The sequence below is a fragment of the Triturus cristatus genome, chromosome 9, assembly GCF_964204655.1.
Source record: "Triturus cristatus chromosome 9, aTriCri1.1, whole genome shotgun sequence".
In the NCBI taxonomy this organism is placed as follows: Eukaryota; Metazoa; Chordata; class Amphibia; order Caudata; family Salamandridae; genus Triturus; species Triturus cristatus.
In genome coordinates this window covers 140,273,266-140,417,444 of record NC_140592.1, presented here as the reverse complement: position 1 = coordinate 140,417,444, position 144,179 = coordinate 140,273,266, and the positions used below count along the sequence as shown (strand labels likewise).

The window sequence follows — 144,179 nt, the reverse complement described above, 5'->3', positions numbered from 1 at the left end:
ATGCCCCCCAGCTCCATGTGTAGAAACTGGAAAAAGATATCAGAAGACCAGTAGAACAACGCTCTGAACTCTCACCTCCCTGACTCAACATCCAGCCCAAAACGGGCTGCAAAGAACTTCTTCCGGTGGATCACAGAATGTTCTGACACAAGCGCCCCTGCCAAGCCAGCCAAATCCAGAGGACCTGCCAGAAGAACCAGCTGGTTTACCGCTGAGCTCAAATCCACCAAATGTCACTGCTGGTGACTTGAAAGGAAGTGGCGCACCAGCAAAGAGACAGGAGACCATACCACCTTCAAGACAGCACTCAACCAGTACCACTGCCTCCTCAAAGAAACAAAGAGCACCCTAGCAGACAGCATAGAAGCCAGCACAAACCGCAGCAAGGAGAGCCTCACCATCATGAAGGGGTCCTCCAATCCTGCAGCCGCATAGAATGACATTGCCCCCTCCCAAGAACCGTGTTACACCCTGGCAGACGTCTTCCAAGATCTCGGTCCTCTACGAAAACTTCAGCCGCCTGTTGCCGACAACATCAGCCTGCTCACACCCACCATCTCTGACCCCAAAATCCGACTCACCCTTTGTGACCCTCTCACAACTCAAACCACAATCTCCATCATGAACTCTGTGCACTCTGGAGCACCCACAGACTCCTGTCCCCAACATGTCTTCAACTACGGGAGCAAGACAATTGGTGACAAGCTCAAGAAAGTCCTGAACACCTCCATCACCTCAGCCTCCTTCCCTGAGGACTGGAAACATGCTGAAGTGAAGCCCCTCCTGAAGAAACCATCCACCGACCCAGCAGAATCGAAGAACTACTGGCCGATCTCCCTGCTCCCCTTTCCAGCGAAGGTTCTAGAGAAGGCAATAAACCAGCAACTCGAAGAATTCCTGGAAGAGAACAGTCTCCAGGACCCCTCTCAATCCAGATTTTGAGCCAACCACAGCACAGAGATAGCCCTAATCGCAGCCACTGACGACATCAGAGCCCTCCTCGAATGCGGTAAAACAGCAGCCCTAATCCTTCGGAGCCTGCCAGCTGCCTTCGACTCCGTCTCCCATCACATCTTGATCAATAGACTCCACCACATCAGAATCCAGGGAGACACCCTCATACCTCACCGGAATGACCTAGAGAATCTGGCTCCCACCATTCACCTCAGAATCCAAGAAGATCATCTGCGGCGTCCCCCCAAGGATCATTCTTCAGCCTCTCCCTCATCAACACATACATGGCCCCCTTGGCGAACACCGTCAGATCCCTCTGACTCCAATGCCACCCGGCTCATCTGCTTGCTGTAAGAAGACCCCTCCACAACCAGAGCCAGCTTCCACAGTTGTATGATGAACGTCTATCACTAGATGCAGGACAACTGTCTCAAGCTCAACTCGGAGAAGAAGGAAGTCCTCATCTTTGGGAACAACACCTTGCCATGGAATGACGCATGATAGCCTGCTGAACTCGGCCCATACCCCGCCCCGTCAGACCACGACCGCATCCTTGGCATCATCGAGGACAGCAAGTTATCTATGAAGAAACAGGTAAACACAGTCTCATCTGCCTGCTTCCACACCCTCTGCATGATTTGAAGGTGGCTCCCAGTCAGCACCAGAAGGACTGTCACGCAGACCCTCGTCACCAGCAGGCTGGACTACAGGAACACACTGTACGTAGGAATCACCGCATACCAACTGAAGAGACTACAGACAATACAAAACTCAGTGGCAAAGACTCATCCTCGACCTCCCCTGACGGAACCAGATCACACCCCACCTCAAGAAGCTACACTGGCACCCGAACCAGAAGAGATGCCAGTTCAATATGCTGACTTATGCATACAAAGCCCTGCACAATCAAGGACCAGCATACATCAAGAAACGCAAGACCTTCCACCAACCAACCAGAAACCTACGCTTTGCCTCTCTTCTCCTCACAGATACCCCCAACCCCTTGAAGCAAAGGTGGCCAAAGAATGGAACAGCCTTCCCCTGCACCTCAGGACTGTCTCATCAATCTGGCACTTCAGGAAAGGAACCCAGGCCTGGCTGTGCAACTGAACAGATAATCACGAAGGAGCTAGCAACTCCAGTGCCTTGAGACCCGCACAGGTGATGTGCCGTGCTTTACAAATCCTTGATTGATTGAACAGTCTGTTCATGCCCCCCCTCAAGAATGGCTGGGCCTGCCCCAGGTGCACTACAAATCATGCCTAAGGCGTAAGAATTCAGAGTTGGATCTCAAGGGGGTAGAGTCGTCTCTGATGGATAGAGCCAGAGCTAAGTACACCGAGCCTGAGCAGCCTAACTACTGACCAATCGCAAGTTAGACTTAGATAACAACTGAAACCATCTAAGCAACCACAGCACATACTAAAAGTAAAAAATAAGTTAAACCCACTCTGACAAACTCTTAGTCTGTGGCCCAGGTATTTTAACAGTGTTGAGGGGGCTAGGTTGCACATAGTGTGAACCCAGGTTCATGCGTCCCCTCAATTTGACTCTCTCAAATAGGAATTGCACCCCCCATCTCTATTCTCTTTTACTTTCGCACAATTGTATTTTAATCTTTTTTTCCTTTCTTTTTTCTCCCTTTCCTTTCTCCAGTCCCTTCTTTGTTCTCCCCGACTATGCCTCCTCCTGCCTTGTCTGTTGCAGCTCCATACCACTCTTCCAACCCTCTCTGCCCTCCTTCTGCTCTCTTTTTCTCTCTTCCTCCCTTCTGTTCTCTGGGTTTCCCACTTGGCGCTGCTCTGCACCACTCTTTACTGTGATCTTTGTTGCTGGTATTTGCAATGTCTTTACTCTCATGCTCACTGTCTCCTTACTGTTCCTCTTCTTTACTCCCCCATAAAGATGGGGGAGCCAACAAATTAACAAGCAGTGCCAGAGCCAAGCCAAGAGTCTGTCTTGGCTCTAAGAGCCCTTGCGCGAGCCGATGCATGAAAAATGTTTGTCATGTAAATTATACAACATAATGTAAAAATATGATAAAGTCTCTTCAAAAAAAAAAAAAAAAAAAAAAAAGGAGTAGTTCTGTAATATGCAGAAGCGATTCGCGTTAGAACATACCAAACTATATCACTACATTGAGAGGTATTCATTTAAAGTGATAGCTTTTCTGCATGCAATTTGATACAGTGTGCCCTCAGTCCTGATGATAATGCCAGTACTGAAAAAAAGGCAAGTCAGTTGTCATATGCAACCTACATGTGGTATTGAATCTTATTATTTTTAAATTTGTTTATTGGTTCCAGTCAACATCGAACTCAGCATCCACTACAATATATCACAATCATGTATAATATAATAATACATCACATAGTATACAGTCAAACGTGTGGTATTTACACCCTGTATCTGGGGGATCACATTTCCATCAGCGCCACTCATGTTTACCCATCGGGCCTCTAGGTGTCTTAAAAGATGAACTGACCTTACAATTTTACTTTTCCTTTGTACATTTCTTATTCACATTTTTAAAACATTACCTCTAGTCCTCTCGTCGCTGGGAAGCTGATGAAGTTGTCATATATTCTACAGTCACCTTATTTGTCATAATGTTTACTCGTCTGCCTGCGCATTTTGGAGATATTGCATCTGAGGTTCCCAATAGTCTCTGGGTCTGGATGCTTGCAGTAATTCTTCCGCATAGATCTCTACGGTGTCTCTACAGAGTCATTCTTTGAATCTGGGGGGGGCCTTTACTACCCCATCTGATGGCAACTCGGCGCTTTGCAAGTAGTAGTGCTACAGCCAATAATTTTCTTCTTTTTACGGGTGTTATCTTATATATACCCAGTAAGCATGCCAGTGGTGCATTTGGTATCATTTCGGATAACATGATTGTGAGTGCTCACGTAACTTCCTCCCAGTACTTATGTATCTGTGGGCAGGCCCATGCCGTATGTAAGAAGTCATCCCTCAAAGCCTCACACTTGTAGCACTTATCATTTGGCCGAAGGCCGTATTTATGTAATTGAGTCGGGGTATAGTAGAATTGATGTAAGAATTTAAAGTGGACTATGCGTAAATTACAGTTTGGTGTCATCAGTTGCAACTGCATACAACTATATTCCCAATCTTGTTCGCTTATAGTGTCCCCTAGTGTCTTTTCCCATTTATTAAGCGATCTGTTCACTATCCCTCCTTGCTCTAATTGTGACGTGTTGTATAAACGGGTGACCAGTTTACGGCGGCTAGGTGCAATTAGTAGTGTTCGTAGGGCTTGCAATTTGTGTGGTTCTTCCGGGTATGAGACATATAGTTCTTTCATCGCTGTCTGCAATCGCATATGGGCAAACAGCTTCATGGGTGTATTGTGTTTACTTAGTGATGGGTCCTCCCTCTGGATAAATATTTTGTGTGGGAATATATCTGCTATAGTGTTTAATTTCATCTCGTTCAGCAGTTGTAACATACCCTTTTCCTGTGTGACTGACAATTTCGGATGGTGTGCAATTGGAAGTGCTGGTGCATAAACGAGAAGTTTCTCGGCACAACGCGTAGCATATACCAGGATCTCGAGGTGCATTGAACGGTTTGAATCCTGTCATTGTGGGTAAAGGATCTAGGGTCCGATACATAGGCTGCCGGGGGTGTTGGGTACACACTATCCCTCTCCATTGCCACGTCTGGGATATAGGCGTGTGGCTGTAGCCAGTATTGAGCGTGTTGTGCCTGCGCACAATAATAGTATAATTGGAGATCTGGGGCCCCAAAACCACCTTTGTGGTACGGTTTCGTCAAAATATCCCAGCGTATTCTGTCCTGTTTTCCCACCCATGTGAGCTTCTGCATTGCTGTCCTCAATTTTGAGAATAGTGCCTGTGTTAACCAAATAGGGATATTACCAAATAAATATAAAAATGTTGGCAGGACAATCATCTTTTGCAAAGCTATACGGTCTGCTAGCGAAAGGGGCATCCGTATCTATCTGTTCATCCAGTTTAGTCATTGCTCTGCCATAATTTTCCCTCACCACCAGTTCCGGATCTCTATGTACCCATATGCCCAAGTATTTTACCGGGTCGTGTGCCACTTCAGGGGATAGTCCAAACTCCGCTGTGTTGTGGCCGATGTAAGCGGAATAACCACCGACTTATCCCAGTTTATTCGTAGGCCTGAGTATTGCTCAAATCGAACATATTCTCTTATAAGTGTATTTAAGTATGTATTCGGATGCCGAGTGAATAGCACCATATCATCAGCATAGAGGGAGATGCTGAGGGGACAGAGATGAAATTGCAGTGCCGCCTCAGAGTATGACTGTCTAATCTTGCAGGCCAAGGTTCTAGTATCAGCGTGAATAAGATAGGGGAGAGCGGGCATCCCTGTCTCGTCCCTCGACTTGCACTTATAGGGTCTGACGTGTGCCCATTTACCGAACTCTGGCGCTGGGGTCGTTATATAATATCTCTATCCATTTCAGAAATGGCTCTGGAAAGCCCATTCGGCGTAACGCTGTGAGCATGTACACCCATTCAATGGAATCAAAGGCTTTCGCCGCGTCTAGTAGGGCCGCCGCTGCCGGGATGTCAGGGTCTAAATGGTAATATAGTGCGAAGATGGTGCGAAGGTTGTGAGTAGTGGATCTATTGGGTACAAACCCTGCCTGATCTGACAATACCAGTTTCTCCTGTAGGAGCTGTATTCTGGTTGTGATTATTTTTGCTAAAATCTTTGCATTTATATTTATTAAAGATAACAGTCGGTACGAGTCACATTTTGTGGGGTCTTTGTCTGGTTTGGGAAGCGCTACCAAGAGGGCCTCCCTTAAAGAAGCGGGTAGTTTGCCGTCCTCATATGCTTCCTCATACATTTCGGTCAGATATGGTATCAACAGATCACTATATACACTTTATAAAATTCTCCAGGGAGCCCGTCCAAGCCAGGTGCTTTATTATTTAGGTGGGAATTTATAGCGTCTACAATTTCACCTTTAGTGATATGGTGACTTAGGAATTTGCGGTGAGTATCAGACAGCCATGCTATGGCAATATCCTGCAGATTTTGATTTATTTCTGGTGAGGTAGCAGTTGTTTTCGTACCGTAGAGTTTGCTAAAATAGTTTTTGAAGCAATCTAAAATAGATGAGGTGTCGTATAAAGTGTGGTTGTCGTCATCTACCATCCGTGTTATGTATGACGCTGTTGGTGCCGGTTTTATCTTGCTTGACAAGGCTCGTCCCGGTCTACCTCCCTCTCCATACATTTGCGCTGTGAATCTACGCGATTTATATTTTATATCATCAGCTGCGTATTGCTGATAATCGTCCATATTTTCCCTTATTTTTGCTAGCAGCGCAGGGTTTTGCGCTATTATATGTTCTTTCTCTAGTTGTGCAATGTCTCTTTCAAGCATGGTCAGTTGCGGCTGAATATCCTTCAGAATACCAGCATGTTTGTTGATGCAATGCCCTCTTATTGTGACCTTAAATGCTTCCCACAACGATCCTGCACTGTCCCCTGTCCCTGAGTTAAAGTCAAAGTAGTCCGTTATGGCTTGCTGTAGTTCACTACGATACACAGGGTCTAAGAGAGCACCACCCTGCAGTTTCCTTGTGAATTGTCTAGGTACATAGGTGGGGACATCCAGCATTAGACGGACTGGTGAGTGGTCAGATAATGTATTGGGTAAATGTTCAATCTTTGTCCACGTGCATGCATCTTGGGTGATAAGCCAATAGTCTATTCTAGACCATGTATTATGCATCGTGGACGTGCAGGTACCCTCTCTTCGTCTATCATGTCTCCTTCGCCATATATCAATCATATCCCATGCGTCCATGCCCTCCCTCAATGCTCTAGCAGCTTGTTTGCCATACCTTTAATTTCCTGTTGACCGATCAAGGGCTGGGTCTAGACACGTGTTAAAATCCCCACCCCATATTACCGTCGCGTTGGGCAATTCGCTAAGTTTGGACCATATGGTTGCATAAAAACTGGGGTCATCAGTGTTTGGGCCGTATGACGTCACTACTGTCAGTGTTCTGCCCCCAAAATTACCATGTACAATTACATACCGGCCATGGTCATCTTTGATAGTATTTAGTGGTTGAAAGGGAGTGCCACGCCTGACTAGCAACATCACTCCTCTAGCGTACGTGGAGAAAGAGGACGCTACACGATATGTCTCCCATCTCGTGCCCACTCTAGCTTCCGTGTGAGAGGTAAGGTGCGTTTCTTGTATACAGGCAACGTCAACCCCGTGTCTGTCTAAATATGCCAGTACTCTACGTATCTTCTGCGGATTTTGAAGTACGCGGACATTCCATGTCATGAATGTCAGTTTACGGTATTTGAGTTGGTGTCAGCCATTTCTGTTGTCTTCCCAGTTTGGATCCTCCACCCCTTTGAATACCTTGTGTCGGTGTAAAGCAATAGATATGTGCTTATTCAATGCTGACCAGACTTTTTTACATTCTCATCCCCTACCCACCTCCCACTCTGCCCTTTCCCTTTCAGCGGAGCCAACCCCAAAACAATACTCCATTTTTCCCACCATTTCTACCCACCCCCAAAAAACAAGAACAAAGAAAAGCAAAAAAAAACAATGAATAAACTGTTGTGGTTCACACTAAGGGGTCAGAGCTGCCATCCCATTTCTTGTGGAACTAAAACCACATGGGTAAACGCCCTGTCAACTTGTATATCAGACGCTCAACATGTTATTACACATTTACAAATAATTTTTCCAGTGAGTCTCCAGCTCAGAGCGAGCCAGATACTAGTAAACCAGGCGCATAGAATATATCAACAGAATTGTGCATACAAATAGTGTCTCAAGTGGGATACAAACAAAATGCTATCTTTCGACTTATCTGGTCCTGGGCGCCAGTCCAATCCCACACTCCAGTGCACGCTTGTGAGTGCGCCCTCATCATGTCCGATAGAGGGTATGTGCTTCAGTGCACAGGGTAATCGCCTCAGTGTTCTTGTCAAGGTGACTGTGACTTGAGGGTCTAGTATCCCTGAGCAGCCGCCGCTTCATGTTAATTCTGCACTATTTATCCATACCTAACAAACTAACGTGTGGTGAAGCAGGTCTTTATGCTTACAATAGCTGATCATTCTACGTCCAATGTGGTGGATTGTTCTCCCTGGTCTCCTCTTGGCGATCTCCTCCGTGCGCCCGTCTGTCCTTTCTGTTGTAGGAACTTCAGCACTTCTTGAGGTTCATTGTAAATCCGTGACTTCCCGTCATCCGTGATTCTGAGTCTGGCTGGATACAGCATAGCATATTGTATGTTTAAGTCTCTTAGCTTTTGTTTCGCTATGCCAAACGTCTTTCTCGCTTCCTGCACAGATGCCGTGAAGTCTGGATAGAGGGAGATATCCATTCCTTCATGGTTCAATTTACCCAGCTGTCTGGCCTTTCGAAGCGCTGCGTCTCTGTCATTTAAGATTCTTGCTATAATTGTTCGTGGTCTTGATCCGGTCGGTGGTTTCGGCGCCAGGGATCTCTTGACTATGAAGATGGCAGAGAACGTTTCTCGTCCCAGCAGGAATATAAGCAGTTTTTCCACAAATTGCTCCATCGGTCCAGTGTTCGTCGTTTCCGATATTCCCGTTAAGCAAATGTTGTTTCGTCTGGACCTTGGTTCTAAGTCCTCCGCTTTCACAGTCCTTGCCCCTAGTTGTTTCTCCATCTTGGTCTGTTTCGTGTCCATCTGCACCTGACTGTCTTCGGCTTCAGATATTCTGCGCTCTGACATATCTATTCTTTCTGTATGCTTGTCTATACATTCAGACATCCGGTCAACTCTGTACGTCAGCGAGTCTATTTTCCCATCAATGTTTGACAAAGCAGCTTGGATCGTGGTGAACATAGCTTGTACATCATCATTTGTTACTCCACCTGCCGCTCCTGCAATCGGTTGCGTCGAGGGTTGGCCGTCTGTTCCGTGGTCCAGTTGTTTTTTCGCCTGCTTAATGGTGAGTTTGGGCTGATTCCAGTCCGTCTTACCCATGGCGTAGTTGTTTTTCCCTCTGGATTATTACGTTGGTTCTGTGGAGAATAGCAGCGTTTGAATAGAAGCAAATTTGGGCCTATCCCACCTAGAACCTCCTGAATTCGGGTGTTTTAATGCAGTAGGTATTGCGTGTCCGGCTGGCAGACTTTTGGCTCGACCTCAGCGTCCCATTAGAGATGAATCCTCAGGTGCAATTCTCAGCTCACTTACTGCTTTAAGAATTGTAGGCGGGTTGCCTGGGCGCACCAGCCCGTCTTGCACGTCCTCTTTCTTCCTCAGTGGTACCTGCAGCCTTTTTTCCGGTCCTCCCGTGTCCTCTGTATCGTCTGCTTGGGGTTTCACAACTCACCGCATACACTTTTATCTTGTAGTTGTCATGAAGGGAGGTTTTGTGCGTTTGCCCCTCCAGGAATATCCCTTCTCAGAACCACTCCGTGTGTCAGAGAGGCAAGAAGAAATGTTTCCCAACCTCCAGGGTTGCCCCGCAATATAATGGCTCTGTATCCTCAGGACTCTGCTGGCACCCACGGAGGCCAAGCGTCACTCCTCCCGCTCGGCTCTTCCACAAATCGTCTGCTTGCCGATCGAGGAGCTGCCCGTATGCAGGGGCCTGAGACGCTATTTACCCCCTGATCCGCTCCCCTTTCACAGCGGGATGACACTCTCTCGGTGTCACGGAGCGGCCTCCCAGCACTTGCTGCGCTTCCCGTCTGCCTCTATCATACAGTCTCCATGTGGGTTAGCGCCACTTACACGATCAGGCCAGTCCCTCACTCCCAATTTAAGTTGTGTGCACTTTCCCTATATTTCTGTTTTCGGAGGTGGATGTTTAGTAAGGGACAGCTGTTTCAGTGGGCACTTCCCAGGCAGTTATCACTCCAGGCCTACGGCGTTCGCGTTATGTCCACACTGCGCGGCTCGCCTCCGGGGAGCGGACGCGTAGGAGTCTCTCAAACACTCTCTACCTTGTAATAGATGCAGTCGAAGCTTAGGCGTCAAGGTGCTTGCGGCAATATTTATTAATTAATTCCCACCTCGTGCGCGCCAGATTTATTCCTATCACGCTTCCATTGCCTATTCTTCCGAGGAGGTTATTCATGCGCACACAGGGCTCGCTGTCTCGTTGTGCATTCCTCCTCTTCCCCCCGCACTCCGATAGCGTTGTCGGGCTAGATCGCCAATAATTTAATTGTATGTTTTACCTTTCGGAGGTGGCTGCCCGATCGTAACCGTGACTACCGCGCTCCACGGCCGCGTTGCGTGCTGTGCGTCGCGGTTGGGTCTCTTACTGCAGCCCGCGGCCTTAGTTTCACTTTCTCCGATCGGGCCGCAACTCTCCGATAGCCGCTCCGCAACTGTTTTTATTTAAGGAGAAGTTTTGCTCTGCACACTCAGGCTCCCGATGTTAGACTGAGCCGCCCCTCACCATTTCTAGTCTTCTAGCGTCCGTATTTTGTAGGATTATGCAGGATATATTAGGCGTTCGAGAGGAGCTCGCTCAAAACGCGGTCATTTCTCTCCGTGGCTGGCTCCCCCCCCCTCCCCCTCCCGGTATAGAATCTTATTATACATGGAGCACTATATAGGCCTGGATTACGAGTTTGGTGATAAATACCACCAAACATCCACACATGGTAAAAACCGATAGCAAGAGGGTCACTAAATAACACGTGTTAAATAACAATGATTATGGGCCGGATTACAAGTAAAGGTGCTATTTACTACACTTGTTAAACAATGATACCACAGGTTGTTATATATCGGGTGCAATAAATAGCACCTACTATAAGTGTCTGGGGAATAACGTGGATTTTGGTGTTTAATGTACCAAAATCTGTATGATACTGTAATTACTGTATGGTTATCCCCTGTTAAATTTCGCCCTTTTTGAACTGCCCAAATTTAACGAAGGTTGAGGCATTTAACACATGCGATAATTATCGGATGTGTTAAATAACACTCAACTTCTAATTCTGACCCGTGTGTAAACATAGGTTTACGCACAGGTCGGACAAAAAAAAAAAAGACTCGTAATCAGGCCAAATGAGTTTTACCATGTACCGTATCAAGCCTGTGTATCCTCTGCATCTCAGTCGGACTCATGTTTATGGATTCCAGCCTTACTCGTTCAATCCAGGCCTTTATCCATTCTTGCTGCACCATTTGAGGTCACGGATTGGTGGCCTGGTTTTCATCCCCACGCTGCTTCCATGCAGAAGATGGATCTGGCATAGCATGCTATAGTGGCCTAACAGTGCTGCATCCATTTCAGTGGACCGTAGAATGGATGTGTGAGCTGCTGCACTCAACCAGTGAGAGCTTCACCTGTCCCTGGCTGTTAATGAATGTCTAGCCCTGTGTGCAGGTGTATGTGACATTTATATATTTTCAGCTCAGACAGTGCATGTACTGTGTTTTTTTGCATTATTGTGTTGTGTCTTTCATTCTTTACACCTTCATGAATTTTTACTACCTGCTTTTGACTGGAGGTATTTTAAGGTGGTATTTTCCGCTGTGTGACGGCTCTTCAAGGAGGGACGCTACACGGGATCGTGGTATACTAGGTTTTATTGGAATTGGCTTTCTTTTATCTCGGCTTGTCAGTCTTTCTCTGGCAAAGGCGGTGGGAGCCGTGATGCTGCGGTACTCCTGCTCTTATCGGTATCAGCACCAGTCGTCTCCGGTAGGTCAGCCGCCTCTCGGGTCACCTTGCCAGCTCGTCGTTGACTCCCCCAATGGAAAGAAAGGACAAGGAAGGATATTAACCTCACTGTATAGGCGACCAAGACCTAACACCAGGGCCCGGGAGTGAGGAACCACCTTAACGGTGCATGACTGTATACTCTAGTGCTGCAAAACGGTGAGGGGTCGGGGACGCAAACCAAAAGAGGGGGATTGAACAAAATGAAGGTCGTTGCTCTTAGCGCGGGTGCTCCCGCCGTCCTATCCAACCCGCTACCCGGTCCCGTACCTGTCCAAGCCACGCTCCTCCCCTGGGAACGTGGCAGGGCGCTTCGCCGTATCCGTAGCCTCCTGGCCTCTCCGCTTTTTTCGGTACTTCTTTCTCGTCCTCTTCGCCACGCCGCTCGTCTCCTACTCTCCTCCTGGGCTCTCCGTCCGTCCTCTTCCGATCCTCTTCCTCCTTTGACGCTCCCACCGCTGTGACGTCCTCTAAGGGTGGGGCCTGGGTCCCCGGGTCTTCCCAGTTAAAGGGCACTACTCCCGATATTGACTCCCCGAGTTTTCCCTCGGTTTCTGATGCCCATTCATCCTGCTGAGAGGGGATAACAGTAGGTAAACGTGATATCGGAGTCCACCAATCCGTACTGTCTGTTATTCCCTGATCTGCGTGTGCTGTCCCCACTGTCCCGTCACACGCTGGTTTTTAATGACCTCTCATACTTGTAATTGGGTGTTATTTACCACATGTTATTTCTCACATGTGGCAAATAGCGCATACATTAAATAGCTCATGCATTCAATGGAGTACGTGTACTACTGAAATGCAGTATTTAGCATATATGCTGAATAATGCATGTGTTTTTTACCTCATGATCAAAAGATTTGTTAAAGTTATGTGCTATTTTCCCCAGCAAGTGGTAATTACCACAGTGCCCAACTCATAATCAGGGCCATAGACTTTTAAATCAAACACAAAAAGTTTTTGTACACCACACATCTTAAACCTATGTATTTTAAGATGCTCACATATGCGGTGATTAAAAAAAGGAGGCTTGGAGAAATATACTTTGTCTAGGATCACACAATGTGCTCAAGAGAGGTAGACAGAATTCATATCAGGTTTCCTGATTTCACATTGAGCAATTCAGCCACTAGATGGCTATCTCTTTATCTCATGCTTTACATCTAAGTTTACTGTGTTGTTTTTAATTAGAGGAACATGAGGTAAGGGCGTGGGTGGCAGGCAAAAGCCACATGAAAACTTAGCTTGTCTTGGACTCCAGGGTCCAAGTAAGCCTCGTGCTGAGCCAGAGCCAGGCATCTGGCTCAAGTTTTCAGTAGCACACCCACCTCTACTCTCCCATTCATCTTTTGGGCCATCAATTCTTTCTATCACCTCCTTCTGTCTCTTGCTGTCTTCCTTTTACTTTCCTCGGGGCCTCCTATTCCCTGGCATCCAACTCCCTCTTCTTTCTCTAGTAGTGTCTATCTCTGTTTTCACTTTAAATTAAAACACTTTCCCAAGTTCTCTCGCTGTCCTCTTAAATCATTTCTCACCCCATCCGCCCTCTGTATGCCCCCTGTCTTGTTCAGTGTTTTTGAATTCAAGTCTTGCTCCCTATCTCACAGGAGCAAAGCTGACATTAGTACAGCAGGTGCTGTGGCACTGGGTCTCACAGGTGTAAGGGACCACTGCACCACTGTTTTTTCTGCCTTTCACTGTCCAATAGGCATGGTGGAGCCTTTCTTCCTGCTGGAATTAGGGCCCATGGTAAACTTTCTACACCACTTCAGTCTCACGATGTTTTGCAGCCCTCTTTATCTCACTTGGTCACCTTCGCCAAATGTCCGATTGTCTTTCCTCCCCTTTCTTTGCTCTTTTTTCTCTTCCCTATTCTATTCCCTCCCGGTTCCCAGCCTGTCCCTTGTTTCTTTCTCACCCATTTCCTTTTGTCTTTCTCCTTACAGGCCCCACGGTACTCCTCAAGCCCTCAGTCTGATTTGAGACCTAGTAACAGCACTTGGCTTAATTAGGGAAATTGCAATAATGCTGGTGAGGCTTGGCACTGAGGGCATGTACCCAATCCCAACATTTTCGAAGAGGCCATTTATATCTGCTGTGTCCACAAACAGTACGGCAGGCAGCAGAATGTCAGCCCATGGGGAAGAATGGATAGTTCACTCCCGCCCCACTTGAAGGTGGTTGGGGCTCTGTTCTGTCTGCAGTACTCAAGTCTAACACAGTATGTACAGAGAGCCCCATTTGAAGGAATATTCTGGCTCTGCAGTACTCACTCCTCAGTGCTGTCAGAAGTGTGCATGGTGAGCGGGAGGTCAGGAGACTCAAATTTGCTTTGACAGTTCCAGTTTTTCACCACTTGACCTGGCAAATTTCATTTTACTCAGCACATATCCCAGTTTTCAGAGAGGATTAACAGAACATTGGGGGAGACAATTTTTCATGTGTTCCAGTGTAAGATAAGTTAGCAGCCCTTATCAGAAATCAATGTAAATATAACTGGGATGTCAGTGTTTAAAAGTTGCATTCAATTACCCTGTTTGCCGCTTTGTATTATATGTGAGTGAACGATCTCAATTAAGTTATTATGTGCCCACAAATTATATAATATTGTAGTCCTTCTTCAATGTTTGTGGAATACCCCAGGTTTTCATTTTCAAAATCAATCTGGTCCCTTGGCACCAAGGAATGTGGGGCACGTGCATATGGGAAATGCAGGATGGATTCTTGCTATACTGACACCTCATTCCATCATTAGAGTGTGACATTTCGCCTGTTATGGGGTAGAGTTCCTAACAGCGAAATTGTTCCAGATTGGGTAAAAAGGAAGCGGAACAAAGTCAATGATAATGCAGGCGATGCAGAAGTTTGTCGTGAAAGGGAAGAATGTAAGAAATGTTGAGAGAAATAATTATATGACAGGCGTAAAGCTGTTAAGAAAACTGTAGTAGGTATAGAGGATTGGATTAAAATAAAATCCCCAAGAAACGATGGTGGTAAGTTTTCCAAGTTCAGTCGACCATTTCAGGTTGTAAAAGTATTCAAGAACGCTGTAAAAACTTCTGATCACAAGATCTGGAGCTTGAACAGGGTAGCCAATTGTACCCCTGTGGAAGCAACTTTTTGTGCTCCTAGTAGGAAGGATAATAAAATCTACAGTCGATTCTGTTGGGTAATCCAATTGCTTAGCGCTCAATACTTGATATATCATGGGAAACACACCAAAAGTATCTTAATTGAAAAATGCAATATTTACTGTTTTTATAGTATATGGCTGTCACACAAACAGTTTCAACAACAAAAATGTAAGAGACTTTCGAGAGTCAAGTGTAATAGAATGACACTGTGATATCGTGAGGGAAATATATACAAAAACATACGAATGACAAACATAGTGAAAGTGAATTTTTTTTTATTGTTCAGTTAATAAAAACTTGCAATAAACCACCTTTATACAATTTTCCTACATTTCATACGTAACCAATCCTGAACCCTTATTTAAAAACCACATAATTAAAATACAATTCATCAATTAAAAAATGCTAAAATCTCTTCATTGACCACTGTTAGTCAGTTTCCTCTCTGCTATTCTATTTCTATGACAAACATAAATCATCTGGATCAATATGCGTCTGTCATTTCACAATTTTTCTGCCACGTTTTCACAAACACCCTAACAAAGTTCTTCTTTCTAGCTTTGGGGTGATGAAACTGATGGACATGAGCTAAAAAGAGCATCGCCGGCAGGTGTTGCTCAGGACAGAAAACACAGTTTTGGACAGACAGATCCCACTATGGATTGAATTTCCACAACAACTCTTGTAGATAGCGTCAAACAGCAATAATGCCACAAGTGTATGTCTGGAGTCCACCATCCGGTTGGAATCGTTATGTTGGTAGAAGGGAGTGTACAAGAGGAATGCTTTGATTTAACTTTTAGTACATGGGTATCTTTATGTTGAGGTTGCAACAGCGTGACCAGTACTTAAATAAGTTAAAAACCACCATCGGGTTGGAGCTTTCACTGTGGTACTGCAGTGAGTCCCATAATTCGACTTTGCATTTAATGCAATGGGGCGACGAGTAGTTTAATGAATTCTTTACTTAGAATCCGCCATCCCAGTTGGAATCGACGGCAAGATCCAGCAGTGACTGCAGCGATCGCGAAACACGTCTGAGGGACACAGGGTCACCCCATTATTACTATTGGCCTAATAGGAAGGAGGATGCTATTCTCAGACCACAACGTATAAAGAGAAGACCCATGCGTTTACAAGATTTGGAATGAAGTCATTTAATTGTTGTACACGTCATGTATCTTTATATTTGTTTCATTAGATTAAGTGGAGAAGGTATATGGTATTCTGTATCTAGGTTTAAATGTCACTATAAGCAACAGTGGAGTTCTGTTTTCATGTGGTGATGATGTGGCTATTGCAAGAGCTGTATCATCACTACAATGTTATTGTTGAAATTGTGTGTAGTTAGGATGAAGACACAGCCCAGCCCTGACGCTGTTGGATGGGGTCTCCGTTTTACCAGTACAAAAATAAATAAGATGATATTTTCCTCATCTGATGTTGCCTATTCTTAATTATACATACTTAGCACAACCCATAGTGATGTGCTGTCTTAGGCGAGACCGAAAAACTGATGAAGCCGAGGGTCATGATGCCTGCTGCTCCTACATTCGAAATGATGCCTGGCAATTCTAACCTTTTGCTGACAAAGCACTTAGTTGTATTAAAGTAGAGCTATTTTGCACTGCAGTGTGTAATTTGCCCCTGACAAATACAATTATTACTTTCCAAGCCCGTGTGTTTGTTTTTCCCCCGCCCGCACTGTCAGCCTGCAGTCCTCGCCAGGGGACTTCTATCTCTTTAATCACACGCGCCGGGGAGGCGCTAACCCTTCACTTTCGCGCCAGGAGGCGCTGAAAAGAGGGCTTAGGCTTCCGCAGCGCGGGACACGCGAGGGCGAAGCCCAAGCCAAGGGCGGGCCCGTCTGCGCCCGTCCGAGGCTGGGCTGTGCCACCCCCTTAACAACCGGGGAAAGGGATAACAAGACTTGGCTGAACAACTTTCAGGTACTGTGGCGTATTTGCGCTGTCTCTTAAATCACTTCATCCGCAGTGGTGTTCGTGCTACTGTCTATTCTTGTCCCCACAATGAGTAAGCACGAGGGAGTTGCAGGGACCCTGGATGCTTTCATCGTTAGGGCTGAATCTATGCCTAGTCATGAAATAGAAATGACTGAGAGGCGACTCTCTTCAGGTCCATTTTCCGGGCAGAGGCGTTCTTCCCTGGGCTCTCCTTTCCTGGGTGATGCCTTGAGGCTTCGTTCGTCCCCCATTGTACAAGGACAGCAGCAGCTATCGCCCCGCACCAGTTTTGGATTCAGCGTCTTCAGATCCTTGTAACAGGCAAAGTGTAGTCACAAGGACACGGACCCAAACCTCTAAATCACATAATGAGGTTAAGTCAAAAGAGCCATCGGCGAAGCGAAGCGGGGGAGTGGGCTCACACAAATCTAAACAACAGAAGGGGAATTGTAACGCCAATACTGAGATAAAACAAGCTTGTACCATCAGCACACAAACGGATGTTGTTTTTCCTGTTCCCACTAGTAGTGTCCCTGGGGGTGCTGTTCTGGACATTGCTGGGGAGACCTTGTTGGACATCGTTCTTGCACGATTTAAAGAACTATTAGACAATAACTTTGTTACACTCCGGAGGCGTTTAGAACAATTGGATACTGCAATGGCCAAAACGATTACAATGATTGGTCAAAAAGAGTCACTGCAGATTGCTGTTGGAACTGGGGAGGGACCAGGCCTAGAAGAACCATCTACGCCGCCACGCGACCTTAGACCGCCAGGGGAGGCCTTACATAATGTGCCAAATGAAGCGAGCAGAGAAGAGGCCCGTAACATTGAGATAGCAGCAACTACTGCTTTGCAGCTAGCTAGGTCAGACACCCTGCAGAACCAAGCTTGAAGGCTCCCCACTGGACCAAGGGGTCTAACTACTCTAAAAGGGCCCTGTAATTATGTCCCCCGTATGGCTGACCCAATTGAGAAAGAACCTGTCCAAACAGTGTCAGGGGTGGACAGGATAGGAGGGGACCCTTGGGGGGCTACTGATCAAGGTCCTGGAACTGTGATGCTTCCGACCATTAATCTACCTCCAGCTTCCCTGCCATACGTCCTCATATTGACCGGAGTACCCGAGTTAAAAACATGTCAGAAAGAAATGCAGTTGGATCTAAGGAATAAGTATTTATTCTGGTTTGCCAGACATGGGCAGTTTTCCTATGACCATGCAGGATGGATCTTATTGGTTTTTAGAGCTGGTTGGGTGGGCACGAGACCCAAAATAATGCAAGGGGATTGCATTGTTAATAACTTTAGCAACCCTCAGGCAGCTCACATCTTGGCTGGCCACTTCACTAGCCCCCAAGTGCCATCTACAGGGGTTAGGGCCTTCACTTTGGAATATTTTTATCTTCACAGCCTTATCCATAATAGGCCCAAAAATAACTATGCACCAATCAACTTGCCTTCAGACCAACCTACGGTGTCCCAATACACCAGACCTCTCTTTCTTAACATCCCAGTAGCAAATAGGTTTGGGGCCCTAGAGATGGTAGATTGACTTGTGTGGAATGGTGGTCCTTACCCGAATAGCGGGCCTGGGTGCTCGGGCAGGGAACTAAAGGGCTCTAAGACGGGGAAGAAGACAAGCCATTTTGTGTGGTGTCGGGGATGTCCTAGGAGCCACGTTACTTGATTATCAGCAGGGAATTCAACTGTCGGCCGTGCACGACTTCCGGAATAACTAGCGGTGGCACCCTTAGGGAAGGCACGGAAGCCCTCCTTCTGGCCCAGCACGAGGACTCACCCAGCCCAGATCTAGACCCCCCCCCCCCCCCGGCAGTAACCCTAATTTTGATCCCAAGCGGACGCATCTTTCATGGAACATCACCGGAATGAAAAACAAACTGGACTCCCCAGAATGGGTTTTTTTTGTAGACAGTTTTGACGTATGTATGTTTCAGGAAACCTGGGCAAGGGAAGAGGTTATGAGGATAGGGTATGCATCCTTTAATATTCCAGCTATAATGGGAGAGGGGGGGGGGGTGAGAGGTAGGCTCTCTGGGGGTCTTTGTACTTGGGTTGCTGCACACTTCAAGTGGTCCACTGTACAATTCAACACCCTATCTAATGACATCCAGTGCACCATACTTACATTCCCACCTAGCCTCAAAATTGCTTTTATTAATATCTATTCTCGCCCCGTTAGTAACTGCCAGGAATCTCAGACCTTTGACCAACTGAATACTTTCATTAGCACTGTCCCCCCAAATCTAAGATTACTTATAGGGGGTGACTTTAATTGTCAATTTGAGCCTCTTGATGCCTCTTTTGACGCTCCAACTAGTGTTGAGGATCAGCTATGGTCAATCCCCGACCATCAAACTCACATAATTACGGCTTGGACACGGCTGGCGCTGCAGATCAATACAGTTACATTAACCCATTCTCTGAGAGCCTGTAATGGCCGCACTAAGTCAGATAGACCAGCAAAGCCAACCTTTAACAGATCAGGGCAATTCTCCCTGCTGGATTACATCTTAGTTGAAGTGAGGTCATGGAAGTGGGTTGCTGACTTTGCTGTCTTGCCACAGCAGGACAGCGATTATAATGGCCTGAAATTGGAGCTGCCGCTCCCATATTTCGACAAACCTATAGATAGCTGCACCCCGGTAGCTAATAATTTAATTCTGGATAACAATAGAAGGAGAATCAGAAGGGGGGGGGGGGCATTAAAGCAATCACCTGATAAGATAGCCACACTTTTCTCTTTAACCATATTGCCCATTCAGGAATTGGGGGATATCGCCAGGGCAAAGAATATTCCGCAATCGATTGATAGAATAGAGGCGCTGCACTTAGAATTAACAACCAGTCTGACGAATACATTTAACACCCCCCCCCGTCATATTCCAAAGCAAAGCAGGACTCCCATCTAACCTGGTACAACTTCATATGCCGCAAGGATAAGAGAGCCCTCCTAGATGCTATCAAAAGTAATGATAGACCTCTGATCAAGCAAACGAGGCGCTGTTATCGTGATTCCATCAAACAAGCTAGGAAGGATTGGGAGACAGATAGATGGGCTGCCATCAGCTTAGCCCTTTCCAATATAGACATGAAGTCGTTTTGGTCATCAGTTTGCTCAGAAAGTAACTTAGGCCAGCCTTCTCTAGAGCCAAACATAGCTGCAGCTGCGTGGAAATCACATTTCCAAGCCCTATATTTTATGCATGAAGGTACTGACTTAGATGCTGGCAGCTCCCCATCAATCCTTGGGACATCCTCTGAAGAGGACCATGGTATCACTCTAGCTGAGGTCCACAATGCTATCAGGAAGCTGTCTTGGATAAGCACCAGGTTTAGATAAGATTCCAGGGAATTTATTCAGGGCAGAACCAGAAATATGGGGACCCTACCTCTGAATTGTCTTTAATGCTATACTGCGAGGTATGGCGATTCCAGACACCTGGTTGGGGGCTGAAATCTACCCCATTTTCTTTTCAAAAAGGGCTCACCTCTCTTACCAACCAACTATAGACTGATCAGCTTGATCAATGTCACCTAGAAACTGTTTGCTAGGATTCTCCTTAATCGCCTTCGGGTGTGGAAGGAGGAGAGTGAAATCTTGAGTCCCTACCAGGCAGGTTTCAGGAAAAACTTCTCGACCATTGAACAAACATTATGGTTGCAGGTACTATACTGGAAGACGGTATCAATGGAGGGTGGCAGCCTCTATTTGATATTCATCGACCTGAAAACAGCCTTTGATTTGGTTTCCAGAGATCAATTATGGGAGATTCTCTTGACATTGATCATGAGATTGCAAACGGGCAATTATGCCCAAGTTAGGTTCGGGAAACTTGGGGAATTAACCCCTCGTTTCCATGTCAATTGAGGAGTAAGGCAGGGGTGCATGTTGCTCCAACCCTCTTTTGTCTCTTCATCAATGCTTTGGTCACCCATTTAAATGAGGTAGTGGTCAATGATGCCCCTAAACTGGCGCATAGCAAGGTGCCAGCTATGAGGTTTGCGGATGACACCTTGCTTCTTTCTAAGTCACCCATGGGCATCCAGAGGGTTCTGGACAGCTTTGTAACCTTCTGTACAACTAGAGGGCTGCAGATTAATACACTAAAAACAAATTTATGGTTTTTAATCCAGCCAAATCCTCCCGTCCTAATCCTTCTTTAAATGGTACCTTGTTAGAGAGGGTGACAGTTTTTTTTTAATCTCGGTGTCACACTGTCTGAAAAGTTTGATTGGGGCCGACAAATAGCTAAAGCTAGCCTCAAACTTGCTCAGACGGTAGGGGGGAGTATTAAAAACCTACAAGAGCTCTTCTTGCAAACCAGCTGCCGCGGTGGCCAAGATTTACAAAGTGCAAATTAGAAGTGCTGTAATGCATGGGGCTGAGCTTTGGGGGCATTGTCCCGCTGGTGGTCTGTCCAAAATCAAGGCACAACTTTATGAGACAGCTGCTGGGTCTTCCCCCTAGTAACCCACTCATCCCCTTATGCATGGACCTTGGATTAGACCCATAGCAGAGGAGTTAGGTCTTCGACCATTAACATTCTGGCGCAGATTGTGGGTGACCCCAGAAATCGCAGGCTATCGGTTGGAATTAAAGGAGACTCTAGGCTTTCCGGGAGTGGGTAATCTGCCTTGGTTCGCACATATTAGGGACACATGTCACAAGCTAGGTTTTCCAAACCTATGGAGCAACCCGGAAGTAGCATGTCAGGCCATTTCATGTCTCGCACTAGTCAGAGCTTATAGATTGCTCAAACTAGCCTACATCCAGGGGAATACTCCATTAGGTCATTTAACAGTAGACTTTCTAAACATCAAAGCCGAGTACCACTTTGAGCACTTTTTGGATATTATTCAACCCTTCTTGGCAAGGAAACTCTATTTCCAGTTCAGAATAGGGACTCTTCCGCTTCGTGCCTTTACCAACAAGTGGTCAAAAGCCTCCCCCTTGGGGTGTCCTGCATGTAACTGTACTGATGAGACTGATATCCATGTTTTCTTTTTCTGTCCTGGGTACAAAACAGCTAGACGGCGATGGCTAGTTCCACTTTGCAGGAATCTGAGGTGTAGGTAGTACGTGGAGGCACACAGATTATTGCGAACGGACTCCCACCCTCCTATAGTTTTTGCAGTTTCACACTTTTTGAACTCTATGTGGCAGAACCGGAGGTCAATTCTAAATTCAGCTGTGCAAGTCTAAACTTTTTCACAGTGCCCATCTTGTGATTCCTTATTTACATTAGTCTTTTTAACCATTCAATCTATGTGTTTATTATTTTTTAACCTGCTACATTTTAAAACTCAACACTATTGAATAATGGAAATTTGAAGATATCAACTTGATTTGGGGTAATTGTTGCTCGTGGACTTATAGCACCTTATTTAGATCAAGTTCTCCCCGTTATAATGAATTTTAACGAAGTTTTATCCGAGTTTTGACTTATTTTATCTTAATATATTGCTTTTTTTCCATGTATTTTATGTATTACTGTCTGTACTGTCAGCCCTGCCAAGTATCACGCATCAGGCGTGATACTAACGCATTTCAGTGTGGTGGTCCGCATCACGCACTGAAATGCAAGGTCACGCATAATAGGCATAGCTCGCTGTCAAGCCGTTCTAGCACTGTTATGCACCCTTGGAATGCTAAACTAAAGTTGGAGTGGCTCCCAGCAGGCTTTAGGTGCTCCAGCAGCTCTCTTGCTTAGCTGTTACAATGTAACAATTTCGATTCCAACTGCGCATGACTGACGTAACGTCCTGCTGTGTGCGCGGGAGTTTGGTTGCAGTTCCTGAGTTGCGGTAGCTGTGGGTGCTGGCGCTGCAGTGGCAATGAGCGCTGCTCGGTTCCACAGTAATCATATTTTAAAAAATATGATCGACATCCACGACCGGCCGCTAACCTGACCCGACCCAGAGGACAGGACTGCGGTGACTGCTAGATCCCAGGCCAGAACACACCACCGTGCATCTCTGCCGCTGAATCTTCATGCTGGTGGAGTGGTTGTGACCACAAGGCGGTCGGGCCCGTTATCAGTTTGCAGCCTCTCGCCTCTCAAAGTAAGTCAATGGAGTGAGATATCGCTCTCTTCTACTAAAATGTGGTTTAATATTAGCGTGCTGATGGCTATCTTCGCCTGCGTGCACTGCCTATGTTGAGCTGAAGTCTTAGTATGTTGGTGATCACTCAATTTTCAACTGCGACATGATACTGCTGGAGCAGAGTTTTCTGATGAAAATCTATTGGGTTTTTAAGCTCTGGTTTGTCTATTTGTCATAATTAAAATTATTAATTATTAATTACTAATTATTTGTTTTGTGTAAATGTTTTAAACTTACCAACACGTACTAATGAGAAGAAAACCGACACGTGGGAATGCTTTCGTTTGCTTATTGATAATGTGCATGTTTTATTAAATAAACGTTGCTGAGTGCTGTTTATTTTAAAGCACGAAACGCTTTTGAATTAATGCTTTTCTGTGTTGCAAAGGCTAGATAATTACATACACATAAGGGTATTAGTGGGGTTAACACTGTTTAATCACTATGCTGTGGTAACGTTGTTTTTGTCTCTTTTAATTAAGATGGTCTATTTTGGCCTAGAATAAAATGGCCGCCGTTTGCAGCCTGGCCTCGAGTGAGAGATTTGTGATGAGAGGGCCTTGCTGAATATGGTCGAAGTCATCTGACCACAGTCTTCGCCTGGTTAAAATTTTCCGTGAGGACAGCAGCAGTGCTGGGCAAGTCTCCAAGAAACATCCGAATAGCCTTGGGAGTACAAAGGAGCCATAACGAATGAACTGAATGGACTCTGAAGTCATCATGTTAGTTCCGAGGAAATGTGGATGTCGAAAGTTACTTTTTAATTTTTGGTTCCTGTTCTGTCTTTTTATTTTTGTGATTTTTTCTGAGCGGAGATTTTCCAAATGTAGCGATGCTACATCCTTTCCTGCTCGCTCTGCTCAGCGGTTCAGCGGACGTTTAGAACATTTTATGTTTCTATAATATTGCAAGTTTCTCTATAAATATTGTTAGCCTAGAGAGGGTTTAAGGCCACTTTGCCACTTCTTCCCAAACCTGCGTTGGTGAGGATCGATGCTGTGAGGACGGTGACTCGGGAGACTTCTACTGAGAGACTTGTCCTGATGACCCATTCTGACATTTAGCTAGAATAGGTAATTATGAAAAAATGATTTATTCTGATTGATTTCCTTTGACTAATTTTAGATAAAGAACCATAATTTTAAATACGGTGTTGATGATTATTTCTTGTCAATTATTGAGTACTCTATTTGAATATTGATGTATAGATTGTTTAGATTATGACTCAGGACAATTACAATAACTAGGTCTTATCGACCTCAGTGTAGATGTGGGGTGTTTAGGAGTTTTCTTTCCACAGGTTCAGTGCTGGTAGAGTATTTGAGTGTATGTTAGTGAAATGGGCCCTAGTGTATGATGGGTGTATGTGCGTGTAACTGTGAAATTACTCTATCCGTGGAAGTAGGGAGATTTTGTACACCCCAATCTGCATCAATTTCCTGGTAGCAGAGTGAGGATGGTTATTGATGATTGTCTTGATCTGATTAGATTGCTTGTACATTAGCTTATTGATTATTGATTGATGTTGGTATATGTACTAATACTATATGTTGGAGTCGTCATGTTGAGTTATATGTAGTGCTTCTGGAACTTGGGAGCTAGTAGCAGTTCCGTAGTAGGGCAGAGGGAAGTATATGCTGCTCTCGGGAAAGACGGGATTGTAGGAAAAACGTGTGACAATTGAAGTTGCGCGTCACATTGTCTGGGTTCGGAATCAGTGACATTGTCGTATGTTACTCTTAGAAATATTTCTGGTATATAAGGGGTGCGTATGGTAGTGAAGGTTATCTGTGAAACTCTGGTCTTAAGTCCCAGGGATCCGTAAGGTTCACCGTTAAAGCTTATCGCGGGAGAAGTAATAGGTATTCTCTGAGCTTGTTTGAGAAACTGGGCAGAGGTAAGCTGCTTGGTTAACGTGTGATATAGTTCTGTAGTGGAGCAGATTGTTCGCTGTTCTCGGGAAAAGCAGGATTCTGTGTGTATGTACTATATATTTCCTTGTATGAATGTGCGTGAATGTTCATATATTTAGTTGATTGTAAGACTCTTTTGACAAGTCCTAGAGGAAACAATTAATGAATGTATGTTAGAAGGGCAGAGTAGAGGGATGTGCTACTGTGTCAACGGGATTCTTGTGAAATAGATTTTCTTTACTATTCTGTGGTTAGCGAAGCAGACAATGGAGATGTTTATATGTTGTAACTAATAGATTTTGTAGAAATTTGACACGGAGTCTACTGAGAAATTTTGTAAAGGAGGGGTAGACGAGTGACAAGAGACAGGAGACAGAAGCGACTGCAGCGACTGCTGAGGTCAAACAGACCGCGCTCTGATTGGATATTAGATCAGAACAGTGCTTGCGCTGAGATTGGTGCGTTGGTGTGAGCCGCGCAAGGATTGGTAGAGCTATTCTAGTGACGTAGACGCTCTAGGATTGGTGCGTTAGTGTGAGTCGCGCTGTTATTGGATAAAACATCGTACTATTAAGTTGTATTACGGAAGGGATTAGAAAGTTTGGTAAACGTTAAAATGTATTACCAAGAAGAGAAAAAGAAAAAAACATTGTTCGGAAAAATCAGAAAGTGGTTCGACAAGGATAAAGATGTTAAAACGAGAGAGGGTGAATTGTTACCTCCATCGAAAACGCCTGCATCCTTCATGGGTATCATACCTGTATATGGTTGGAGAATTGGGTTAGGTATACAAAGGAAGATGGTGTTTTAGCATTTCCAGAACATGGTTCATTTAATCTGGCCGTGTTGAAAAATTTACGGGAAAAGATGTTATGTCTTGACCCAAGACCAAGGCCGACACAGTTTGAGGCTTTAGTGGAATGGGAAGAGGAAGTACATGAGCGAGAGAAACAGAGGTCTGGGGGAAACTATAGGTATATGTTTGGGAGGAGACATGGTCGTGAAACTCATCATGATCGAATGACGAGATGGCGAGATGCTAGTATGTCAGAGGGATTATATCCTATGAGAACAGTTGAAGAGGGAACAGAAAGGGTTCCTGAGGCAGAAGTGAGGAGATATGGAGTTAATGAATATGAGGATGAGGTCTTGAATGACATGATTTACAAAAGACCACCTCCATATAGACCAGAACCAGAAGAGAGTACACCAGTTGTTTCTCCGATAAGAGATACAGTGCGTATCATTGAGACAGAAAACGTGACACCTGAGTTAAGAAGTGGTAATCCTTTCAGGGAAAGAGAGAATAGAAGCAGTGGCGAAAATACGAGAGAATTAGCCAGAACTACATCGGAATTGACTGAAAAGATCAAAGAGCTGACAAAGAATCTAGACGCTGTTACGGTGCCCGTAACTATAGGTCCGATTATGCCTGTTTTTGATAAGCAGAGGATGGGTGAGAATGGTTTGGTGATTCCATATGTTGGGAATAGATTGACAAGTTTGGCTGGTCCTTCAGGAGATTCAGGAAGAAGGATAGAAAGTAGTGATCTGAGGCAATCCAGACATGACACATGTAGTGAAGGATTAGAGGTACAGTCTAATTCAGGATTGGATGCCGGTGAAGCTAGTTGTTCAGGGATGCCAATTTTAGAACCGCAGAAGAAAGTGGTTCCAGTGAGAAAATCTACTGAAATAACAGCTGAAGATTTGAATGATTGGATGAAAGTTCTTCAAAAGAGGGATAAAGATTCACAAGCAATTGATGTAGCTAGGTTACGTGTAGAATTAGAAGAGCTTGTTGCAGGGACAGTTCCTACAGAAATTCTAAAAAAGCATCATGATGGTGAATTGTTATTTATGTGTAAAAACATCACCTGGAGAACTAAAAATACACATGACAGATTAAGAGCAATAGCAAATGACTATGGAGTTGACATTGATAAAGTGAAAGTTTTGCAGAAGTCTTACAGGATGGATTTCACAGATAAAGATATTGAAAATTTGAATGGTACTGGTAGAACAGGACAGATTAAAGAGATGATCGCTTTATTGCGAAAATGGGGTGATGTTGAGAAGTGGAAGGATAGGTGGTACAAGAAGAGGGAAGAATCAGGAGATATAACTTATTCAGCATTTCCTGTGAGAGAAAAAGAGAAACCAGTGGATGCTTATCCTATGAGAGAAATACCTGGAGGAGGATATGTACATGTTCCATGGACCAGACAGGATATTTTATCATTTACGAATGATTTCCCTCGATTGAGAGAAAAGCCCGTCGAGTGGTATAGGCAGGTAGACAGGTTTGTGAAATTGTCAAAAGTGCTGTGGATTGACCTGAATAGTCTGTTTGATATAATTGTTCCAGCAGACTTGTGGGCTGAGTGTAAAATAGTTGTAAGTTGGCCTACTGAGGAATATCCAAGAGATCAGAGAACAGGAGCACCAGATCCAGAAGTAATGAGAAAGTATGAGCAGGTGATCGTATACCTGAAAAATAAAGTACCTCCAAAAGAGACAGACTGGGTTAAAATAGATCGAACACATCAGGAAGCAAAAGAATCAGTTCATGCTTTTTACGAGAGGCTGATACTGGCGTTTAAGCAATTCAGTGGAGATGAACACCTGGGTGACAAGGATTTGAGTCATTTTGTATACAGATTTGTATATGGCCTGAGACCTGAGATTAGTGAAAGAATTCGTGAGCATACTGTGGATTGGCAGAGTAAGAAAATAGATGAGATTCTGAGACATGCAAAATACTTCAGTGATGAAATTGAAGCAAAACAGAGAAAGCTGAAAGAGAAAGCAATGTGGGCACAAGTGAAAGTTGCGGAAAGACAGGAAGCACAGTTGGTGGAACAGGCGAATAATGCAGGAAATAATGCAGGGAATAGACCTAGGTATGCAGGGAAAGGAAAGGGGAATCTTGAGGAAGCTAAAAAAAAGTTCCCATGTCACAACTGTGGCCAACTGGGACATTGGAGATCTGAGTGTACCAATCCACCATTAGTGAATAATGAGGGAAAATCCTTAAATCAGCAGGTGCAGAACGAAGGGAATAATCAACAGCAGCAACAACAGAAAGTTGTGAGACAGCAGAGTCAAGAGCCAAACCGCCCTTGCCGCAGAATAGAGGATCACAAAAGTATAATCCGGATTCGGGATTCTACAATGATGAGCAGGTAAACAAACCAAGGCGTTCTAACCAGGTACAACAGTACTTGTTAAAGAATGAAGGGAGTGAGTCTGAGGGTGATTATTGACGGTGCCGAAGAGAGGAGGAAGAGTGCATACTTGTTGCAAATCTAGAAATAGACCAGGCAGGACCATTTGTAGATGGGAAAATAAATGAAGAAAGTGTTACTTTTTTGGTAGACACAGGTGCGACAAGATCAACTGTCAGGTCAACAGATATTAGAAATCTTCCTCTCTCGGATGAAGCAATCCAAGTAGTTGGTGTAGCCAATACACAAATCAGGACACGTCTTACTGAACCAGTAAGAGTACAAATAGGGAAATTTTCAGACATGCACAGATTTATCGTCTGTGACACAAGTCCAGTGAACCTGTTAGGTAGGGATTTGTTATGTAAAATGAATTGTACAATTTTTTGTACACCGGATGGAATAGCTTTTGAAACACCAGATGAGGATGTTTTGTACCGAATGACTCTAGAAAATAGAGAGAATGAGTTAATTGGTGCATAGGCTGTGTTTGATCCGGAGGATTTGCCTCAAGAGCTGAGAGACACAGTGAAAAGGACAGTTTGGGATTTTACTGGAGAGGATGTGGGATTGATGAATAATGTAGATCCTGTGAAAATTTCAGTGAAAGAGGGAATTACTTATCCTAACATTCCTCAGTACAAAATGACACCAGAAATAATAGAGGGAATAACTCCTATAATTGAGAAAATGATTCAGCAGGGAGTTCTGAGAGAACTACTGAGTAGTCCGTGTAATTCACCGATAATGGGGCTAAAGAAGCCTAATGGGAAGTTCAGGATTGTACAAGATTTGAGAAAAGTTAACCAAATTGTGGTGGCATGTTGTCCTATTGTGCCAAATCCATCAGTGATTTTGTATCAGATTCCACATGATGCTGAGTGGTATACAGTGATTGATTTGTGTCATGCTTTCTTTTCAATTCCATTGCATCATGACAGCCAGCCGATTTTTGCATTTAGATTTGGCCAGCGTATTTTAGCATGGTGTCGTATCATACAGGGGTATACAGAGAGTCCTTCGATATTCAAACAGTTATTGAAAAAGTCATTGGAGAGTTTGATCATGCCTGAAAACTCAGTACTAGTGCAGTATATTGATGACCTACTTGTGGCATCAAAGACACGTGAAGCTTGTGAAGTAGATACTATAGCTTTACTGAATCATCTGGCAGATGGAGGGTTAAAAGTATCTCCAGCCAAATTGCAATTCTGCAAGAAAGAGGTGCATTATCTTGGACACAATATTGAAAAAGGTCTGAGAAAAGTGACTGATGACAGGATCAAAATCATCAGGGGAATGAAGGCCCCAAAGACCCAGAGGGAAGTGAGAATGTTCCTGGGAATGGTGGGTTATTGTCGTCAGTGGATAATTAATTTCTCGCTGATAGCAAAGCCACTGATTAAGCTGACAAAAAGTGAGATGACAGACCCATTGGAACTAGATGGAGAACAAATGGCAGCATTTGAAGAGTTGAAAAGCAGAATGTGTGAAGCCCCTGCTTTGGGTATGCCAGACTATGAAAAGGAGTTTGAATTGTACTGCAGTGAGAGGAATGGATGTGCACTTTCAGTGTTAATTCAGAAGCATGGACAGCTGAGGAGGCCTATTGCGTACTTCTCATCGACACTTGATCCTGTAGCTGTAGGTTTACCAGGATGTCTGAAATCTGTGGCTGCAACATGCAGAAGCCTGGAACAGAGTGAGGGAATCATAATGGGATATCCTGTAAGGGTATTCGTACCTCATAATGTGGCAATTCTTTTGACAAGAAGCAGAACTCAATACATGTCACATAGTCGGTTGACTAAATATGAGAAAGTCATTCTGGGAGCATCAAATGTGACTTTGGAGAGATGTGTGAATGTGAATCCAGCGACATTGTTGCCGGAAGCATCAAATGTGACTTTAGAGAGATGTGTGAATGTGAATCCAGCGACATTGTTGCCGGATATTGAAAATGTGGGTGTGAAAACAGAAGATGATCACAATTGTTTGGATGTGCTTGATTACTGTACAAAACCGAGACCAGACATAAGGGATCTTCCCTTGCATGAGAGTGATCATGTGTTGTTTGTGGATGGATCATGCCTGAGGAATGATGAGGGTGTGCTATGTGCAGCATATGCAGTGTGCAAAGTTTCAGAAGTAATGGAAGCATCACCATTGAAAGGAGTGAAATCTGCGCAAGTTGCTGAATTAGTGGCATTGACAAAAGCTTGTGAAATTGGGAAAGATTTGAGAACGTCTGTGATGACTGATAGTCAGTATGGATTTGGTGAAGTGATTGGAAAATTACTTGAGGCGATACAGCTGCCTAAAGAATTAGCAGTTGTGAAATGTGCTGCTCATGGACAAGGAGATGATTTTGTGACAGTTGGCAATCGATACGCAAATGACATTGCTCAATATTGCGCTAAAAATAACCAGTCAATTAATCGGGAACGAGAAGGTGAAATGTCTTTTTGTTCTGTGATGTTTACTAATGTCTTAGAGACGTGGGATGAAGTGAAACAGTTGCAGGATGAGGCAAGGGAGGAAGAAAAGAAAGATTGGATCAAGGCAGGTTGTGCCCCAAGAGAGACAGATCAAGTTTGGGTCTATAGAGATGGCAGACCAGTAATGCCGAACTCCATGCTGTCGACAATGGCAAGGATGTATCATGGCCAGGGACATTTGGGAAGGGATGCGATGATCAGGTCTTTTAAACAAACCTGGTACAATGCAAAGTTCAGGACAATTGCAGAAAGTATTTGTCAAAGATGTTTGATTTGCCAGCAATTTAACACTGGGAAAAAGACAGTGGTGAGTCTGGGAACAATAGGCAGAGAAGGAGGTCCTTTTACAAGAATGCAGATTGATTTCATTGAAATGCCCCAAGTAAACAGATTAAGGTATGTACTAGTGGTAGTCTGTTTGTTTTCAAGATGGGTTGAGGCCTATCCGACTAGGAGAAATGATGGAGTCACAGTGGCAAAGTTACTGTTAAGAGAGTTGATTCCTAGGTACGGATTTCCGGTAACGATTGAGTCTGATAGAGGTGGACACTTCTATAATGAACTCATGAGTTTGATTTGTGAAGCATTAAGCATACAGCAGAAGCTACATTGTGCATACAGACCAGAGGCTTCTGGTGTTGTTGAGCAGATAAACGGCACAATCAAGAACAGGATTGGTAAGATGTGTTTAGCCACTGGTATGAAATGGCCCGATGTCTTGCCTCTAGTGCTAATGACTATTAGATCTACTCCAGATAGAACTACTGGTTTAAGTCCGCACGAAATCATAATGGGACGTGCAATGCGACATGCATATGTACCTGTCAATAAGTTGATGACAATAACTGATGACATGATTTTGGATTACTGTAAAGGCCTGGCTGACGCAGTTCATTCTGTGTTTCACCAGATTGGAGAAGAAGCTACCACACTTGAGAAGAAGCAAGCTCATGATCTGAGTCCAGGGGACTGGGTAAGGATTAAAGTACACAGAAGAAGAAATTGCTTGGTTCCAAGGTGGGGAAGACCAAGACAAGTCATTCTAACTACGACAACTGCAGTGAAGTGTGCTGGTGTGAAAAACTGGGTACATGCGAGTCATACTCAGAGTTCCAAACCCAAAAGATGGGGCTGGTAGAGAGTATTTTGAAGAGTCAGATTCCAGTGATGATGAAGACCCAGAACCAGTGAGAAAAAAATCAAAGTTCAGGAAAAGAAGCAGAAAAGGTTTCAAGAGAACCATTGAGAATCTCAGAAAGGAGATCAGATTCTGTAAGAGAGCCTGAAGTTCCAAAAAGCAGTGGAGGAAAAAGAAAAGAAAAGAGCAGTTCCACAGAAATTACTCCTGAATCAGAAGAGGAGGAGATTGAAGAACCACTTGAGATTATATCTGAAGAAGTAGGGTCAGAAGAAGATAGAGAGGGACAGATTGCGGAAGACCCCCGAGGAGGTGTAGGGAACATTCTTGACAAGCTAGGTGAAGGGACAAGTAGACAGCAAGAAGATTGCGTGTCGGAGACCCGAGGAGGGACAGAAGTAGGGAAGTCTCAAATAGTGGTGAAAAAGACTGTGGAGCGAAAGAAAACTGCTGAAGAACAAGAGGCATTTGAAACAGAATCGGATGAAAGTGAGAATGGAAAATCAGAAGGTCGAGTTCTGAGAAAGAGAACTTGGATTGGAGAAAGAAATAATACAGCAACGAGACCGAAAAAGGTTGTAAGAGGAGATTTTTGGCCTAACAACAGAGTAAAGAGGCTGAGATACAGACTGATAAGAGGGAATACACCGAAAGCTGAACAAGTGAATGAGGTGTCGAGTCAAAATGAAGTAAAAAGAAAGGAACAAAAGGAGTCAAGAGAACCTGAGGAGATAAAGAGAATTAGAAAACCCAACCAAAAGTACAGATCACCGGAATGGTCTTATGTGGCACTGTCTGAAGAAGAAACAGTGAATCGAGACAATCCGGAGGGGATCTTGAGAAAAGTGGTTGAGGAAAAGGAAAAATCTGTTGGAATCTTAAAAGTTATCCTGACTGACATTGGAGAAGAGTCGGATGCACAGGATGTTGTTGATGATCTGATACAATTTGATGTTGCTGAAGAAGAAGGAGTGAAAAGTGATGAATATCCAAATTGAGTGAACAAAAGAAATCACTTGGAGAAAAGTGAAAAGGAGAAAGTCTGAAATTCAGCTGTCTGAAGTAATCCAAAGTTCGAGAAATTTCAGTAGTGGAGTAGTAGAGGCTAAGTCAAAAGACAAGGTCAAAGTAGTAAAATGGCTAACATAGAGAATAACCAAAGTAGATGTGCCTTTTTAAGAAGATGGTGTAGAATGTGCTGCTGCTGTACTGGATTATTAATGCTACTATGGGGTGTTTTAGCTTTATTAGTTACATTTAGAGTTACAATAGGTACATTTGAGATGCATATAGAGAATGTGACAAATGCGGAGAAGAGTTCGCAAAAAGTAGTTCCAACTAGAATTAGTATTACTTACATGCATAAAGATAGGTCAATTAATGATTTTTCTAGTAATGTTTTTTCAAAGTTGTTATACGAATATGTGAAAACAATGGGAGTTAGGGGTTGCTATGTTTGTATGCAATTACCTGCATCCGTTTCAGAGGGTGTTACTTATCACCATTTACCAGCTACGTATGGAATTTATTGTAGTGTATTAAGTAGTGTTTTTTATTTGTTAGGGAAAATAGATTATAAGATGTCTAACAAAGATAGTATTTTTGGGCAATTGCCTATGAACAAAAAGCTGAATCCAGCTAAAGAAGCTAACATTTTTGGTGAGATTTTTATTGAGAAAGAAGAATTAACATTAGATTACATTTTTAAGAATAATTTAACTTGCAGTTTGAAAGAAGAGGAGAAAGCTTTCCTAAATATGGTGGAGGAAAGGAGATTGAGCATGCATGAAAAGGCAGGGAAATATAAAGTGAGTGAGACAATTTGGGACATTGAGATGGGAAAAGAATTAAGAAATGGGGTTAGTCCAACTTTAGCTCTAGATGCACCACAGAAGGGTAAGCTGTGCATTACAAGAGGGAAATCCCAATATGATACATATTTTGTTGGGACTAGTGAATGTCATGATACATACTTCATTGCAACAGGATGGGGTTTCAGAGGTGGAGAAGATACAATTTTTCCAGGAGTGTATTATGTTTGTGGGAACAAGGCTTATTACAAGTTGCCTGACCATTGGTATGGCACGTGTTATGTGGGCCTGGTCTTTCCAAAGATCTTTCATATAGATAGAATAGAAGATGTAGAACATATTAATTTACTAATGCGCTTCAAGAGGGAAACTTGGTCTGAAATAGTGGGTGACATTTTTGGAGCTTTAATTCCAGCAGTGGGAATTTCTTTGAATGCTTATGGGATTCGGAAACTGTCAACAGTGGTGGATCGCTTATCGACAAATACCGCTGGAGGGTTTCTTTTGGTGAATACGGAACTAATTGCCGTACGTGCCATGTCTATGCAAAATAGACTTGCCCTTGATATTCTATTAGCTAAGGAGGGTGGAGTTTGTGGAATGCTGAAAGTTCAACATTGTTGCACTTACATTCCAGATGAAAGCAAAGACCTGAAGGTCTAGATAAAAAATATTACTGATTTGCATGAAGAATTAGTACCACTTGAAGCTGAAAGTATTTGGACTAAAATAGTTAATAAAATAGTTGCTGTTAAGAATTTTATTGCAAAAATAGGTAGTACTATTATAGGTAAGATATTGTTTCCTTTGACTTGCATAATTGTTGCTTTATTGATATTGAGATTGGTGTGTTTGTGTTGTAAAAACAGGGGTGGGAAAAAGAAATGAATTAAAAGAAACAATGAAAAGAGAAATAAAAGGTTGAAAAGAGAACCACAAGAAATTGAATTAGAAGAATTAAGGGAGAGTGTCTATTTAGAAACAAAGAGGGATGATGAAAGAGTGTCTGGTGTGTAGTGTTGTGTAAGGAGAAATTTCTCCTAAAATGGGACTAAATTTCACTAAATTTTTTTTTTTTTTTTTTTTTGGGTTGTTTATTTGGTGATAATATCACCAAAGGGGGGATTGCTGGAGCAGAGTTTTCTGATGAAAATCTATTGGGTTTTTAAGCTCTGGTTTGTCTATTTGTCATAATTAAAATTATTAATTATTAATTACTAATTATTTGTTTTGTGTAAATGTTTTAAACTTACCAACACGTACTAATGAGAAGAAAACCGACACGTGGGAATGCTTTCGTTTGCTTATTGATAATGTGCATGTTTTATTAAATAAACGTTGCTGAGTGCTGTTTATTTTAAAGCACGAAACGCTTTTGAATTAATGCTTTTCTGTGTTGCAAAGGCTAGATAATTACATACACATAAGGGTATTAGTGGGGTTAACACTGTTTAATCACTATGCTGTGGTAACGTTGTTTTTGTCTCTTTTAATTAAGATGGTCTATTTTGGCCTAGAATAAAATGGCCGCCGTTTGCAGCCTGGCCTCGAGTGAGAGATTTGTGATGAGAGGGCCTTGCTGAATATGGTCGAAGTCATCTGACCACAGTCTTCGCCTGGTTAAAATTTTCCGTGAGGACAGCAGCAGTGCTGGGCAAGTCTCCAAGAAACATCCGAATAGCCTTGGGAGGACAAAGGAGCCATAAGGAATGAACTGAATGGACTCTGAAGTCATCATGTTAGTTCCGAGGAAATGTGGATGTCGAAAGTTACTTTTAAAGTTTTGGTTCCTGTTCTGTCTTTTTATTTTTGTGATTTTTTCTGAGCGGAGATTTTCCAAATGTAGCGATGCTACATCCTTTCCTGCTCGCTCTGCTCAGCGGTTCAGCGGACGTTTAGAACATTTTATGTTTCTATAATATTGCAAGTTTCTCTATAAATATTGTTAGCCTAGAGAGGGTTTAAGGCCACTTTGCCACTTCTTCCCAAACCTGCGTTGGTGAGGATCGATGCTGTGAGGACGGTGACTCGGGAGACTTCTACTGAGAGTCTTGTCCTGATGACCCATTCTGACATTTAGCTAGAATAGGTAATTATGAAAAAATGATTTATTCTGATTGATTTCCTTTGACTAATTTTAGATAAAGAACCATAATTTTAAATACGGTGTTGATGATTATTTCTTGTCAATTATTGAGTACTCTATTTGATTATTGATGTATAGATTGTTTAGATTATGACTCAGGACAATTACAATAACTAGGTCTTATCGACCTCAGTGTAGATGTGGGGTGTTTAGGAGTTTTCTTTCCACAGGTTCAGTGCTGGTAGAGTATTTGAGTGTATGTTAGTGAAATGGGCCCTAGTGTATGATGGGTGTATGTGCGTGTAACTGTGAAATTACTCTATCCGTGGAAGTAGGGAGATTTTGTACACCCCAATCTGCATCAATACAGCCTAACAAAACACAAATTGGGCCGGTAGGGGTGAGCCATTGACGGTCCTGGTTCCAATTACTTTCAGCGCAGCGGTGTCGGAGCCTGTTGTATCTCTGTGACAGCCCCGCTGGCGTGATGATCTGGGCATCTGGCTGCGGGGCTGGGCAGATATCGGCGCGCTGACCGGGGACGACCGCTCAGGGTAAGGATTTTTATAGGGTTACCTTACCTCTGTGTTGACTCTTAATTAGGCATCATCTGTGCCACGCTGGTGGCTGCGAAGCTGGGCAGGTAGCTGCGCGCCGACCAGGACGGACCGCATCACTCGGGGTGATTGATTTTTAGGGCTGAGTTGGGTCGTATTTGAATTCAAGATTACCATTGCGTGCACCCTGGCTGTTACCTATGTTTTGTGCCTGTGCCTCAGGCTTCAATGTCAGGCTGTGGAGTCCGCGAGTCAGTTGATTGTTGACTTTCATTTTAAATTACTTAGACACCTGTCTGGCGATCCATGTAGTTGGGGCCTCACATCCTGTTTGGGCCAGCTCCCACGTAGGACAGGGCGGCCTTCAGTCCACATTTGCTCTGCATCGGTTTGATTACCAGGGCGAAGCCAGAGGGGCCCAGTGGGCAAAGGCTGGCTAAAGCAGGATCTGCCAACTGTTTGTCTGCCAGCCCGACCGGTGCTGAGGCACACCTGTCCGGTCACGCTGTGACCAGGCGCCCAAGTACTGTCTTTAAAAGACAGCATTGTGCTACTGTACTCGGCACTGCACCAGAGACCAGTATTGCAGGCCGTCCGCAGTCTGTGCTGTGCACTCTGACTCCTCTGCCCCGGGGTCAAATAGCCTCTCCCTGAAGCAACTATCCAGCACCACTGTGGTCACTAACTTGTGAAAAACTGGACTGATGTCTCCATTGCCACTGGTCGAATTGCAACTGCCTTGTGCCCCTGCCTACATTGCTATGGACTCCAGCACTATTGAATGGAGACAACAAGTAGGCACCTTCAGCATTTCCCTCACACTAGTAAGTAAGGTTGCTAAATACTGGCCATATGCTCATGACGATTTGAGGCTCAAGCAGGACTGAAAGTTATAAAAGAAATTGTCTTTGTATAGTGTATACATGGGCGTAGGAAGTGTGGGGGACGCGGGAGATATATCCCCCCAGATTTTGGAGTGGGGGGGACACGGGGGACAAGGGTGGGGGGGACGAGGGGACAAAGGAATTTCCCCTTTCCCTTCTGTTATCGCAGGGCCATTAGCACGCGAAAGCGCTACCTAATGGCCCTGCACTTGACCTGCCTGGAGTCAGAGGCCACCCGCCCTCTGCCTTTTGTTATGCTGCAGGAAGGCTCAGCCGTTCTGGGAAGGGCAGAGAACGGAGAAAAAATAAATGCTGTCTCTTTTCCTTCATGGCAAGGACCGTGTCCACTACTCCTGATCTGCCTCTGGCGGCTGCCCTCCTCTCTTTATTCCTCCCTCTCTTTCTGTCACTGTCTCGCTCCTGCTTACGTGCTGATTTCAAGAGGCAGCTCTTAAGGTACTCTCTCTTGCCTCTCCTTTTCTTTATTTGTTCCCCTGTGAAATTGAACCAAAAAAGGCTGAACACTTTGGCTGTATATGTCCTCATTTTCTGGCCGTTTTCTATTGAAAAGAAAAACCTCGGAATGGAGAGAAAAAATGGTTAAATACCTAAATAAAGCAATACAGAGTGGACAGCAGACAGGCCAGACTGTTATTTACACCCACACACATTAGCGCCACTTTACAGAGTTTGCCAGTGAAAGCGCTACTTTCTTTTTATCTTCTTTCTTTGAACAACATTGTTTTCCCAGGGTGGGTAAGTGCGCCATTCCTAAAGGGACTGCAATACCTGCTTGATGGGTAGAGTGGAAACGTTTAATATGATCGTTTTCAACTTTTTAATTATTTTAGCTTATAAAATGCGGCTCTGTGTTTGGGGATGTGGTCTTTTTTAAACCAAACTGCATACATTTTGAAAGGATATAAGCAATGGACATTGAAAGGGGTCTTCCTGGTCCTGTAGCCATGTCTTGAACTTTTCAGGCAAAATCACTTACTGATTTCTGAATAATGAGTTTAAAACCGTTAAGGTAACCATGTTTTCTTCTGATTACAGTTCACATGCTTTGCTTATTCTTGCATTCCCTATGAGTGTTTGCTTTTTCCAGGGTGTTATTCATTTTTTTCAGACAGCATTTTACTGTTGTCTAGTGCATAATTTGAATTTAGTCGCAGCACAATTGAGTTGTGATGAAGGCAGTGCGAGTTTCTCTCAGTGGGGCAGTATGGTGTTCAGTGTGGGAGAGAATGTGGCACTCTGGCCAGAGCTGCTGAATTTGGAACTGGAGAACCATGTTCAGACCTTCATGACCAGTTCACCATACCACACTCCTGACAGAGCTTATTCCGATGCTACACCTTAGAAGGCCCGATAGACCTTAGAAGCCCAGGTGTCTTAGCACCCGCAGGTGGACCTGTCCACCACAATCCATACTGCAGTTCACTTCCAGTCTTACGGGCAGGCATATGAAGAAGCACATCCTAGATCGACAGTGAATCTGTCACTGAGGTCACAAGACCCTTGAGGCCAGTCCACCTCACCCATTGGTACCTCCATTGGCCTTTTTCCAGCACTAGCAGTGCAACTTGCCAGGGGTTGGCAATGTAGGATTTGCATGCACACCAAACTTAGGGGGTGATTATAATGGCAGTGGGACCGCCACGTCACCCCGTCGGTGGCGGTCCCACCGCCATTGGTGACTGCATCACAGCCCGCCATATTACAATGGCGGGTGGTTACCTGGCGGTTGGAAAGACCAACCACCACGCACCCGACGGGCTTCTTGAGCCCGCCGGTGTGGTGGAGGGGCTCGTGGTTCCTACAATGCTGGTGGTGCCTACCATGCACCGCAGCAGGGATTACAATGTCCCTTACCCGCCAGCTTATCAATGGCGGTTCACCTGCCATGGAAATGCTGGCAAAAGGGACATTGGGGGCCCGTAGCAGGCCCCTTTACCCCTGGCCCCCAGACATGGGTCCTGGGGGGCATCTATGATGCCCCACAACATATCACTGCACCATGTGGCAGGCACCGATATATTTAACATGTTCCTTTTTTTTTTAACTTTGCGGCGGATGATGCAGCCAGCAGCACCTGCTGCAATGTAAAAGATAGGCACTGCGAACACCGTAGTGGCAGTCGCATTGTAATGCCTATCGTGGGGCCTCCACCTTGAAGGCCAGCGGTCCCATTCCCCGATTCGATGGCACTGAAGTCCGCCTGCCATCGTAGTCAGCCCCTAAATTTGCATTTTATGAATATGATTCAGCGGGAAATAAATTGATGTTTGCAATTTAATTGACTTTGGTTGGCCTTTTATCTATGAGATTTCCCTGTTGAATGTGCCTTTACATTATACATTTTCGGTTGTATGAATTGATTGCATACTACACTCTCCTACAGGTATTAATTTGAGTGTCATTAGGAGTGTCTGGGACCGATTGTTTTCTTACGAATTGTTTTCTTTACTAACCTTTGCAAAGGGCCCTAAACTTCACAGCAACACAAGTTACATTTCTTTTAGTAATTTGGGATCCGTTTGAGCTACAAAATTGTTTTGGAGGAAATAGTTAGATTATGCAGCAGATGATGTATTATGTGGCAAATATGATACATCCATAGTTAAGTGGAAAACATTTTTCCACTTAATTTTGCCCCAACATTGTAGTTGATCAATTTGTAAGTTCCCCAAACCCAAAAGTCGAGTTTGGGCACAATTTGCATTTTAAAAGCAGCCCTATAACACAGGGCTACTTTTAAACTGACCTCAGGCTTCAGCAGTGCACACATGCAAGCGCAGAAAGGGCTGCTGGCCTCTAAACTGCCATGCCTTATTATATTCTAGGGACTTAAAAGTAGTTCTAATCCCCCTGCCCTATTATTTACTAGGGCCTTATAGGAGAGGTCATGCCAATCATAGGAGTACCCTAACCCATAGTGCACCCTAGTGTATGTAGGTGTTTTCACTGTATTTTTAAGTGCCTCTTTCAGAATAGCACTGGCTGTTTAGGCAGAGGCCAGGGTCAGTCAGTCAGGTACCACCAGTACCAGTCAGCAAAAAGTTGGGGAGTGCCCAGGGCGGCTTTGCAACACTAGAGAAACACAAACTCAGAATGTAAAACATAACACCATGGTTGGGGGGTTCTCTTCAATAATCAGAATTGATTTCTATCCTAATGAACCCATTTTCCAACATTAGGATAGGGAAAGACTGGGGAAAAATCATAACATTCTAATCTATACAATGAAGTTTTTATGCAGCTCTTTGATGACGGTTAATAACTCACTGTTCAATGTTAGGATTTTAACTTATAAACTTCAAATACCAAAAGAATATCTCAGACAAAAGCAGTAACTCACTGACCTTTTGAATTAAAACTCACTAGACAAGCCTTCGATCTCTCTCAAAAAAAGAACATTAATCACCAAAGTTATCTTCACATTTTTATTGTTGCCTGAAAATTGCTGGAGACCAGGAATGCAGCAGCAGGTACTTTTCAAACTATAATGCACTTGCAAACACGACGCCCCCACCCTAAGTCAGCGGCCTTTGTTTGCTTTGTGCATTAAGATGCAAGATTCATATATATGTTTTTTTTAAACATTTGGTCTCATTACTATATGAATGTAAATAACAATAAAGCATACATGCAAACTGTGACTACATGCCTGCTTTTCTCAATATTTCACTTTAAAAGTATGCGATTGTATTTGTTTAACGGGCGGTGATTTGTATAGGGTCACTGGAAAGTGCACAAGGTTGTCCCAGTCCCCCCCAGAATTTTAGTGTCTCCTACGCCCCTGAGTGTATATATTTTACGATGGAATTTCTGTCTTTACTTATGAGTCAGCTATCATTAATTTCGCAGCCCCCGAACACTGCAAACTGTTCTTATTTTTACTGTTTAAAGTATAAACTGATGAGAGGAAAAATATCGACTTTCGGGGCTCCTCAGAACAGCCAGGCCAATAAAATACTGATCATGCCAGTAAAAAAAAAAAAGAGCCTGGTGGTAACCCTAAAGATAAGTGGCTCGGTGCAATACGATCTTCCTGTGATCTGCTGCAGAATAGTGAGCAATAGTGAAGGCAATAATCGTAACAGGCCAGTCCAACCCCAGTCAGGCTTGCGTTCTTGTTACTGGCAGGAAGGTGAATATGCACACTGAGCAGCAATTGCTTCTGCTTTTGGGTCAGTCCAGGCCTGGTTGGAGCTTGTGGTTATTATGGTGGAGAGAAGGGTTTGGCCGATCCGTACCTGCTTCCTGTTGTGTTCTTCATGCGAATTGTAACACCGTGAATCCTGACTTGTTAATCCTAAACACTTTGCATTTTGAGATTAATAGTTTTCTCCTTTCCTATCATAATGCATGGGTATACAATCCCAGAATACAAAGAACACCTAGTTATAAAAAGCCGACATTTTGTGATCAATAGAAACCTTTAATTTCAGGTGCTCTACAGCAGTTTCAAGATCTTTTTAGAGTTTCTCACAGCTCAAAAGGGTATAATTTGTAATATTTATCCGTTCCCATGGACTTCATTGCTTGGTTTTGCTCGCGAAAAATTGTCACTCATAATTGTTGAAATGTCACTCATAATTGCACTGAAATTTAAAAAATGTCACACATAGCAACCTGAAACCTTGGCAGCTATGTACTGTTAACATATTATGGTCTCATTGACCGAAATAAAGTTTTTTGAAATGGAAATGGACTATCCAAGTATATGAACTGCCATAACATTTTAAAGGTTGCTAAAGAAACAGTCAAAAAATCCTAATTTGAAGACACCTGCCTACCTGTTGGGGTAATCTCTTGTTGCTCTGCATTCTGCCATCGCCGCCGCAGCTCCTGGGCTCCCTTCTGCTGCGTGTCTCCCCTGCCGCCGCCACTTCACATCGCGGACGAGAGCGGGGGGAGACTACAGCCCCCAGACTCCCTTGCGGCCGCTGACGCCGCCAACGCGCCCGGAGGCGCTTAAAAGATCACGGCTCCCTCGGGGGAGCGGGAAGCCTAATTTGGAGACACCTGCCTACCTGTTGGGGTAATCTCTTGTTGCTCTGCATTCTGCCATCGCCGCCGCAGCTCCTGGGCTCCCTTCTGCTGCGTGTCTCCCCCGCCGCCACCACTTCACATCGCGGACGAGAGCAGGGGTAGACTACAGCCCCCAGACTCCCTTGCGGCCGCTGACGCCGCCAACGCGCCCGGAGGCGCTTAAAAGATCATGGCTTCCTCGGGGGAGCGGGAAGCCTAATTTGGAGACACCTGCCTACCTGTTGGGGTAATCTCTTGTTGCTCTGCATTCTGCCATCGCCGCCGCAGCTCCTGGGCTCCCTTCTGCTGCGTGTCTCCCCCGCCGCCGCCACTTCACATCGCGGACGAGAGCGGGGGGAGACTACAGCCCCCAGACTCCCTTGCTGACGCCGCCAACGCGCCCGGAGGCGCTTAAAAGATCACGGCTCCCTCCGCGTCGCGGGACGCGCGCGGGCGACGCCGGGCTAAGCCCGGGCAAAGGGCGGGCCCATTTAAGCCCGTTCAAGACCGGGTAAGACTGGACTGGGCCACCCCCTTTATATTTGCTGTTGGAACTCTTGTGTCCCACTGTTGATCATTTGATATATTTGAAATTGATTGTGTGGGAGTGTTTGAGCACACTAGTACTGTTATGATGACTAGAGGTAGCAAGACTAAAACCATACCAGGGGTTACAAATGCAATTGGCCCAATTGACCAATATATTACTAGGGCTAACGAGGCAATCAATCAGGGTATGTCTCTTTTGGAACGCAGGGTGTCCCAGGATCTGGCCTTAGCTAGACGTTCCTCCTTAGGCCTCCTGGCATTAGCCAAAACACCTACTAGCCACGGGGAAATCAGGCCCCTAATTGAAGTCCCAGTGGAATTACACGGTGTCCCAAACGTGGTTGATCTCTCAGTATCAGAGGAACTCTCGGACACACAACTAAGCGAGATGCCTGAGAAGATCCTGCAACCAATTATGAGCCCAAGACAGGAGGTATTGACTATTGAGCAGTCAAGAGGGAAGAGGGAAGGCGCGGTTCCCAAACGGAAGAAGGCCAAGGTAGTGAACAAATACAAACTTACTAAAAAAATCCCAACTGCTCTTAAGCCCACTAAGAGTGCACTACCTCAGAGCACTTCTATCAAAGCTGTAGCTGATACGACTCCCTGCTCTGCGATCCTTAATAATTCTAGCAGGTTGGGTAGCTCTGGTGAGGGTTGTAAAATTTGTGAGATAAATAATCAATTACTACTTCGGCTGGGTGAACTTATTAAGGTTCATCTGCAGCCCTTACAACTTTCACTCTCTAACATAGAAAAGCAAATAGCTTCCCTGAATGCATCCCCTATGATCCAGACGAAGGTTGTCCCAGCCCATCCAGGCCAACCAAAAATAGCCAAAACAAACTTAACAGCAGGGCCGAAAGCGCCTACTATTACCCCTATTGGCCCCAATTTAAGTCTAAAGTCACCCCCTGCTCTATTGAAAAAGGGCAATCAACCATGTGAACTTGCTGTCCATCCTACCATTACTACCATGGAATCTGCACCTGCTAAACAAGTAGGCCCCTTGCTCCCTAATACCGAGAGTATAGATATTAGAGGGCTCCATATCCATCTACCACCTGAAGCAGGCCCATATGTTGCAATTCTGACCGGGGTCCCTAAGCTAAATCCAAACACTGAGGAACCGACACTGTCCTTAAAAAATAAGGTACTCCATTGGCTTACCACCAATAGACCGCTCCCAGCACACTGTCGTAGCAAGATTCTAATGGTGCGTAGGGTACCCTGGCTAGGTAATGAGATGAAATCGATCCGGGGAGATTGTGTTATAGTTAATTTTGATGACCCACGTACGGTTGACTATATTTGCCATAGGGGTATGTGGGATAAGACTGATGGCATAGAAATAAAAAGGCTCTCTTTCTTTTACCCTCCTATAAATAGGTATATTGATAACCTGGCTAGCAACCGGCCCCATATCAGTACGCGTGACAGTAGAAGGGAATGGGACGATTGGTATGTACAGGAAGCTAGAAATATAGCCCCCCCTGTAGGCTGGAAAGGTGCTCCAGTTACCAATAGATTCAGTTGTCTAGAAGCAGTGGATTGACCACCACTGCGATTAGGATATGGACTTGAGGGCATTAATCAATCTAGCACCAAAATTTTACAACCTCTTGAAAGTCCTACAATTAAGCAAAACTCTGATAATTGTTATAAACCTCTGGTTTCCCAAACTAATAATCAAGTAATATTGCAACCTGTAGCTCTATGTTCCTCCCCTTCTTCTCATCCAGGGCTTATTGATGCCCAGTTTTCTATTCCTGCTGAACCTAGTCAACCAGCCATATTCCCGTCCTCTATTGACCACTTGGGCACTGTTATTAAGACTGCCCACGATCCTATGGGTAGCCTTAAGATTCTTAGCTGGAACTTAGCTGGCATCCAAAGGAAACTGAGCATCCCTGACTGGAATGTTCTAGTGGGGAACCATGAGATTTGCTTATTCCAAGAGACTTGGAGTCTGGAACCCCTATATCGAGTTGGCTATACTACGCATTTTGTTCCAGCAGTGCCACCTAGAAACGGGAAGGGTCGTCCTTCGGGAGGCCTTCTTATCTGGGTAAGCATCGACTTAAATTGTAATATAAAACCTAAGCAAATCAATAGCCCTGATATCCTAGGAATATCCTTGAGAGGCCCCAGTAGAGGCCTAAAGCTTGACCTGTATAACATATATGTTAGAGGTACCAAACATGGGTCTATGTCCCCGATAGTGGCAATCCTAGAAACGGAGCTTAGAGAACATACAGCTGGTGCTCAAGTCCTGGTGGCGGGTGATTTTAACTGCACCTATGAGCCATTACAGTTGGGTGACACCTTTGACTTGGGCGAGGACGATGCTAGATGGGGAATTCCTGCTCTAACAATCCCCCCGATCAAAAAATGGTCTCAATGTGCGATCCAGCTCAATGCCCTTTCGTTGGAGTTTGGCTTACGAGCCACAAATGGCCGCACAATCTCAGACACCATGGGTGCCGCCACATATAACAGAATTAATCACACCTCAAGGATCGACTATATCTTGTTAGATTTTAAACTTTGGGGTTTGGTACAGGATATGGTAGTTTTACCCTCAGTTGAAAGCGACCACAACTCACTTTCCCTATCCCTTAAAAATCCTTGGATTAGTAATTTAATTAAAAACCCTTCCAACCTAACCCAGAACGTTTCAGTCTCCGCATGTGGGAGACGACTAAAGTGGAATATAGTATCAGTAGACGAGACCAAACTCAATACTATAAATACTGTCCTTTTAGCCTCACAGACGAAGTTGGACAGCTTTGATTTGGCTTCGTCAAATCCTGGAAAAGCTACATCTGTTTTCGAGGAAACACTCACGATAATTGGGAATGTATTCCTGAAAAGGGAGTCCTCTTCCAAAAATGTGGTTACTCGAAACCCAAGAGCGACAAGCGAATGGTACACATCGGCTTGTAGGCACGCAAAAACTCTTGATTGGGGCTATAAGAAGTAAATCCCAAGTAGCTATACAACGAGCTAGAAATAACTATAAACAACTACTAGTTAGTGCTAAGAAGGACTGGGAAGAATATTTTTGGTGCTCTCTAAAAGAGGCAAGCCATGGGAAAGATCCAAGGCGCTTCTGGGACATAATCAGGAAAAATAAAAGACCAGACTCTGACCTTATAACTTGTAATATCTCTAGTCAAGTCTGGGTCAACCACTTTGCTAAGCTGTACTCTTCCCCTTCTAACAACACTATTATTGGCACTCCCAAGGATGACCAGGAAAGGAAGGTGACTTCAGTAAATTGCGACCCCCTAACAAGAAGAGCTGAGTATGCTACTGATACAACTGATATTATCTTAGCACAAAAGGATTGGGAGCTAGACCTAGTAGACTCTGATTCCACCTTCTCCATAAAAGAAATAGAGTATGCCATTAGTACTATTAAGCCCCAAAAGGCGGCGGGGCCAGACGGTATCCCCGTGTGGAAATTTAGCTTGCAAACTGAACATTATCTGCGCCATCTTGCCTCTCCCCAGCGCCACGCACAGCGAATGCACGGCCGCCATTTTAGGCACCCCACTCTCTCCCCACTCATTGTCAATCGCCAGCGCGGTCCCCTTGGCGCTGCGAGCATCCCCCGCGCGCTGGCCACCCCCGCTCTCTCATACAGGCCATAAACCCTCTCTTTCTGCGCGACCCTGCTACGGAACCACTTCCGACCGACAACCCATACATGGTCATGCCTCTCCTTTGATAACCCCCTTCCTCTGCGCCCCATTGTCTGAACTGGTCCCAGGCCATCACCTAGCCCTGCGGATGCAGTTTATTGCCCCTACTGTAAGGGAAACACCCCACATCAAAGGGATTACAGTAGATCAAAGCCCCTACTCCCTGAGACCCGAACGGTCACACACCCCCCCAGGAATTGGCGGAATACCCTGCTGCGCAATAGCCATCTCCTACTGTGGGTGGGGTGGGAACTCCTACTGTATCTATGTGTGGGATCGGATCTGAACCGGGGCTTCAGGGGATATTCCCCCCGTACATCAAGGGAATCTCAAGAATGTACTATGTGTAATAAAGCAATAAACCAGTGTATAAGAGACCAGGTCTCATAGATGCAGTTAGAGCACCTCGTGACGATACCTTGCTGTCTGATCTGATGTGTTCTGCTCCGACGGAATAAAACTTTGTTTCCTGCCTTCCAGTCTCCGGCGCCTGCCTCTTTTATTGGTAAATTATCGAGTGGTATGAGAGGCGATTACCGCCGGGCAAATACTTGAAAGGTTATCCACTGAAACTGCCGCTACCATTTAACAATTGGCGTCCCAAACGTGGGGCCCATCAGCGACACGTGGATCCAGTGGGAGAGGTCCCGACGACAGAGTGAACGACTGCAACGATCGGGAGAGCTCCTGCCCAATAGACCCTCGTCTGGCAGCCGATCATCCGAACTTCACTGGTTCCGAGCAGACCTCTCTCGAGTGATCTACGGTCCTGACTGGGAACCATCAGGAGTGCCGCGGCAAATACGGAGAGTAGAGGACGATCGGGCGCTGGAGGCGGAAGACGAGAAACTGTCCACGCGGTCCGGGTAAGGTCGTGATACACGACAAATTGAGAAATAATTGATTGATTGTTTGATGCTTTGGAAATACTAGTATTGCTCATTGATTGTTCTTTTTGAGATATTCGCTGTCTACAAACGGGGAGGAGTAGAAATACTCTCTCTCTCTCTCCCTTTGCAGATAGTGAAGGGTAGGTAACGCAGACTTTTGTCCCCGTTGAAACCCGTCATGCCTATCTTCTCCCCACTGATTGGTAGTTGGTTCTGCCCGGACCGCTTATTAGAGGCGAACCACCCGGCTCCACAGGAAGGCACCCCTAATAAGGACATGTTCACTAAATATGGAGTAGTTGCCGTAGCTTATAGCAAACTGTGGCATAAGTATACCAAGAAGGACCCCGAAAGTCAGTGGCCACTGATGGGATCCTTCGACGACCATAAGATAGAAGCGCTAGAAATAGCTCTGCGTAGCAACAAGACGACGCCTACTATGCTTGACAGTATCGGCATGTGGCGCAAAGAAGCGACGCAACGGAAAAAGAGGGAAGAAGTAAAAGCAGAAAAGGAATTACGAAAGGCAGCTCACCTTGCCGCTAGAAAGTTAGACGAAGACATAAAGGAGAGAAGGGAAACTAAACTAAGACAGGAGCCCGAAACCTCAGGCCAGTACGCTGTTAGGACCCCTTCTTTGCTCTACCCTGAGTTGTCCTCCAAGCAGCGAACGAATGACGAGTTACTGTTAGGTCCCCCGATCATTTACATGCCCCCTCCGTATGCACCCTCCCAATCAATAGTGCAACACCCACAACCCCCGAACACGAGCGAAAGCAGTACAGGGGCCTCGGCCCTCACGGCCTCCGCGCCGGCTGAGCCTCTTGTGCCGAACCCAACGTCGACTACAACGCTAGACGACCATGAGATAGGAAAGAAAGAGTCCACCAGAATGAATCGATTAACTAAGGATGAACGAGCAGGAATTGACAAGATAGTAGGGACGCTGGTGGAACGAAAAGAAAGTGAGGAGTATATAACAGACGTGTATAACTCGTACGCCGACAGCCGCAGACGACACTTCGTCGTACGGCTCTGTTATCACGCCCTGAATGCATATGAGGATAGGTACCACGATAAAGGCCCCGAAGGCTTAGCGGCCCTATATAGGAAGGTAGACATTGGGGAAGAAAGAGAGGGCGATGTAGCGAACCTCTTCACTCGTACACTCGAGGTCTACCGACACCTTAAAGAACATGGACAGACCACCAAAACAGAAACCCCCATAGCAACTAAGCCTCAGGGAGGAAGGTCCGATGCCATGATGCCCATTAAAGAAGCTGCCCCCTACTGGGTCCCCCCACGGGGTCAGGGAACACACGACGACATCAACCACCAAGATGCGAAGGGAAGGGTTGTATATAACTGGGTCTACCAGCCGTGGGACCGGCAAGATATTTTGACCTTTAGAAAGACTCTACCCGACTTGAGAAAGAACCCGACCGCCTTCTACACTGAATTGGGTACAGCCTTAGGCTCAACGATAATGACGTTAGCAGATATCGACTTGTTCTTTGGGCTATGCCTGCCGGCTGATGTGTGGAAACAAATCCGGAAAGTTGACCACGCTGAGCCGTTCGGATATACCTGGGTACAACTCGATACCATAGATAAACAGCGAGAACCAGGACAGAAACCCCCGAAGGCCATCTTAGAGCTCCCAGACAAGATTGTACTAAAACTGAAGACTCTAATCCCAGAAAGAAAGGTAGACTGGTCGATAGTGACGGCTTGCCGCCAGAAACCCCAGGAGGATGTGTCTGAATACTTCTCCCGATTCGAGACTGTGTTCTCCGATTACAGTGGCCAAGACATGACCACCGCAACCGGACATCATCTCTTTGTCCAGAATTATGTAAAGGGTCTGTCGCCAGAAGTTTCCCAGAAACTACAGACCAGCGAGAGTAGTTGGGCAGCCTCCAAACCCGCAGCAATTCTCCGGATGGCCCAGTACTACGAAAACCAGAAGAACGAGAACGATAGGGCATCAGAGAAGAAGAAAAAGGAATTAAAGGAGAGGGTGATGATAGCACAGTTGCAAGGGGTGACCATAGGAAGGGAACCCCCAAAAGAGAATTACCAACCAACCGCCCCTAGAAAGCTACCCCCTAGAGACCATACACCTACACCCTACAACGGACGGAGAGACTTAGATGGGAATCAATGTGCGTTCTGTAGAGGGTTCGGACACTGGAAGTCCCAGTGCCCGGCCCTTCTGGAAATGAACAAGAATAGGGACCCCAGAGACACAGCCTATGACCCCAGAAATAGAGGACAGGGACGAGGGCACACGAACAACACCATCAACGACAGGCCAGGCAGACCGAACACCTTTGATCGCCCCCGACAAAACCAGTATCAGCAGTCCGACTACGAGAGCACCCAGGACTTCGCATAGGACCGCCAGGGACAAGGGAGGGATCCAGTCGAACTCCGTGTTGACCAGCAAGGTCCTTACGTCACCGCTAAGGTCTTGGGCACAAAATCTCCATTCCTGGTAGATACTGGGGCGACACGTAGTGCGTTATCTAAACGACTGATTCCTAGGGCACCCTTGTCTGGCTCACACGTAACCTCAATAGGCTTTGACGGAACGCCCTCCACTAACCCCTTATCAGCACCAATCTCCTTTGACTTAGAAGATAACACCACTGACACGACCTTTCTGCTCTCCTCCAACACCCCCGATGCTATTATGGGGCTCGATTTGCTAAAACATTTTCGAGCCACCATCAGATGCTCCCCAGACGGAGTTCGAGTCATCCTACACGATAACCCAGATCTATCCAGACCCTGTCACACACGACGTATGCTCTCTATAACCGATGCTGATACGTCCCTACTCGACACATTACCTTCACATCTATGGGCTAAAACCGACTCAGATGTAGGGCGCATGGTGATCGACCCGGTACACATAACCGTCCGACCGGATGCAGTGCTCCCAAAGCTTCCACAGTATCGGATATCACCCGAAGGCGAGAAGGCATTGGTGGAAATCATCGAGTCCCTGGTCGAGGCAGGAGTGGTAGAAGAAGTAGTCAGTAATGTTTGCAACAGCCCTATCCTACCCATTGTAAAGAAGCAAGGCGAGGGGGATGAGAAAGCCTACCGTTTCATTGTTGACTTGCGAGAGGTTAACAAAGTAGTCATACCCCAGTACCCCGTAGTCTCAGACATCACCACCATCCTCACCCTGATTCCATCTACTGCCACCATCTTTACTGTTATTGACCTCAAGAACGCATTCTTTTCCATCCCCATCCACCCAGACAGCCGCTACCTGTTCGGCTTCACCTTAAAAGCCCGTTCGTACAGATTCTGCAGGGCACCCCAAGGCTACACTGAGAGTCCCAGTATTTACAGCCAAGCCCTCAAGAGACAACTGGATGCAGTCCAACTACCCGATGGAGTGGTGTTGATACAGTACGTCGATGACATTCTTTTGGCGGCCGACACCACTCCTCTTGCCGTCACAGCCACCATTCACCTCCTCCGCTTCCTTGCGGAGAACGGTCACAAGGTCTCCAGAAAGAAATTGCAATTCTGCCAGCCCCAGGTAACGTATCTAGGCCACCTACTATCCAAAGACGGGAGGAAACTTACCCCTGACCGAATTCAAACCATCCTAGAAACCCCCGTTCCCAAAACTCAGAAGCAAGTACGATCCCTAGTGGGCCTCACCTCCTTTTGTCGACAGTGGTTGCCAAACTTCAGTCTTACCATAAAACCTCTGCTTTCCCTGCTGGCTAAGGATGTCCCCTTCCCCCTCCCCTGGACACCTGAATGTCAATCCTCCTTCAAAGAATTACGAGACGCCCTCTGCTCGGCCCCAGTCCTAGGAACCCCAGACTACACTAAACCTTTCTCCCTCTACACCCACGAAAGGGAGGGGTGTGCGTTGTCTGTCCTAACCCAGTCCATAGGCCCTAAGCAACGCCCTTGTGCCTACTTCTCTGCCACTCTCGACCCCGTAGCCAGAGCTTTGCCCGCCTGTCTTCGAGCAGTAGCCGCCGCTGCTGTCTCTATCCGACAAAGTGAGGGGATCGTGCTCTCGAACCCCCTCACGGTATTGGTACCCCATGCTGTTGACACCCTCCTGAACCAAACCAAGACTCAACACCTGACTAGCGCACGACTGACCGGTTATGAACTGACTCTGCTTGCACCCCACATCACATTGAAACGATGCACCACTCTGAATCCAGCTACACTACTGCCTCTCCCTGACGCTGACCCCAATGCATCCCCTATACATGATTGCGTGACCCTCACCGACGAACAAACCAAGAGTAGGGTTGACCTCCGGGATACTGCCTTCCCGGACCCTGACGGAGAACTGTGGGTGGATGGCTCATGCATCAAGCTCCCCGATGGCACCACCTCGGCTGCCTATGCAGTCACCACAGCCCGAACAATTGTTGAGACAGCCCGCATCACACAGCGATCCGCACAGGCGGCGGAACTAATTGCTCTTACACGAGCTTGCATCCTGGCAGCAGGGACAACCGCAAACATTTACACAGACAGTCAGTATGCCTTCGGGGTAGTTCACCACTTTGGGCTCTTATGGAAAGAGAGGGGATTCTTGACTTCTCATGGCACACCCATCCTGCATGGAGATCTAGTCTCTGCCCTGACCGAAGCAGTCCTCCTCCCCACACGGTTAGCTGTGATCAAATGCCAGGCACACAAGAAGGTGACAGACATTATAGGACAGGGAAATGCACTAGCTGACATTACTGCCCGGACCACAGCCGAGAATAGGTCCACGACCCGTATGTACGTGACCAGGTCACAAACTGAGAAATGGAAGGATGCTAGGGAAACAATTAGGGATATCCAACTAGCCAGCACACCACACGAGTTAACTGAATGGGCCCGGGTGGGATTGAAGGACGATGACGGTTGCTGGCGAACCAAAGACTTGAACAAATGGTTGTTACCAGATTCATACTTGATCCCCATGCTGACCATGGCTCACTCCCCCGCACACATAGGGTCTGCCCCCATGATCGAACTCATCTCTAAAGTCTGGCACAACGACAAAATACCAGACTCGGCCAAACGTCTAGTCCAACAATGCCTAGTATGCCTCCAACACAACCCTGGGAAAGGAACTGCTGTACCCCGGGGAGGGTTTGGGGTCCCCAATCACCCCTTTGAAGTCCTACAAATGGACTATGTCCAGCTAGAAAGGTGCCAAGGTTTGAAGTATGTACTCGTCATTGTGTGTGCCTTCAGCAAGTGGGTGGAAGCCTACCCAACCCATGACAACACCGCTATGACTACCGCAAAGGTACTACTGAAGGAATTCTTCCCCCGATACGGCCTTTGTCGAATTTTGTGGAGCGACAATGGCCCCCACTTCGTAGCCGAAGTTATCCAACTCATCTTAAAAGGGTTGGGTGTAAAACAGAAGTTCCATGCGGTTTTCCATCCCCAATCTGCAGGCCTGGTTGAACGACACAATGCCACATTGAAGCTTAAGATAGCAAAAATAGTCGCCACCACAGGGCTAAGATGGCCAGACGCTCTCCCACTAGCCTTGCTATCAATGCGTTCCACCCCCACCAAACACCACTTAACCCCCTACGAGGTCGTCTTCGGGCGGCCCATGAACCTTTGGACTGCACCAAAACCAACATCCATCCACGACGTCCCGGACGTCCTTATGTCTGATTATCTGTACAATCTAACTAAAACGTTGTCTATCATCCATCAGCAGGTGCTGCACGCCATTCCCGATGTTTCCAGGGGCCCCGGGCACGACATTCAACCAGGTGACTTCGTCTTAGTGCGTAACTGCCAGCGCACCAAGAGTCTGGAGCCCCGGTGGACGGGCCCCCTGCAAGTCCTGATCACCACCCGAACAGCTCTTCGAGTGGAGGGGAAACGCAATTGGCTGCATGCACACCACTGCAAGAAGATATCACCGACCCTGACAACCACGGACAACGTCACCGCCCAAGAGGAACTCCTGAACAAAGACCGACCATCCCTGAGCCGCTGCCCGGATACAGAGACACTTGAATTGATTGAATATCCCGATCCCACTGTGCCATCCAAAGAAGGGTATAACTTGCGACGAAAGGAGAGAACTTCGGCTAAGCAGACCACAGGCTAAGTGGAAATCTCAGAGCGATAGCCTAGTCACTTCAAAGGCCACCAGGAGAGAAACTAAGCAAAGTCTGTGGTTCTGCCCGCTACCGAGTCTCTCGAAGGTGATGGAAGCGCCCGACATGAAGGTGATGGAAGCAACCGGACGTCCGAAGATCCCCTACAGAAACCCAAAGACTGACCGAATGCACAGCTTTAAGACTATAACACTTTTTATTACCCTTCTCTTTTGCCTTCTCCTCATGGTCACCTTCTGGATCATGGAGGAGAACACACCCGCTCATAAGACATTGCTGACCACCGTTCAACCTACCACCACGAAGGAGCACCATCTGATCTCACTTTCACCCCAACTCCGAGAAAGGCGTAAGGAGTTCTGGAATAACTCTTTTGTGCAGTTGCTCCACCAACACAATCTTGCCACCAACGCCACTAACTGCTGGATCTGTGGATTGCTACCGCATGCCACTGGGCACTCAATCCCTTTCATCCCTTCACCTTTTTCTGTCCATGGTTCCTGCCTCGCCTGGCTGATCCTTCTGCAGGAGAGCTACAAGGACAATGCCACTTCCGGCAGAACCATGTCACACTTCTACCATGGGTTCTGGATGAACAAAACTGGTAGAACTTCCGCCCTCTTCTGCCCTCTGAGATCGAACACTTCCTTTCACATGGACATCCCTGCCAAAGAACGAGTTGAAATGCAAGTGTTCAACAATCCAGCCAGACCCACCTTCTCTTACCTCCGAAAACGGACGGCCGCCACCCTAACAGTGGCCCTGTCCGTCATCAACATCACTGGATCTGTATGCCTCGAAGGCCTGGGGGCACAGCTGGTGGGCCACAGCTCCTGCCTCATCACCCGAACATTGGATTCAGTTGACCCACCCTCCTTTGTTGCCTCCCCGAATATGTACTTCGTCTGTGGTACTAAGGCCTACACCTGGCTCCCGAGAGGTTGGGGAGGCACTTGCTACATCGCCTTTGTCCTTCCTCCGACGTATGTGGCCCCAGCAAACCATCACCGACAGAAACGGGCCAAAGACATTGTACAGGCCGACTCCACCGGAGCACAGTTCATGGACGCAGTCAAAGGCCTTGTTCCACTCTGGGGCCCAATGGCAAACAGCCGTGCCATCCGCCACTTAACCCAGGCAGTCGAAACGGCAATGAACATTACGGCTGGCGCCCTCGCCAACAACACCGCCGAGCTCCAGGCCGTCCGCTTAGTGGCCCTTCAGAACCGCCTCGTTCTAGATGTGGTTCTGGCTGATCGTGGAGGAGCATGCCGCATCATTGGATCCAGCTGTTGTACCTACGTACCAGACAACTCACCCTCAGTCTACAAAGCAATTGAACACCTCCACAGACTGTCCACAGAGGTCCATCAAGAGCAAGAAGAATGGTCGCTGGGGAGTTGGTTTTGGGACGCTATTAAAAGTTGGGGATGGAGGCTGTTTTCATTTATCCTAATACCGATTGTGATACTATGTGGATGTTGCTTGGGGATTCAGTGTCTGCCACCTTTATGTTCGCTTTTTATGAACTGCATCTGCCCTAAGACTTTGAACTTTGAAACAGAGCGGATGAAAGCCCTTTATGAGGTGGAGGTCCGTAGTATTATGGGGATAAATCCGAACTAGACAAGCTGGCGAGATATGTTAAAAGGGAGGACTGTGGAAATTTAGCTTGCAAACTGAACATTATCTGCGCCATCTTGCCTCTCCCCAGCGCCACGCACAGCGAATGCACGGCCGCCATTTTAGGCCCCCCACTCTCTCCCCACTCATTGTCAATCGCCAGCGCGGTCCCCTTGGCGCTGCGAGCATCCCCCGCGCGCTGGCCACCCCCGCTCTCTCATACAGGCCATAAACCCTCTCTTTCTGCGCGACCCTGCTACGGAACCACTTCCGACCGACAACCCATACATGGTCATGCCTCTCCTTTGATAACCCCCTTCCTCTGCGCCCCATTGTCTGAACTGGTCCCAGGCCATCACCTAGCCCTGCGGATGCAGTTTATTGCCCCTACTGTAAGGGAAACACCCCACATCAAAGGGATTACAGTAGATCAAAGCCCCTACTCCCTGAGACCCGACCGGTCACACACCCCCCCAGGAATTGGCGGAATACCCTGCTGCGCAATAGCCATCTCCTACTGTGGGTGGGGTGGGAACTCCTACTGTATCTATGTGTGGGATCGGATCTGAACCGGGGCTTCAGGGGATATTCCCCCCGTACATCAAGGGAATCTCAAGAATGTACTATGTGTAATAAAGCAATAAACCAGTGTATAAGAGACCAGGTCTCAGAGATGCAGTTAGAGCACCTCGTGACGATACCTTGCTGTCTGATCTGATGTGTTCTGCTCCGACGGAATAAAACTTTGTTTACTGCCTTCCAGTCTCCGGCGCCTGCCTCTTTTATTGGTAAATTATCGAGTGGTATGAGAGGCGATTACCGCCGGGCAAATACTTGAAAGGTTATCGACTGAAACTGCCGCTACCATTTAACACCCGGCGATCTGTTACGTTCTGATGTCCCGAAATGGGCTAAATTTATTCACTGCTTGCTCATTGCAATTTCCAAGGGTGCTCGAATCCCCTCATCCTGGAAAGGGGCTGAGGTCGTACCCATCTTTAAAAAAGGGGCGAGGGAAGACCCAGCTAACTATAGACCCATAAGCCTGCTGGACATAACCCAAAAGGTGGTCGGTAAAGTATTGTTGCTTAGAATATCACAATGGATTAGTGATAATAACATCCTTTCCGACTACCAGGCAGGCTTTAGAGCAGGTACTGGCACAATAGAACAAGCATTTAGACTTCTCTTAATATATTGGAAGGTGGTGGTCATAGGCAAAGGCAGTCTTTATCTTGCGTTTATTGACCTGAAGACTGCCTTTGACCTCGTCCCTAGGCTGACTCTTTGGAGAGTGCTTGGTGACATGGGGTTACCCCATTATATTTTACGATTAATTGTAAGACTCCATGAAGACACTTTTGCTCAGATTAGATGGGGATCAGAAGGCGAGAAGACTAGTAGAATTCCGGTTGAGAGAGGGGTCCGTCAGGGATGTGTTCTTGCTCCCACCCTTTTTTCACTATATGTCAATGGAGTGGTCGAGCATCTGCTGAAAGATCCTTCAGATGAACCTTCCCTGGCGGGTGAGCGCATACCGACCCTCCTCTTTGCGGATGACACGCTCTTACTGTCTAAATCCCCGATGGGCCTCCAAAAATCGCTTAACAACTTCCAGCATTTTTGTGTACAAAGGGGCTTGATTATCAATACTGAAAAAACCAAGTTCCTGGTGATGAACCCCCCCCCCCCAAAAAAAATCTGTTTGTTCCCCACAATTGAACGCTATACCCTTGGGGAGGGTGGATGTATTCGACTACCTGGGAATCCGATTGTCACATAATATGCAGTGGGCTCCCCATCTAAGCAAAATGTTACTAGCACACAAGAGGGTAACAGGGGCACTTTTGAAAGAGCAGCGGGCTTGTGCATCTAGACCTATTGCCCCTGTCATTGAAATCTATGCTGCTAGGGGAGTCAGTTCTGCTCTCTATGGGGCCGAACTCTGGGGCTCATATAATATTAGTGAGTTAACAAGATCTGAGAGGAAGTTCTATAGAGCGATTATGTCACTTCCTCAGGGCACTCCAATGATCCCGTTGTTGTTAGATTTGGGTCGCCAACCCATTAGCGATCTAGCAAAACTTCGCCCACTACTCTTATGGGCCAGGTTGTGGAGGGTCCCTGAATTGGCAAAATATGCAAAGGGCCTTTCCGAAGTAATGTCATCCCCCGGGTGGCACAAGATAAAATGGCTGAGAGACTTGAAAGCCCTTTTATGTGATCTGGGTCTAAGTGAAGCCTGGGAGAATAGGTCTTCTCCTCCGAAAGCATTTTTGAAGAAATTATTTTGGAATTGGATCGCGACCCAGCGGAATACTAATAATGCCTTGGGCAGCCTCACGGAGGACTTCCTGAAATTCAAGGACTTACCATTCCGGGAACCATACCTAGATATCATCGAAAGACCCTTTGATAGGTCCCTCTACTTCAAATTTAGAACTTGTTCTCTTCCTCTTCGCGCGTTTACTTCCTCTTCGCGCGTTTACTTCTCGGTGGAAATCCAAAGATCAGACCACTGATCTTTGCACGTTCAGAGAAGAGACTGTGGCACACTTTCTATTTGAATGTAAGGAGTATGCTCACCCAAGAAGCAGATGGCTAAAGCATTTGTGTCGCTTGTTGGGAACCAGGCACCATGCTGAAGCATTGCGCATTTTAATGTCTGACTCCCGCCCTTTTTATGCTTGTGTTCTGTCAAAATTTTTATCATGGGCATGGGCCATAAGAAGTAAAAGGCTAAAAATACTTGTTTAATTCCTTTTAAATATGATGATGTATTTTTTTTTTTTACTGAAAAGGTATATTTTTAGATGAATTTATAATCAAATTTCTCTGTACATTTTTAAATTGTGATGCTTTTATGATAATTTTTATCGAAATAAAGCCTTTTTGACTTGACAGTCAAAAAATGTCCTTCAAGGCAACACAAATGGAGCAAAAACGAATAAATATTTTGCCACTTTAAGAAAAGTTCGTATTTCTTATTTTATTTTTGGCAACACAAAGCTAGAAATAAATAATGACAAATAATTTCTATGGAGGCAAATGTAAAATAAAGACCTTTTTGGTGGAAAGAAGGGAGGTTGCTGACTTCATGAATAACTGCGGTTCTTGCTTTCAAGTGCATGAAGCACTTATACTTCCAAAATGGCTATCTCGTCTAGTAGGTGCAGAATAATGTGCGCCTATGCATGCCTTTGTCGTCCCTTTTCTATATCTATGCTTACTGTACTGAACTGTACAGTACAGCTGCAGCTCCATCCGGGTAATTTTCCAGCCCAGGGCAGCAACGAAACGGCGGCAGCAGAGGCTACGCTACATCCGGGTACTCGCTGGTTACAGGTTAGTGCACCGAGTGGGTCCATGCTGGTGCTTCAGCCCGCGAGACGCTCTTCCGTAGTCACTAGCAGAGGAATGAGCGGCGACAGGCAGGGAAAGGCAGCGACGAATGGAAAGGGATCTTGAACGTTCAAATGCTGCCTAGCTGGGCCTCGTCGCTCGTCCCCCGGGGGTGAGAAGACACGGGCGGAAATGACATTCCAGTCAGTGCCGAGAGGCCAACCGCCATTTTCGCAGGCAGAGGGGAGGCCATGCGCAAGACAGGGCGTAGGGGAGGAAGGGTGCTTTAAGGCGGGGTAGAGCCCTGAGCAGGCAGAAGAGCGGGGGACTTTACTGCTGGAGGGCGGGCAGCCGCTGTCTCGACCGGGGCGGGTTGGGAACTGTGCTCCGTCAACCAGTATGGAGGGAAGAGGTGCGGCCGCTGACTCACCGGGGAAGATGAAACGCTCTGCCTTCGGGTATGGAGGAGAAGCTGCCGCCGAGGGGGAAACCTGCAGTTCAAGTTCAAGGGTTTCACGTAGCATAGCCGGATCCAGTGAGGGCAGTTCTGAGGGGGATGGTTTGGCATGCTGTCTAGTACCGTAGTACGTTATGTGCCGCCTGAATTTATAGTTTTCGCCATTCCTCCACGTTAGACGTTGGCATGTAGCCCTTTCAATTTTCTGAAGATTTTTTTTTCCTCTATCGTGATAGGCTACACCCTCGTAGGTAGCTATTCTACTCGATCATGACATTGACAATATCCCATCCTCCGTGCATGGAAGAATATTTGGCAGTCGATATCAACCCGATATTTGAATGCATGGACGTTTTGAAAAAGCATCGTAAAATAAACGTTTCGTAGTAATTTATGTATCCGATATTCCGAAAAGTCGCTCGACAATGGCTGTAGGCAATCTAAAATCACATTTCTTATTTATTGCTTCCATTCTCATTACTTTTTCCTATTTTATGTTGCTATTGCCTCACGCGCTAGAATAACGCCTCTTTTTTCCAAAAACGCACTCTGACCATGCTTCCGACTAGTGGTTGCTAATCATGATTGGCGGAAAATGAGACGCATTGGTGGCATTTGGGGAAAATCGGATCTTGTGAGCTTCCAGTTTACTCGCGATAAAAATCATTTTTTGTTGCCTTACATAGCAGGCCACGGCATTAAATGAGATCCCAAGGTCTACGTCCACGCCAACTTCCGCGTACTTCAATTTTAACATACTGGCTTTGCACCATTAACTGTACTTGCTAATTTGCGACCTGATTCGAATGAATTGCTAATTATGTTATATTTCCCAGCATGCATCTTCTCGACAAGCTCTCGTGTCTGTCATGTTGCCAACTTTACTGCCTCAGCCAGCCTTTCTGCCGCTCATTATTTTGTCTTCCATTCTGTTTTGCAATTTATGCTCCACATTCATCCAGATACCATATATGACGGTGAATTTCCCTTTTTATCTCTGACTAGTACTCATACTTTACAGTTTTGTTTAATTATTGGGCCGTTACTCTCCCTGCACCATGCCATTACGTCCACCCCTATTATAGTACTCGTTGCCCCTGAACATTGCTCCGGTAGTCTGCCCCCCCCCCCCTACCGTTACGGTTTGGTTCTAAGGTACCCCGGAAAAAAGAGCGCCGCAGCATTCAGTCACATTTATCCTATTTAGCAACCTCGGCTTTCTCTGAAACATGATTTACGCAAGCCCCACCCACGCGATGAAAGCCTATAGGGTCCCTTCATATTCTGCTTTTTGCCGAGTGGTTGTTCGGCCTGCCAATTTCGGATCGACGTCACTTCCGCCATCAGGTTTGCTGGAAGGGGAGACCTTGGCCTTGGGGGTTGGTATGCTGGAGGTGTGTCCCGGCCATCCGAGCCGACTGCGCGCCTCTGCTTTGCCTGTAATAGGCAGTATGCAGCAGTCTACCGCAGCCGACTGTCGGAAACCAGGCGAAGTAGGTAAGATGCAGCAGATTATCGTAGTTTTTTTTTAACCTCGTTTAGCTTGTCAAGAACTATAAATCTCTTTGGACGCATGTTATAAAAACACAAATATCCCTCTTTAAAAATGTAATCTCTGGGCCGTTCTTGACATAATCCTTTGTTTTCTCAGCAGGGATTCTACTCACGGAGGCAAGAGGGTTTATTTCAATCTTTGCAATCTTCTATTTGGCGTTTTTGAGGAAAACAGACTTGGTAAGAGCTCGAGTTGTAATTTCCACACCATTGCCTAATATATATTATTCATTAAACTGTCGGTTTATTAGTTTCTCTTATGACTTTTCAACCGGGACAATATTCTAGGTGAAAGCGCAAAACATTCAGAGCAAGGTTGGAAAATGTCTAAATAAATGCATTTGTATGACATATCTGTACAGTTGAATGAAAATAAGATTGTGGGACAAACTTTAGTAAAAAACAAAACCTCTGACTTCAAAAATACAAATTACCAACGTTTCTGTTACTAGTGATTTTTTTTCCCCCTCTCTTATTGTAAACATGATTCGACATTCGACTTGGGCCAACAAGTTATTCTAAAGTACTTAAAAAAAAAATCGTCCTTTTTTACAATCATCAAATCTTTCACTTAGAGTTAAGTTTAGAGACTCACTGACATTTTCCCGCGCCAAATAAGGTCTCCAATTACATTTACACATTCGAGGCATGTTATTATAAAATGTAAGTTGCACGTATTTCATATAAACCACCCGTTATAGGGAATGCTTGACTTACGGCAAAGGCTCAGTATTTTTGTTTACAGCCCTAACATCACGTGGGACTTGCAAGAGAACTTGGCAAGAGGCATAAAATGAGAACATATCTGGTGCTGCCTTCTACTTGGTATCACAGGGATGCATTGGAGGTAGTTGTTTTCCATAGGCATCTGGGTAACCTATTAGGGTTACACAGTCAATAGATATAGTTTCTTTTTCAGTAAACAGGATGTTGTCCTTTAACATCATAATGCTATTTTTGTTCTCATGGTAATTGCATCAGGGGCTAGTGCGGTGGAGGTAGGGCCATTCTACAAATTACTTCCTAAGCTAGGATCGTATTTATCACTGGCATGATATCGCTGATTCTTAAAGGAAACTATTAAAGCAGAACTTTCTTGCCTTTTTAATTTAATATTTTTTAATTCAGTCTCATAAAGTCGACTTGAGTAGATCTTGACCTGTTTAATATGAACCGTATTAAGTTATAAGAAACTAATTGCCTTGGTGGTTTATGCTGGCTAGTGATTTGTGGAAGACAGAATGCTAGATGGATACATCACCATATAAGAACTCCTACTACTTGCTAATTTGCATCCCCTTGCTTAGAAAACCTTAAAACGGTCCTGGTTTCCCTAGCTGCGGATGTGTATTAAACACCAGTACGTGGCACATTGTGTGCTTTCAGTCATGGCCTAATAATGTGGTAGACTGGTATTCATACAAAAGTTTCAATGTAAACCAATCAAATATTCTCGGAGAACCATCTTCGTATCTATATCTTTTATGCCAGCAGTGAGCGCATTGGCGAATCTTTCAGGTAACCCACCATTAGCTGTAAATGATCAGTAATTTGAGAGATCTCACACACTGAACAGTGATTGGGATAGAAGCTCCAGCTGGTCAAAGTGGTATAGAGGTTTCAACATCTTGGATATCTTTCACCACAGACTTCATCGCAGTGCTTAGTTTAAAGCAAAGGTCTGCTGGCTCAATAGCAACCGAGAGACGTGAAAGGACAGAGCTTAGTTATCGCTTCCATTGTCCTCTTCAGTATTACAAATCTTTTGAGGTAAAACAAAGTAATCACTAAAATCTTAAATATTTAATTTTTGGCTTCTAACACTGCGCTTCAGTTACACCTGCATTCTCTGTTACTTTACCTACAATATCAACAACTTCGGCTGCCATCATTGATCGGGGACCCATCACACCATGTCACATCAACAGTTTTTGCAACAACATTTTAATGCACATCTGCCCATTTGCACTCATGGGAGACTGAAACATTCTATCTGGAACAGGCACTACCACCAATGTGATAATGAAACAAGGTAATTAATTAATTAATACAGAAGGCAACACCAACTTGAGTCTAGAGTGGTTTAACTCTTCCACAAGACTGTCATCCTTGGTAATTATACATCATCCCTAAACTACTAGATGCTGAGTGCAGAAAGAATCATCTATTATCCCCCCACTCCTGGCAAACCTCAAGAATTATCCTAGTGGATGAACCTCTACAGCTACTGGCGGCTCCAGCCACATATCCCGGTAATCCGCCCATCTTTTCCATATTTTATGTTTACGTGGGCAGCCCCTGGCCACAAAAATAGGCTGTTCCAGCCCCATACAGAAATCTAGGCCGTTTTTCCATGCGGTCACCGATGGAGCTCGTGGTGCCTTCCATGCCCTAGCTATGTCCCGCTTTGCCAGTGTGAAGCCAAGTCGCATGAGGTGACTCTTGTAAATATTACCCCCAATGCCCTCTATGACATGTAGCAGCGCAAGCTGCGGCGTTCACGGAAGCTCCCATTCCAGGACCTCCGACAGACGGGTAAACACCCCCTTCTAAAACCGATCCAGGGAAAGGCAATGCCAGGTAGTATGTATAAATGTACCTTCCTCCTGGCCACATCACTCCGGGGAGGCGATCAAGCCCGCTCGGTACAATCGAACCCGGGTAAAGTAGACCCTATGCAGATATTTAAACTGTATGAGGCGCAGGTGCATCGCTATGGCCGCTTCCCTAGGAGCCGCCAGGGCCTCCTTCCAGTCCTCCTCTTCTAATGCACCCACATCTGTATCCCAGTCCCCCCACAGCTTCTGAAGCGTTGTGGAACAGTGTATAACTAGGGCTTGATAGATCTGGGAGATCTTCTTGGTCTCCAAGTCTCCCATAAAAACTCTCGCTTCCAGCGGACTTAACTCAGGGAGGGATGCCAGGCCTTCCAGACTAGGGGACAAGGCATGGCGAAATTGGAGATACCTATACAATTGTGACTGGGGCATAGAAAATTCCCTCTGTAGGTCCTGGAAAGACTTAAGTGTCGTGCCTCTGATAACATCCCCCAGGGTCGAGATGCCGATATCCTCCCATCCTCGGAAGCCCTGTAGGGCCGCCAGTTCTGGTAAGCGGCCATTGTTTCAAAGGGGGGTCTCCCCCAGTCAAGGTATTTCACCAACCCATGCGACGCAACGCCTGCCGCCATATCAGGAAAACCACCCGCGTGGCCGACGGCATCCTGCCGTGCAAGGGCGCCGAATACAGAATGGTGTGCAATGCATTGGACCCCATAAGCAGTCGTTCCAAAGCATACGCCGGATGCCTCCTATCGCCATACCACCACTCATTAAGGACAAGGAGATGCGAGGCCTGGTAATATGACAGGATATCCGAGGACGTGAGTCCTCCGCAGTAAGGGGATAGAAGGCATGTTCGAAGGGCCACGCACACTTTACCCCCCTCCCACAGAAACTGCCCCAGCATAGAGTTCACCAGCCGGAACCATCGAGGCGGGATCGGGTACGGGTGATTCTGTAGCTGGTAGAGCAGCCAAGGAAGCGCCACCATTTTAAAAATTGCTGATCTGCTATACAGCGTCAAAGACATACGAGACCAGGTCTTGACATCCGTGCGGACCCGCTCCCATACCGGTGCCAGTTTTCGTTCTCAGGAAACAGCCGGCACATCCAACAGAAACACTCCCAGATATTTCAGCCCTCCAGCAGCCAACTGGATTGTGTTCGCCCACGCGCCCAACGCAATGTGCACTTTTTGAGACCAAATCTTTTTTTGCTTTCACCAATGTTTGTTAAGATGGTGAGGGCCCAGCAGCACCCACACCGATAAGGTTTTACAAAAACCATGCCTATATTTAATTTAATTGTGGGTTTATATAGCGCTAGAATCGACTCCCGGAGGAGTATCTCTGCGCTTCGACCGCTGGGGAACCCGTCCTGGCTCACCCTGAGAGATGGTCCCTAATGGGTATCTCTAAGGTGCGACCAAGCATCCCCGGCGGTCTGGGGGGGCGTTGTGAAGATGAGGCAAGCTAATGCCCAGAGTTGCCGAGTGTGGTCCCTGACTGGAGTAGGCACCGAGGCGAGAATTATCGAGCCCGCTGACCCTGGTCCACGACCCTGCCGCGTCGGGAATCGAACCCTGGTCCCGGGCCGTCCTCTGCTTACGGGTCTGCCGCCTCTAACCAGTGAGCCACACCTCTCCACAGTCACGCATTGTCAAAACCAAAAGACTGACCTCCAATTTCAGACCTACTGGCTTTGACAATGCTGGTTTATTTTTGTTTTCCATAATTGTATTTAAACTGGTTACACTGATTAATATTTTTGGTAAATACTAGCATACATCAACATTTTACTAAATGATGCGGCAAAGATATGGTACCTGAAATCTTACAGTAGTTTATCAAAATGGTTTTTTCCTACTTGCATTTTATTGTGAACCTTTTATTCTGAAAGCAAAGAATCATCACTCTTGCTTTCAAGCTCCTGAAAATATTTGCATATAATCAGAGAGCATTCTGGGAGCATTATACATAGCCTCATATTACTAAACTTTGAAAACGTGTGCAATTTTATACTGGAACCACTGTCGGTAGCGCAGTCCGAACTTACAACATTTACTTGGAGCGCTCACCCTAATAATAAAAGGCATTCAATTAATGAACCATAAATACAAGTTTGAACAGCATTACCACATGGACACACATTACCTAAACTGTAGACAATGCCCTTCCATGATCTAAAATGTGGTACTGCAAACTGGCAGCCAAAGAGTTTTTGCTGCAGGGGGTTGGGCCTACTTACCCCAAGGACAAAATACACATTACAACTTGTTGCCCTTGACCCCAAACAATATGTCCTGGACGTCGGGCTATAGGATTCCACATCCATGTGAATGGGTTTGTCTAAGAAGAGCAAACAAGGGGTCATATCAGCAAGGCGGCGATAGAAAATTATCGCCGCTTTTGCGGCCGTTTTCAGCCGAAAAGCGGCGATTGCCTAATTAGCAAGGTCACGCTAACGTGTGAAACCTTGCATTAGCGCGCGAAATCTTAACGCCCAGCTTTGCATCTCTAATGAGATGCAAAGTGGGCGTTCCTGACCTAACATGACAGGAGAAATTTCGCTAACCCCTGTTATCGCTACTTTACTTATGCCTGCTTCAGGACTGACTTAGCCATGATATCCTATGGAAGGTGGATATCGTGGCTAAGTTTGTGAGACCCTATCCAAGAGATAACGCCACATTTTGTGAGATTATCGCTGGGTTTCCAGCGATAATCTCACGTTAGGCAGTTAGCGCTAGAATTTTTATCGCTTTTGAGATGAGCGTTGCTAATAGCATGCCATCTCAGCGATAAAAATCCACGTTAGCCGGCGATAATTATCCCAGCGCTAAGTGCACTTAGCGATAATTATCGCCGGTTGTTGCTGAAATAACCCATGGTGTTTATTGCAGAATCTTTGTTTTGGAGAAAAATCCTCATGTCATACACGGAATATGGTGTAGCCTGTTCTGAAATGCAAAATCCTCTTGGCATTTTAGAATGCTCTAGTAGGTAGTAAATAGAAAGAAAGATGTAATCTGCAGGTGCCTCTGTATAACTACTTTCTTTATACTTCAATAACAATTAGTCATTTTTTCCTTCCAATTAGTGATTATTTCTGCAACATATCAGCTTTCATCACCTTCAACGAAATGTGCCCAAATCAGTTTGATCGGCAGTGCTATAAAAAGGGTCGCTACTATTTTATGCTACCTTATATATGCGTTTTGCTCATGTACGAGAGTTCCAACTAAGAAGAAAACATTAAATATCTAAAACAAATGCCTATCGTTTTAAAATCTGCTTCTAGAGGTATTACTGCCTTAAAATACTTCTGTCTATAAAGAAAATTACTTTTTCACTATGGTAAATGATTATATTAGCAAGTTATAAATTTAGAGAGTAAACGTTCGTACTTAAACTTGTTGGGAGCCCAAGGTTAAATAAATATTGAAATAAAGAAAAACAGATTGCACATGCTTTTTCAGAGCTGTGCTTCATTAAAAAATTAGCCTGTCCTGGATTGATGGGTCTCTAAGGTGAAAAGCCTCCTTTTATGTGGTTTGAGTACAACCTAACATATTGAGACTGACAAATGTACAATCAAATTAAGAAACTTGCTGGCACCGTTTTTAATGCTATGTATTTAACATTTCGATAAGTGGGTCATTTGTTAATCTAGTGTAATAATTAACACCCTTTGGCTGTTTTTGATCTTCAAGATTGTAGTTTGTGATTCAGAATTGGTAAACTATCTATTTTTATACTACGCGTTTCTAATCAATGGTTTTACTTATTAGCAAGACTGTGTATCATTTGTTTTAAGTGCTCAGACCATCGCTATATGAAAAGTATCAAATATGTTGTCTTTTGGAAAGAGGAACAAAGGTCAAATTTTCTTTATGTCCACTGTCTAGACTGAGTTTTGTATAGGTCTGTACTTGATTCTTAAAATGTCTTTTTCGCTTTGCGTCTGTTAGGATTAATGTAATTTTCTCTATATGTGAATTTCCCATTGAAGGTATGGGCTGTAGGTAATGTTTGCAAACATTTTTGTTTTTCTGTACAGATCAGTCTGAAATTGTCATCCTGCTCTTTTCCTTCTTTGAAGACGTCAAAATTGGGTCTGTAAAGGGTTTTTGATTTCCTTTGTTTGGAATCTTTGCTCTGAGTCGTAAAAGAAGAGGTCTTTATACTTGTCGATGGATCTTTGGCATTTACATGAACGTCTGATTGAGAGAATGAAGCCGTACGGTTGATCTGATTTGTTTCTTGGTAAGACTTACTGGTTGGCCCAAGTGCAGAATCTCCTGGATTTGTGTGCTCAATGACTTTTTAAAAAAATTTATTTTATACTGGTAATCTGTTGCAATGATCCTACCTATCAACTTGTAGTTTTTGGTGGTGGATTCCGTCAGTTTTAATTTTTCCATGCCCTTTTTCATGGTTTATATATGATTGTGAAACAGTGATATTGTTTTTAGCCTTTTTCCCTCTAAAATGGGGAGACTGTTTTGGATACTTAGTGGATTGAGTAAAAAATCAAATATAATGTCTACTTATACAAAAGGGCAAGAATAATGATTTGAGCCCCCTGAGGGCCCTTTGGTACCAAACATGTAAAATTCTAAATTACTACCATATTTTTTCTTTGACTAGTGTGAAACCCTGTTATGTGATTTTCACAGAGCCCCCATTTTTATTTCCTAAAGTAATTTTTCTTTTTGTCAGTGATGGGTTTATTGGCATCTCTGGGTTTATTGGCATCTCTTTGCTCATTGAAGTCGGCGGTTACTTCTCTCTACTTTCATGCTTGTATTTGGATGATAAAAAGCATGTAGACTAATACATAATTAATACAGAGCAATATAAATCACAAATGAGATGGCTAAAATAACCGCAATAATAGTCCAGACTTTTTTTTTTTAATTCAAACCTGTTTTTGTTAAAAGTTAGATTACGTCAGACAACGGACCATTCCTATCTTTAATTGCAGTTTGAAGATCCCCAATGATAAGGGCAAGTTAACTCTTCCGAAAGTATATGTAGAAAAACAATTGTATGGTGTGATAGTTAATACTTTATTGGTCTTAGCAATAGTGCAAACAAACATTTGTGTAAAAATACAACTTGCAGAACAATGTTGAATGCATGGTTGATTCAGCAGAAATAAAATCGCAGGAACAGGGGGAAGCTCCAGCGTGTCCAACCCTTAAGGAAACATAGGAGCAAATGCATGATTGCCAAGGATAAATCGCTTCTGTGAAATCTGTACTGGAAGTTTGAAACCCGACCAAGCGAAATCTCTATGGTTAGTGCAGTTTTATTTTTTTCATTTAGCCATTAGTGTGATACAATACAGAACATAAAATAAAGACAAAATAAAAAAACACTTTAACACATGCATAGAATGAAACACCTAGTTGGGACATAGGTTAGATAAGGTCGATAGCAAGAAGAGTGATCAGGGAATTTAGGGAGGAAAAAGGAGAATAGAGACAACAAAAAATGTGAAATGTCGTGGAAAACAAAACCGGACTATTCCCATTGATCACTAGACCAGATCCTTTTGAATCTTAAGCACGGGTGAGGGCCACTAACCTCAAGTAAGGCTGATTCAGACTCTCACACCTGTCTGAGCAGTGCCCAGAACTCGTTAACTTTCAGGCAGGTAGGGTTTATCCAAACTCAAGCGATACCTGAACGGGCACATACAATGATAATAGAGGCTGATGGCCTCCTGTTTAAACCCAAGAAAAATGTGCTCATTTGTAAGCTAAAACTCACGGCCCAGATGCCCTGTGAGCTTTGAGAATACATCATTCCAGAATGATTTTAACAGCGGACAGTCTTAAACATGTGCTTTAAGTCTGCCGCAAAGGACTTACATTTTGGGCAGAACGACTCAGCAGAAGATCAAGATGTTGCCCGCTTAGATATATATAAGCTCGGACGTCTAATACAACATAAAGATTGTCCTATGTTGCTGCGATTTCAAACTGATTGAGGCTACTGCTCGAACTTTAGGTATCCAAGGCCTTCTGTATTTCTTCTGCTGTTACATCATTTTATAAGAAGCTGACTTAATTTTGCAGCTAGCTGCATACTGTCGTCATCAACTGATGCAATAAGGTTCGGATAAAATGTATTAAAAGAAAGTTTACAAGAATTCCAATATATACCTGGCAATATTTCAGATTAATATGGTATATCTGACCGGTTCTGTCCGTGTAAGAAATAATCCCTTACTTGTAGATTTAAAAGAAGAACTAGGCGGGAGCCCACACTCCTCATTTTATGTAGAGAATGAAAAGAAACCCCTGCCTGTCGTACAATTGACATAGTCTGTTGAAATCTATACGTTTCCAGGCTCTTCTGACCTAGTCCTGAAATATTTCAGGAAGTATTAGATTACCCCAAAAAACTGTGAAATAATGCAACAAGGGCAGTGAGTATTAATTACAGATCACATGCCGGTTCCTGGTTTTGTCCCTAACTGCCTTGAATCCAACCTGTTTGTAGTAATTAGGATCTGAAGTCTTGTAGAGAATAAATCTTATCGACGGTCCACAAGCTAGCTGATAAGGCAATGAGGATCAACCAGCTTCTAGCCTGTTAGCAAATTCTGAATTCGCCCGGCGAATGCAGCCCAGTCTTACAGCTTAAAATCTGGGAACTTAAAGCTCCCTTGTTTGTAAGACAATTTAATAAAGCTGAGGGCCCTTCTGGCACGTCTATACCCCCAGATAAAGCTGCCTATGACGCTTTCCAGATGCTCAAAAAAAGATCGTGGGACCCGAAGGGGAATTGAATTGAACAGATATAAAAACCTGTTCAGTACATTCATTTTGTTAACATTACACCTACCTAGGATGCTGAGGGTGATCCGGTGCCAACTGCGTAGCTTAATCGTAACTGATTTGAGAAGTAGCTCATGATTTATAGTAATTATATCCTCAACCTGACTACTAAGGCGGATACCTAAATATGTGGCAGTATCTTTAACTTTGGCAAAATATCAGGTTGGTACTTAAGGATTGTCTGAGTTTTAGCAAAATTTAGCTTGCACCCTGAGAAGGAGCCAAACAATTCTGCCTCTTCCATAATACAGGCGGTGGGTGCAGTTTTCACACGGGGCCTCAAAGGGTTTTAATATTTTCTCTCCTCCCTTAAGGCTCTGTATGGTTTAAAAAAATAATACTCAAGTTTTGCTAGAATTAGCCAAGTCCCATTTTTTTTCCGATGTAATCGAGAGTAGATAAAAGAGGAAAGCTCCTACTAGAAGTTTGTAGGGGTAACCGCTCCTTTGTTGTAAATGAAGATTGGATAAAGATATTCTAGCCTAATAAACTTACAGTTGTGGAAAGAGCAGTTCAACAATAGATTATATATTCACTTAATTTCTTACATTTAGATTATTAGCTGACCTAGAGATACTAGATAATCTCTGGTGTGACCATAAAATAATATCTTTTAACAGACATATCCCCAGTGGATACCTTGCATTGGAACCTGAAAATGGCTAAAGTACACTTAAGTGCAGCTAATAGTAGGGTGCATTGGAAAGTCTCAAACAAAGAAAAATTAAAGGAAGGCCTAAAAATGCTTTAAAAGATATAACTGTTCTGGGACTCAATTCACTTTCCAAATTTGAGCAAGGCATGTTGAAATTTGTGGCAAAAAGCCCAGTGCTGCAAGGTTTCACTCTGGTAAATAAGGGATCCCTTGCTTAGGGCCGTAGAGAGTGGAGTCTGAACAAATTGATCAAAAAGTCGCAAAGGTGGCAATTCTTACATTTTTCTAAGGAGAAAAGGATTAATTTCTGAAGGCGGACAAGGTGGAGAGCCACACACAAAAAACGGGCTGATAAAACCTAGATATATCTCCAGGAGGCTGTATCCCATAAAGGTTTTAGAAGCTGTTATCCATCTGGAACTAAGATTTGGAGACCATATGGTCTCTTTTCATGAAATATTGAATGTTGCCTATTGTATTAGGGATTTCTGAAGTATACTCATGACTGCGATTCTTTCCTATTTCTGTAAACATTTGTAATTAAACTATCCTTTTTTTACATACTACTGTGAGGACCTAATCTGTTCTGCAGCCAGTTTCATTGTCAATATTCTGTTCTACGCTTCTGTGGTTAACAACCACATAAACTGTAACTGTAACTTTGGAGTGCCGGGATACCGTTGTTTAAATACATACATAAAGGAGTTTACTTCATACTGCTATCAAAACTTTAAGAAATGTCATGAATAAACTTGCATACTTCACCACAAGATAAATGTGCACATCCTACCATATAAATATTGCTTCTCCTTTGCACATGGGTATTTATATAGAGTGGACTTCCAGCTAATAAAGCCTCACCAAATGTCATGTGCATATATGTATGCATAATTTCATCAAAAAACAATCTTTCAACCTTTGTCCTATTCCTCCTCTCTCTGACTCATCCCAAACCTTTCTGACTATGAACCCCCAAATATCCTTCTCCGCACCCCCCCCCTTTTTTTAGCCATATCATCCAACCAACGGGCACTCGCAACCACTACTTATAAAAACAACTTGCTGCTTCCCCTTTCAAATCTATTCCCATACTTCTATCGCTACTATAAATTCAATCAAAAACACAAACCTAACACAACGCACCAATCTACTAACCTCTAATGTTGGGTTTCGGAGTAGCATGCTACTCGCTGCAAACCACTTCAACGCTTCGTCATGAGTAGTAAGCGTTGTATAAATACAATTACAGTTCTGCAGTTAATCTTGTATGTTGTCGTGATATATGCTTATTTACATGGGCTTTATCGATTTTACCCCAACTGTGTTTGGTCTATCCTGACCGTAGACAGACCTACTCTGTGGTAAAAGCTCAGAATTGAAAATGCTAGAGCTTCTAAATAGAATTATAATTGAACTTTATTCCTTTACTTGGTGTCATGTTCTACTGATAAGATTTTTGGGGATAACCCACGATAACCTAACGAATAATGGTCTAGAAGGATGCTCGTTAGCTCCGGTATTATTTTCTTTGTGTGTTTGATCTACCTGTTGCTTTGAATAAAATGGGAGGGGATGATCCGAAGTTAGGCCGTCTCAATCTATCCTCGCTTTTGTATGCCAACCATATTGTGATCTTGGACCTTAATTATAAAGGTGTACAGAAAGGGTTGGATTGCCCGCAAAGTTGTTCTGATGGGCATACCTGGACATTGGTAGGAGAGGTCACTCTCACCAATGATGTCACACGATACCCTTGCTCTATGCAGTATAGGGTAGACCAACCTTACTCATTGAGCATACTATACATCACCTTGAAAGGGGAAGAGTACAATCATGTTTTTATCTAAAACTATCTGCAGTACTCCTATGTTCAATGAGCACAAGATCAACGGTACTCTAGTCATCTGACGTTATCAAACTACGCTCCCAAAATAATGGAGGTCCTGAGAGGGGAACACTTTATGGTTCTTTAAAACAGACTGATTACGTGACTGCTTCCATTAGCCACGTGACGTGAAGAGGATACGTTGTATTGGAAGACTGAGACACTATGCTCCCAACATGGCGGGGAGTCCTGAGAGGTGAATACTCTCCAGTTCTCTAAGACAGATTTCAGTCATGTGACCCCTTCCAATTGTCACGTGACTGGAAGAGGAGACTGCGTATAGGGAGACCGGGGTAGCCCGGCACCTTCGCGGCATACAGAGAGACCGCGTCTGAACGGCGGCCTTACCTTGATGAAGTAAGAGGGGTTGGTGTCGGTTGTCCGCACTCTTAGCAGTGTGTGGATGGAGATTCCAGCATATGGATAGGGGGTTAATGTGACATTCTAAACTCAATGGGACTACATTTGGCACACTCATTTTGATTACTGCTGAAACGCGGTAAGACCCAACAGTACCCACAGTTTTCCGATGGGCTGCAGCTCACACATTGGGCATGTGATGGAAGAGACGCCCTCCCTCCCACGCCTTTTCGAGTTTCAACAACTGTGAAACTCGGTACGGTGATACAGTTCCAACTTTTGTGATGATGTAACCGCTTTGGGTGACTGATTTGGTGGTTATGTCCTAGTAATGATTTCCAATGCTAAAAACGATAATTATGAAGAATAATGATGAATTAAATCATGTGTATGTTTAATTACTGATACACGGCAGACCAAGGAAAACTTATAGATTCAATTTCAATGGGTTTAGCTGTAAACTCGCTAACAAGCTCTCTAGTGGCACAGTCATATGTTTTTATATATGCACATATATATATATAATCACCTTTTTGCACAAATCTTTTTTTTCCACTTGACTATTTTTCCACCCAAAGGTTTTTCTGAAGTGTGAGAACAGAGTTTGTGGGAAAACACGGTCATTCCTCGAGCTGCTGAAATAAAGGTAGGAAAGGAGGGTATTTTATAGGAGATTTTGAGGTCATGACGAATGTGGGAAAAGACACTAAACCAGCAGAAACATGCCGACTTGCATGCAGGGTGAACGGTTTATATTCAACCCCACCACCACCACCCTCCATTTCAAGCATGAATCCTGTCCAGGAAATCCGCGAATAAAAAATGGTAGCAGATATTCCTGAGCTAGTTTGAGAGTCTTATTATCTGCACATATTATTTCCTTTCCTTTATCCCTACTCTTCTTTATGTATGTATTGTTTTTCTCCCCTCCCTATTGCTCCACCCCAGGTGTTGGTCTGCGCAGGCGTGTTTAGCAGCCCAACGAAGAAGCATGCCACAATTTAGTGGGTGAGGGCAGTTTTTCAAACATATTAACTTTGCCACTTGACTCTTGGAGCCAGACATTGTTTACTCCTACTTCTTTTTGTGTGTTGTTGGATTACTTGAAATTTAACATTAACCCCTTCAGCGCGGCGCGGATTTCCGCGCCGCGCTGAAGATTCCGTGTGCGGGCGGGGCCATGACGGAGCGGTTCCGTCATGCGCACAGCGCAACCGACGCACGTGACGGAACCGCTCCGTCACAAGCGTCGAACGGGTTAAAAAGAGTAATCACTTTCAAACAAGAGGGGCATGGAAAGAACAGGAAATACACGTGTTTTTTAGGAAGTGATGAATTGATAGTGGTGAATACGTGAAATGTCTCCAAATTGACAATCAATGGAATTGTTTATCAGTTCGATCAAAAGAAAATCCCATAAATGTAAAAGTTTGAATCTTAGTGGTTGTCTGTTCAGCATTTAATATGATCTTGATTTAATTTGCCTAGGGACTATCGGCCCAATAAAGGTTTTGAACTTAAATCAAGTTGGTCAATAAAGGCTATAAAGTAATGTCATAATTTATTCAGACCATTTGCTGAGTGTGCCATCAACACAGTGTCATTCACACAAAGTAAGGCAGGAATTGGGCATGACCCAATTGTGGCATATCCTGGCCCTGTGTGGTGGTGTTATTTTTTTTTTCTTATTGTTTAAGATAAAAAGAAATGGGGCCAAAATGCTTCCCTTGTGAACCCCTCAATTTAAAACAAGACTGTGCATTCTCCACCACACCCATACTGGACCTTTGCCAAAAGACCTGAACATAAAAAATAAAACCAAAATTAACAATGGCAGTCTTGACTCCGAGAGAAGGCATATTTGACCACAACTTTGATCAGTTTATTTGGTCAAATGCTTAACTTAAATCCTTGAGCACCTAACGTATAGCTTTTTGTTTGACAGTATTGTATTAATTAAACGATGGAAGTTTGGGCACTGTTCTATAGACCCTGCCCAGATCTAAAACCATATTGAATATCAGAGCTAATATTTCTGTCATTGGCCCAGTATACTAGGCTCCACAGTCAGGAAGTGAAATGGGATGATAATGACTTTGGTCACTTTCGTTACCCTTCTTGAAAACTGTCATGATGATTTATTGAGACCACGATAAGGGAAACTTAGAACATGTGGCAGTATATAAGATGTTAGAAATAATTGGAGACATAAGACCATGTGCACCCAGTAATGCCATGGGGCCCTTCCCTTTGGATTACTGTTAATGGCCACAGTTACCTCCTTCATGGTGAACACAATTGGTGGAGTATCTACGGAGGCGTAACAGGATTCTGTGATGAACTCAATATGCAATACTAAATATCTTTTTCTAAAATGGGCTACCCAATCCTAGGCCTGTACTGACGACTCCAAGCTAGGCAATGTATTGTTACTTAAACAATTCTTTACCTTCCAAAAGGAGACTCTATCCTTTGAAGTGCTTGCTTTGTGTAATTTATCCAAGTCTTCTACACTAAGAGCTGATTTCCTCAACAAAAGAGTTTGTTTCATAAACTGCTCTACGAGGTCTTTCCTCAAACTTGTCACTGGCTGCATTTTTTTAAAAAGCAAACAATATATTACAATAAGCCAGCGAGCAAGAAGAATCAAACTATTTCTTTGGTTTACGCTGGTGATGAACTGTCAGCAAACATCTGAATATAGCATAAATTGGGACCAAAAAACACTAATGGCATTTGGGTCAGCCTAGTTATCTGCACAAAACCTCTCCTTCATGTTACACATCAGTAAATCTTCCCAAAAGTCCTTCGAGTTCAGTGATGCCCACTTTATCCTAAGGCCATTTTCTTTGATAGATTCTACTCTAGGATATGTGGGAACAGAATCAGCCTTACCCCTCTTGAGAGCAAAATGAGATGAAATGTGGATATGGGTAAGAAACTATTCTTTATTACAGTAAAACCAATTACCACATTGTTAGACTAAAGTCAAGAATACAAAATCTGTAATTCTGCAGGACTCCTTTACCTTTTAATGTGGGAATGCATAAGGGGTCTCTTCAATTATGAGCTAATGTGTTAATTATATTAAATATTGACATTACGTCATTGAGAGCCTCCCATTGGACGTTGGGCTTCAAATGCAGTGTTTCGCGTTCCTCTTAGTTAAAAACACAGAACATGACGTTTCTGTGGTTTTGACACAGTCTGCAATTAAAATCCCGTGCAATAATTGAATGGAGGGGGGTTCTAATGTATGGAGTGTTATGTAGAGGATGATAATTTTTCAGATTTTAATATGTTCTCCTTGTTAAGCAGGTATTTAAGGCCAATCCTTAACCTAAGATTTTATTTTTTTCAAAATAGACTGTTCTTGTGCTTTAAGCATACTCTTTAATAGTTAACATTTGTTTTTTTATTAGGCCAGCCTCTACCCTTATTGTTTAGAGTTTTACAAATCCTGCTGCCTGTTTTTTACACTATTTACTGCTTATCCTGTCCGATGGTAGTTTTCCAAGGAAGACATATTAAAAATGTTTTTCATGAGTAGGTAGCAACTAATGTACCAAAATAAAGCTGATTTGGCTTGAGTAAGAAGGTTTTTTATTTTATTTTTTTATTTATTTATTTATTTTTTGTTTTAAAAAGCTGTCACCTTGTGGTATAAAGGGAACTGTCATTGCTTTGGCTTCATAGTGTAGTGTGCTTTTGATAGGAAAATCTCTGCTTTCAATTTGCAATCAGACTGCGATAGAGGGATTGTGTTTCACATTTGTTTTCTCTTGAGCCTCCCCCCACTGTTTACTTCTCCGCGTGTTCCCATGTCAATTCTTCTCACATTGTTCCATGTGTCTGTGTCCCTCTGTGTCTGTCTAATGGGTTCTGCTCAGTCTCTTCCGCTCATTCACAGTAGCGGAGAAACACCAGTTCATTCCCATCTCTGTCTCGGTGCCTTTCCAAAGACTGTACCCAGGTTTGTGTCTTCCGTGTCCTTTTCTCCCCAGTGTTCATGTCTCCTTATGTCATTTTCTGTTTTTTTGTGTGCTATATCTTGTTTAGCAGAGTTTACCCATTTCTTTGTCTCCCATTTGTTAAAATGTCCTTAATTTCTTCCTAGAGTCTTCCCAGATCTCCTCTGTTTTTCCATAATATCTTCTTACATCCCACATTTCAACATCTCTCCATGTCCATACATCCGGTCTCCCTTTTGCCCCCATGTATTTGTGTCTCCACAGTGTTGGTGTCTGCCTCTTCCGAGCACCCTTTCCTCTTGATAAATTCCTGTGCTTCTTTTCGTATGTCCTGCTGTTTGCATTTCCAGTGTCTGTTTCTGCTGGTACCTTTGTGTCTTTGAACCAGTGTTTCTCTGTGGGTTACATGTGGGTGCTGTTGTCAGTTTGATGATGTGCATTACAGATGAAATCACAGTGTAGATAAAGCGTTGTAACATGCAGGACATTTCTTGAGAAGGAGGCCAAGGCTTGTGCCTTTCCTCTCTAAAAGGGATTCAAATCGGAGTCAATGTTTACTGCACTATTCCGTTTCCCTCAATGTCTTGGTTGAAGAGGATGTAGTGCTGCTTTGGGGGTCACTAGGAGTAGTCTCGGTGGGTTCCTCATGCATTGCATATCCACAAGCTTGTGGTTGATGGTGCAGAACTAGGGATTGCAATCTTCCTTGTTCTAAGTAGTCCAAACAGTTGCCACATACTGTTGCTGTTAGCTCGTATGCAGCTTTTGCTGGTACGACTGTTCATGAACTTTCGATGGGAGATTACGTTATTTATACTGTACAAAATGTAAAGCAGATATTTCAGCACATACAATGAATATGCATTAGCTAAGTTAACAATGTTGAGTGAAACATGAAGATATAAACAAAATTAATATCACCATACGTACATGAATGGGTGTAAGGAGTCAATTTTGGTTTAAAATTCAGGATGAATTGGTTTGAAATTCAGTAATACATTCACAACTTAAGTTTTTTTCCTTTTATTCGAAATACCAGTGTATGACATTATAGTGAAGTATGAAGTACATAATCACTGGTGACCAGAGTGCCCTAGTAGAACTTCAGATTTGCCTAAGGCAGATGGGTTGCAAGGAATATGTTGACACACCTCTATAGATCTTAGATTTTCTTAGTTTGTCGTAAAGGTTGGTAGGGGGGATCCTTGCCAGTTGCGTTACCAATTGTTGGGAAGGGCTTTTGATAACGATAAGGCTGCACTTTTGATTTCAGGACTTTCCAACAGCCATTGGGATGATTCCCCCCTGACCACAGTAGTTAAGAGCAGCCTCTGCAGGGATTAATATCACTGAAAACTGTAAAAAGCAAACTTGCGTATCCTGTATCAAGCCACTGTAGTGCCTGATTGAGGAACATACACTCATAAAATGAAATCTGGTCCATAATCCATAAATGCCCCTTATTTCGTTCCGTCACTTCTTTTCCACCTTTTTTGTTCCTTTGTATTTTGTTGGTATTAATAAAGCACATTTCATACTCCTTGCGATGCCTGAAAAAGGGTTGTGGATTGTTGAGTAACAAGCTATATAACACTCTGATTTTTATTGTATTCCTGAGTGTCCTATAAAATTTTGGTTGGAAGGATGTTTGTAGTTTGTATGATGTGTGGTGAAAAAAATTAATTGCAGTGCGTGATCTTCGGAGGCAGAGTAGAAGTGTTTTGTCTGGCTTCACAGTACATAAGCATGGATATTGTGGGGAGTGTAAGAATAGAAGAGGTGCATATGCGTTCTTACAGATTTTTATAAATAAGGCTTGATGTTGATCATGTCTATAGTGACAGCGCAAGCGCTACCAGCTGCAGTAGCAACTTTTTGGATTCCTCCCATATGGGAAGGAGGGAGGACCGAAGAATTACCACTGCATCTAATATAGAGAATCTGCATTCTAACACCCATGCAGTGTCGAGACAGCCTAAGAGGATCTCACAGGCATCTCAGTTGAGGAGATTCACAGACAGCTCAGTAAAAGGACTGTAATACGTCAACCAAGGCAGTGGATGCACAGCCCACAGATCTTAAAGTGAAGAGTCTAAGGGGTCCATCCAGAACATGGTCGAAGCAACCCATCACTATTTCTGATTCTTGAGAATCCTATTAATGGTACATCCATGGGTTTTGCGGGAGCTCCAAGCTACGCAAATATATACATGATGAAATTCGAACAAGACAACATCCTGAATGACAGGGAATGGACTGATAACCTCATCATATATCGTAGATACATTGATATTTTCATTATGTGGCAAGGTAACAAACATACTTTGGAAACCAAACTTTTATCGCTCAATGACTGTAATCCTAGAATACAGTTCACATACACACTGGACAAACATTCCATCACGTACCTTGATGTACATATTGAATTGACGTCTAATAAGATCACCACCTCTCTGTTAAAAAGAACCCACGGACCGCAACAACATGCTCCTTTATGACAGCTTTCATCCGCAGTCCTTGAAAAGACATCTCCCTTATTCTCAATTTTTGAGAATAAAGCGCATCACTTCAGATACTTCACAATTGCACACTACTCTCGAAGACACAAAAGAACAGTTCTTGGCACGTGGATATCCTAGGACACTCATAGAGTCATCGGTTGAACGACTCAATCAGGTCTCTAGGTCCACATTACTTGACAGACAAATAAAACTTACACAAACTAGAGAGGTCTATGTCTCAAAGTTCTCTACCCTCTCGCCTGCCATCAAAAAAACTATACTAAACAGATGGGATCTGCTACAGGCAGAACCAGACTTCGGAGATCTGTTTAAAAACCCACCGATTTTTGCGTACAAACGCTCCAATAGCTTGAAGGAACTTCTTAAGAAATGTGGTCCCACTAACAATCGGGTACCGAAGGGCATGATTAAGTGTTAAAACTGTTCCCATTGCAATAATGTCATCACGGGTGCATCTATGGCTCATCCCTGGTCGGGCAAGCCAGTCAAATTTCATTTCACAGCCAACTGCAATACCTCGAACGTGATATACATTATCCGATGCCCCTGTGGCTATATTACGTAGGTAAAACTGAAAGATCCCTACGTACCCGTATCACGGAACACAAAAGCCGTATTCGTACCAGATCTACAACTTCACCACTTGCTAATCATTGGTGTGATGCTCATCACACGATCGCTCAACTAAAATTCAGTGTGATTGAAGTCATTAAATTGCATAATGATCGTGACATGAGCAAGTTCATTGTTCAGAGGGAATCCTTCTGGATTCGGTATCTCAATACCTTGAGTCCCAAGGGTCTCAATGATAAGATTGAGTTTGCATGTTTCTTGTAACATTTCCCTCCATATTCGTGAACAGAAGGAGGTCAGGGTTATTAACCAGTGCACTAGAGCAATTTTTTTCAGTAAGTCCACCATCACTCTAAGTCTTATTTACATTTTTTTGGGAGTCACACATTTTTCAGGCAAGCACATTCCATTACCTACACCTAATACTTCGGCATATGCCGACATTTCCATTTAGCTATATGAGAGGAAGTTCACATTACGCTCATCCAATTGATACAGAGTTAAGTAGTCATTGGGATACCACGTGGGACACCGCAGATTGTAATTGTTGAGCTTTTGATCATGCATTATAATAGCTCACATAATGTGCGCACATTCCTACACTCATGTTTATCCTCCATGCACTAGCGTTATCCGCGTGTTATTACATGTCGACATCTACATTTGACTTACACAGACAGCATGCCTGTATGTAATTCTCATATAGACTGTAAATAGGCAGGATACGACATCATTGTAAGCAACCACGCAATAGATTGTAAATAGGCAGAATACTGTGTCATTGTCCACATGTATGATACGGACAAGCCTAACCGTTTTCACTCTTTTATTTTCTCATTTCAGCTGAGATCTTATTCTAGAATTCTCTTGGTGTTCGGGATCTCCTTAGTTCTTCTTTTTATTCTGTTCCACTATTATTTCTTTTCTCACTACCTTTTTTCTTCCACAATCGCTGTTATCTTCAACCAGTACATCTCCCAACCTAAGATGGCCGCTCACTTGCGTCCACTACACTCCCCTCAGTCCATCCTTTATTTTTTCGTACCGGCACCTCCCCACGCTAACGTGGTCTGGACGCCGTTGCTATATACAGATTCCAGTTCGCTTTATCACCTCGACATTCTTCGGATTCAGAGCGCGGATTTAGAGAGCATTGCACAAGGTAACTTCCCCTATGACATTTGCTCGACAGGCCTCATCTCACGAGCATTCAGATACACATAAGACAACTTTTAACCTTCAATCCTTACGCTCTCTCCAGGTCCATTTCTGCACAACGCCAAGTCCCTTAGTGCCATTACGCTCGTGCAACCGCACGCAGCCGTTCTCCCACAGCAATCTGGTCCTAAGCGTTCCGCAAACGCTCGGTGAGTTACTTCATAGTCTTTCATCTTTCCACACTTTCGACAACTGTCGGTCTGCTCCTCAGCACCGCTAATTACCTATGGGCCACTTTCCTTATTTTCTTGAAGGCAACCTTATTTCACTGTTTCAGCCACGCAGTTGAAACCAGCTCCATCATTCTTTTATAGGTAGTGTTTTCTGAAGCAATTTGTGTATGTATTGTCTTATAGCTTTTTTCACACGGTGATTTTTATCCACTTTTTGCTCTCACGCACTGTACAAGCCGCTACCCCTCCTTGTACACACAGCAGCTTTTCTCAATTCTATTGGTGACGTGCTTTTAACTTTCAACCTCCTGACTTCGTCTAAAAACTGTTTGGTGGCGTTGAGCCTTTCCATCCTTTATTTTGTTAATAGTTTCCTTTGAATCATTTAATTCGATCATTTTGTTTTCATTCATAGATATCCCCTGAAGAAGGGCGAATTCTACGCCCGAAAGGCATTGGGAAAATTGAGCTTTGTCATTTGATTCTTCATTCGATTTGGATCATTGTATCATGAACTTTTTCACTTTGAAATGAGTGTGATTAAACAACACTTCAACAAGAAGAAACTCTGATCCGTTTTTCAGATATGCGAATGTTCATGGACGAACCAGATATATACATTGGTCTTGATGATGTTTATTAGTTTGTCATCTCAAGTATTTCATAAGCTTTGTTTAATTTGTTACATACTCACTTTTGAGTGTACATAGGTAGTGCAGTCCCTGTCTAGAGCATTCAGCTCCAGTTACTTACACAAAAGGCTATAATTGACAGGAATATGCCCTTATCCTCCATACTTTACAAAGAGGTGAGTAGGCCCCTATAAGTTGTGACACTGATAAAAGACTTAACACTTTCAAAGGGGGGGGGGGGGTTTAAGTCCTATATGCTAGGAAGGAGAATTCAAAGGCCTGTAACTGACTACAACCTGAAAAGAAAAAGAAAGATCCTGTAAATATTCTAGCTAACAAATAAATGCCCCGACGCCCACAGTCTACCCACAGTAGTAAATATTATGAGTGAGACTTCACTTATACTTTACTTATAACCTATTTTAATCACCCAATGCAACAGTGAGTGGTTGGAGCTGGAAAGAGTGTACTATGGGCGCAGTTAGTACTTTGCAATTTGTTAGCTTTCTTTCCACTGATACAATCTCGGTTGAAGAAAATTGAAAGACTACATTTATATGGTGTCTTCCTTTATTACTATCAATGTTTATGCCATACCATGTATCTTGATTGGAACCTCTCTTTCTGGTGCCTTGTATTCCCCCTTTAAATGCAAGTGATCTACCATGTGCTGTTCCTTTTCTCGTCTTACTGAATATTATTCAAAGTTACCAAGGTTAGAATATGTAGAATATGATTCTGATTTTGAAACCGAGGATTTTGCCCATTCCATTGAATCAATTTTTTTTGCATTTTGAGAGACCCTAGGGACGTTAAATTTCAACTTATTTTGCAAAACAGTTTCTACCAATCAAACTTAACACTACAAATCAATCCTGCAATCCTAGATGAGGCTGAATACGTAAGAGCCAAACCATCAAAATGCTCTATTGGTCTAGACAAAACTGCATTTAAGTTACTCCTTGATCTGTGTTCTAGAACCCAGGATTCTTTTTTGTTTTTTTTTTTTGTTTTATATTTTATTCATTCCATAAGCCCCACGTATTCAGTTGCATGCCTATATAAGAGACAACGTGGAGTTCTGAAGGCAACTACTTATCAGAATAGAGACTTATCTCTGTAATCAGAATAGAGACTTCTCTGTAATCGGCTAACACTGCGTTCCTTTATGTCAAAATCTTTAAGGTGGATACATGTGAGAATACCCACGCACCTTCCTCCCTTTAATCCCCCCCCCCCTCAAACATGCAAAAATCTCAATGGTTTACTAGCCGAATTAACACATGCATCTTTGAATTGGTTGCATGGAAGAAACCCTCCCAAGGAGAGCACATGGGGTGGTTAAACACCCTATGCTGGGCTAATTAAGATTCTTTGTTCTGAAAGTCTAATTGCACTCAAAGGATTATGGGCTCTGCTGTTTTAGTATATTGTATAACTGAAAAGAGAACAGAAATATGCTGCCTCCTTTACCAAGTCATGTTAAACAATCATGCTAGAGAAAAGAATCCTCCTTAACTGAAGATTGGAATCTGATATGTGGAAGAAAACGTCATTGAAATCAACTGAATTCTACACCTGAAACAGATCCACTTGTAAACTGTTGAATTATCTTCTCTCGTTCTGTGAATAGAATTAGCATAGTTTCAAACAGAGTTAAAGGTATACCTTAAACTAGAAAACAGAGGGATGCTAGTTAATTTCTTTATTTTCCTTTTTACATTTGCTGTTATTGAATTTATTTTACGTTAACACTTTTACCCGAGTTTGTCAGAGATGCTAGAATCCATTTCTATACATGTTTTTATTTTTATAATGAAGTCCAGAAGAACCTCTAGATGTGGAAGAACATTTACTGCTGTTTGCATTTAATAGAAAAAGTAAAAAGTTAATTTTGGTACTATAAAATCTAATTTAGCTGAAAATGCCCTCTAATTCACCCACTCCCTTCGAAAAGTGAAGTCAAAGCAGAAGTAGTGTACATAGGCATCACCCTCTAGATTGAATGTTGCCAGTCCTATATAAAATCAAAGGCCGCCACTCTCTTGGACTGTACTACAATATTTGTTAGGGGAAATGTCCTCTTCATATCTTGGAAAACCTGTGCCATTCTGTCCATGCTTTTTTAAAATTCTGGTTAGCCCAGTTAACCATGCAATCACAAACGTCTAGTGCAGGTGCTCAATCTTCTCTGTTGTCATCAAAGAATCTGAATTCATTGCAGGAAAAAAGTCCTTACAAAAAACCGAGATTAGACTAGTTCTAGGAATCATAGAATCATGCCTTGCTCCTTCGGAAAGGATAGTATTGGTCAAAAAGCCATAGATTTAGGAAAGTGTAGAGCCTAGCGCGCAGGAGCTAAAAAATAGTTGCTGTTTATTTCTGCTCCAGAAGGAGCAAGCCCCTTATTTCTTTTCTTTAGATCCAGTTTAATTTACTTGCTGGCGATTTCTCTTATTTGTCTCAAGTGTAGCACTGCTTGGATATTAAAGTTATTCAGTGTTTTATGTGTGGCATTGGCCAGCCCTCTTTATGTGTTTTATATGTTATTCACATTGTTGTCTTCTGCCTATTCCAGCATGGTTAAGTGAGTTGGTCATTCTACTTCAGTTATAGGCTAGCTTTACTATGAGTGACTGCATTCTTCTTTCACAACTAGCCCATCTCGCACATAGTTCCCTTCAGTACCAGGCACTCTTATGGCAAGGTTTGAGACCAAAAATATTTTTGCTCTTCGTTTTTTTTTATTAATGCATACTTATTAACCCCTTCAGCGCGGCGCGGATTTCCGCGCCACGCTGAAGATTCCGTGCGCGGGCGGGGCCATGACAAACGGTTCCGTCATAAGCACAGCCCAACCGACGTGCATGACGGAACCGTTCCGTCAAGCGCGTCGAAGGGGTTAATGCATCTTTTTGTTTATATTTTTTTTTAATGTAAAAAACCATGACAAAACAAGATTGACAAAGACTAACGTTGGGAATCAATGCAGACCTATGGCTTAATAGTTGTTCAATTTATCATTAAGGCTGGGTTTCTAACCACTACCACCTCATGAAAGTAAGGCTTTGAGTCTCACCCTCACTACATTGTAAAAGTACAAAAAGCCATGAGTCCAAAGTAGTAACTTGGTTATCCAGGTGCAGGACTCTGATTTTATCTTTGCTTTCTTGCATCAGTGAGATAAAATCTGGTGGGGTGAAAGCCCTGCTGCTTCCCCATCTCTCATGAGAGCAACACCATCATCCCACCTACTAACACCCCACATTAAGGTGCAAATGGCTTTTAGTTTGCGGGTGTACGATAGTCTGCTTAGGCAGGACTCTGATATGCACCAGGCCAGGAACCAACTGTGGAGGAGAGTCAAAGATCAAGTGTTGTGCGGAGGGCTGAAAGCGATGCAAAGTAATAGCTGCCTGCAGCTACTTGCAGAACCCACTGCCTGCTAGCAGTGCCCAAAGGTCACAGATAACGGCATGGAGGGTCTCCGAGAGTACCTAGAGAGCCAGAGACTGGTTGTGAAGCAAATAACAATCTGGGGTTACGTGTGGTTCAAAGGACTCTTCCAAATTCCTTTTAGCTACATCTCCCCAAATACGCGCGGTGAAAATACTGTCGGCAAGCCCCTGGAACGATAAATTAGTGTCTGTTGTGGACGCCCACCTCCCTTCAACTCCACCGTTTTTGATGACCTTCCTCTGTAATTTGGCCAGGCACCGTCTCCCTCACTACCGTGCTCTGCTCCTGTGGAGTTCAGGAGACAATACAGTCTGCAACCCAAGTGCTGTGGGAGACCCATGGGATCAGAAGTCTCCAACATTTTCTGCAATAAGAGCTATTTATGTTCAATGAAAATCCGCCTGAGCTACAGATATTATTAGAAATATAATAGTAATCACCTCAGACCAGATTAGTGGGTGCCATATTTAAGATTACCAGTAGTGATCATGCACAGCTACTAATCCAAAAGTAAAAAATGCTTTGTCACTCTGGAATTTACTTGCCTGGGTAAAAAAATTAACAAAACCACTGAAATTCACCAGTTATAGTTATCTTAAGTAACTATACATTGCACATTTGCCAAACTTTACTAATTATCTCACATATTACATCTCTCCTGCATGTTCTAAGACCTCATTGATATCATCGCAACCTCGTTGATAACACTGCATGGCAGGGGTGCGAGTTAGAACATCAACTGGTCCACTTCAATGGTCTAGTTCATTTACATTTCACCACAATAAAACAGCCCTTTAACCTTTGGTTTTTCAGTATGTGTATATAACTATTCGTTGAATGCTTTTGTATTTTTATCAGTGCTTTGCTCAAAGGATTATTTTTCTCGTATTTACAACATTCCTTATTGCAGATAAGTGAGTTAATGGACTGTTGGAAAAATTCAATGTAACCGTGTTTGAAAATATGACAACTTTTTGTGTCTCGTATCTTCTTTTGAAAAAACTTTTTTATTTCGTTGTAGGGTGCTGAAGGCAAGGAACTGGCTTTGATCTGTATGTGGTATTTGTGGCAAGTATGAAGAATTAATTACAAGTTGAGTTCCTACCTTCAGGTGAGGCATCTATTTGGGAACAACCAGCTCAATTCTGTGCTAAAATCGTAGAGCATTTTATGTTGAGATGTGAACTTGAAACACTTTCTCAGAATGATGCACCAACCTACAGTTTTTGTAATTTGTCATTTTCACAACCTACATTTTTTGTAATCTGTCATTTTCACAGTATGCTTTTAAAGTACTTGTGTCAGAAAAAGTTGGCCAAACGATTTCCTTTGCAATAGTTTTGTGCAGATATGTTATTGCACGTTAAATCAGAGGTCACCGATTAAGCACCCGTGAAGTAAGACGTTTTTATTAGGGTAATAGCTTTAACCTTTTTGATTTACCAACACGAAGGCATTTGGCTTGCCACAATTAAGGAACCTGTAACCAGCCTTATTTTAAAATAGCCAACAATCTGTGTTTAATGTTTCCAGAAAATACTTAACAGTGGGTTCACTGATGTTTTGGTTAGACTTGCTGAAAGCATGTTCTTCTGTTGGTTGATAGCAGTCTTATAAAATTTTCTGTAAAATAGTTCTGCCTCTATTTAAGTATGCAGTTTAGCAAAAAAGTTTAACTAAAGTTTACCTAGCAGAACCTAGGCTATTCACTCTCTGCTGACTGTTCAGATGATCATGCAAATCTTTCAAAATGTTTGCAAAATACCTTAAATTTTATGAGGGTCACTTTATTTTAAATTAAGTCACAATGAAAAAATGTTCTTTGAATTTTTGTTTCTATACAGGTTTTTCTACTATTGTTTCTACAGCTGTAGCCTTAAAAAAAAAAAAAACTCCTCGTGTTCAAGCTATGATGAAAGATGTTTGTACTGTGGGATGAGGTAGTAGGTTGTATAGTTTTAGGGTCATACCCACCGCTGGGAGATAACTATACAATCTACTGTCTTTCTCAAAGTGTCAAAGTAGACGACAAAATTCCAGTGGAGCCAGGTTACAGTGTGGTAAAGTCTTTTTACCACAGTCAAGGTAAATGTCAAGGTAGATCAGTGTGGCTAAGTGAATTTTTGTAATAGTTATTTTATTGTACACTGTTTGACACCAGATGGTGTAAGTGCTTGTGCAATGAATAAGTCATGAAAAAATGCACCTTGAAAATTAGGATGTGATCCAAATTATTTGCATATACCATTTGCTCTAGCGGAGTGAGGTAGTAGATTGTATAGTTGTGAGGTAGTGATTTTACCTTATTCTGGAGATAACTATACAATCTATTGCCTTCCCTGTTGAGTAGACCAACTTCGGCTTTATAGATGAACATCCCTAACCTTCAGAATATTACAGTTCTCAGTTTTATTTACGAGTAATTGTTGCAGTTTTTAAAAATCGATTACCAATCAAGAAAAAGCAAAGTGTGACAACTGTCTTGTTTTTAGTACTCGCTCGCCTACCAATGGGAGAAATCTCTAAAATTGCTATTTGAACTGGCTTCTCAAGTTCAGGTCACCTTGTTTATATTCCCGAATAGCTATAGGACTCATGTTGATGGTGTACCAGAATACTGATAGAGACCTTGTTTTGTAGTAGTTTTTTAAACTTGAAATTCTGTTTTCGTGTTGAAGTTGTCATCTTCTGACTTCTGCACTTTGAAAGTTTTGTATCTACCTGTTTGGTTGTATGGTAATATTTTGGGAAAAAATGTTTAATTTTTATGTCATTGTTCAGCACCCGTTTTGGAGAAGTGATGAAGACACAGTGGGCTCCTAGGAAGAGGTAGTAGGTTGCATAGTTTTGGGGCAGGGATTTTGCCCATAAGGAGGTAACTATACAACCTGCTGCCTTTCCTATGGCTTTATTATGGCAGCCATTTATCTTTAATAATTACTAAAGGAAACTCTTGTATGTTAATGTTTGTATAGAATAACCGAAGTTTGTATTATCCACTTCATTTATAAAATGAATTAGTCTTTGAAATGTTACATTAAATATGTAGAGGCTCACATGATCATATGACTGAAGTGTGAAACATGTCTTCACTTCTGAGATGAGCTGAGCAACTAACCAATGTCAAAAAGCAGACAATTTCTAAAGAATAAAAATGTTGAATTGTCAAAATAGATGAAGTTGCATAAATTATATTTCTTTGTTTAATATTACTTCACAGTAAATGTGGAAACCCTTCATTTGTTCAAATTCAACTCGATTTGTGTTTTGACTTCTGTGACAGATTAAATTGGGATGCCATTTCTTCCCTTGTTCTGATTATTTTTGTCTCAATAAATTGTTGCTAAGCTGAAATAAAAATGTTGTACACTTGACTGACTTTAGAGTGTGTATTAGTGTTTTCCTGCAAAAAATCTGGTCCCCCGTTGTCAAGGTAAGCTAATGCCATCACATGCATGTAAAAGATGTTTGAACCACGTAACCAGTACATTTTTTGGTTGCATGCAAGATTTCCTTTGGATCTTAACCTTTTATACACTGGTGTTTAGGAATGTTCAGTATATGTCCTTGAACGGACAGATCTGTACAGATTTTAAGGATAGCCACATGAGCTAAATATTCAATTAATTAAAATGTTGATCCATTCAAAAAATTCAGCAACATAGATCCGAAGTGCCACGAGTCCAGAACACTCAATATGTTTCTAAAAAGATCCTTCATTTCATTTCGCAACAGGATGAAAGATAGTCGTGTTTCATTCTAATAAGCAGTTGGGACTTCTTCAAGGCTAAATGACACTCTTCAAAACCCACAACTTCTCATGCCCTCAAATGCGCTGAATGGCATTTAACAAATACACAGGTTCCTTGTCTCATTTTTGGACAACCAGTGCCTACATTTCATGAAAGGTTGATGCATCTGTACCTTTTAATAATAACATCGAACATGAGCCCCCAAGAAGGGCTCCAGTGACACTCCATAAAGGCGTTTCCCAAGTAATAGCTTGTATTTTTCATTCCTTGTGCTTGGAGGCCTCAAAAGCTTACAATCGCTGCAAAGTGGCAGTTCAATAGATAGCATCCACTTCTGTAAAAGGACATCTCCCACTGAATGGTGTATCAACACCGTACCTTATGAAACCATAAATAGAAAAAACCCATAGGGGAACATCCTGTGAGAGCGCTCTGTCATGTTTCAGGTCTTGCCTGGAAGGGGTTCGAATGATGGCACTTGGATTGTGCATATACAATGAATTAGTCCATATACCAAGGAAGCACTAACTGCCAAAATATTGTTATGCGGCTTGTCTGTGAGTAGACATCTGTATTATTTTGTACGCTGATTCTGGACTCCACTCGTTTTACTGGAAGGTTTTGACTATACAGTTATCAGTTCTGTGATCGATGGGTAGTATTGTGACGGTTGGGTGTCAGGGCCACCCCTGAGTAACAGACCTGCAAACACACAGCAGGCCACTAGCTTTAGATGGGTCTATCCTTGATTTCTGGATCATACGTGTGTTGCTTCAGGTTTGCTTTTCAACTGTAGCAATTTGAAATCTGTGTTGCAAACATAAATTTTCTGAAAGGTTAATGAAGGGGTGTTTTGGGTGGGTTGCTAGTTGGTGATATACACTTTGTTGTTACACTCAGTTGCTCCTAGGGACAGCTGCTGATTACATGCAACACTCTTGGAGTGTTAGGTTTCTGATCTCATTTAGAAATACAATACATTTGTTGCAGCTCAGGGTACTTGGCTTGTGCTCATTTCAAGCTCTGGTAAAATAGTTTCATGCAACTTGGCCAGCTGGTTGGGATGAATGCTAATGGTAATATAAGGAGAAGTAATGTGAGATCGTATTTGTCCATTTTTAGCATAGTCCCGACTATGCTCAAGAAAATGCAGTTTTCCAACAGGGCATGAAAGGTGGGAAGTGGGAGGGGAAGGGCGCAGCACTCTCCTTAGCTTAATTTTCATCTAGCGAATGCCTTATCTTGATGCACCCAGAATTACTAGAACAAGCATTTGCAATGTATTCGGTCTTGCCTTTGGGAACTTATATGTATTTAGCTATGCAGCACATTAGGCTGGGCGCTGAAACATCTACTGTTCTTTAACATGGAGGGAAAGTAAGCACCAACCTGCGTGACACATCAGGTATGGGAACAAATGGAGAGAAATATTGCCTTTCAGCGGGAAATGGTTTAGTCCAAAGCTGTTTTTAATATAAAAGCAGGGCCTTCGGTGGTCATATCACTGAAAATACAAGATTTGAAAAAAATATTGTCTACGGGTGCTTGTGGAAGACCATATCTATGGACTGGAATAGAGAGAATGCTAAAGTGATTCTGGTATTTTACTAACCTCTGCTGGTCGTTTTCTATCAAGAAAGTTACATAGAGGCAGTCGCCTGAAAAATAAAAAAGTCCCTCAGCACTAGGCAATTTTGGTATTTTACGGACCTCTGCTGGTCATTTTCTATCAAGACAGTTATATAGAGGCAGTCGAACAGAAAACAAGACTCTAAGCGGAAGCAGACAAGTCCTAGGGCTGATCTCCAGAGCCCACAAAGTACATACACATGTAAGCATACACTAAAGTATGTACTAAAATATATACAAGATGTCTCGAATGCTCAACCTAAAAAGGAAAGTGGCTTTGGATTTCTCTGGGTGATATGTAGATGAATCTGTTTCATTAGGCAGCAAGCCCACATAAAAAAAAAAAATGTTTGGTGCAATTAAATACATGATAAGTAGGTTGTGTTGGGTGTATGGTTCGTTTCTTTGGCCCAAACATTAATTAACCTATGACAAATCTAAAGTCTATAGAGATTTGGCTAAAATAGCATGGCAGGTGAAATGTTGTTCTTAAATATACTGATTTTACTCCTGACACCCATCCCACCTTTTTCTTTTTTTAAATTTTATTTTTTGAAATCATAAAACAAGGAAGGTACAACAACAAATAAACAGAATAAGTGTCATCTTATAACAAAATGTTTTTCATCCTTCTAATGTGGCCAATTTTTCCAATAATGTCTATTAAATTTGAGCCTACTTGCAGTGTCCAAGAATTTAATAGATTCCTTATTTGTTCCTTTGTACATCTCCCGCCTGATGTTTTGTCTTCCAACAACTCTCCAGCTCCAGAGTTGTTTAGGTAAGTATTTGTGACACACTGTCATAAAAATATGTTGAATCCATCCTTTCTTAAGATATAGACTTTAAGTATCCATATTAATTGTCCCCTTTCCCCAGTTCATTTATATTGGAAGATTAGATACGTTTAATTAGAGGGAAAAAACATAGAAAAGACTTTCATAGGGGGCATCCTCTATTCCAGAATTTGACAGAAAAATTGAGAGTTCAGTGCTTTCCCCATCCAGTCAAACATCCTGGAGCCCAGTTTACCTGCCACTGTTTCCTTGGCCGTCTAAGTACAGATGTAGCATGTAGTGTTGGAGAATTTCTGGATAAGCTAGGAGCAGCAGCACCTACCCTTAATTGATGACTGTTTTTGTCCGTGAGATTTGGGGTTTGGATTTGTAAGCGCCCTTTTAAGCTGTCCATTATGCCTAACGTTCTCATAAATGTTGCTTGAGAAATGTACACTGGGAGTACCTGAAATATGAATTAAAAGCTCCGGCCTGATAGTCCGCTTCATCAGATTGATTCTTTGCTTTGGACGTTAATTGTAATCTATCTTTCACTTCAGTTTCCACACTGCGGCGGAGTCAGTAAAAACTTATATTGTAAATATTTGATTACATTTGTGACATGCCTTAACAGTTAGAGAACATACAGACGATGTTCTAAAATGTAGACTACCTCCAGAATCGTCCATGATTCCTCTACATCATTTTAAAATAGTCACACTAGAGCAGTTGCATAGACGTTTTATAAATACCGTCACTTTGTAGAGTTGAATGCTTAAGTTAAGTATTGGCAAAGACAAAGTCTGCCTTTGAATTGAGTGTTTAATTGAATGTATGGGCATTCTAATGTATTGCAGCATTTCTATTGTGCTTGGAGACCCTGGCTGAAGTGCTTGCCTGCATGGGTAGCATGCTGCATCATGTAGGTTATGCAGAATTCTTCTTGTCAATGAGTGAGGTCCTGCACTAACTTCACTACATCCCACCGGTTCCCCTACGCCTGATTCAGACCATACACCATCTACTGCTGAGGCTCCACCATCTTTTTGGTTTTGATTCTGAGCAGATTTGACCACCACCTGGAAATGACAGTGGTGGTGGTGGGAATCATTTGCCTCAACATTATGCTGACCGCTTGTACATAGATTTACGCTGGGCTTGATACAGGATTGTTTTCCCTGCCAACAAAAGTAAGTGCTTCCTCTGCTGTGATAATTAGACATGGTGCTGAGGCCCTCGACCTACACCAACCTTCTGGTAAAGTTAGGATCAATGTCCTTCGAAGGCTTGGAATCTGGGCCTGCTTCCTCTGAGCCCTTATTCCCCTGTTCAAAGAATCTGTAACTGACACCCTTATGGGCACTTGGCCAAAGCCTTGCTGTAGCCCACCGGCGACCAGGAGAGTGGGCAGATTCCCCAGACTGGCACCATGCGACTCTGATTTTGTTATGCAGGTTCTTATTCCTGAGAGTTTGAAGTCTAAGTTATCACCAGTAAGCTGCATCTTATTTCATTTTTCATGACCCATCAATGCCAGACAGTTTCCTCATTAATTTTTTTCCTTTCTGATGCTACTCCACAGGTTGGCATATAGGCAACTACAACCCTCCCAGACCTCACTGCAATCACCTCAGTCCTTACTGGGACAGGGTTAGGCAAACAGTTTGCAGATCACAGGGGGGACCGATCTTGCCATTTCCCCTCCTTGTGGCATTATCCTCCAAGCTGCGTAGGTTTTCCCTTTGTGGTGCACAACCACCCTCTAGGAGGCAGGAACATTCTCTCACATGGTGGCAATCCATCACATATAATAGATGGGTCCTTCATGTCGTCCAACAGTGCTATGCCTTTCCAGTTCTTTCTGACCCACCACAACTACCTCCCACTTTACAGTGGCTTACAGGCGACCACCTATCGACCTTGATGCAAGCTCTGTTGCCCAAAAGGACATCTAGAGGGTTCAGGATTTGGAAATTGGGATGAGTTGTCTACCAAAAAAGGCTGGAGGCCTTCGTCTTATTTTAGATCTTCGCCCTCTGAATGCCTTTACTTGAAAGGACAAATTCACAATGCTCACCCTGGCCCAGTTTGTCTACCCTGTAACTGGTTGACTAGATGTTAGGATTAGACCTGCAAGATGCATTATTTAATCTCCTTGTCCTGAAGTCCCACAGATGTTACCTGCGCCTCAGTGCCACTCGGGTGTTCACGAAAGAGGCGGTGGTTTATACCAGTTTTGCCCTACATCTATGGCTGGCGTTGAAGTCTGTCTTCCTGCAGTCCATCGTAGATAATGCCCAGATAATTGCAGACCTCCTGACATAGCTTGGGTTCTCAGTCAATCAACGAGTCGAAGTCACAAATGACTTCTTCACAGAGATTTTCTTTTTATAAAAGATGTCCATCACAGTGAGTCTAGGATATTTGGGCTATCGTCCTGATGTTTCAGCCTCGGTTCTGGATCTTGGTGAGAGCATCCCTGAAGCTTCCAGGCCTGTTAGTTGGCCTCTTGCTTGTCCAGGTGACATATGCAGGCTCTGAAATAGAATCTGAAGTCTCAGTGGACCCAGCACCAAGGAAATCTGTAATACCTCATCCAGGTTTCAGAGGAGGCTGTGCTGCTATATGGTACTGATACAAACAAGGTATGGAGGAGAGAGGATCCTGGACCCTGTGCCAGGAGACTCTGTGTCTATGGAGGTGGTTGGGATGACTGGTCAGCGTATCTTCCTGATTGTGAACCACATGGGGCATGGCAGACAAGCTCAGCTGGTAGCATATGGCTGACCACAAGGGATAGCTACACCCTATATTCTGACAGTGGGGAGAACCTGGACTAGATATTTTCACACGTCCAGAATGTGCTGTGTCCAAACATTTATGTTTTGAGGTTCAGCGAAGGTCCTCCATAGGAGATGCAGTTTAGCTGAGGTGGAACACAGGACGCCTTTCCGTCTTTGTCTTCTCTGATCAGAATTCTGAAGATCAACAATGACTGGGCCCAATTCATGATAGTGGCCTGGGATTGGCCCAGGAGAGTTATGTCATGATCGCTTCAGCTCATCGTGTGAGTGAGTTGCAGGCTCTCTCAGTGCAACTGCCCACCACCTTTTTTCTGAATAAGATGGAGTTCAGGACCAGGGCAGTCATCTTGCCACAAGTTGTGACTCCTTTTCACATTGGGCTAGCCATCACCCTTGCAATGTTCTTTGCCCCATCTCACCGTTCAACAGAGGAGATACTTGTAGCAAGCTGACTTTCTATATAGTGAACTGAAACGAAGGACACTGTGCAGAGTCCAGTAGGTTCCAGATTGGTACACAGAGGCAAAAGTAGATAATACTAATGCTGTATTTGTGGTAGTGTGGGCAAACATTTAGGCTTATCAGAGGGTATTGCTAAGATTTGTTGTACTCCCAGAGGCACTAAATAAGAACCACACTCAAGAATAAATCCAAGACCAATTTGGAAAAATAAGATTTTTATATAATTTTTAAGACCAAGAGTTCACAATTAAGTACTTTTTTAGTTAAGTTTTTTCAAAGCTTGGAAAATAACGGCAATTACGCACAATGATAGCTTATAGGAGAAAATTAAAAAATGCCTATAAAATTATTTTAGGGGTTCACCTTCGGAGTTTAAGGTAGCAGCAGGCCAAGGTACAGTGTTCCGCCAACGGATCGTCTGAAGCATCCCGGATTCGGCCAGGAGTAGAGTGCTGAGGTCCTTGGTAGCTGGTGCGCTACGCAGTTGGGGGGGGGCACCTTAAAACAGACACACATGAGAACTCTCATTTAAGTCCTGGGGAGCCCCCAAACAATGGATCGGGTTGCAAGGGCCTAAGGACCACGGGAGTGCAGCTGGTTTGTTGATACTCAGGCCGGGCAGGCTGGGTGCAGAGCAGATGGGTCAGCCGGGCTCTGTGTAACCAGCTGGTCTTCGGGGTCCGGAGCAGGCTGATTGCAGGGATGATTTCTGGACAGCTGGGCCACTCACAAAGTGGGTCTCGACATCCGACGGGTGCTTCATCCCTGTGCTGTTTTGGACTATTTGTCTCAGTTGCTGGCGGCCCGGTACCTAGGGTATTGCTACGGCATGGCTCTGGTAGGTCCTGGTGTCCTCTCACTTGGTGGGGGAACAGATCTGACCACTTCTGGTTCGGTTGCTGCATCTGTGTTGGCAGGAAGCAGCAAGTCAGTAAGCTGAGCTCTGAAGGTTCAGTGTCTGCGGACTGCAGGGGAGTAGCTCCTCTACTTCAAGGGAGTTCTCTGGCGATAGGCGGAGGACTGGAGGTACATGGGGTTCTTGGAGGCCTCACAGCAGCAGGATGAGACAGCCCACCACGATGGCAGTCATTAAAACAACAAGCAGGGTTTTGTGCCCAAAAGTCTGTAGCAGGTACTCTGTTCTCAGGTCAGCAGCTAATCTAAAGTTCAGGGTCTAGGGGTGCCACCAAAATACTAAATTTAGGGGAGTTTACAGGGGGAGAAGTTTAGTAGCCAATAGGCTACCTATCTTTAGGGTATCTACACCCTCTATGTGACCACTTCCTTTGGGAAGGTGGCACAACCTTGACGCTAATTCCCTCTCAAACAAGATGGATGAAACTAAATCTAACTTAATCTAACAAATTTTCCTGTCACCCTGCCAAATGTGGAGCAGGATAGGGGGGTTTGACATCCTCCACTATCTGGAGGTGCCGGGGTTGCATTTCAAAGACTGTTACCTTTGAAGCTTCCCAACTTGGAATGCCATACTGGCCTGTAGGTGGCGTGAAGCAGCTTCACCCAGAGCAGGCTTTGTTCCTGGCCTCTGAGAGCACAGGTTCATCCCCCTGACGACAGAAACATCTCTGGTGGTGGCAGGCTTGCTAAGACTAGTCAAAGACCACACCAATACTTGGCAGGTTTTCAGGGGATCCTCCAAGGTGTCCCCTGTGTGCATTTATTAATAAATCCAATACTCGCATCAGTATGGATTTATTAAGAGGAGATGTTTGGTACAAAACATCCCTGGATACAGTGAAGCCATTATGGTGCTGGAGAACCCATATTGACGGGTGTCCAGACCACGTACTCATCATGGCTTCCCTCCGCACATTAATATCTAAGAACAGACTTTGATCTTGTGGGGTCATATTTACTCTGGCAGTTAAGCCACAGATGTGGTATAGTGCACCCTGCATTATGGCAACAAGGCCTGAAGTAGGGGTGACTTACTATTACCTCATGCAGTATCTGGGGGCATGGCACACAGAAATGTGTGCCATGTCAATTCTTCAGTTTTCTCTATACTATGACATGCAGCCTGCAATGGCACTTTGCATTGTCTTGGTGAGGGGTCCCTAGGGAGGCACAAATGGTGCTGCGGCCCTAGGGGACCCTCTCCAGTCCAAATGCCCTAGGTACTAGGGGTACCACTTACTAGGGAATTAAAGGGGTTGCTGTAGTTGTGACAATTGTGGTACAGTTTTGGAAAAGAGATCTGGCACTGGGAATCTGGTTAGCAGGGACCGATTGCACTTTCAGTCAAAATCACATGTTCCAGGCAAAATGTAGGAGCAAACCATGTAAAAAAAGATGCACTTTCCCACAAGAGTACAGTAGCTAGGACTCAAAATAGCTTTTACATTGATAGACCAAAGATTATCGGGTGGACGAGCAGCTTTTTGAGGGGCTCACATAGGGCAAAGATAAATGTGCAGAAAAGTACTCTGACAAGTTGCATAGTCTTTGGAAATGTATTGGTTAAAGAGGAGTCTCCAGAAGGAGTCTACCAATGCCAAGGATGCCACTACTGTGCTGGCACGTGGAGTGCCTGTACTCTACTTGGGTCAGATTGCATCTTGGGCGTTGTTCATGAAGCACTTCTGCCGTATCAGTCAGGCATGATCATACAAGCAATTCGCCAGTATAGTCCTGCAGGATAATTTGGCCTAAACTCACTACGCAGACCCTCCATCTTTGGAGATCCTGCTTTGGTATCTATTCTAAATTTGAGAAATCTGAGGTTATAAGTATCCATCGGAAGATAAGGTTCCTTCCCATTGCTAACATTCTCTCTATTGCATATTCAAAGTTTTAAAATGTATTGACAAATTGAAATAAAATAACTACTAATCCTTCACTACAATATTCACATATCATTATGAAAAACATTAAAATATTGCATATAGTTAAAGGGGACATTTTATCGTAACTTATTCATAAAATAATTAAATGCAAAAATGCAGTTTCCATAGTGGGTACCATGGATTAATTCGCATTTTAATTAGTCTTTTTTGTCTAATGGCCCAAGCTGCAAAGTTAAAGTTGAAAAGTGAGACCACTAAGACTAGGGTAGATTCGCTCTTCCAAATCCTGAGGGCATTAACTCTGTTAAAACTGTCTGAATTTTGCTTAAAGGGACAATCCACCTACTTCTAGGAAGAGCGTATTTGGTAGGAAAAAAGGTAGATGTTACTCTATTTTATCCATAGTAGGGCAACATTTTCATCTTCTTGAACCATCTACTTGGGAAGCCCAACATGCAGTAAAATCGGCAATAAAAAGATTGCCATATCTAAACTGTAAAAACAGGCTGAGAGTGTGAATTGGCCCAATAAAGTCCTAGAATTCTTCACTGTTGGGAGCAGCTTTGGACATGAGGAAACGATTGGTCAGTGTGCCTCTGACCGTATCCTGTTCTATCTGTGAGTATGCAACCTCCAGTTTCTTCGCTTAACCAAAGCCATAGCTTTTTATTTTTAATAGATCCTGGGTTGTCCCAGAACCTTTGAAGTCCTAATTCCGACAGGACGCCCCTCATGTTCCACAACCACTCAATTGTATGCAAAGCTTCCTTAGACAACTAAACATCACTAAGACCAAACCTATAGAATTTTAGTTTGCTATTGCTCCATACTTGCATCCAAAACAGCAGCAGTCTAAGTGCTGCAACCTCATCTACTGTACAGATCCTGAGATCTAATGTTAAAGGCATCCCTTCACCACCCTTGTGATAGTTTTAAGGAAGTTATTTTCTTTAGTGCTCAGGTTACCCTGCCCCCAGAGTTCAGCCCTGTATAGGGCTGCTCCCCTTGCCTGCATCTTATAGATTTCAAACACAGGATTTACTGGAAGCCATAGTGCTTTTCCTGACATTCTAATAATCGCTTCTGCATGATGGGTTGTAATCTGTGCGCTCTTGTTTATCTGGGGGAGTCAAGATTCAGAGTACGCCAGCCTGACGCCCAAGTAATCAATCTACGCTATACTTTCCAAAATGTCATTGTTCAGGGTAACCACACCACATAGCCTTTCTTTTCTTTTTTTTTGTGTACCCCATCATGTTGGTCTTGGAAGTTCCAAGCCAAAATCTTTGCATAATGCACAGAGCTATTTACTAAATTTTACAACCCCATTCTGTTTTTGGCTAGATGGAGGGTGTCGGCGGTGTAGAGGAGTCCAGGGATTTTCTGATCAGCTATATCCGGTGAGTCATTAACACAGCTGTTTAAGTACCCCCTAACAGTTGTTAATGTAGAGTAAAAAGAGCACCAGGAGACAGCCCTGTTGGACCCCCTTGTTAACAATAACTTGGTCTGTTAATTCGCCCTTGACACCATAATGTATTCTTTCAAAATACCCCTCATGCAGCCATACAATAACGGATTATAGTTCATTTGGGACCTCCATCTTATGGAGAGTAGCCCAAAGTTTCTCTCCAGATACTAAATCAAAGGCCATGTGGAGGTCTACAAATGCTACAAACAGATCCCCGCCTCCAAGGTCTACTGTCTTCTACTTGATCGATATGAATCTAAATACTTGCTCAATAGAGCTGGTAGAATATTTAAAATCCGCTTGCAAATGGGGAAAATACGCTGTTTTGGCCAATCCACTCCTAACCGATCCAAGAGTTGTTCACAGAAGGCTTTCTGGAGGGTATCCAGGAGGCTAATTGGACGGAAATTGATTGATTGTTGGGGCTTCCCTTTTTGAAGATGGGCACTATCTCGGCTCCCTTCCAAGTTAAAGGAATTGGGGCACTGACCGCAGTAGTGTAGGTGTTAATGTATGGGACCCAAATAGTAGTATCAGATTTATATAAATCGCCTGGGATTTTGACCAGGCAGGGAGTCTTCCCCTGCTTGAGCATGTTAACTGCTGCTAATGTTTCAGTTAATGTAAATTCCAAAGGAGCACCGACTGTGGCCTTAGGGCTGTCAAAATGTGGGCTCTCTGTACCTTGCACCTTTTGTAGAAAAAGCATGGGAACTGCAGCAATACTAGCTGGAGGATGTTCACCTCTGAAGAACTTTAGACACTGCACATACATCCCCTGGAGCTACCAATGTGCTCTTGGTTCTGACACCACCCACTGTTCACCTGCCCTTGTGGGCTACTCTGTTGCTTTTCTGTCCTGGTGCTGCTCACAATTGACCACTCAGCCTGCCCCCGTGCGGTCCTTGTGCTTTCCTTCATACTGCTAACCATATAGACATTGTCTATGGGCTAAAGATGCACTCTTTCCCATGACCCTGCTTATCACACCTCCCTTTACTCTCCCTTCTAACACCACTCAAACCTCTTCCCTAAATTTTGCTTGCACTCTTCCTCCTGACATCTCACCCCAAAATCCTAGCCCTAGTGCTAAGCTTCCTTGACACAGTTTAGCTGATTGTCAAATAGCTGATTAAAATGATGGAAGAAAGACTTGCTGCTTGTGTGAGTCACTTTCAATTCAGGCTCTCCTCACGATCCATGTCCAGTGGCAGTTTTAAGGCTAGCCCCAGAACAGATTATGATAACACTGACCGCTATCATAAATGCCATGTTCAAGGAAGGACACTTCCCCATAGCCTGGAAATCTGCATCAATTTTGCCTATACTTAAGAAACCCAATCTGGACCCGAAGGATCCTAATAACTTTCGTCCTATCTCGCGTATCCCTCTGCCAGCTAAATTGGCCGACAAAAGTATGAATGCACAATTTACCACATACTTACGGGAAGCTCAAGTACTAGATCCAACCCAACACGGGTTCAGAGCGGGTCACAGTACGGAGTCCGCTCTGCTAAAATCTACAGAAGAAATTAGGGCCGTACTAGATCAGGGAGGCAAGGCCGCAATGAACATGCTGGACTTGTCTGCGGCCTTCAACACGGTCCATCATGATTTGTTGATGGACCGGTTTTGGGAATGTGGAGTACAAGGCAAAGCATGGGAACTTTTGAAGTCCTTCCTTTCGGACAGAAAACAGTGTCTCTTGGCACATTTTGTTCCAAACCGTTCTCTCTGCCCTGCGGGGTTCCGCAGGGCTCCTCTCTTAGTCCAACACTGTTTAATGTATACGTTTCCTCACTTGCACCCCTAATCAGATCCTTTGGATTTGATCTGACATCCTATGCAGATGACACTCACATTGCGGTGTCTCTGCTACCAGGGCAAGAGAGGGGGACAGAACTACGATTTCATGATTGTATGGATGCAGTGGGTATATGGATGTCTTAAAACTGCTTAAAACTTAACTCGAGCAAGATGGAGGTCATTTTGTTTGGCAGTGCTCCCAAGTTCTGGACCCCAAGTTGGTGGCCAGCTTCGCTGGGCTTACTTCCAATCCCTTCCAGGAAAGTAAAAAACCTGGGAGTTTTGATTGACGATAGGCCACATTTGTCCTGAGATCTTGTAAGAAAATTCTACAGTACGTACCAAAGGAAAATCAACGTACAGTAGTGACCGCATTGACTATGACAAGGCTGGACTATTGTAACAGCCTCTACCTTAATATCCAGGAGCGTGTGCTGCATAGACTACAACTTCTACAGAATTCGTCCGCCAGACTGCTCACAGGGACACCTAAGTTCGCCTCCGTTTCTGGTGACATCAGATCTGCACCGTTTTCAAAGCTCTTCACGAGATTGGCCCAGAACACCTGAAGCAGCAGTTTCAGTGGCATGTTCCGAATAGACCACTGCGCTCCTTAGGAGCTAAATTGGTAGGAGTTCCCACTTTAAAAAAAAGTCAGCTGGGGAGGCAGGAGTTTTCGAGTGGGGGCAGCCAAAGCTTGGAATGCCCTCCCATTTCAGCTTCGAAATAGTATGGATTTCTTGGCTTTCAGGAAAGCCTTAAAAACCTGGATGTTTAATGTTTAATTTGCGGCCTTTTTTTGGTGAGCTCTGTGGGAGGTTCTCTATAGATAGCGCCAGGACACCTTCGGGTAACAGTTGCGCTTTAGAAATAACATAACATACCTGCCTACTTAGTTGATAGAAAATCCCTCCCAGACAACGGAAACCACGGTATAGAGAGATTCCTGTTGCATGGGGCGATCTAATTATAACGTCCACCTTAAGTTAGGGAAAACCTTCTTGAGCCAATAAGATATCAGTACAACCATTGTTTTGGCAGTTGAACTTAGCTTTTGCCCAAACAAATTGCTATACTGAAGATTAATAAAAAGGTGGAGACAAAATCCTTTGCTCCACACCGTTTTTTTTTCTCCTCATAACTCAAGCTCAAATAGCCGTAGCACTCTTCAGATAGATTTAAAAAGAGATGGCGTGAGTACAGCCGTGTTGTCTCTTATTTCAATTCTTGCATCATGAGTCGGATTGATCACTTTATTCCAACTGATAACCATTTTGTCAAAACCCATGTTTCAAAACACTTGCTATTAAAAACAACTTTAAACTAATTGAGTGCTTTACTGAAATCCAAGGTTCCCCTTCTAAAGATATTTCTGTAGCAGTAATTAGGGTAGAGTGTAGATAAACTGTACCTTCATCAAGAGTGTACCTAATATATAAAAAAATGTTATGTAACTTAAGCAACAAGAATAGTAGGGTCCTCTAGGAAAGCAATCCTTCTCTTACTTAGTTAATGTGTATCACATGGTCCCTAGCCCCAATTAAAAAAAAAAAAACACTCCTTAACCTTTTGAAACCAAATGCCCTGACTATCTTTTAAGGGTTAATAGTTCTTCCACAGCGTCCTTTACTGGAATCTGGGTATTACTAGTCCAGAGTCTTATCCAAAACATTAGAACCTTGAGGACAGCGAAGTGGGTAATGGACCTTAGGTCGAGATCAAGGTGTTGAGGTAGTAAAGGTGTATGCACTGAAAGATTACATATCGATCTTAAAAATGTATTTTCTGTGACCTCTAGCTGATTAGAATGCGCTAGCCCCCACAACTCGGCACAGTAAAGGGCTGCTCTCAATTCTTTAGCCTGATGTGTTTCTAAAGTGGGAAAAATTGGGTGGAGTGCTGAACGTTTAACTCTCATAACTATTGCACAGTCCACTTGCTGAAGTGTCAGCATGCTCTTCTGGATTTGGCAAGTCCATATCATATTCTCGCTAATTCTAACACCCAAATAGTTAAAATCCTTGACCTGCACTAAGAGTTGGGTACCCAACCTCACTTTCCCCTTGGTGGATTTAAAACCATAAACTTTTTTTTAGCAGTTTATTTCAAGGCCCGGTCTTTGCATGCAATCGCAAACTTAGTTAACACGTTCTGGATGCCCATTTGGGTTTTAGAAATGAGTAGCGTGGCGTCTGCGTATAACAGAGAGGGTATCCGCTTGCCTGCTAGTTTTGGCGAGTCACCGCCACAATCTTAAAGATCACTTATGAGCCCGTTCATGTACAAGGTAAACAGGGTTGGGCCCAGCACACAGCCCTATCGCACCCCTTTGGAAACCAGTATGTTATTGGTGAAACTACCATGACTTTAGCATAATTATCTTGATGTAAACGGACCAGGAGTTGGAGCAGGCTACAGGGGAGTCTAAGGTCCTTAAGGGCAGCCCAGAGCCTGGTGCGATTGATGGAATTGAATGCCGTTTTAAGGTCGACAAACACGACCTACAGATGGCTCCTCCTGATCTTAACTTCCTTCCAGATGAGCAGGGAAAATCGAAACACCTGATTTAGAGTGCTTGTGGAGGCCCTTAAACCCGCCTGCAAATGAGAGTATGGTGTTTTCCTCAATCCAGCTATTGAGATGTGACAGGATCACTTTGCTGAAGGCTTCCTGGGATATATCTATAAGGCTAATGGGCCTGTAATTTGCGGGGTCTCATTTAGCCCCTTTTTTAAATATGGGAATTATTTCAGCACCCTTCCAGGTTGCGGGAATGTGTCCCCCCCCCCCCCCCCCCCCTCCCCTTTGGTGGCATTAAAGACTATGTAACAAAGGGCCCCATATGTTAGGCTCAGATTTGTACAGATCACCCGGTAGTCTTTCTAGCCCTGGAGCATTCCCTGTCTGTAGTGAACTAATTGCATTCATAGTTTCCACTAAGGAAATGCGGAGTACATCTTCCCCCTACAAGCTCTGAGTTACTACCCCCAGCAACCTGTTGCCTCCCCCACGGGCTCACAGTCTTTTCCAGAATATAGTTTCTGGAAGTACTCTTCGCAGACATGTGGTTGTATATGAAAGGCATGTTAACTAACGGGCAGTATTGCCCCTTTAGAGAGAAGGTGCCAGAATAACTGGCTATCCTTCATTCTAGATGCCTCGAGTAATATACGCCAATTCTCTTCCAGGGAATCCTCATCAATAGTCATAAGCACTGAATATTCCCACCCGTGTGCAGATACCCTGGAAATAATAATACATTATGTATGAAAAACATATATACAGCGATATATATCATCTTTTTCTCATACCAATGCTGCTCCCATCTAGGAGGCTAAACAACGCAATAACAAACTGCTTTTGCAAACACATAATGTATGTATAAAAACACAGGAGGGCAAGTACCACTTGAACTCTTTTTTTTTTTTTTTTTTTTTTAAATGAGTTAACCTCATGAAAAAGCTGCAAAAAGCAGACATTGTTAGCCTACAGGCTGCATTGTAAACCAAGAGCATAGAAAATGAAAGCATTTGCACACAAAACTGACACCATGCCTTTAAGGCAGCCATGACCCCCTAGCTTCCCATCATGCCTCAGGGGTGACAGTTAGGTCAGTTCTTTCCAGATCCTTCAGACAGGACCCTGGATTCACAGCTCTGCTTTTTTGACTTTTCTGTTAAAAATTGTCATTTTTTGTGGATTTTTTTGCTTTCACTTGATGTCTTTTGGCTTTAGAGTGAGGGTTAAACATTTTTGGAGTTCCAGAAAAGGGTTTTTTCTGTCAAAAATGCCTTCCTTATTTGGCCTGCATGTGGCAAAAAGAAGGCTAGATTAGATGCACACTCTGTATACTCTGCCTCCCTGATTCTTACTCTTCTGACACCTGTCATCAATGCAAGAAGTTGTCGAGAACAACCATCAAGGACAGGAAGAGAATTCAACTGTATGGCCGCTCTGAAAGAGGTAGGTCTCCAGTGAGGCAACAGAAAGAGAGAACACGGTCGATGTTGAGAGGCAAGGTCCCGACCTGTTCTCCTTCGGCGTCAAAGCTACCGGCGGCGAAGCAGCAGTCGTTGAAGACTGTGGTGGTGCAGGCGCATCACACTTCAATGAAGTCTGCACTCTCAACGTCGACTAAGGTAAAGGGCCCTCCCTTTTCAACCTGGTGACGTTCTACGTCCAGGAGCAAATCTCCATCGACGCTGGCTAGGCGTCCGACGCGGAGACAGATCACTCTATCGTCGCCACCTCGACGGCGACCGACGTCGAGGCACAAGTCTCCGTCGAGATTGATGCAGAGATCTTCGACTTCGAGACACAAGACTCCGTCTGTCGACATCAGCACACCGGAGGTCAACATCGAGACACCGGTCGTCGGAGCATAGGAAGTTGACGTCGAAGCAAGGTACTCCATCGGCGTCCGGCAGATGCTTAATGTCGAGACACTGATCGACTTTGAGACTGAGTACTCTGAAGAGGAGAAGGTTGACGTCGAGGCAAGCATCACCGTCGCCGGGATGACGATCGACGTCGAGGAGGCAGTCTGTCCAGAGGGGACGTTCAAGATTGACATCGAGGCCGCAGTCTAGAGGGGCCTTACTTCCTTAAGCCTTTCTCCATCACCGACGTCGAACATGTTCTCGCTGTTCCCCTCACAGATTATCATCGTCCAGATATCCGGGAGTAGTGATCTCGATGTCTAGCAGTCCAGTGTCCACTGGGCATCCTGATGCAGCGGACAGGCCTGCACAATCAGAGGGAAGAAAATCTCCTCCTGCGTGCTCTCCTGAGGGATGAGAAAGGCAAAGATCGCCTTCTATCCATCTCTCACCGAGATGGAACCGGCCTCTGCATCACTGGGCCACAGCTCCAGCAATAGGGGCTCAACACTACTCGAGCCCCCTCCACAGGTCTCCGTTGGCTCGACTGGTGCAGGCTGTGGGCAGAGATCGCACTTCATTGAGAGGCAGAGATTGCAGTCGGACTCCTGCACACTCTTCCAGAAGGAGGTCCAGATCCAGAAGTGGGAGGAGAAGACACAGATCTCCAACGCCTTCCTCCTCTTCCACACACATGTCACAGACTACTCATCGACTCTTACTGACAGCCCACCGTCGAGGGTCTCTCCGGTGGATGACATTGGCACTTTCCAGGATGTACTTTCCAGAGGGGCAACTAAACTGAACATCCCTATGCCGACTCGGCAGAGCTCGTCTTTAGTTATGTTTGAGACTTTACACCTGAGGGCTTCATCTAGACCGCTGTTGCCATTGGTGCCGGGGCTACTCCAACTGGTCATGGACATTTTCCTTATGCCGGCGACCCTCAAGACCGCGCCGGCTAGGATTCTGAAGAAATATCGTCCAACGTAGGAGGGCCCGTTATTTCTTAGATCTGACCCCCACACCGGATTCTGATATAATCTCTGCGGCAAAAGAGACTCGCTCAGTTGCCTCCTCTTCTACTGTTCCACCAGATAAGGAGAGTAAAGCACAGGATTTGTGGGGGAGGAAGGTCTGTGGCACATCAGCCTCTATGCTCAAGATCTCAAATGCATCGTCTCTTTTGAGTCGCTACAACAGGTCTTTGTGGGACTCCCTTCAAAGATTTAAGGAAAAGCGGCCCAAGGAAGATCGCAAAGATTTTGAAGAAATCTTGCAAGAAGGCAGCTTGGTGGCGAACCAAGTAATCCGTGCCACAGCTGATGAAGCTACTCTTTCAGCTCACGCCTATGCCCATGGGATATGTGCTAGGAGAGCTTCCTGGCTTCATCTCACTGCACTTAAACCAGAAGCGCAGACTCGATCCTCAATCTCCCCTTCTCCGGCTCATCTTTATTCGGCGCAGACACAGATGAGGAAATGTCCCGGATGAAGACACAGCTAAACACACTAAAGGCCGTGTGTCTAGAAAAGAAGAAAGAGTTTCGAAGATGCTTCAGACCTTACGATCGATCTTCCCAACAGAGGGTTCAAACCCCTCATTGTCAGAAAAATCAGAACCAGCAAAGTCAGCAAAGGTCTCAGTACCAAGTCCGGTGTTCCTCCAAGGGAAGAGGAAACCAGCGTTCGTCCACTACCTCTGCTAAGATGCCGACCAAACAATGAGTGGCCACTAACCCTGTCGCCGTTTACCACTCCAGTGGGGGGGAAGTATTGCAAATCATCTCAAAGAGTGGTGAGCTATCAAAAAGGACCAGTGGGTGTTAGCTACGCTGCAGAATGGGTACGCTACGTTTTTAACGCCATCCTCCCTCCGTCCCTCCGGTTCCATCATCGTGCCAACAAATGAAGATATTGCAGAGCAAAGTTGCCACCCTTCTGCGAAAATCAGCCATTGAGAAGGTGCCAATATCACAGCGAGGTCGAGGGGTCTACTCGATACTTCTTGATAAAGAAGGGTTGAAAATCAGAATACAGACCCATTCTGGATCTGCAGACACTCAAGTCAATCAAGAAGAAGTCTCGCATGTTGGCTCTCCATCAAATATATCCACATCTCAGACAGAGATTGGATGTGTTCGTTGGATCTGCAAGATGCCTACTTTCATGTTTCGGTCAGTCAACATCACAGGCAATATCTGAGATTCCTGGTGGGATTGACCCACTACCAATTCAAAGTGCTAACCTTTGGGTTGAACTCAGCTCCCCGAGTGTTCACGAAGCATGGCAGTGATGGCAGCCGCACTACATCGCAGAGGCATCTTCGTGTACCCTTACCTGGATGACTGGCTGTTGAAGGGTCCCTCCCCCCACAGCGTGAGGAACCATTTCCTGCAATGCCTAGAGCTTTGTCACCGGCTGGGCCTTCATGTGAATTTCGAAAAATCAACTCCGCAACCCATACAGAGAATCCATTATCTGGGAGCGCTGGTAGACTCCGAGGTAGGAAAAGTGTTTCCTTCGGAGGAGAGACAGTTCTCCATCACACAGAAAGGCAGACAAATTGTGGACAGCAAAATGCCGTCAGGTTGTCAGATTGCCTCCCTGTTGGGGTCGATGGCATCCTGGATTTTCCTAGTGCCCAATGCCAGGCTGAGAATGCGTCCTTTGCAGCAGGATCTGGAGGACAAATGAGATCAGCAAACCGCTCGCTGGGACGACAAGATAAATCTCTCAAACGCAGCAAGAGCATCCATCCCATGGTGGATGAAGGAGAATATGCAAGTAGGGATTCCTTTTAATCAGGCACCTCCCTCTCAGACACCTCCCTCCAAGGCTGGGGAGCTCACATGGGGTATCTCCAGACACAAGGGCAATGGTCATCAAAAGAGCGCTCATATCACATAAACATGTTGGAGCTGAGAGCTGTTCATCTGGCACTCAGGGCTTTCCTCCCTTCGATTCATACAAACTCCATTTTAGTACAGACTGACAATACCACCACCATGTAGTACCTGAACAAACTGGGAGGAACTCGCTCACGGACTTTGTCACTGGAAGCTCAAGCTCTCTGGTATTGGCTCCTGGCACGGAACCTATCGATCACAGCGGTACACCGGCTGGGGAGGCAGAACTCACAAGCGGATGCTCTCAGTCGAGACTTCGAGGACCGACAAGACTGGGTACTCCACTACGAGGCCGTCGAATACATTTTCCAGGCGTGAGGTCGTACCAGAATCGACCTCTTCGCGGACGACGAAAATACAAAAAGGCCGAGACTTCGTCTCAAGGTTCTATCGGCCGGGATCAAAGGGGAATGCACTTTTGACTGGCCAGGGACATTTGTGTATGCTTTTCCACCCCTTCCTCTCATCCCGAAGGTGGTGACCAAACTCTCACACGAGGATGATCCTGATTGCTTTGGACTGGCTGAGGCAATGGTGGTACCCAGACCTTCTGAACCCGTCAGAATGCCCACACAGGAGACTGCTGTGCAGACCGGACCTGCTGTCCGAGATGAACGGGAGGATTCATTACCCCAACCTTCCCTCACTGAACTTGGCAGCATGGCTCCTGAGGTCATCCAGTATGGTCATTTAAGGCTACCACAAGACTGCATGACCATCTTAAAAGAAGCTAGGAGACCGTCCACTAGACACTCGTATGCTTGCAAGTGGAAAGGTTTTTAAATTTGTGGTGCGTACTAAACAATTGTAGCCACACCAAGGGGCAGGAGGAAGTCATTTTACCATACCTGCTTCACCTACCTTGGGCAGACTTAAAGTTCCCTTCCATTAAGGTGCATCGAGCGGCCATTACTGCATATAGGTGTTCTCCTTCTCAGCCGTCCTTCTTTCAGTTGCAGGTTGTGAAGGACTTCTTACAAGGTCTTAAAAAGGTCTACCCTCCGGTCCGGCCTCCTTCACCTCCCTGGGAGCTGAACCTGGTGCTATCAAAGTTGATGGGTCCATCTTTCAAACCTATCCACAAAGCAACCTTGCAACACCTCACGTGGAAGGTAGCTTTCCTGGTAGCCATCACCTCAGCTCGCAGAGTGAGCGAAATACAATCGCTCTGTTCAAAGGAACCATATACTGATTTCCATCTCAATAGGGTGGTATTTAGGACTCATCCCTCCTTCCTTCCGATCTGAATCTTCTAACATACAAAATGTCGTGGTAACTGGAGTTTGTAAAAACTGTTTTGGGATAGCCAATGACCTACTTTATTATCTGTTGGTAAAAGAGGCTGCCTATTTAATACATTTACATTATGTAAAGAACTGAGAGCTTTAGGCCTTCGGTTTTAGCAGTGCGCCTTCCCCCGTTTAGATATAGTTGACTGACTTCAGTGCGCTATCTTTGATCGGGTCTTTCCATAGGTCATGGACCTTTTTTTTTGTTTTTTTTAAAGGTATCCAGAGGGTAGGTTTGTATGGATTTGCTACAGTGAGTTACTGCCCTGCTATGATCTCTTACAGATTCTGGTGTCCCGTGTCAGAAAACAGTCAAGGGTAGAGTTCTGAAGGCCTTTAGATGTCCCCTCCCTATCACCCATATGCTTCAGTTTGGCCATTTTTCGAAGGGTTGCAGTTGCTCAAAATAAAAAAAATTAGGACCAGTAAAAACAAAATAGATTAGGAGAAACCTTACTGGACAAGAATCTTAAGGTCCTAGTAGGGCTGGATCACAACACCAGGTCAGAGAAGAGAGAACCAAGAGGTAAGGCCCAGTCCAGCTTCCTCTGGGTGTGGATAGGCCCGCCCTTGGCCCAGGGGCACCTGCGCATATCCCACGCTGTGGGGGCCCTAAGTTGTTTTTGAGCGCCTCCTGGAGCGTCACGTTGTCGGCGTGCAGCCGTAGGGGTGCTTGGGGGCTGGAGTCCTCTGGTCCCTGGATGGTGGCAGCTCCAAACACAAAAAAGGCTCCCGCACTGCAGGGCCCTACATTGTTTTTGAGTGCATCCTGGCGCGTCGCATTGAAGGCGTGCAGCCGCAGTGGTGCTTGGGGGATTCAGTCCCCTGGTCCTCAGATAGCAGCAGTGGCAAACAGAACACAGGCTCCCGCGCTGCGAGGGCCCTACGTTGTTCTTGAGCGCCTCCTGTTGCGTCGTATTGGGGGCGTGCAGTGCTTGGGGGCTGGAGTCCCCTGGTTCCCGGATGGCAGCAGCAGCAAAGAGAACACAGTCTCCTGCACTGCGGGGGCCTACGTTAATTTTGGTTTCACCCTCCAATTCTGTTGCCATTTGCTCTAGTATAATGTGAGCGCTTCCTTTTTTTGTTTTCTTTGTAATTATTTAGAATCAGACGTGAATACAATATTTATCTCACAGCCTTCATTCAAAAAGTAAAACATAAGAAATAGCAAAGCCCAAAATAAGCAAATAATAAATGTAAACCCACTTCCCAACACTTGGGAGGGTGACATCATATGCAGTTCTCATACCAACAGTTTGATTATAGACTTTCATTTCGAATCCCAAATGAGACCAGCCCAAATTCTTTTGAAACGTTTCATGGCTAGAGGGCCTCTAGCCTAAGTAATTGCTAGCTCGCGTTCATAAATTTGACGGTTGATTGCCCACCACTTAACCGCCTACGGGGGGAAGGTGATACCCATGACCTGGCTGTACATAACTGGGTGGAAATGATTATAATTGCGATCAGTAGGCTAGAGCTAAAATTGTGATCCGTTGTATACCCCAATATAATCTCCCTAGTAGACAACTGAAATTCGCCACCAAAACGGGGTCTTACTAGTTATGCCATACCTGCCCAAAATTCCTGAAGGGCAGGGAAGCTGGCAAACATATATACAATATCTGCTGAATGGCAACTGCACTTTGGACACTTGGGCTTAAATGAACCACAGTTCGCAATCCATTTTGTCACCCGTTCAGGTGTATAATAAAGCATACAGATAGTCTTAATCTGTTGCAATTTGTAATTTACAGAGAGAGCAGAGCGGTCAATAATCTCCAAAGCACTCTGGATCTCTACCACTGAGTTCTCAGAGGTAAGCATCCTGCACAATTAGAGGTGGGTAGTAAACAATCAGTGCTTTGCTGACAAAACCTCTGATGTAGTGCAACGATCAAAGCTTTTCCAGGGGCCATATTAAAGTAAGACAATGTGTCCGATACTTCAAGATCTACTGAATCCTTGCACCCCCACAGAAAGTAATCCCACAGCTGTGGATATTTGAAGAAAAACAGATGAGAAAGATCATATGAAGTCCAAAGAGAGGCAAGTGAGCAGAATCCTTTAATATTGTACAGCTACCCTACAGTCCCCTTAACCTTGCCCATCAAAATCTCTTATTTTCTGTTTTTTTCTGCAACATCGAATGCAGCAATTGCCAAGTTACTGTGGCTTGTGGTACCCCTACCGTGTATAAAGCTGTATTGTTGAGATGAGTCCAGATTTTTCATTGGGGGGCCAGCTGAGTTGCTAGTATCTTTGCAAATACTTTTGCATCTGAATTGATCAGAGAGATAGGTCGGTAAGTGCCCCAGTCCTCTAGTGGCTTATCGTTCCTCAAACAGTAATGCTAATAAGATTTCATGTAGTAGGTGTCTCCTCCCTCCCACCCCCCTTAGTATGCAAGACTCCATCATTGTCTTCAATACTGCGAATAACGCACCTTATCAGAGATCTGATGAGCTAGAATTCGACTTACATTTTCACCATATTCTTACTGAAGTACTTCATTTTTATGATAACTGGTAGCCACCTTTTCCCTGACCTCCAATCTAAAAGACACTGACTTTCGATTAGCTCAAGGTGTATACCCTGCCCCACTGGATCCCTGGTTTGTATTGCTTGAGCATGCAGAAGTTTTAATTCCACAATACCCTGATGAAGCAGGTTTACACCCTCCGGCATAACCTTGTTTTTGTTAGGGATGAACTGTAGCGTGACGAACCTCATACAGTTTTTCATAGCGTTCCATACCTTTCGAGTATTCACTCTAATAAACTCCCTGAGTAGCCCGTCTATATGAATTTGATAATCTGAATTAGAGAGGAGATGGTGAGGAAACGTAAGCTGATGACGATCCCTTCTACCAGCAGAGGTCTAAGGCATCCGAAGTAATGGGTGACCTCTGACCCTGTTTACCAGGCAGGTCGCTCCCCTCACCGCCACGCAGCCCCCTGTGTGACCACTGACCGCTGCTGCATTGTGTCTGCTTGCGTTAGAGTGACTGTGCCCTCCTTCTCTTCTGTACCCACGAGTGAGTGATTCTCCCCCACTGTACCTGTGTATTTTGCTGCCTTGATTGTCCCCCTCTCCTTTGGTGCCCAGATTGTGTCCCTTTTTTCTTCTCTTTCCCCGCGTCTCCCCCTCGCCGCCCGTTTCCCGCCGCCGCGCACCCTATTGGCTGCCGCGTCCCATAGCTCCGCCCCCTCACACCCTATTGGCTGCCCACCTCCCAGCTGCTCCTCCCTCCCTCTCCCACTCATTTGCAGGCCGCGCAGCGGACAAGCGCAGCGGGCGCGCCTAAGGCAAGCCCGTCTGCGCCTGGCCTGCGCCCAGCGCCAGACCCCCTGGCCCCCGCAGATGCCAGCCCACCCGCAAGACCTACGCCGTCACTCATCGCACTCAACACCGGCCGGAGCCCCGGCTGCTGCAGAGCCACCCCAAGACGCACCCACGGACCCTTCACCTGCCAATCCTGCAAGTTCTCCTGCATCCGGACCCGTACCGCACCCGCCAAGCCAAGCACCAACAGCAACCACCTGAAGCACCTGAAGTGCATCCTGCTCAACACCCGCTCCGTCCACAGGCACGCAGTGGAACTCTGGAACCTGCTCGACGCCACATGCCCAGACGTCGCCTTCCTCACGGAAACCTGGATGAGCGCCTCCTCAGCACCTGACATCGCCATCGCCATCCCGGACGGATACAAGATCACCCGGAGGGACCGCGCCAACCAGAATGGAGGAGGCATCACCATCGTCCACAAGAACACCATCCGCATCACGGCCAACTTCGAAGACACCCTCACAGCCGCCGAAAACCTGCACTTCCAGATCCACACCGACCCCAAGACCACCCTCAGAGGCACCCTCATCTACAGACCCCCGGGACCTCGCACACAATTCAGCGAAAACATCGCCGACTTCATCAGCCCGCACGCCCTCCCCTCCGCTGACTACATCCTCCTCGGGGACCTCAACTTCCACCTGGAGAACAACAACGACCGCAACACCACCACCCTGCTGGCCAACCTCGGACTCAAGCAACTGGTGACCACCCCCACCCACTACGCCGGCCACACGCTCGACCCCGTCTTCTCCTCCAGCAAGGACATCACCTTCAGCCACGCCACCGGTCTCCACTGGACAGACCACAGCTGCGTCCACTTCAGCTGGACCGCGACTCACCACCACCCGCAACTGGTCCCCCGCAGAAGCTGGAACAAGATCACTGCCGACCAGCTCGCCAGATCCCTGAGCCAGAACCCCCACACCAGATCAGCGAACCCCAACCAAGCCGCCAACAACCTCACGAAATGGATCAGCAACTGCGCAGACTACCTCGCTCCACTGAAGACTTCCCCCGCCAGACCCGGCACCAAGAAAGCATCTTGGTTTACCGACGAACTCAAGAGCTCCAAGAAGAACTGCCGGGCCCTCGAGAGAGCCTGGCGCAGAGACCCAACTACAGACAACATGACCACCCTCAAGCTCGCCACTCGAAGACATCACCAGCTGATCCACGCCACCAAGAAATCCGCATTCAAGGAACGACTGAACAACAATGCCCGCAACAGCAAGGAACTCTTCAACATCGTCAAAGAGCTCTCGAACCCCAGCGCCGGAAACAACGACATCACGACGTCGCAAGACCTCTGCAACTCGCTCGCCTCGTTCTTCCACAGCAAGATCGCAGACATACACAACAGTTTCAGCACACAGCCAACGCACCCTACGACCGGAACAACGCCTCCCACCACCACCCTCCGCGCCTGGACCCCAGTCAACACCGAAGACACCATCCGCACGATGAACTCCATCCACTCAGGATCTCCAACCGACCCCTGCCCTCACCACATCTTCAACAAGGCCGACTCCGTCATCGCACCCCACCTGCGGGACATCATCAACGCTTCCTTCGACACCGCCACCTTCTCAGAGAGCTGGAGGCACGCCGAACTCAGCGCCCTACCGAGGAAACCATCAGCGGACCCCACCGACCTCAAAAACTACCGCCCCATCTCTCTCCTTCCTTTTCCGGCCAAAGTCATCGAGAAAACCGTCAACAGACAACTGGCCGCCTTCCTCGAGACGAACGGATCCCTCGACCACTCGCAGTCCGGCTTCCGGGCCAACCACAGCACCGAGACCGCCCTCATCGCAGCCACCGACGACATCCGAGCTTTGCTCGACAACGGGAAAACAACGGCCCTCATCCTCCTGGACCTCTCCGCGGCGTTCGACACGGTCTGCCACCGCACCCTAGTGCAGCGCCTCAACAACATCGGTATCCAGGAGAAGGCTCTGGAATGGATCATCTCCTTCCTCGCCAGAAGAACACAGAGTCCGCCTACCCCCGTTCAGATCCGAGGCCACCGAAGTCATCTTTGGCGTACCACAAGGATCATCACTCAGCCCCACCCTCTTCAACGTCTACATGAGCCCCCTCGCAGCCATCGCACGCCAACACAACCTCAACATCATCTCCTACGCCGACGACACCCAGATGATCCTCTCCCTCACCAACGACCCCGCCACCGCCACCGCCAGAACCAACCTACATGAAGGGATGAAAGACGTAGCCGAGTGGATGACGAACAGCCGCCTGAAACTGAACTCAGATAAGACTGAAGTCCTCATCCTGGGATCATCACCCTCCGCCTGGGACGACTCCTGGTGGCCCCCTGCCCTTGGCAGTGCACCCAAACCAACAGACCACGCACGCAACCTGGGCTTCGTCCTGGACTCCTCCCACTCCATGACCAGACAAGTCAACGCTGTCTCCGCATCATGCTTCAACATCCTACGCATGCTACGTAAGATCTTCCGGTGGATCCCCACCTAAACCAAGAAGACGGTCACCCAGGCCCTCGTCACCAGCCGACTGGACTACGGCAACTCCCTCTACGCCGGAACCACAGCCAAACTCCAGAAACTACTCCAGCGCATCCAGAACGCCTCAGCACGCCTCATCCTGGACTTTCCCCAACACAGCCACATCTCCGTACACCTGAGAAACCTGCACTGGCTCACCGTCAGCAAGAGAATCACGTTCCGACTCCTCACCCACGCACACAAAGCTCTCCACAAACAAGGCCCAAGATACCTCAACGACCGCGTGACCTTCTACACTCCCACCCGCCAGCTTCGATCAACCAGCCACACCCTCGCCGCCATCCCCCGCATCCGAAGAGCCACAACAGGAGGAAGATCCTTCTCCTACCTGGCTGCCAAGACGTTAACTCCCTCCCCATCCACCTCCGCCTGACCCAAGACATCCTCTCCTTCAGGAAGCAACTCAAGACCTGGCTGTTCGAGCAGTAGCGGACCCCCCTCCCCCAAGCGCCTTGAGACCCTCCAGGTGAGTAGCGCGCTATACAAATGCTTGATTGATTGATTGATGGGTTATGATCTGAGGTAATGCTAGGACTGACTTCAATTTCTGCACCTCGGAATAGCTACCCCGGCAAGAATCCATATCAATTTGTGAATATTGTTTATGTGGGGAAGAGTAAAGGGTATACCGTGGCCTAGAGGGATATAAAGCCCTCCATATCAGTCAGCCCTTATTATCGGCCGAGTTCTAAAATGGATGCTCTGGTTTTAACCATTAGAGGATGAGCAGAGCAATTAGTAGAATCTATCCCGTAATCAATTACACAGTTAAAATCACCCTTCAGAATTAAATCCCCTGGCCATTCTAAAAATTCTCAAAAGAGCAAATCAAACATTCCCAGTTTGCCAAGGTTTGGACCATACACTATACCAATGACCTTTTTAGGTCGAGGGACCGTCCGGTCTGCCGAAGGCAGAACCGGAAGTCCGGAGATTTAATGTTTGTTAGAGTGGCAGTTAGCCCGCCTCTCTTTTTGCTTCTCCTCCATTGGCTGGCTTCCTAAACGGAGGCCAGCCATTGGAGGAGAGCGCCGTCCCTCCAAATAGGCTCCGTCTTTTTTCTGATTCGGGGGTGTGTTCCGTGCTGTTCTTTCCACTTTTTAGCCACGCCCCCGAATCTGAAACCGCCGCTGCGTTTCTCCGAGGCATTTCTGCTTCGCCTGGGAGAAAGGCGGTGGTGTTCAGGGCGATTCCCTCAACGACGATTCCCTCAAGCACGTAAGACTTGTTTAAATTAACTCTTCATCCATCTGTTTTCACTTTCCTTATTCGTCCTGTGCTGGAAATCACTGATGTAAATGCCGTATCTTCATAGAGTGGCTTCAGAGAATTATGTTCCTGGGTGGAAGGCAGGCTCCCACAGGGCTTATTATGATATCCGTCTATCAAGCTCCGTCTTTCAGTCTCACTAATCGTGTTTTTAATACTATAAACATAATTACTTTACATATATTACCAGTGATATATGTTGCCTCGCGCTACGTAGCCCTGCTGTTATGTGGAATGTGCTTTATACCTGTGTTATGCGTAGGGCTCCCGGTTTTATGGTATTTATTTTTTTGACATTTCCGTCTGTATTTATCCATATTTATTTTTTGCTAATTTTATCTGTATTTATCCATATTTATTTGGGGATTTGTGGACAAATGCAGCTGAAATTCACATCTATCCACATTTATTTAACCGGTAAATATGCACTCATACTTGAATGGCTACGAGGTTTCAATGTTGTAAACCCCCACAGAAGATAAATCAATGCACTGATAAGAAAATATGCATATTTCAGTATCAACTTTGTGCATATCTACTGCTGTTAAACCCTCTTCACTAAAATTCCTTTCTTTTTTATCCCCCATACCTATCAATCCACACAGCAATTGGCCTGGCAGTCATGGCAGACAGTATTTAGAATTACTTAAAAAGCAACCCAATTTCCTTTTTTATCCACATTTAAAAATAAATACAGACACAAAAATAAATGTTTTCTGTCTGCTTTTATCTGTAAAAATCCGTAAAAACGGAAATCAGGGATCCTTAGTTATGCGGTATATCACAGCTGTATGGCCATGCAGCATAGCAGTATGTGGGGCTCCACCAATCAAGAGGGAGATAACATGCCCCCACCCATTTCAGAGCAACGCACAGCGGATTGGTGGAATTTAAGGTTTTAACACAATAACACATTTTTAGGCGACCTGCCTGTCTTCTACGCCCAAATATTTGGTACAACCTTCAACTGTGAATATTTATTTGCATTTTAGCCCGAATATAACAGGGCCACTTGCGAATATATGCTGATGCGATTTGTGAAAGTTCACGAGAGCATTCTCTTTGAGCCCCAAAACATACAGCTTAATTTCCCAGCCTAGCTTTCTGAAATGTTTACCTTCCAATGTCCTTTCGTTTTCACTGCTTAAGGGTTTGGAAATATGCTCTGTTCCGGAACTCTGAAAGAAGCGTGCAACAAATGACACATCAAATATGTCTACCTCCTGTTTTAATTTCCGTGAACCGCTTTGTAGAAAGATGCTTAATTTCTAAAGTAAACGCAGACGCTGCTGTTACAGAGCCCCCTCATTCTGGTGGTAGCGGCTGCCAGTCTAAAGGACAGTCCTGGCTGGGGGTTGTCAGTGTGTGAGTGTAAGTGCACGTTTACACGCCCAACAGCCCACCTCCTCATTACACGCCTGTTCCCTGTAATCCCAGGGATCTTCCCTGACGCCAGTCTGTCATCACCAGGCCCCGAAGGGACAGCTGCAGATGAGTCTGTCTCCAGCTCGGCTGTTCTTTCAGGGCTGGACATATAAGCGTCTCAGGTGTGGCTGGAAGGAGTGCACTGACTGGAGCTCACCTTTAGAACGGCACCGACCTCTGAGCTCCCAGGACGGCGGGCCTGTAGGTACGGTAATCACTTTACCCCGTAGGCTTTGGACTTGTTCCTCCAAACACTAAACGTTTTCTTTCAGAATGGCTTTTATGGTTCAAAAAAACAGTCTGAAACCAAGAAAGCCATTTCCTTTTTAATTGAAAAGTGCATACGCTTATCGGGCGTCTTCTTTCCTCTCTTATAAAGTGAAATGTTTTCACCCATTGGAGGATGGCTCCAATAGTAGTCCTTTCTGTCTTTGGCACGAATTCCCTTCATTAGGGCCACCCATGAGCTTTCAATAAAAAAAGTGTTCTTCACTTTTTGTGGGAGGAGATGCTTAATTTAAAGTTCCCCTTTCATCCATACCATGTTGAAGGATGTGTGGTTGTTTAGGTGAAATGGGGCGTGGCATGGGCACCGAAGTGAGTTTTTTCCAATTCCAGCTCATAATGTTTGATCTCTGTGGATTGACTGACAGGTTAATTGCAGGAGGTTCAACCCCCAGCAAAGGGGCATTTGAAGATCGGGAGTATTTATTTCCTTGCTAATGCCCGCCATTTGCATAGCTCACCTCTTCATCTGCAGACAAAGGTAGATGCCCCCTCTAAGCCACCGTGTCCCCCTCTCCCACCCACTTACCCAGTGCTGTTTGGGACTCTTGTTTAACATGTCAATCCGGCCAAAACGTCCAACTCCTCCGAACAGGCTGACGGGGCTGCGTCCTTCCCCTCCTGGGACGTTTAGTTAGCTATAATTTCTACAGATCCAGATTTTTTTTGTATTTCTTGCAGTTTTCTATAGCAAGAACTCGACCCGAAGGCATAGGGAGCGCTTAACATGAGCACCAGTTACACTACACAAGGAGACACTCATTTTTGATAAGCAAGGAGAGATTAGTGATTTGCCCACAATCACAGGGTGTGTATGTGCTTTCCAGTATGGAGCAGCTTTGCTCATTCATTTGCTGGTCACTGAAGTAAAACGCCTGAAGGCGTATTCTCTCGCTCGTGACTTCTTCAGAGCGCTGCCGTGACAGTGTTATCTATTTCTGTCTCACTCTGGTGCATGTACCTTTCTCTCTATCTCACTACATCACAACATCACTCTATGCTTATATATCACTATCTCACAACATCCCTCTCCCTCACTACCTCACTCTCTGTCTACCTCACTCTCTATCTCACTACCTCACTCTCTATCTACCTCACTCTCACTACCTCACTCTCTATTTCAATACCTCACTCTCTCTCTCTCTCTCTCTCTCTATCTCACTACCTCACTCTCTCTCTCTATCTCACTACCTCACTCTCTCTCTGCTAATGCAATAGGTATCACATATGCAAAAAAAAAGCTAATGCCAATAGAAATGACAATGCCATTTATTTAGGGATACAAAAATGATAATAAAATAATGAGCAATACCAATAGCTCTACCTATAATATTGCCGAGACCATTGCATTGTAAATGCTTGTTTAGCACATGCACTGCAAACTGAACAATCACCCATCTTCCCCTGGGATCCGCTGCAGTCTTAAGTGCATTGACCTCCAAATGCCTAGCCAATGTTATAGCAACCCGCTTAAAGAGACTGAAGGGTTTATAAAGAATATTGAAATCAAGGTGTCTCAGTACTAAGTGATCGTTACATGCCAAGTGGGTCTCAGATAAACAGAGTAACTGGGTTATACAATGATTTCTTCTTGCACTAATTGGTGCTTACTAAAGTGATTAAGAATGGTAACATTCCAATACATGCATTTCAATCCACCCATTGTAATGGACCACTCCTCGGTATAACCTTCCGAAATATACATCTGGACCAATGACGTGTTACACACCTAATTGCCCATTGAGATAGTAACTTGTGACCATTCTGACTCATTTTACCCCTGCAACCGCCTCCCCAAAACAAACTGCCTGGCAACCAATATATTTTGTGCAACACTCTCCATCCCCACCTCCAGAGGCCCCCTCACCATGCCTACGGAAAGGAATCATCTCTCCCCGTAGCTGCCAGGTGGTATGACAGCACTGTGAGGTCTCTACCACTCACCCAGAGAGATGATGTGGCCTTACGGCTAATGCGATCGACCCTGACACTGGGTAACTGAGTTCAACTCTCGACAGAAATGCTCAAATGCGCAGTTTTCACAAGGATTAGCGAGAAGGCGAGGAAGAAGACGAGGGCAGCCCAGGAACACCGCAGTACAGGTAAGTGGTTTTAAATGTATTTTTTATTAATGTTTAATTACTTGTTATAATGGGGGGTGGAGGCGAGGGCTGGCGAACTCCGCTCCGCCTGCGAAGTGTGCGGAGATTTGCCTTCTCCTCTGAGCACGGAGATGGCAAATCTCCACACACTCCGCAGGCGGAGCGGGGGTCTCCGCCCGGGGTTAACACTGATATTGCTCAGCAAAGTGCTTGTACTCATTATTGTAGCACAGATTTTCATCTTCCCCTGGGTCTCTGGATGGTCATCATGGCTGTTGGGGGAGTTGTTGATCTGTGATGTACTGGGTCCAGGCAAATCCATTCTGCATGTGAAATATTCTTAGTATCACACTTCTCATTGTAGGTTGACTCATAGGCTTGTTTTCACTGTTGATGCCATAAAAAATAGGGCTGACTAATTTGATTTCCATTGCCGCTAATGTGCCTTTTGTCAGTCATTGCTTGCTAATGTCGGAATTACTATTGCATTCACAGCAGTGTTTCTGGCGGTCATCATTGCAACCAACAGTAACTCTCGCTGCTAACTAGTGTTAGTGGTAGTTCGAGTGAGTACTTGTACATATGGGCCATAATGTCTCCAAAATGTGCATACAAACATATGTTTAGGTTGGCAGTATGTTGTGCTGGAAAGGAGGCCAACACACTGATATCACACACTAATTTGCAATTGCCATTGCAGTGTAGGCAGGAAAGTGCACCTACCACTAAGAGCAACATTTGCAACGCAGTGTATGTCCACAGGTAAGTAATAATGAATACCAATGACCAGCACCACTACTGTAACAATAAGTGGTGCAATGTCCATGCAAGTGGGTAGGAGTCTTGAGCATCAGTCTGCATCAGGATATAGGTCGCTTGACTGTGACACAGAGTGTGATGCCTCTTACTAAACCTCATTACAATTGAACATGCAAACACAAGTAACACATTTCCACCTTTTTTTTCTCCTCAGAGAATGCACCTTCAACATCACATCGTGTGGATGACACCAATCTTGTTGACAAAATGGACAACACCCTGCCTTCAATTGACAGTGACACACTGGGTGACCTCATTACCACCGTACGGTCACCTACAGCACCTCCCGAGAGTGACAACAGTGTGTTAGCTGCTCCAGCTGAAACCCAACAAACCCCAACAACAGAATCTGCTACAGCAAATACAAGCCCTGACTTGGATAGCTCAGAGGTAGAGTTCCAAAGAACCGCTGTAGCTCTACATTGGGAACTACTCGGAGAGGTTCATGTGGCTGTGGAGAGTGTGGGTGGCATCCTGCAAGCAATACTCCGAAGCCTGAACTCTGAATCGGGGAACATTGGTATAGAACAAGCCAGCAACAACCAAACACCAGGACTTGCACAAACTGTGGCCAACATATCCTCCATTATGAGTCAGAGGCATGGACAAATGCCACCACAAAGTGACACCAGGGATGTTGCTCAACATCTCCAAAATACCGATGACACAATGAGATACATGGGGCAAAAGCAAGACAGTTACATGGCAACTATGTCTGCCTTTCATGGTGAATTGCTGACTGTTGTTAAAAATCAGCAAGTAATGTTGAATGCCCTAATGGCAAACTTCATGACACCAGATTACGTGTTACCTCACACTTCCTCTGCCACTGCTGGTGGTATCAGTAATACAACACACCCTGCAGCTACAGAGCCAACGAAGGGCCACTCTGACAACTCTGATGAGGAGGACGAGTCCAACGCAGTTCAAGAGGAAGACTGGACACTAAATTGACACGAAGTCACAGGTGTCGTGTATCAACAGAAACAATTTGCCTTTGATGATAAATATGTCCAAAAGACAATATCATTTCAAAAACGGTAACACCTGTTCCACACATCATTTGTTTCTCACTCACTGAAGTAAAATACATTGTGACAACAACAATGTATTCATCACAGAGTAAACTACAAATAAAATCTTTGTTTCAATACTCACAAACATGTCAACATGAGTGCTGATTCACTACTTGTGTTAAGAATAATGTGCTCTTGTTTCATGTTTGTTCCATTTCACAATGCCACTGGGTTTTTTGTTTGAAAAATTAGGACACACATGAAAGAGTGTGTAAGTACTTGATCAATGTCTGTTTGGTATGACAGCACAAAAGTGAAAATACATGTTCTCATATTGAGATTTAAGGGGCAGATTTACATTAAAGTGCCGCAGCGCAGCACCACAAGCCCTTTGTGCCACACTAACTTTCTGAGCACAGGAATGCCACATATGTACAATGATATGTTGCATTCCTGTGCTCTCCCCTGGTGCAAAAACAGCTGCCATGCGCATGCACCCTTGCACCTTGGGGCAAGGATGCCTGCGTCATGGGGAGATAATTTTTGTGCAGGAAGGTGCCCCTTCATGCACAAAAAATAGTCGCAACAGGCATTTTCCAATCTCAATGCGTGCTGTAGAATGCAGCGCGCATTGAAAGTTGAAAAATGTGGAGAAATGAAAACCTTGCTCCTCATTGCGCCTCTCTATCCCACCCCTAGGGTGACGTAGCGTACTGACGCATTGCCAGGTTTACTATTCCTCGTAAAGCTGGAAATGTGTCTGGTTCCGTGGGTGTTAGGTGTGAACACCCACAGCAACACACCTGGAACGCCCCTTTCACGAATAAAGCTGTGTGTAAAGGGGCTGTATTTACAAGGACAGGAAAGGCCAGGCAGGGTGGCTATTCATGTCCTTGTAAATATGGGGCAGAGAAAAGTGTTGCCCGTGCGTCACAAAAAGTGAATTACTGGCAGCGCAAGATTATAAATCTACACATAAAACATTAATGATGTAGTGTTAAGATAATGAACTTGTTAGGAATGAGGGGGCTCCTCAGGGTCCGGGCGACGTAACAGGGGTCCACCTCCCGATATCCCCGGACTCCAACCAAATGGTTACAGAGCCCAGAGGCGATCAGGTGAGGGAAAACAGGAAGGGGGGGAAGGGACAGCAGGGAATAGAACCTGAAAGACCAATGGAACAACAGTCATATAGGAGTTACATCGATTATCTACTCTCATATAAGTCGCACTAGGAAAGGTAGTTACCATGTGTGGTGAGAATCTTTCCCCGCGATCACTGAGATGACTCTCAGGACCGCCAAAATCTCACTCCACTACCCAGGCCTATTCCGGGTCTGGCAGTCACCACCACTCCGCAACAGTCATACACGCAAATGGCCTGAGCCTCAGTCTTCCTTCAGACCAAGGGTAAGTAATCCACACTCTGTTGCCCAGTAGGCCCCCAGGAACTATCTGTTGGCTTCCACGGTGTTTATACCGCCGCCTGTGTTTACAAAGAGTTAGCGCTCCTTCACTCCCGTGAGGATCAACACGCTAGGAGTCTTGCTTCCCAAATGTACAACCGCTCCTCGGTGGTTAATCCTTACCACGAGTACAGCCTGTGGACTGCAATGCCTTTCCCCCCCTTGCCTGTAAAGAGCTCTATGTCTCCATGCTCAGCCGAGCAAGTCTTGGTCTTCTCTCTCCTCCTCCGGGAACGGGAGGGGGTCTGTGTGGGGTGGGTATTACCCACGAATTAGATCATGTCCTATGCACCTCCTATGGGGCCCCAAAGTTAAACCGCTCAACGCGGACAAACTGTTCTGCTCTCTCGTCAACCCTCTGGGTCGCGAGCGCTGTATTGCGGGAAAGGGAGCCAGGGAAAATGCTTCCTACCTGCTCCGGAATGAATCTCGGCAGTCGCGGGATGTTGTCCTTCTGCTTCACGCGGGCGTCCGTCTGCCAGGTGCTCAGAACAACGGGTGCTCTCCGAGGACGATACGCAGCTCCGCTCCTTTGCTGCGAACACGGAAGTTCCTCTTGAAAGACGAATAACGCACACCTTCGGCTGTGGGAGACGTCGTTATAAGGACGTCTACTTCCGGGTCCCCGAGGCTGCTGGGAAATGTAGTCTAAACGCTAGGTAGGCGCGTCGGCCTACGAATCCTGACAGAAGGCCCTCCTCCCAAGCGCCTCCTAGCACCTGGCTTCCCCGGATGCCTGTCATAGAATCTCCTCACCGCGAGCGGCGCGTGCACCGCCTCCGCGGGTTCCCAGGAATCGTCCTCCGCCGTGTACCCCTTCCACACGATCAAGAACCACAATTTGCCCCTGCGATACTTCGCGTCAAGGACGCTCCTGACTTCATACTCCAAACCTTGCTCCCCACAAACGGGTGGCGGGGCTCTCCTCCTGGCTGTCACCGCCGGTTTCAGCAGACTACAATGAAAAACGGGGTGGATCCTGAGAGAGCCAGGAAGCCGGAGTCGATAAGCCACCGGATTGACTTGCCTAACCACTGCATACGGCCCGATGTATCTTGGGTGAAAAATGCTGCGAAGCTTGAACCTGATGTTCTTGGTGGACAGCCACACTGTCACCTACAGCATACTGGGGACCATCAATCCTTTTCTTATCTTCCCACCTTTTGTAGGACAGCTTGGCTGCCTGTAGAGCGCGTTGCACCTTCCGATGCAGCCTTCTGAGCGCCCGGACATGCTCCTGCACCGAAGGATGATCGTACACCTCTGTTGGTATTTCAACCGGGAGCGTCTTGGCGTTGTACCCGAAATTCGCCATAAACGGGGACATGCCCGTCGAACTGTGCAGGGCATTGTTGTAAGACAGCTCCGCCAACCAAAGCCAGGATACCCAGGAGCCCTGTGCCTCAGACACATAGCACCTCAGAAACTGTTTCAGAGTTTGATTCAGGCGCTCTGTCTGTCCGTCGGTCTGTGGATGAAAGCTGGTAGATGTGGCCGACTCCACTTGCAGCGCCTTACACCAAGTCTTCCAGAAACTGGCTATAAATTGAGGGCCTCGGTCCGAAACGATCACCGACGGTAGTCCGTGGAATCTCACCACATGAGTCAACAACAGTTGGGCGGTCTGATCTGCCGTAGGGAGGTTTTTACATGGGACAAAATGGCCCATCTTGGTCAAACTGTCCACCACCACCAGGATAGCTGCGCACCCCTGATCCATGGGGAGACCGGTGACAAAATCCAGACTGATGTTCCTCCAGGGCTGTTTGGGAGTGGGCAGTGGGAGCAGTTTCCCCTTCTTTCGGCATCTGTCTCCTTTGGTTCAGGCGCATGTTTCGCATTGCCGTACCCACTTGTGTACGCCTTGGGACATGTTGTCCCACCAGAAATGCCGTCTCATGGCCTCCAATGTTTTCCTGATTCCTGGATGACCTGCCACAGGCGACACGTGACACCATTGGAATGCCTGGTGCTGCAGTTTTGGCGTGGGCAGGAACAGCCTGTTTCGGTGAAAGGGGAGTCCCTTCTTCAGGATTCGCACTGAGTCACTCTGAGCCCACTTCTTCCAGTCACCCACGGAACGGCTGATCCGTACCTCTTCCACAAATCGATCTGCCCTCACCACACTGATGACCTTAGACGGGTTAATGATAGCCACCGGCGCTGGGGCGAGATGGTCTTCCTCCATGGACTGTCGAGACAGCGCGTCTGCCTTCCTATTCTCGGAGCCTGGCCTAAAAGTGATTAGGAAGTCCTATTCCTCAAAAAAGAGAGTCCACCGCATTTGTCTGGGTGTCAAGTGCCTGGCCGTCTTCATGAACTGAAGATTTCGGTAATCGGAATAAACCGTCACTGTATGTTGCGCCCCTCACAAGTAGTGCCGCCACTCTTGGAAGGCCTTCTTTATTGACAGCAGTTCCTTCTCTGCTATTGTATAGTTCAATTCGGCTTTGTCCAGCTTCTTTGAAAGAAAGGCTACCGGGTGCATCCTCCCTGTGCTCTTATCGCGTTGAGACAGTATGGCCCCTATGGCCTCGTCCGACGCATCTGCTTCCACTATGAACGGAAGGTCCGTCTGCGGGTGCCGGAGGATGGGAGCCGAGGTGAATGCTATCTTGAGGCGCTCGAAAGCCTTGGTGGTTTCATTGGTCCACACAAACGGCACTCCCTTACGAAGCAGGCGAGTAATGGGCACTGCGATCTGGGAGAATTCTTGTATGAATCTGCGATAATAGTTTGCGAATCCCAGAAAACTCTGAACGTCCCGAACTGTCCCGGGAACGGGCCATTCGCGTATCGCCTTCACCTTTATTTCCGACATATTCAACCCATTCGGACTCAGAATCACTCCCAAGAACTCCACCGTGTCCACCCCAAACTCACACTTACTGAGCTTACAGTACAACTTATTCTCCCTTAGTTTTTCCAAAATCAACCCTACGTGTCTGGTGTGTTCCTCTACTGTGAAGGAGTAGATCAAAATGTCATCAATGTAGACGACTACAAAGATGTCCATGTACTCTCGCATGACTTCGTTCAAGAAAAACTGGAATGCTGCCGGGGCATTGCAGAGCCCGAACGGCATCACCAGATATTCATAGAGCCCATAACGGGTCTTGAACGCAGTCTTCCACTCATCCCCCTGTCTGACCCTTACCAAGTGATAGGCCCCTCGTAGGTCTAGCCGGGTGTATATGACTGCCTTACGCACTTGATCCAACAGAACGCTGATGAGTGGCAGCGGGTACCTGTTCCTGACGGTGTTCTTGTTCAGACTCCTATAGTCGCAACAAGCTCTCAGCTCGCCGTTGGCCTTGGCTATGAAAAACAGGGGTGAGGCTGCAGGGGAGCGGGATGGCCTGATAAATCCCAGTGCCAGGTAGTGGTCTAAGTACTCCCTCAAATGTCGTGTTTCCGGCTCGGATAGTGCATATACCCTACACGTGGGGATGACTGCTCCCTCCACCAGGTCAATCCGACAATCGTATGTCCTATGTGGAGGAAGGCGTTCCGCCTGTATCTTATTGAAAACGTCTTCATAACCTGAATACTCAGCCGGTAATTCCACCTCTTTTTCTGCCGCCGTAGCGACACAAAAGGGGTATGTCAAGGCTAGGGCTATCGCTTGATATTCTTGTAGACATCGTTCCGCACAACCTGGTGAGAGAAACCGGACCGTCCGGGCTTTCCAATCCACCGTCGGGTTGTGGCAACAGAACCACGGCATTCCTAGGATAACCTCATATTGAGGGGCCTCTATGATGTTTAATTCTATGACTTCTATATGGTGGTTGGACCCATCCCTTAGGGACATCTTCAGGCTTTCCGTATGGAGCGTAATTCGACCAGACTTCAATGGCTTTCCATCTACGGCCAGTACTTCTTCCGGGGATTCCCTGGGGACTACCCCTATCGCTAAAGTTTTTACCAACCCCTGATCTATAAAGTTGCCAGTGGCCCCCGAGTCCAACATTACCAGGACCTGATGCACCTGCGGCCCTACTTCTAGTCCTGCTTGTAGCACTATGTGGGCTTCCGTGTGGGTGGACCGAGTCATGGTCAACTAAGGGATTCTCCACTCCGTATCCCCCGAGGTTCCCAACGGGCCTCTCTCCGGACCGCTGGTTTCTTTACTCAAGGTAGACACCGCTGCCCTCTTTCCCCTGTATGACAGATGGGTGGTCTTGGGTTTCGCTGGACATTCGCGCACGAAATGCCCGCGTTTCCCACAATACATACAAAGGCCTAGGGTACGGCGGCTTTCCCTTTCGGTCTTGGACAAAGGGGCTCTCACTGCTCCCACCTCCATTGGTTCACTGTCGGAGGCCAACGGAGCAGTTTCTTTCCTGGCGGATCTGTAGGTGGACCCTATCCCTCTGTATCTATCTCCCCCTCTTTCCGCCATGCGCCCATCCAGTCGCAATACTAGATTCATCATGGCGGTGCACGTGGTAGGCTGGGGGTCAATCTGGGCCACTAGGTCTTTGAGATCCTCGCTCAATCCCTGGTAGAACAAGAACATCCGCTTTTCTTCGGGCCATGACGCCTCCGCCACCAACCTGTTAAACGAGGTGAGGTAGGTAACCAGGTTGCTCTTTCCTTGCCTCAAGGATAGCAATTCTCTGTCGGTACTGAACGTGGTGGTTCGTCTATCGAACACCGCTTCAAAAGCCGCTCTGAACACGTCCCAGTCGGACAGAGCTACATCATTGTTTCTGACCAACGGGACCGCCCAAGATGCCGCGTCTCCTACTAGATAGGATATGGCAAACGCCACCCGTGAGTGATTGGTGGGAAAAGAGGAGGGCTTACACGAGAAATGTAGCATAATCTGCGGCAAGAAGACCTGAATCTTTTGTGGGTCTCCGGAGTACCGTTCCGGACTGGCTAAGGGAATGGGCGGTGGCACCGTCACCTGAATCTGCGGGCCGCCCCCTGGGGACGCATCAAAGGGGTTACGTGCCAATCTGTCTACCCTGTCCCTCAAGGCTGCCGTCTCGGTTCGCGATGCCACTAGTTCCTGCTGGACCAAGGCTAGTGCCTGCACTACGTCCTCTAATGTGGCCATGTCGTCCACCCCGGACCGGGAGGAGCACGATTCGTGGGTGCGTTATTCTGTTAGGAATGAGGGGCTCCTCAGGGTCCGGGCGACGTAACAGGGGTCCACCTCCCGATATCCCCGGACTCCAACCAAATGGTTACAGAGCCCAGAGGCGATCAGGTGAGGGAAAACAGGAAGGGGGGAAGGGACAGCAGGGAATAGAACCTGAAAGACAAATGGAACAACAGTCATATAGGAGTTACATCGATTATCTACTCTCATATAAGTCGCACTAGGAAAGGTAGTGACCATGTGTGGTGGGAATCTTTCCCCGCGATCACTGAGATGACTCTCTCAGGACCGCCAAAATCTCACTCCAATACCCAGGCCTATTCCGGGTCTGGCAGTCACCACCACTACGCAACAGTCATACACGCAAATGGCCTGAGCCTCAGTCTTCCTTCAGACCAAGGGTAAGTAATCCACACTCTGTTGCCCAGTAGGCCCCCAGGAACTATCTGTTGGCTTCCACGGTGTTTATACCGCCGCCTGTGTTTACAAAGAGTTTACGAGCCTCAGTCTTCCTTCAGACCAAGGGTAAGTAATCCACACTCTGTTGCCCAGGCTGCCCCCCCAGGACCTGTCTGATGGCTTCCACGGTGTTTATACCGCCGCCTGTGTTTACAAAGAGTTAGCGCTCCTTCACTCCCGCGAGGATCAACACGCTAGGAGTCTTGCTTCCCAAATGTACAACCGCTCCTCGGTGGTTAATCCTTACCACGAGTACAGCCTGTGGACTGCAATGCCTTTCCCCCCCTTGCCTGTAAAGAGCTCTATGTCTCCATGCTCAGTCGAGCAAGTCTTGGTCTTCTCTCTCCTCCTCCGGGAACGGGAGGGGGTCTGTGTGGGGTGGGTATTACCCACGAATTAGATCATGTCCTATGCACCTCCTATGGTGCCCCAAAGTTAAACCGCTCAACGCGGACAAACTGTTCTGCTCTCTCGTCAACCCTCTGGGTCGCGAGCGCTGTATTGCGGGAAAGGGAGCCAGGGAAAATGCTTCCTACCTGCTCCGGAATGAATCTCTGCAGTCGCGGGATGTTGTCCTTCCGCTTCACGCGGGCGTCCTTCTGCCAGGTGCTCAGAACAACGGGTGCTCTCCGAGGACGATACGCAGCTCCGCTCCTCTGCTGCGAACGCGGAAGTTCCTCTTCAAAGACGAATAACGCACACCTTCGGCTGTGGGAGACGTCGTTATAAGGACGTCTACTTCCGGGTCCCCGAGGCTGCTGGGAAATGTAGTCTAAACGCTAGGTAGGCGCATCGGCCTACGAATCCTGACAGAACTTGTACAGCCCATGAAATTACTCATACCAGCAAACAAGATGTGGTCAAAGTTTGACCTGGGTACTTCATACACTAGCCGTGCCACTCCATTCCGCCAGTATACAGATATAGGGTAGTCCAGTAGTATGAATTAGCCATTCGTAACACAATGACTACTTGTCCATTAACATGTAATATCTATGACAACACCTAGAGAGATAATATGTGGTGTGGACGTTCTGTACATCTGTGTAAAAGACAAGCCTTATTTTACTTTCATATATTTTTGAAGGTTTTATATAGTGCTAGTTTCACCCAAGGGTATCAGAGTACTTTACATTTGCATGGTTATAAACAAGAAAAAACAACAATTATTAAGAGAGAAACAAGTTATACAAGGTGATCTAAAAAGAATAATTGAGAGTACGTAGTGAGATAGGGAAAGAGAGGATAGACAAAACCTATTAAAAGAACAAATATGTTGTTACATAATAACAATATTACAGTATACCAATGTGGTCTCGGCGGACATAGTAGGGTGGGTGGGGGAAATTGGGTAGGAGAAGAAGGGGGGATGGGAAAGTGGGCTGGTAGGGGAGGGGAGAGTGGTGAGGAGGGTGACAGGATGGGGGAGTGAAGGTGAGAGAGGGAGGGGTTGCATAAAGAAAGGAGGAAGGAAAGTAGTCGGTCCGTAGAGCGAGGGACTAATTAAGTCCCCCAGTATTTAGTGAAGGTGTATTTTAAGGTCTCTTTTGAAGCTGACATAAGAGGGGTTACATCGAAGGTCTTTGGGGATGGCGTTCCAGATGTTGGGGGCCTTGCCAGAGAAGGAGAGTTGGTGCTTCTCAACTTTCGGGCGCAGTCAGCTTTATTGAGTTTGTTTGAGAGGTAGAGTGGAGTCAATCAATCAAGAAAGCTTTATTTGAATGTTTGAGCAAAACAATCATAAAAGCACAATAAAAAGAAAAAAAAGTATTTACACTTGTTCATTAAAAACATTTTGTGAGTAAAATAGTATTACACTTAAGGAGCTTTTGATAAGAATTAATCAAAGATTGAACAGTTGTTTCCTATAAAAGAGTTTTTTTCCAAGAAAATAGTGACACTATAAATTCTGTACTTATTGTCAAGTAATTGCAAGGCCAATAGAGCTGGTCGGCATTGACGTAATCCAAACTGTTTAAAAATAGGTTTTAAAAATGTGGTCCGTAATACAGAATAATATTTACAGAAAAGAATAACTTGAATAGTGGTCTGTAATGAAATGTTATCACAAGGGCAAGGTGAAAGATTTTGAGACCAATCGTTCATTGTGGGAAATTTAACAAGACTGTGAAAAGTTCCCATCCTAAAGCAGGTCAGCAAAAACCTTTCATAGGCGCTTTGAACAATAATTAAATAAGGTTGAATACTAAAAGTACTTAAAACCATCTGGTTATGCAAGACTGTTGGTTTCAGAATCTCTGTGGCCATTCTGGCAGACTAACAGAAACAAACCCTCTTTTTTAGTTCTTTCCTTGATATAGTGCCGAGGGTACTAGGATTAGTAAAAATATTCTGGGTGGCCGAGGTCGTTTAAAAAGTTAAAAACATATTTAAGCCATGGTATCCTCATTGCTCTCTCCAATTTCATAATGTCTGAGAGGAAGTCTCTATTCAATTTTTCCTCTTCTTTAAGCCACAATCTGTGGCACAAGAGCACAGGTTCAATCTTGATTAGGTCAGAAATAAATGACAGGCCTAATTCAGCATGACAAACACTTGTGGCACAGCTATTTGGTACAGATAAAATATATTTTAAAAACAAGTTTTCTACTCTTCGAATTGGTAAAGAGTCCGCAAATCCCCAGACTCCGCTCCCATAAATTGCCACTGAGACACATTTAGCCTTGTAGATCTTTAAAAGTTCCACCGGTGGTCTTTTGCCCAGTTTTCTTGAGAAGGCAATTAGAGCAGAAGTGGTGCGTGCAATTGCCAATTTTTTTAGCGGAGACTGCTTGTACCCATGTATCATTAGAAGCAAAAAGAATACCAAGGTACGAAAACTTTGTAGTGACCCCGATTTTTTTTTTTTTTTTTTTTTTTGGGCCTCCCATAAACATATCCTTTTGTTTCTTGATGCCTTTACCACAACGCATAATAAAGGTTTTAGTTGTGTTCACCCTTAGGCCTAGCTGATTCATAAAATGGGAGAAGCTGTGTAAGACTCGCTGAAGGCCAACTTGAGTACGGGACATCAGCACCGCGTCATCCACGTACAAAAGCGCTGGAATCGGACGGCCCGCTACTGTAGGGAAGTCCTGATTGTCGTTCAGGAGCGCCTCCCCCAACCCGTTTATATACAGATTAAAAAGGAACGGAGCCAAGACACATCCCTGTCTGACTCCGCTCCTGATCAGGAAGGCTTCTGAGCATTCACCCCTTGTGCCATAACGCACAGAGGCCTTATCGTCACAATAAAAGTGTTTAAGAAAGTAAATAATGTTCAAATCGACTCCCATAACTTTTAAAATTGACCACAGAGTGGAGTCTTTTGATAGAGGGCTTTATGTGTAATGCAGGCATTTTTATAGGAGGATCTGCCCTCAATGGGGAGCCATTTGAGGTCCTTGAGGGCAGGTGAGATATGGTCAAAACGTTTACAGTTAGTTGTTAGTCTGGCTGCAAGGTTGAGGATAGATTTGATGGGGGCAAGGTGGATTTTGGGGGTTCCAGAGAGAAGAGCATTTCCGTAGTCAATTTTTGTTAGGACAAGAGCAACATATAGCAACATCCTACATAGATGACACTGATTTGTAATAGATGCACATGAAGAGGTTGTCTGCAGACTCATGATTTGAATCAGACCCGTATGTATGTGAAGACCCGAGTGTGCACATCAAAAAGTTGAAGCACAGGTGTTTGATTAACAGGTACAAATATTCATACATGGAGCACCAACCCAAAAATATTATACACTCTAACAGTAATCTGTGTTCACATTCCTTGTGCTTGATTACTCCCACATACAACATTCTAAATGCTGACCATCAATAAATATTGTTAAAGGTTATTAATTAACATTAGTTTAATAACAAAATATGAAAGGTATATCAGTAATTATTTAAAACAATCATACTAAGCTACCTTATGAACGAATTTAAAATCTAAAAACCTATGTATACTACCTATGCCTAACCTACCTAACTTAACTTAAATCATCCTAAGCTAAACAAGAATCACGTGAGACCATTAAACATCAGCCCCCGCCCCCTTAACACATCCATGCACAATATACATACACATACTTATCCTATACATAAACTAAGTAGAAAAGTATTAAAACACATATAGATTTATTTTTTTATTTTCATTAAAACTCGTAAACCCACACTAAAGGACCTTCCCACCCCTAAATATTATAAAAATACTTTATGAATACAAAAAGAAAGTTATTAAGAAGAAATACCTAACTAAATTAAGAGTACTTATATTAACAATGCTACATCTACAATAAAATAATTCCTAATTAACAACATAACACAAAATATTACAATATATACAAACAGCCCATCAGATCAGGCTAATAAGATTGTCCACACACTGCTGCATTTTGTTCGACATTGCAGCCATCTGTTTTTCAAGTCCAAGAATCTTATTCTTAAAAATAATCAACATCTTGGTTTGTCATCCCATGTCCACAACACTGTCCCGAAGTGGCGGGGGATGCATTGACGGGTCCTGGGGCTGGTGCATTTGATGGTCTGGGATGCTGGGCTGAATGCTTTCCATTGCCTTTCTTGTCATGATTGGCCATGTATTTGCAGCCTTCTGTTTCTCATACAGGCGAGAGGTCCATCAAAACCCCTTCGCTATCTCACATATGTGGTTGATCGGGTCTTGCGTATGCGGAAACGCCTTTCCTCCTCTGTACTCATGTTATCTGTATGAAAAAAGTACACATTTGTCAGTCAATCTGTACATGACTGACAAATGTAGTTAGGAAATGCATGCTATCATGTGCGATGATTCCAACATAAGGCCCATCATCCGGTCACTGTGTGGGCCACACAGCCCAAAACAATAGCACTCAGTTGGTTCATCACATACTGTGCAGGCTGCTGAATGTCATGATTCTACGCAAATCCTTTTCACACTCAAAAATAAAAGATTTCTGAAGAGCCAGAGAAATGAGAAACCAGTTAACATACATCATGGCCTTTGATCATTTCCACAAAAATGTCATTATCAGGCTCACCAGGTAAAAATCATGTAGTCATGTAATCCTTAATCTGCAACAACTGCTGAGATCAGACAGTGTCACAGTGTGTCCTGGATGCAGTTCATCCTTTCTAGACATCTTTGCCGCTGGACCGTTCACTTAACCCATCCACAGAGTAATGCACTGTACTAGCAAGTTCCATTTTTGGAAGCAGATATCAGGTTGCTGTCTCCACAAAGATGCACCTCAGAATTGATTACACTACTCATGTTGACTGGCATGCCGCATGCCATGTAGTACTAGCCGGGCGAACCACACCTGGGCTTATTTATCAAGCATACATGCACCTACCTTCAAAAATTTGAGTCTTGGTTTTGTGAACATAGTTCAATCTACGACACACAAAACATAGCTACAGTTTGATTACAGCTACTTAGTCCTCATGATAATGGACAGAGGATTCATTAGAGCATCATGAATTAAGTTTTACGCAGTCAGGACTGTGAAGGCAATTTTTGAGTACAAGGTTTGCCACACTTGTGTGATGACACAAGTAAATATTGTTATTATGACAGCACAAGGATTACCCCATCCAAATACATATGTCAGACTGCCAGTCCTATAATTCAGTTGCATACAAATGAGTATGGTCTATGGATGTTGTTTGAAAGTGCGGCATTGATCAGGTATTCCTAGTAAGATACATTAGACATGTGAGGCTTGGATGACAAATAACAGTCCGATAACCAACCTTGTTCACACTTAAAATGTCAAAATCGTACAGAGACATATGACAAAGATAGACACTGAGCATGGCCATATTGTGCTTGGTTGTGCTCTGGGTTGTTACACTGACTCAGCGTAAAAGCATTTCAACCCATGTACTTCCCTAGCCCAGCTGGTTCCGACCTTGCACCCACACTGTAACCCAGGAACACCATCCTGTTCAACGATTGGGCACAACACCACCACCCAGATGTAGTGAGGAATGTGGTAAGCATGCCTTCCTCTCCAAACATCATCCATCTGATGTTGCTGTCTCCACTTGGCTTCTGCTACTCTAGTCAAAGTGGCAATGGGCACTCCATTGTGGATTGAGGGTAGGCATATCTGACACTTTCATGGCTTTAAATATGTCTTCGCAGTACAACATTCACAATGTGTTTCATCATGGTCTTTGAACTTTGATAGCGTTCAACAAGTTGAGACTGCAGCTGGATTTAGTGATCATACTATAGTTGCCCACATAGGGTCAAGCTTCCATCCTTGCACATCACCAACACACTCAATGAAAAATAATACTCTCTGGTAGCGTTGGTCGTCAAATGTGTTTACCTCCCCCTGTGGATATGGCTGTGGTCCACCCAAGAAACATGAACAGATGTACAATCATGTTGGACCCCAGATATTTGTACATTGTAATCAAAATAAAAGTTAGCGTGGCACATGCAGGTAATTACCAGACCATGTAACTCCTTTCACATTAAGTACAGCAATGTTGTGCTACCTACACCTGGACATTATAAATGCTGGGTTATTTCCACATCACAGTTCACTGAGTGTGGAATATCCCTGGGAGTTTGCCTGTGCTTCGACCGATTAATCAGACATGCCCTTACGCAGACACAATTGCACAATGATGTAAGGATGTCTGGTCCTAAAAATTGGTTTGTACATGCACATGTGTACACAGATTTTTGATGTGATGACTCACAATAGTTGTTTGACTCTACATGCTTGCAGCATGTTAACCTGTATCTTGTTGCCTGATTACACACTGGTTGGACCTTGCTTGTGACTTTTGCATTGTTTATTGGCCATGTCTTGTTCTTTTGGCTGCCCGCTTCCCCCTCCGTTCCTGCTGCGATGCACCCGCTGTGCCTCCACCCTGACAATTCCAGATTCCCAGCTGCGCTTCCGTACCCCCTTCTCTATTTGATGGTGTTTGATGCATGTCCACACAGCAGGCATGCAAACTATTTGCTCAACAGTCAAACCCCTCTGCACCAACTCGTGATCCCTGAAGTGCGTCCTCCTCAACGTGTGCTCCCTGCACAGACTAGCCATGGAGATCTGGATCATCATCAACACCCTTGCTCCAGATGCTGCCTTACTCACAGTAACCAGGGAAAACGCCACCTTTGCCAAAAACATTGCCAACTGCATCACCGAACGATACAAGAATCTGAGGAAGGGCCCGCAACAACCGCCCCAGATGAGGCCTTACCATTGCACTTAAGAGCTACCTCCGATTAACGAGCTCAACAACGCAGCCAGGCCCGCCCACGCCATCCCCTGACACATACACATCACCCAAAACCTGTGAGACATCCTCTGGCTCCTTGTAGCAAACAGTCGCATTAAATATACTCACCCAAACCAGCAAATGCCTCCACAACAGCAGAGACCAATACATCAACTACAGACTCTCCAACACCTCCGATCCTCCGAGGCACACACTTCCCAAACCCCCACCCATCCACAGAGCAATGACAGTCAGGAGATCCTGCGACTACATTACAGGCAAGACATTCAATGAGCTACCATTCAACAGCCGGCGCAAACCCCACCCTTCACATCTTTATTGCAACTGTAAAGACCTGACTCTTCAACTGCACGCAGCTGCTCCCTCGCACATTCAGACCCTCACATGTGAGTAGCGCACTCATAATTTCCGTGATTGGTTGGTTGATTGGTGCCTCATGGTTACATAGACATCCAGACTTATGTATATCATGAGATTTGCACAGGATAGTGTCAGATTTCTTGGAGACTGCCGCAGTGAGGCACCATAAGCCCTTTCTCTGCACCACACTGTAACTTTCTGAGCACTTGAATACAACGGGGCAGATTGCCAAGCCCCCTGTGCCACCAGTACGTCACTTTAGTACTGCTCAATATCTACAAGGACATGAAAATCCACCCTGCGTGACTTTCCCTGCCCTTGTAAATATGCCCCCTTTACATGCAGCAGTTTGCGTGAAAGGGATGTTCCATGGGTGTTGCTGTGGGTGATACCACGCAACACCCATGTAACCATACATATTTTCAAATTTCCAAGGAATTGTGAACGTGGACATGCCTCAGTATGCGATGCCACCCTAGGGGTGGTGCTGCGAGGCGCAAGGATGAGCAATTTTTTCATATCTCCTAGTTTTTCCTCTTTTAATGTGTGCTGTGGAATGCAACGCACATTGAAAGGATTTTTTAATTTTATTTAAAATAATTTAGATAATTGGAACATTCATTCACGTTGTACCTCGTTACGCCACCCCTAGAGTGGTGTAGCACTTTAACACATTTACGATTCCTCGTCAATCTGGCAGTGTCTGGTTCCATGGGTGTTGCGTGGGGACAGCCACAGCTTCACCTATGTGACATGGCTTTAGGAGTACCACACACAAGTGTGACGTGTTTACTTGGCCAATGAATGTCACACACGTTAGCTTCATACATCACTATTGATGTGATGACAGTGAAAATATAGTTTATAGCATCACAGAAAGGTTGCCAACTTTGGCCCTGGTGCTTGTCTGTGTGCAAAGATACCATTGAAAAGTCAACATCAGATAATTAGGTTACAACATATGGGGCTGTGAGCGCACCAACATGCAATCTGTTCCTTGAGGTCAGATGTATTTTCTCAGACACCATTGCAACACCACTGAATCTATCTGAAAATATATGGACAGTGCAATGTATGGCATTGCTGTGCATCTCTTACTAAACCAGTATGACTCATATTATACATTTACTTACCAGTTGGCCCACCGACCTCCAGGCCAAGATGGTCCAGCAAGTCTCCCTCTCGGTTAATCCCATCTTGCCAGCAGTGTTTTATTTGGTGGGGTGTGCGTTGGACGTCAAAATTCCTTGCAAGGTGGTGCTGGACCCTGCCCCAGAAAAATGAAGTTACCCCACCCGTATAATAATCGTACTGCTAACTACCCCTATTAAACACACACCCCCCAAAATACAATTATTTAGACCACAAACAAGTGACAAAAGACAGACCAACAAATGTTAAAACTTCCCACAAGAAAGACAAAACTCACTCCAAAATCCAATCACAGTCTCAGCACTCCAAACCAGCCTCCTCCACCAAGCACACTCCTAGAGATAGTAAAAGAAAGTGATAGTAACTGTGTACTTCGTGGTTTACAACATTCTAGAATCATTGCATCATTTCCTGCTTAGATGGGACACGTTTTGACGTTTTGCTTCATATTTCAGACGATGCGTAGTGTTTTTGACTCAATTGCCATTTCAGTTCACATCTGCATGTGTGACGTTTTTCTCTATTGCATGCGTTTCCAGTTTGTTGCGTTTGTCCTCCTGCGTTAACATGCATTTATCAATACAAAGCGTGAAGGTTTTAGGTTTGCGTTGCGTTTATTACAGATGCTACCCGTTTTTGATTATTTGCAACACTTTACGGTCGGATGCGACACATTTTAGGGGGTCTGAGTGAGTCAAGGCAGATTTGAAGAGGAATCAGGCTTGTAAGTTAGCAACAATACGGTCGGATGCGAGCCGTTTCAGGGGGGCTGAGTGAGTTAAGCCAGATATGTAGATGCTTTACGCTTGTGACTTTGCGACACTTTACATTCAGATGCGACACATTTCAGGGGGTCTGAGTGAGTCAAGCCGGATTTGAAGATGCTTTATGCTTGTGACTTTGCAACACTTTACGGTCGGATGTGTCACGTTTCAGGGGTTCTGAGTGAGTCAGGCCAGATTTAAAGATGCTTTACGATTGTGACTTTACGACACTCGGGTTGTGAGCCTGATGTTTCAGCCTTTGACCTGGGTCTCAGAGCAGTTCTGAAGCTTCCTGGCCTCCTGCATCCTGTTAGTAGATCATGTCAGGTGACACATTCAGGCTCTGCAGTGGGATCTGAAAACAGACACAACCCCCTAAACTCCACTTATTGCTGAACCCTAAAAACTCCTTAAAACCTCTTTCTGTGCCCGAACTCCATCTATTCTTGACACCTAAAAACCCCTTACCACCCCTAAACATTATCCATCCCTGAACCCAAAAACCCCTCACTAGTCCGAAACTTCACCCAAGTTTAATGTACTTTTGGGGTTTTTGTTAAAATGATCTTTCTTTTAAAATGTTTCCTTAAACTTTCGATTTATTTGTATTTCCTTAAAATTGTATTTCCTTAAACTTGACTTTCCACGATTTGGTTTCCTCCAATAGGTTTCTCAGTTTTCGCTTTTCCATTAATTCACAGACATCAGTTTAAATCCAGCAGGTAGGGTGTGAGTTACCTTTAGGGCTCATGGAAGGGTGGAGTGTTTGGGTGCTGAGTGTTTTTAGGGTTCATGCATCAGTGCAGTTTAGAGCTGATGAGGGTTTTTAAGATTCATTGATGGTAGAGGTTAGGGGTGGTGAAGAGTTATTAGGGTAGAATTGCATGGAGTTTAGGAAGCTGAGGGGATGTAGGGATTCAGGGATGGGTGAAGTTTAGATGTAGAATAGGTTTTTAGGGTTCAGGGATGAGTGGAGTTTAGGGGTCTGAGGAGTTTTTAAGGCTCACGTATAGGTGGAGTGTAGGGGATGTTGAATGGTGTTAGGGTTCGTGGATGGGCGATGTTTAGGGCTTGTGAGGGTTTTTAAGAGTCAGTTATGGGTAGAGGTTTGGGGTGGTGAATAGTTTATAGGGTTCAGGATTGGGTGGAGTTTAGGGCTGTGAAGGGTTTTAAAGATTCAGGAGTGGGTGGAGTTTAGATGTAGAAAGGGGTTTTTAGGGTTTGGAATGTACTAAACCAGTTTAAGATGCCTTGGAGTCCACAATGCCTAGGTGTGTCAGATGGAGAACTGGTCACAATGCAACGAGGTTCGTGAACTACTTGTTGCACAGGCAGCATGGACCAACTCTCCCTTGCATCCACAGCCTCACCACCTGAATGAGACTAAACCCAGTGATGTTGGTGTTCACAAGGTGAAGGGGTCTGGAACAAACAATAAACTAAAATGACAGTTTAAAACAACAAACTAAAATGACTAATTAAAACAATAATGCAGGAAGAAGTCAGCCTTGAAAACCTCCGGAGAAAGCTTGCCGCTATCTGATGGAAATCAGCAGAAAGAAGGACTCTGATTGCTCCTACTTGGGTAGAATAATATTGTCCAAATTCAATTAACTATACAAACTGTGGTTGGGTAATCCCAGTGTGCTGGCCCCAATTAGACACTGAAGCCAATGCCTTCCTTGGCTGAGACACCCATTTGACCTCTCTGAACACTAAGTGAACCAGGTTACTGCACCTGGAACAAAATAACATACTAGTGTTATTGCATTGCACTTATCTTGACATATTTTTCAACAAAACTCTGCATTGCATTCATGCTTCAGTAATCTGAGCACCAAGTCCCCTGACACATATACTAATAGTTCAATTTGGTTGCTAAGTAGCTGTTCCCAAACAAACGTCAGGCTAGAAATTGCCTAAAAGGCCTGCGCTCCAATTCTGCACGGGCTAAGAGGTTTTTGCAAAAAAGACGCAAGTCTTAATCAGGTCTCAATCGGAAGCAAGGGCTTCTGAAGAGAATATGCCCCCGTACATCCTTCCCCCAGAGCTTTAAAGTACTTATTGAATGAAGAGAAAGGCGCAGTTCAAGTTCTTGCAGCTGCTTCAGAAGTTCGATCCTTTCTCCTCAATTTCCTTGATTACAAACATCAATGGTGCGAGAACCAAGGCCTCCTATACTGGCGGGAACAAAATGGGCATCCAGATCTTGAAGTCTTCCAAGAGTTGTGAAATCTCGGAGGAGCCGGTTAGATGTGCTTCAGAAGATCCTTTTCACTGGATGTGGCCCCTGGACTCTCATGGTTAAGCAAGGTTTCTGCAGGAGTCTTTGAGCACAATAACCATTCTCACATACTATTTAGTACACTATCACAGGCCATACAGTGTATTTCAATGTTTGTCATAGACCAACAAGCCTGGTGGATGTGGGCAACAGAGGATTTAATTGTAACACTACTTGGGCACAGTCGGTAATGTGTAAAAGTGTGCCATGCTGAACATGGTGTTAGCATGCCTCTGCAGTGACTATTGTAATTTCCATACCATGACTTCATAAAGAGCTTAACAAATGTAAAAAAATTATCTTTGCAATATATAGCGTTCAACAAAAATCGAATATTATGATTCATCGAGGAACGTTGATTCTTTTTTCTAAATATGCTCCAAAGATAATTGTGATGGGTGGATGAATGGAACATGTTCCAAATGTTTACATAGACTTGCACATGACTTGCTGACTACAGAGTTCCTTAAGCAGTTAAATATTCTTTCGGTTCAAACCACCATTATTAGCTTCATTTGCAAGCATCCAGGTATGTTGTACCAGTGAATGCCCACAATATGCTATGCACTACTATAATGATGCCATGACCAGTATTATTCCAGGGGTACAAATCAATCTGTTAATGATGTCAGCAATATGCTACAAGTTATACCAAGGCCACCATTAGTCACATATGAGTACCATCATTGCATTGATACCCTCCTAATGGAAAGAATTACCAACATCATCACAGTATTATGCTGGAAGTAGCTATTGACCTGCTGTCGGTGCTCAGTTATATCCTTCATACCTGACAGAACTGTCTTTACATCACTGTAGACCTCAGAATAAAGATCATTTTCTGATTTTGTACCATCCATATAAACTATATCCTTTGGAATTTCTCACATGTTCGTAAGGTACATAGGCCACACATGCCCTTCAAAATATCCTGGTGAATCTGGGGACACATTGATTCAGGTACTTCTCCATTTACATTATTCCTATGGACCTGCCAGAAATTGTCTTCTGATGAACACATCATTAATGGGCTTATAGTGGGAGGGATGAAAACTAGGGGTGGGCAAAGAATTTCGCTCTGCCAACAGAGTTCTCAGAGTTTTGCCCACTTTGCGTGGAGCACGTATATCTGAAAAACTCTGCTCAGTGACGTGGAGCGGAGATTTTTCTCTCGCACGGCTCATCAACGTTAAGCTGGCGAGAAGGAGCGAGGGAAATCGAGTGCTTGACCACCTCCCGGCGAGATTTCTAAACCAGGGTGGTCGCAGCAGTTTGCTACCGTTCGTGTTGAGAAAGCTGCAGCTCGAGTAGAAAATCTACTTAACTGGCAGAAAGAAGCCGCGTTCTTTGGTGCTCTGCATGTTACAGTGAAGTGTTGAAAAAACTCTGCGGTGCTACACGAAGTTCCATGTGTGGCAGAGTCCCATGCGTCATGCTGTTTGCGCTGATTTGTAGCACCAGGATTTTTCCCTGTGCTGTAAAATCACTGCAAAGAGGTTTTCGGCACTTCACGGAGCTCTGCGTAGTGCAACTCGACGAACTCTGCCCAGGCCTAAAAAAACACCTTCAACAATCAGAATGTGAATGTTATCTTGTGTTTCTCAAATATTTTGTCTGTTCTTAGGTTGAATCCAAATTATTTCTGGGTTGGTTTATCCTGGAATATACTCTTGTCATTATTGCTTCTATGTATCATGTAACTTATGTCATACTGTGACATCATGTTGCAGTTTTGAAGTCTTTTTACCAAGGTTGTTTTCACACCATTTGACACACTACCCGTTTCTAATTACAAATTTGTTAATATGTAAATTCTTGTTGGATTTGTTTCTGCTTGCTGATAGGAAAGCTAGCTCTGCCTGTTCTGTTTGTTGGGATTGCAGGCTATGTGACCCCTCTACCTTTGTGACATAGACTGACATCTTTGTCATAAGTGCAATTCTTCATCGGAGTTCCAGCAGGGATAAGGAAACCCAGTTGCATCCAGAGGATCCCAAGGTCATGAGACACTTAGAAAGTATATTTTGAGTTAGTAAGTATAGTAACAGTCTTGCGGGTAGAATGTATACATGGATGATAAGCGCAATCAATTTAGCAACTTGAATGGAATGCACCTGAGGTAAATATTGACTCTTCTCAACAATATATGATGTCCATTCTACAAAATCAGCCACTAGTATGTCACAATCATTTTTAAGACATGATCTATTCACATAGTAGGTGTGTATGCATTTGGGTATTGGTGTGCAAGAGAGATCAATGAGATGATAAGTCAGGTGGGGCCTCCAGTCTTAGGCTGTGGCTATCAGGGAAGGAGAGGACAACGGACAAAGGTAATGTGAGAGGCGGACAGTAGGACAGTTACATACAGGGACAATCTGGCTGTTGATAAATGTTTAGTTTTACTGGGAAGCTGGAGGACAGCTACAGCACAGGGTACAGTTACAGTGAGAGTAGAACTGAGGACAATATACTTGGAGACTTACATGAGAAAGACGGGAGACACTACTTAAACAGGGTAGAAGACCAGCTTTGACTGCATCAACAGGGAAGAATAATAAGCTCCAGGCCTTTTATGGTCTTCATGATCTTGCACCAATACCCCAATGTCAAACCCATTTTTCTAATCAGAATAGAGGGTTAATGGCTTGGAATTGTCAGGAAGCCCATATATAAGGTAAAGGAAATATCTTGTTTCAGATTCATAAATGCTTGCTATGGTTCTCTAGTTCTACACCAAGGATATTGAGTCTTTTTGTAAAAATGTAGTCTTGTCTAGGTATAACAAAGAAGCAAATATTGTTATCCACTGGCTACAATACTGTAATTCCCAACAAACTATACCTGAGAGATGGGGACATGTCTTGGTAACTTAAAATTGGCTTCAAACTAGTTCACAGATAAGTGCCTTTCCCCTGCAAGATGTTGTGACCTAGATAGCGAATGCATGGAAGACAAAATTGTAATTTATCTCTTAGCCAGTTTAGTGATGAGATATAAGGAGTCAACTTTACATTGATATAGTGAATCAGGAGCAGTCAACAAACCATTCACATGCAGAAACCAGCTACGATCATTTGGGGAAGACTAGAATGCTCAGGTCCCTTTTTAATGTTTGAGAGAAGATTGATGGTGATTCTGTGTAACCCTGTGGAAGGGTCCGCCACATTAATTGGCCCCAAAAATGAGAGTGTAGTGATATTGGCTGTCCTCATGGATAGGATAAGAGAAAACCCCCCAAAATAGAT

The 144,179-nt window shown here is 44.8% G+C and overlaps 1 protein-coding gene across 25 annotated transcripts; it reads left to right on the top strand.

The window, feature by feature from the left end:
* Positions 1 to 58,205: 58,205 nt before the first annotated feature.
* On the top strand, positions 58,206 to 122,216 carry LOC146797530 (uncharacterized). Of its 25 annotated transcripts, none has more exons than XR_014968497.1 (7): positions 58,206 to 58,307; positions 60,413 to 60,495; positions 66,936 to 67,141; positions 86,196 to 86,285; positions 91,321 to 91,336; positions 98,749 to 98,804; positions 121,210 to 122,216. XR_014968497.1 is itself a non-coding variant. In XM_085624557.1 (7 exons), the coding sequence occupies exons 6-7, from the start codon at positions 120,155 to 120,157 to the stop codon at positions 122,007 to 122,009; spliced, it is 882 nt and encodes a 293-aa protein (XP_085480683.1). In that variant the 5' UTR covers positions 58,206 to 58,307; positions 60,413 to 60,495; positions 66,936 to 67,141; positions 86,196 to 86,285; positions 98,749 to 98,804; positions 120,153 to 120,154; the 3' UTR covers positions 122,010 to 122,216. The 25 variants fall into 25 exon arrangements, 16 of the variants coding, with proteins under 16 accessions (XP_085480683.1, XP_085480693.1, XP_085480687.1 ...); XM_085624557.1 differs by lacking the exon at positions 91,321 to 91,336 and adding an exon at positions 120,153 to 120,236; XM_085624561.1 differs by lacking the exon at positions 91,321 to 91,336 and adding an exon at positions 120,153 to 120,236 and having other exon boundaries at positions 58,230 to 58,307; positions 60,416 to 60,495.
* The last annotated feature ends 21,963 nt before the right edge of the window (positions 122,217 to 144,179 follow it).

Coding starts and splice junctions, on each gene's coding strand:
- LOC146797530 (XM_085624557.1), top strand. CDS start 120,155: ATGCTCAAATGCGCAGTTTTCACAAGGATTAGCGAGAAGGCGAGGAAG. Junction 120,237..121,209: donor CCAGGAACACCGCAGTACAG/GTAAGTGGTTTT, acceptor TTTTCTCCTCAG/AGAATGCACCTTCAACATCA.